The sequence below is a fragment of the Aythya ferina genome (genome assembly GCF_964211825.1).
Source record: "Aythya ferina genome assembly, chromosome: 22".
NCBI lineage: Eukaryota > Metazoa > Chordata > Aves > Anseriformes > Anatidae > Aythya > Aythya ferina.
Window position 1 is genome coordinate 5,049,425 of NC_140320.1, and position 121,896 is coordinate 5,171,320.

At 44.6% G+C, this 121,896-nt stretch overlaps 1 long non-coding RNA gene across 1 annotated transcript; it reads right to left on the reverse strand.

Moving 5' to 3' along the window:
* Window positions 1-14,079: 14,079 nt before the first annotated feature.
* On the reverse strand, window positions 14,080-121,645 carry LOC311422594. Its single transcript, XR_014685425.1, has 15 exons — window positions 121,520-121,645; window positions 118,365-118,536; window positions 103,909-103,986; window positions 94,807-94,874; window positions 94,007-94,119; window positions 89,637-89,743; window positions 80,486-80,645; window positions 58,539-58,600; window positions 48,086-48,117; window positions 41,920-41,999; window positions 39,446-39,649; window positions 18,207-18,263; window positions 17,702-17,831; window positions 15,516-15,593; window positions 14,080-14,809 (listed from the first exon to the last, which is right to left on the reverse strand). It is a non-coding gene; the product is annotated as an uncharacterized lncRNA (long non-coding RNA).
* Window positions 121,646-121,896: the final 251 nt, after the last annotated feature.

A 121,896-nucleotide genomic window follows, 5' to 3' on the forward strand; every position in this document is an offset into this window, starting at 1 on the left:
AGAAAAGAGGAAGGTTTCACACAGCTTGTGCCAAAGGAACGTAACTTCTCCTTGGACATCTGTCCCTGAACAACAGAGGAGACCTTGGGTTTATATCTCAACTGAAAAGATAGATGTGCAAACGCAGCTCCCCCGCTGACCCACTGCACATGTGGACGTGGAGAGATCCCCCATGAGAAAAATTTATTTGAAATTTGGGGCAAGTTCTTCCTAAAACAGGGAGAGGGGGAAAAACATGGAGCTTTATTTTTATTATTTTTGTTTGCCTTTGCAATATCGGTTTTTATGCCATGATGGTAAGAAATAAAAAGCAGCATTTGGCTGCCCAAACAATATGGGGACTTTACATTTTTATTGAATACTTTTGGCAATTGTACCAAAATGTCATGTTTTTACTGGGTTTTGATCACTATTTTTAACTTTTCTATTCATATATTCCAAAAGGAAGCGAACAGTGACGTAAAGACAGCGAGCATAATATTGGGAATTCAAAGCCGTGGCTTCCCTCCTTCTCCAATTATGTTTAAGCATCTTTCAAAATCCACATTAAAGCCCAAAACTACACACAGGATGCTAGGTCACATGAAAAAGATCAAAGAGGGATGAAGGAGAAAAGGAATTATGCCAAAGCTGTGCTGTTATTCCTGAATTACCTACGAAGCGTGGGAGAGAGAGGAATACAGATTTTTTCACGATTTTTTTTTTTGTGTATTTTGGCCTTCAACAGTGAAATGCAACGCGTCTTTTAAACCACCTTGCTCTGCTAGATAGCTGTGAAGTGGAAATAGAAGGAAAGATTTGAAGGTAAATTTTGATCCGTCTGTGTGTGAGGTGCCCCCCACCAGCCCTCGTCCCGACGCAGTGGTTCCCAGCCCCAGCAGACCCCAGCCCCAAGCACTTCGTCCCCTCCTCGGGGGAAGCCAGGTGCTCCAAAAGCAAGGGGGAACCCTGGGGGAAAGGGCAGGCAGGGGTGATCAAATGAGACAAACACACTGCAGGAAACTGATTTACACATTCACCATTTACTGGATTCCTTGCGAATAACCAAGTATATTCTTTTCAAGTTCAGACATGATACAAACACTTGTGTGCACAGGAAAACCAAAGAAACCAAAGTCCACCAAACACTTTTTTTTTTTTTTGGATTCATTCCACTTATTTTTTTGTCCTTTCCAGCGAAGCTGGCATCCAGGTGAGTCTCAGACTTCATACGGAAACAAGTTCATACACTGAGGCAGGACTCTTCAGCTCCTGAATGTCTGATCCTTCACAGCATTTCTTGCATAATTCATCTTAAAACTGAAGTTACCAGCAGGGCAGTCAAGTGAGAAGTATATAATGGCCTGTGATCATCCGACAGCCTTCCAGGGATCAGAAGCCACCGGTTCAGCTTCTTGTAGTAGACAGAGGGAGCTGTTTGGAGACTTTCTCTCAGGAGCTGACATAGCTTATTCTCTCTCCTCTTTGCCATACAGAACACCAACTGGTGCCCTTTTTGTCCCATCTTCCAGAATTATACAGCAGCAAACATCACCAGGTTTCGGTCAGCGTGTTGGCTGTTTGACATGAGTAGCTGTGGCCTGAGAGTCAGCAGCAAGAAGTACATTTTGCCAGAGCTAATCTACTCCTTGGTCCTCAGAAGCCCAAGCCATCCTTTGACATTTGCTGCTGGAGGCCTCCTTACTTAAAGGATTTAAAGCATGAGAAGCACATATCGCACAGCAAGCCTATGTTCATCCTTCTATCGTCTTCCCTCCCTCCCCACCTCCTCTCACCCCCCCCTTTAATTAATATACAATTTAGATCCAGCACCCCATTACCAGCCCACTCTGTTCAGACACCGTTGTAGGTGCAGCCCTGTGAGCATGACACTGGAGCACCCGAACAAGAGCCAGCAAATAAATGGTGCTGTAACCATGAGGCATTTCAGTCCAGGAGATTAGAGAGTCTTTGGCTACAGTGTGGGAAGAGCTGTTAAATAAAAACAATTGCAGTACAGAGTCTCAGCCTTCCACAGACCCTCTGAATACCTTGTAATTCAGAGACTCGTCTTTCATCTTGAAAACCTATCTTTTTTATTTTTTAATTGGTTGTAATGTCCTCATATATCAAACGTAGTTGCAAGAGCATTGGGTGAATGGCAGGAAAAAAAGAAAAAGAAAAAAAAAGTAGAGAAAAAATGCCTGACTGGCTCAGAGAAGTAACATATTCTTTCATAATTACATCTGGGGGTACATAAGAGGGTCCCCTGGCATTTCAGTAACCTTATTCACAACCTGGAAAGTACCACAGAGGAGGAATGTACACTATTAAGCACAGCAGCCCCATAAACCAGGAGGCATGAATTATTGCTTTGCTAATGATGTGCTATGTTTCCTTGGGCAAATCACTTCACCTTTTGGTGCCTTTTCTCCTCATATTCCCTCCCATCTACCCTACATAAATCAGTCTCCATCTTTTTTTTTCTTTTTTTTTTTTGAGCAGGGAAAGTCTCTTAGCACAGAATTAGACCGTCATGGAAGGGGTCGGGTGGGCAGGGACCTTAAAGTCCACCTTGTCCCAGCTCATGCAATGGGCACAACCCCTGTCCCCACCCTAGGCTGGCCTCAGCCCCATCCAGCCGGGCCTTGGGTGCTGCCAGAGATGGGGCACCCACATTTCCTTGGGGCAGCCAGGGCCTCGCCACCCTCTTAATGATGAATTTCTTCCTTATACCTAAGCTAAATCTGCCCTCTTTCAATTCACCTCACTGGATCGGGCACTGGGTGACTTCAGGGTGCACACCAGCTCAGTGCATAACACTAATTAATCACAAACCCTGATGTCTCACCCCACAGCACTACAGGTCTGGGTGCGCATGGAGCCAACATGCCCCATAACCGTAACACGGAAGCCCAGTCCAGTTTGGGCTCAGGGTAAAAGCAAGAGCCAGTGCTGCATCCAAATTCTGGTGCAAATCCCCTCCCGTTACTGGAAGTGTGAGCCCCGAGCTGACATTTACTTAAAACGGGAGATGTTTAACCCACTGACAGAGTCAGCTTTTCAGACGTTCCTTTGTTCAGCAGGGGAAGAAGTAACCCTGAGCATCCTGCGCACAGACAGCAAATTACAGTCTGCACATGCATCACATGAACTCGTGTGTACGTTTAGATCGAGGAAGTATAATGAGATCTTCTGAGCAACATTTGATGCACTTAATTACTGGGAACACGCCTCCCGGAGTTTTCCAGGAGCAGCAGCAGTGCCCTGCAGGTACTGGTCCAGGCAGCCTGGTCCCCTGTACAGGAGCCGTACATCGCCAGCCCAGGAACACATTCAGACACTGATTCCTGCCAAAAAAACTCATCCATCTAGAGGGAAAAGTGTCTGCATGGCATGATAGCTACAGCCACCCTATATGAAGACCTAAAACTCCCCTGATGGGAGCAGAGTCCTTCCCAGTTTGGACCACTGGCCTTAAATTAGAGCAGAGCACATTAAAGCAGGGGTCCCAGGCCTCTCCTAGGCTCTGCCAGGCATTTCTCAATGTCAAGAAATTCAGAAAGCGGGCGATCTACATCCCTAATTAGCTCTATAAAAAGATCTCGGACACCAGCATTAATTTACCAAATCCAAATCAAAGTGAGTCAGCCCCATCGCAGTCAGCCCCAAAATGGCTCCTAGCTGATAATTTCATCTTTTTAATGGATCATTTATAATAGATCTGGCTTTTCTGAAGCTGTGATTTTTTTTCTCCATTATTGGCTAATATCGAGAATTTCAGCTGCATATATTCGCTTCCCCTAAATACCTAATCACTTTATGCAGAAAAGATTACCTTGGCAAAGAGTCCAATTAAATGTGCAACTATTTGTAACCTTTTGTGCTATCGGATCAGGTGGCGAAGCAGTGGCAACGTTGGAAAACACAGCGTCTTTGGGAAATGTAGCATATTATTAGATTTGATGAGATCCATTTTCTTGATGGCTTCTGAAAGATCTTTGTGCTAATTAGCTAAGAATACCGCTGAATTATTTAATTATCTCTACTTTTGTGCAATAAAATATGTTGTCATATCACACACACTATCTTGCTGGTGCTGTTCCTACTTAATGATGCCTTTAGAGTTAGCGATTTCCTTTGTTCTCCCTCTGCAAGTGGGTTTTGGTGGTGCTGGAGCAGGGGAGGTGCGGAAAGGGAAGGCAAAGCAAAAATATCAGGTTTAGAATAAAATCTTATGTGTGGGAAAAGCTTTACATGTGTTTCTCTAGCTCCAGTTCCCTATGCAACATGCAAAACGTGCCTCGATGCTACAGCAGCCCCGTGTTCTTACTGCTAATGCAACCAGGAGTGCTTTCCAGAGGAAGAGGAAAGAAACTATCGCTTCAAAAAAAAAAAAATTTAAATCAACAAGGAACGTTTTTAACAAGGAAGAGGTAAATTATGATAATTACTCTGACTGGTAGGGTCCTTAAGCATTACTAATTAGCATTTATTGCTTGGATTATTGAAACAATGTGTGTATTCCCAAGAGTGAAGAAGAACTGGGATGCTCTTTCCTTCTGAGCCCTGGGAAAAAGGCAGGGCAGCAAGAATGCGGCACAGTTGGCAGAGGGGCTCCTCTTCCAAGCACTGAGAGCAGCAGCCTGCAGAGCTGCACAGTGACAGGGGGAAACCTGAACCTTCTGCAAGCCCACGTTTTGAACTTCTTAACTTTATACCTGCGTCCCACTTCACTTGCAGAAAAGTGAACAAAAATCAGTGCAGCACAAAAGAGAAGTGGCCGTTAAAATAGTCAAAACCATTATATTAAAAAAAAAAATCTGCACATTAGAACGGCAAATTAACATTTACCTTATACTCTGAGTAGCACAGAGCCTTCTATTATTACCAGGGTTGTGCACAAACATACTATGAATAAACATTTCATCACGTTAAAGTACTGAAGTATGGCCAAGGACTTCATTGCAGAGAAATGAAAGAGTTAATAAAATCAACAAAAAAAGAGATGTATGCTGCCATTTTCAGCTAGCACTCCGACTGGGCTGATAGGACTTTGTGAAGAGGCTGCAATCAGAGTTCAACCTATGCTGCATTTTTGGTGTCAAAGATTTATAATGAGAATCAAGTTTTGAATTAGATATCAATTAGAAAATAATCAATCGTCTAATCAGCACTAGCCACTGCACAGTATCGCAATATCTCAACTAGAATTTGGTATCTGGCCCAATAAATCCATAAATCCATATATACTTTGGAAATGGTTCAAAAAGAAAAGACAGAAAAAGTATTCTTCATTTCTGAGCTACAACCCTATGCAACTTTAGGTACCGTTAACCCTTGAAATAAAAGAGCAACAATGGAAAACTGCAGAATGCCTTGGAGTTTGTTTTTTTTTTTTTTTTCCTTTACTGCCACCAAACCCCATGCCTTTCAACTTGGGAAAGCAAGTCACAACTAAGCTGCAACGAGGTCAAAGTCACAGAGCTAAATGTTACAGTTGCTGCTCAGACAAAACTCCCAGACACCAGAGTTTTGCTAAATTTGGGGGAGGGGGTAGGTTTAAATGCATTTTTCCCCAAATATATGCCTTTACTTTGTTTATCTTTCCCCTTTTTTAATTATTTGCATTACATGTTGCACAGAATACTTGGGAAAGCATTAAACTAAATTTCATGATAATAAATAAGATATATAATACTATATATTTTTAATTTAAACTAGTATTTTTTTAGTGCTGAATAAGATTATCAATCCTTACTCAGCCTGATTTACTTATGCTATTTGTTAAAGCCCAACATTTATTTTTCTCTGCCATTTCCCTCTTAACGTCTAAAATTGCTTTTTATCCACAGCTTTCTTTTATTCCAGTGAAAAACATAACTCTGGAGAACGATGGAGTTATCATCAAATAAATGGTATAACACTAACACAAGAAAACCTTGTAGTTATGTAAAATAAAAAAAAAAATACATATTTATATATATATATAAAGCAAAAAAAAAAATAAAACCAAACCCCGGCATCCCTCCTTTTGTCTGCAGGAGGTTAAAATGCAGCAGGAGAAGTTCTGGCTGCGTGGGTTTGCAGGGGAAGGTTTCTACCTGGATATTTGCACCGCGATTCAGCCTCGGGACCGCTGCCATTTCCCCAGCTCGCCCGCCCAGCCCTGGCCAGGAGCCCCCTGAACCTGCGTGCCCTGTGCCCGGACTCGCGGAGGTCGAGCCGCTCGCCTGGGGGAGGAGGAGGAGGAGGAGGAGGAGGCAGAAAATGCGATATATTTCGGGAGGGGGAATTTTTCTCTTGCAAAAAACCTCGCCTTTTCCACTGGAAAAGGAAGGTGGGTGGCGGAGGGGGGGGAGCAGCGTGCTCTTCCTCCCCGTTCCAATTCCTGCCGATGATTATTAATATATATATATATATTTATATATTTTTTTAATCGCTATTTTTAATTCCCCTTGGCTCTCCTCTCTCGCCTCGCCTCCCATCACCCAGGCCCCTGCTCTCTCCAGCCGCGCCAGCCCTTTCAAACCTCCAGCCCCTCTAATTGATGCGTCTGGGCGAGTCTAGACGGGGAGCGATTGAACCGGCTCCCAATTATGTTCTTCACTGCGCCGGAGCGGGTCCTGCCCCTGCAGCAGCAGCAACAGCAGCAGCAGCAGCAGCAGCAGGGCGAGCCCCCCCCCTCGATGTCGTGGTCCCCCCCCCCTCCCTTTTCCCCGTGCCATTGTTTTGCCGCAGCCCCGCGCAAGTCCCGCTCCGCCCCGCGCAGACAATAGCGCGGAGGCCGGCGGGGGGGGGGGGGGGAGGCTCCGCGGGGTGCGGGAGGATGCGGGAGAGGCCGCGGAGGCCAGAGGACAAAAGCCGAGCCGGGGAGGATGGGGAGCAGTAAGGTTGTTCCCCCCCCCGCCTCCCCATAAGGGATAGGGTGCCCTTAGGGGGGGTACAAAGGTGGGCTGGTTGAGGGAGGGGTGGGGGGGGCAGGTGAGAAATAAAATAAAGCCGGCTCTCGGGGAAGGAGGATGGGGGGGGGGGGGGGGGGGAATATAACGCCCGAAATTGAGGGGAAAAAAAAAAAAAAAAGGCTTTGTGGGCATTGTTCTCCCGAAAAAATAAATAAATAAATAAATATAAAAAAAAATAGGCGGGGGGATTAGGGCGTCGGGGAAAAAAAAAGAAAGAAAGAAAAAAAAAAAAGTTAGGAACAAAAATCACAAAAATCAAGCGACAGGCAGAAAACCTTTTCCAGGTCGGTAGCTGCGCACCCCCGGGACCGTCCATAGCCTAAGCTAGTTCATGCCGAGCTGCCACAGCGGCGAGCGAGTTTTGGTGCATTGTGTTTGAAGTTCAAGCATTTGCATTCAGATATCAAACAGTAATTCGGTGCCATAACAAGGTACAGTAACTTCATTATAAATCGCCTCGCACAACAGAGATAAGCAATACAGTTCCAACCATAATTAATTTTACAGCGGTTTAAAAATCTAATAAGAAAAAACAGCAGCAGGAACATTTTTAACATTTGCCATTTACAGATCGTTTTGACCGAAAAACCAGGAAAGTTTTCAGTTCCAGAAAAGCACTACAACAAAACTTCAGCATTTGCTCAATATTTTCTTTTCAGTAATTTCCAACCACCGGTACATGCAACCATTTTATTCTTTATTTTCGATCTAACAATCAGGAAGATCCGACCCGTCCCCTGGCTTTTTCATATATATATATATAATTTTTTTTGGCCTTTTTTTTTTTTTTTTTTTCTTTTTAAACCCACGGAGCACATTTCTAAGATTAATCGTTCAGTTTTAAACTTGGAAGCATGAGGCATGCTGGGATTTCAGCTGAGGTCAAGCACCAATGTACCGAGCTGTTACTGTTACGCTCTCAGGGTACTCTGTGCTGCTCTCAAGAAGGAGGAAAAAAAAAAAAGAGAGAGAGAGAGAGAGATGCTATATGCACTGGCCTGCAGCAAGGCAAGTCTCTCTCTCAATATGAAAACACAGGCATGGATATTAATACACCTACATATGTAAATATATATACATATCTAGGGTTTTATTTACCTACATACATATTCATACACACGTATCGTCCATATGTGTATCTATACACACACCTCAATAGCTGTATTTACATGCATCCATATCGTGTATATCTTATCTACACGCGCGGATATAATAATCGCTATATGTGTACACACATACACCCCCATATCTGCATCAGCTGTAAAATTATCTCCGGAATATACACACACAAAAAAAAATCTCTGTCATCCAAACGCTGGTTTTAATTCGAGATGAGATTTTTAAGGTAAATGGCCACAACCACCGCCCTACTATTAGCTGATCAGCCCTAAGGAGGAGAGATACACTTATTTATTTTTTTTTCCCTTAAAAGGTCTACCAAACACTATTGTATGTGTGTGTATACGTCTCTATATATACGCACGCGCGCACACATATACATAGATATAAGATATTTTTTTAATAAAATAAAATAAAGATGTCAAAGCACAACTCACAGCTCCCAAGAGCCTAACCCGTGGATTTAAAAGCTAAACATCACAAGTTAGGGTCTCAGGGATTGAGAGGGGCGCAACAAACTATTTCTTGCAAAAAAAAGGGATCAAAAATAAAAGATAAAAAGGAGAAAGAGGAAAAGAATAGCAGGCAAGTTCAATTCATGGCTCAAGATTACAAAACAGGACACACAGGTGGAAGGAAAGAGCTTCTCTAAGGACCCTCTGTTGAGAGAATACATTCCATTTTTAATCGTTTATACAAAAATGACAAGGCGCGGCAGGTTCCTTACAGCTTCCAACAACGTCGCTTGCGACAAATACATTAAAAGTCTCCGCATTTAAATAACGAAGAGGAAGAAAGGAAGGGAAGTTCGGGGCAGTGACGGAATTATTTTCATTGTTTCAACGAAAAGGAATGCAGAAATAAGAGCAGGAATATGCAGGCTCTCCCTCCAGCCGCCTGGCACAAAGCATGCAGCAGCATAAAGGCGCTGCCTCCCCGCCCCCTCCGCCAGCCCCGCGGCCGGCAGGGATGGAGAAGAGGAAGAAAAAAAAAAAAAAAAAAAAAAAAAAAACCCGAGTCGCAAGAAAATCAGGTAGAAACTCACCACTTGGAAGCGGGGGAGGCTCCAGTCTTCAGCGCCGAGAGCTGGGGGGGAAAAGCCCCGGCGGCGGGGGGCGGGCGGGCCCCCGGGCGGGCAGGGGCAGGGGCAAGGGGCAGGGGTAAGGGCAGGGGTAAGGGAGGGCAGAGCCGGGACCAGGCTGGGTGCCCGCCGGGTTTTGACACCCGAGCGAGCGCGGGCGAGCGAGCGAGTGCGAGCGTGCGGTGTGCGCAAGCCGGGGGAGGGAGGCGAGGGGTGGGTGTGTGCAGCTGGGCAAGCCGCTTGCATTTTTAAAACATCTTTTTTTTTTTTTTTTTTTTTTTAAGGGGAAAAAAAAAAAAAAAAGGGAATATATCAAGGAAAAGAAAAGGGGGGAAAAAGGAAAAGGAACCGAATTCCTCCGCAGCACCTCGCCTGCCGCCCTCCTCCCTCCGCGCTCCCACCGCCGCCACCGTTGTTATTATAATTATAATTATCAGCGGCGTTATTAAAGCGGGGGGGCTGGGGGGGCTGCGAGCTGCGGCCCGCTCCCAGCCCCTGCATCAGCTGGGGCCAGCCGGGAGCCAGAGCAAGCCCCAGGCTGTCAGCCCCGGCCGCCCTCTCCCTTGCCAGCCGCGGGCCGGGCTTTTTTCGAAGGCAAACCTGGAGAAAAACCCTTTTTTTTTTTTCCCTTTTTTTTTTTTTTTTTTTTTTCCCGGGGAGAGGAGGGTCCCCGAGCCCCGCGCACACCCGCACCCCCCCACCCCCCCACCCCGCACACACACACAAAAGGGTCTCCATCCTGCACCGACTCCTCTCCGAGCACCTTGTGCAACCCCAGCCAATGGAAATTTACGCCGGCCATAACCGAGAGCAGGATTTCGTCCCCAGCTCGCCACCTCCTTCCCCGCTCTTCTCCCCCTTTCCCTCCCTCCCTCCCCTCCCTCTCTTTTCCCCCCCCCTTTCCTTCCCCCCCCCCCCAAATAAATAATATGGAGCTGCACCCTCCACCCATCTCTGGAGCTGCTTCAGGGCCCAGCGGCAGAACCGGGGGGAAGCCCGAAGGTGCCGGAGGGGGGGGGGTAAAAAAATCCCAAATTTCCGCCGCTCCGCGCCCAGCGCTGCCCAAAGCGGCCCCCCCCGGCCCGGCCCCGCACGGCCCCGCACAGCGGTCACGGGCCCCATCACCGACCCGGCGGCACTCCCTCCGTCCTTTTCTCACCTCAGGAGTCTGAGCCCATTCACCAAAGTCCTTCCTCGTCCAGGATCTCAAATCTTTGCCTTTTTTTTTTTTTTTTCCTCCTTTTTTTTTTTTTTCCTCCTTCTGGATCAGCCAGTCCCGACATCATTAAACTACAGTCCTCCTCTTCCTCCTCCTTCCTTCTCCCCCTCTCTGTCTCCCCCTCGCTCCTTTTTTTTTTTTTTTTTTTTTTAATTTCAAAAAGGGGGGAGTAAAGGGGGGGGGGGGGGGGACGGCTGGTGGGGAGGGGGGGAGTAGACATAGCTGCATGAAGTGGCTGCCTTTTAGAAAGCACATTTAATCTTTACTGGCTCCCCTAGGCTTCGATGAAGTAGAAGGGAAAGGAGAGGAGAGGGGGAAAGAAAAAATCCAGGCAAGGGAGGCTGTTGAGGGACAGCAAGCATCAGGCTCAAATCAACGACCAGATGAAAATGTACTAGACCACACTGCCCCCTCTCTTCCTCTCGCTCTGTCTCCGTCTCTCTCACACACTCTCACTCCTGGAAAGCTTCAGTGTCTGGTTACAGACTCTTTTGGATCCTTCCCCCCCCCCCTCCCCACCCTCGCCCTTTGCCAACTATCCTAGAGATTCCTTGCATGCCTACTTAAATCTTTAACAGAATAAGGACCCGGCTCCCCCCGCCGCCGCCGCCAGCCTCGCACACACACCAGCCCGGCTCCCCCCTCCCCAATAATCCCTTAAGCTCCCGGGAGAAACCCCACAGCCCCCGGGAGAAACCCCAAAGCCCCCAAGGAGAAACCCCACAGCCCCCGGGACCCCTCCGGCAGCCGGCTGCTGCCCCACGCCGCCATCCTACGGGGGTGCTTGAGGGGGGGAGGATGGGAGGGGGAGCAAAAAAAAAAAAAAAAAAAAAAAAAGAAGGGGGGAGGGATGGAAGGGATAAAGGGGGGAATAGGGGGACCGCAGCCCTTCGCCTGGCATCCCTCTGGCTGGATCTGGATTTTAAAACAATAAAATCCGCCGCTGCTGCTGCTCTGTCGGCTTCCCCCCCGCCGCCCCCCCCCCGGCACGCTGCAGCCCGCAGCCGCCCGTGGAAATCGCAGGGAGGCAGCAGGCTGCCTGCCTCATGCCCGCGATGACTTTCGAGCTGCCAAGCTCCTCTCCTCGACCCCCCCCTCCACCCCCCGAGCCCTCCCCACAACCCAGCCCTCCGCTCAATGGCAGCCCCGCTGCTGCCTCGCAGCCCAGACTATATTTGCAAGATGTGCTAATTTACCAGCTATATGCCCTTGGATTTTGAAATGAACTCATCAGTCACTGCTCCTAGGACCGATGCTCTCCCTCTCTCTCCCTCACACACACACACCCTCCGCTGCAGACATGTTACTCATTCTCCAAGCATTTCCTCTCCCAATGTCCGTCAGACGCATATACACTTCATTGATCAAACCAAATCCCTTGATAACGATAAATAATAATACAGACAGTTAACATCAGCGGGGAGCTGGGGGGGGGAGAGAGGCTGACGACTAAATCTGCATTGTGCTTTTAGAGGCTGGTGCCTGCAGAGCTGCACAATGCAGGTACGCCCCACAAGACACCCACCTTGCCATGTGGGGCCTCACCTGCCACCCCACATCTACCAGATCTATGGGGCTGGGGTTTGGAAACACGCCACCAGTGCCCTATACCTGCCCCTGTACAGACTGCTTGTGGGAGCAGGAGGTGCTACTCGCCATAAAGCACCTAGCACTAAATAAATAGGGCAGTCTCTTTGTTACGCCGGGCACTGCACAGGTGCTTTTAGGACTGCAGCAGTGAATGCAGCTGGATATCCACGGCTCCTGAGGGTGCACAGGGAGGTTTTCCGAAGCACCTCCCTTAGTTCCCACTGAAATCCTTTGTACTGCAGACAGCCAGCACCTATGTGAGGCACCAGGTTAGGGAGGCGGGCTGTTAAACGTGCCTCTGTGCCTTGCCAGGTATTTTCAAGGGCTTTGGTTTCGGGGTTTTTGTGGCTTTGCTTCCTAGTTCTCTGGGGCTAGAATGGGGGAGGCAGGGGAAGCTGCCTCTTGGGATTTTGGCTAGTTCAGCGTCTTGTGTGGGTCTGGCAAAGAGAAAGTGACTGCAGTGTAAGTGTTCGGGAAGTTGGGGAGGGTGGGGCTATCTAGAAATCTTTGACTCACTGGGGTAACTCCCTGAACACAGGAATTAAATTATTACTCAAAGCAGGCTACATTTTATGAGCAGCAGCCTTAGAATGAAATTCTGCATGCATACAGAGTTTGAAACGAGTAAAATAAACATATGGAAATACGTATACAATACATAATTCAATTATTGGGTGCAATGCAGAAGTCCCTGGGTGATAGAGGAGGTGGAATTATGCAGTAAAGGCAGTCCAGGAATCCATGCATACAAATTTTCTCATTTATACCGACACAATCCTGATTGACATCAGCCTAGATAGGGGAAGGATCAAACCCTGTGTACTGAAGGATCTAATCTTTGGGAAAAGTAGACTGGATTAGAGAGACTGTATCTGCCACCATCCTTTCACTACCCGTACAGATACCATCCTCAGCATCACAGCAGTAGGTAAGATTTTGCCATCACAGAGAATTATTTACACCCATTGTCTTTTTCATGTTCCCCTATCTTCCTTCCAACAACAATAACAAAAAATGTTTGATTTTTTTTTTTGTAAAGTTTTGCTGCAAACACATAATTTCTTTACACAATTTAACCAAGTCTTTGGAGGATACTTATTTCAAGCAGTTAACACCTGACCCCAATTTTTGTGGGTAATTAGTGAGCTAGATAACCACACAAAGTGGGTAATTATTTAGTACCCAAGGGTACTGTACAAGAGGGTAGAGGCTGGCAATGTTAACAAAAGCACATCTCTAATTATTGTATCCATACTGGTGATGTTTTAAGAAGAGTTACTCCATCTAATGATCCATGATAAATCAGTAAACTATTTTGCTTCCCTTAGCATATATGGCTGGTCTAATCAAGGGCAGTATGTGAGGGCAAAGAAAAGCCAAGCCCCAGCTTCGGACTATACACAGACCTCGAGAGAAGCCAGAGGCATCCACTTGGAGAAGTTGGCACGACTGGAAGCATCTGCTCTAGAACAGCAGCCCAAGAGCCATGACTAAGAGCTAACAGTTGGTTGAGCTGTCTTGAGAAGCTTGTAGAATATGCCTCGGGGTCTACGTCTCGCTTGGCAATGTGGCCATGCTGGGGGATCTCTGTATGCAACAAGAACCCTAGTCGTGTCTTAGCAGAGTTCAGCCTTGCTAATCACTTTGAAAGCTGTGCAAGTGAGGTCCTTTGTGTCTGTGGAAGGTCAAGGCCGTAATGCAAGAAGGTAGCATTGAAAATAAAAACAATACCAAAAAAAACAAACAAATCGCATTTGATAAATTTCAAACATTTGCCATCTCTAGTGTCTAAATTTCAAAAAACACATTTCTCACATGGAAAATACTAAATCTTCATTTAGTATTGGGATTAGTATTAGTATTGGAGGTGGTGTTTTTTTTTTTTTTAATTTCACAAATTTAAGAAGGAATGGGAGCTATCTATTTTGAAATACAGACTAAATAAAGAAGATTCAGCTACCAAAAAAAAAAAAAAAAGTGGCTTTGATCATTAGGACCACGTGAAGACAAGAGTTATGTTGGAAACAGATTCGTAATCTTAAACACAGCAGTCACTATCCACTGACCACTATTTGCATCATTACACACACTTAAGGACATCTTCAAACCAAGACATTACGCTTAGCTGCGAAGCACTTTCCTTTTTTAATTGCTTTTATGAATCATCACTAGCATCCGGACACTTTATTTACTGGAGTCCAGCAACCTTGTTTTTCAAAGACTTAGACTCCAACACCTAAGGGCCTCCAGGCTGGCACAAAGAAATGGAGGCGTCATCCTCTTTTGATCATAGCCACGTATTTAACTCAGCTTGGGACTGTGCAAGCCAGGCACTATAGAAGCAAACCCAAACAGCAACATCACCTGACACTGTGACTGCCAGGAATTTGGAATTTAAACAGAGAAAGTCTGAGGGATTTCCCTAACTCCCCGTATCTCTCTTTTGTTCTTTTATTTTTTATCAGTTCAAAAAGTTCAACGGAAAGAGGCCTGAAAATTGTTCTTATATTTTAAAAGGGACCAAATGCCTGTGGTCCATTTAGTCCTGAGCACTCCTGTTCATATCAGCAATGTGAACAGGTTAAAAAGAAAAAAATATATATATTGCCAAAACTGGGGATCAGTTTGGAGCAGCTGTGAGGTGGACACCTGTCCACTCTGAACTGCCCCAGAAGATTGAAGCTTCTTTCATGTGCTACAGGCCATTTAATAACCCAGCAACTTACAGTGTTTGGCTGCTACCATGCTGAGGTGGGTATAAATAAATTGGTATCCCCTTCGCTAATCCTCTTAGGGACCCAGTTTGCAGGAATAGTTCTCATAGAAATGGAGCGAGAGGAATTTTGCAGAGAGAAGCTGGAAAAGAGAAAGGAAGAATGAATTTAATCGTGGACACAGGTTCAAAGGAAACCTCGATAGCTGCACAGTTATAGGAGAAAGCAGAGTAAAACCAAACTATTACTATTTTTTTCTGAAATGAATTGGAATTAGTGGTTCAAAGAAGACATAGGAGAAGGGATGCTCAGCCAGAGGGGATGCTTTAGGGACTTAAGCATTCATAAGAAAACCTTAAGGTCTTTTTGAGACAACTCAGTAACTTCACTACAGACCAACTTGAGCCCTTCATTCTCCTGTAGTAGAAAAAATAAAATGGGTGATTTTACCATACAATGTTATTTAGGAAATAGCAATTCTATCTCAGCTATATGGGCAGCATATATGAGAATAGAGGAGAATAGCTTAAGAATTAATACAATATCTTCAGCAGAGGAAAAAACATTTACTAATATAGATAAAGAGTTCTAACACAGATTGAGGAAGGGAACAAATTCAGTGTGGGGCACATTCAAGGAAAGCAAAGTTGGGCAAAGTGCCATGGTTTGGGCATGACCAGAAGAGCGCTCCAACTCCCAAGCGAGGAGTTTGACAACCAAAGGCTTCTAATTTGAATGTCACTGTCTTGTATACCACTGTCCATTCCACATCAAGGCAGTTATAAAATTGTTTTACCTCTTCCTGCCTTGCTTCCTACCACATATAAAACCATCACAACAAAGCTTACCGTGTCCACAGAGAGTTTTGAGGTCCTCAGAAGACAGCTGCTATGTCCAGATTACTCTCGTTATCCTCATCGGCTGCCCTGTCAGTCGACAAAGAGGGTGGATTGTGGTTGATGGCCATGGAGATTCCTTTTCATCACCAACAATTCCTTTTAATCTAACTCACCCACCAGCTCTCATCTCCAAACCCAACAAGGCATATAACAGTAAATCACCTCCCCCAGGCACTGCCCCGACAGTGCCTCAGCTTGGAGAGGGGATCGTTGTATTTTTTCTGCCTCAACCCAATTCTGCTAAGAGGTTTCTCAAAGATCTTTGAGCTCCAACCCTATCAATTCCTAGATAATGGAGGACAATTAAAGTAGTAAGGTGCCAAAGCCATAAAACAATTCTATCCCAAGGTGAGGAAAGGAAGGAAAAGGACAAACGAGGCAGTTTCACCTCCTGGTGCTGCAGTCCTGGAACTCTGCACCACTCAGTGCCCTCAGTTTAAAACCAACTTTGGGAAAACGGGAGGAGTTCAACAAAAGGTCAGTGGATGTGACAGAGATTTAAAAGAAAGGTTACAGAGATGAATTCATCCACTATCAAAGAAAGAGCATGAGAAGCAGGAATGCAGTACCTAGAGTTATGTGTGTTTTGCCCACGGGGAGTTCATAAGCTGCTCTTGTCCGTGAGTTCTCCTATACATACCGGATTTAACCAAACCCCAAAACTCAAGGTGAAACTCAAACTTCTCTGGATGAAGTCACGCAAAAATGTACTACATCTACTCCTGCGTGATTTGCCATTTCCATATTGCATAAAGCACCTGAAACCCCTCATATTTCACATGGTTTCAGGTCCACAAGAAGTTTCGAATAAGGCTTGATTCATTCAAAACATGACCAAAGCTCCAAGAACCTCACTAAAATTTCATATAAATATGGCCATTTTGAGCTGGTGGTGATAATTCTTAAGAGCTGAGGTTTCATACTGAAAGCCTGACACGTTTTTTAATACTTCAGTTACTAATTGATGGAGCTTTATTAGTCTGTTAACCTACAAGACCCATACAAAAACTTCCTCTCTGATGAGCATTTTGTTTCTTTCTTGACATTTGTTTGAAATTTCATGGAACCATTACATGAGAAAGGTGGTGTCCCTCAATCGACTTTTTTGTTTCTTTACTTGAGGGTCACACTGTAAAGAGAGGTCAGAGGGCAGAGCCTGCTTCTTGCTGCCCACAGATCTATTTCCATCTCCTTTCCATTGTGGAGCCTCTGTCCTACGGTCTATGTCCAATTTTCCCCTATATAAATATTTCACTTGAGAAGGAAGCTGCGATTCTGAGCCTTAATGTTTGTGAAGAGCTCTGACATATTACAAGGAGCTGACAAACCTCGATGCATGGTCATCCTTAAATATCCCCCAAGACCCGTCAGACTCAGCTTTCCTCACCAGTACGCACTTTCTTTTTAAAGAGAGGGCGGAATTATTTCAAAGATAAAACAAACAGAAATTGTTTTTCAGCTTTTCTAGTACTCCGGCTACAGCCTACGGTTGCCGCAATTTTTAAAAATAAATAAATAAATAAACAAGGGGGGGCATGTTTCTCCCAACAAAAGAACACTTGTCTCAGCTATTGCTTAAGAAGCAAACCAAAAGGTAGAACACCAAAATATTTTCTGTTGCTCGTTGGTGGGCACAAGCCGCCGATCCCTGTGCAGGGACAGGCAGAGGCTGGCACGGAACCATCCGGATGGATCCCAAATCGGCGGTGACAGTGGCAAGAACCCAAAAGACCTGTTCCTATTCCCGGGCCTGCCAGTCGACGTGCTAAGTGGCTTGGGCAAGTTTCTCCGTCTCTTTGTGCTCCCTCTTCTGCCTGCCTTATCTGTTTAGGCTCCTGGGACAAGGAGTCTCCTCTCACGGGGTATTTACAGGATGCCAAGGCATTTAGGTATTGCTGTCAAATAAATAACAGGCTTGGGAACTTTAACGCAGGGGAAGGCTGAGCGCAAGTCTAGTCTCCCTTACCTCTTGTGAAACCAGAGGCGGAGGTCTTAATATACAATAACTCCTTTTTGGTTGCTTCACCAGTGTTGAGAGCATTATTAAAAATCAGAAAGCCGTATATCAAGAGGCACGTGACAGCGAGCAGGAATGTCAGAGCGTGGAGAAGACACGGCAACCTCAGAGGACTTACGTTTGGCCCGGCAGACACCGCTCAGCCTCTGCACGCCAGAAATAGCCGCGGGACACAGGCGCAGCAGCCAGTCTGCCCGCTCCTGGTGCCAGTCTGTGCTTCTGCATCACTTCACATTGCAGCGCAGGCTCTATTACACCCGAAGTTTAAATTTAGTCGTTTTTGTAACACAAAGAGACAGTGCAACGTTTTTACGACAGAGAAAACGAGGAAAACAAATGGAACAATCTGCATATGATGTTATTTAAGTTACGGTAATAAATGACGTTCTTTAAATAGGATTTTAAAAGTGCAGTGATAACCTTTTCTAGTTGATTGTGCTCTTCTAAGAGTACTATTAGATTATAAATATTGTCAATCTTAACTGTACAGCTAATGAATGTATCCATCAGCATGGTGGTAGCCCACATGAAACGTGTTTTAATATGGATATTCGGTATGCTCACTTACAACTCCAGTATGAGACAGAACACGGCAAGCTGAACAATTCAGATATGATCAGTACCTCTGTCTTCACAAAACTCCTTCTGCGGAACAAGGACCTCTATTTTATAGACAGTGACTAAAAACAAAGAAAAATAAGTGACTCATCAAAGATCCCATAGGGAGTCTGTAGCAGAACATCAGGGTCTGCACCAATGGCTTAATCAAAGAAATAAATCGTTCCACTATAATGGTCGAGGCTGTGCACAGTCTTCTCCCCATTAATAATAAAACAAGACAAGCCCCACGAGCTGAGCACAAACAAGAATCCCTCACACTGCAGAGGATTTTAAAATTACAAAGCTAATTCACCTGGCATCTAGGAGAAATCAGATCTCCTCTTTCCCAGGAGCAGCACACACCAGCCCTGACAGCAAACACCTATTCCTGGGTGCCTGTGGCTGCAGAGAACCACAATTCTGACTCTGGTGCACAAAGAAACCCTTCCCAAACCATCCCGTACCTGGGATGGATCATTATCAACACCTAGTTTTTATGGCCTGACCTGCACAGATGGCCTCATGCTTCGTGCTAGAAGGGGCTGTCCACATGTACCAGGTCCTAAGCCATCGTTTGATCACTTTTCTGCTTAATTGCCATTTTTAATTACTTCCATGGTAACAACAAAAAGTCAGTCTAGGAATGGAAAACAATTCTTTGAATGGCTTCTGCCTTTTTCTTAGGCTCAAACTACCGCTGCACAACCCATTCCCGATTAATATGGGGCCCTCACGGGAAAGCCACTGCCTGTCTACTGATTTCATTTCCTACATCTCCTCTTCTTAAAATCACAATATGAGTCCCCCAAAAGCAAGGGCAAAAGGTCCTTTATTTTATCTTTACAAGATGACAGTGTTTTTTCCCTTGCTATTTTCTTGCAGGAAGATATATTAGCACTACATTTGCTCCTCCACGCGGTGGGATTTCTTAAATAAAAACGTATGTTACATACGTACGGACTTGGAACCAGAGCTGCATTAGCCTATTAACTATCCACATTTGCTTCAGACTTGGCCAGCCACCTAGAAAACCTGCCAAGACCTTTCTGGCAGCCTTTTCCCAACAGTTCCAGGAAAACATGGAATATTCAAAGAATTTTAGGGCCTCCCAGCTCCGTTTGTCACCACTCTCCTTGCCCACTTATAACTAAATCACAGGCAAATTGCTCTAATGCCCTATTAAAGATTTAAAAATGGCCTTTCTCCACAGCAGGGTATCTGAGGACAACTCCACGCTAATATATAATGCAGTGCCCACGTTCGTCCGTAACGCGATGTGGCATGAGGCAGGCCGAGGGCCTGGCAGCAAGGAAGGGGGCTGATTTACAAACTTCGACCTCCACAAGTGAATTTCTGTCTTGCCTGGGGTTTTTAAACCTCCCTCAGATGCCCAGTCAAAGGAGAGATTCATGTTCCCCTCATTGTTTCTCTGGCAAATTACCACTGGAGTCTCGGGCCTGTGTTATACAGGATCTATCTCCTTTTAAAGCTGTGGCAGGAAAAAGAGAAAAACCCTGCTGTCCGTACTAAGAGCAAAAACTGGCCCACTTTTTTAAAATTCAAGAGAATTATGCTTTAAATAATTTGACGAGGCTTTCTTATTACGCAGAAGAAGCCTGCCTGTGATTTCACACAAGTAGTCTTCCCTAATTCCTAGCACTAATTCATACATTAGACATTTAACCCTTGACTTCAATATGGATTGCAAGTTCACAGTGACACCAAGCACCCCACATCCCTGCTCTCATGGTCCACTGCATCCTTCCTAGGTGCCCTTCAGCACCCCTGGACTCAGTTCTGGCGCAGGTCTCTGCACACCAAGTGTTAGGATTTCACCTTGCATCCCGTTATTCTCAAAACTTGCCACGCATGTCTCTTTACTCCTGAAAACCTCTTCTAGCACTTCAACTCTGCAGTCGCTATAGGCTTACAATTCTCTACTTCAAAGGCATGTGACAAACATATCAAGAAAACACAAATAAAATACTTGCCATCACCAAGATAATATACATATTTTGCAATTAAAAATCGCCCCTCTATTGGAAAATAAACCAAACAGAGCATTATAGGACACACTGCACTAAAAATTGCACCAGCTGATCTTGGATTTCTTCAGCCCCTTTAGCTGAAGATGGAGGAGACTTCGAGGCAGGTCCCTAATTCTGATGTACAGCCCTGAGCGATCCCTTTAGGCAATGCAGCCACCAACATAGGGCCCTTGTGGATTTATTACAGCATTATGGTTACGGCTCGCTGACCGGTGACTTACATCCTTGAACCCTACAAACAGACATGATTCAGCAGGCAAATTACATCATTACTAACATAGTAAGCAGTAGACACTGATTTTATTTTTTCCATTAAACCTACACTGTTTAATTTCTCACTCAGTACCCATTTTCACATACAAATGAAGGGAAGCATGTGACTGAAGCATCTTCATTCTCTTAATAATAAGTTCTCCTTCATAAATAAGTTCTCCTTTCATATTTCAAAAGCTATTGGAAAGGCAATTTCCAAAATCAACTCAAACCACAAGATCTGTAGCAGACAGCAATTGTGCCTTGCCTTCTTCCCTTCCTGTTTCCTTCCTGTTCTTCCTCTCTTCCTTATTTTTTTTTGTAAAATCCTGTCCTCCAAACCTAACCACCTCACTTAGGGGAGGAAATAGAAAGCCAAGGGGAAGCTGCGGCATTTGTCAGACTGCAGACAGCACTATTGCAAACCGCTCTCTGGTGCCACAACTGCTACTCCTTGTCAGAAGAGATGAGAAGGCACTTCAAACACAAGGGAAAAAAAAAATCCTTTAAAATACACCCACATCAGGGACATTAATCCAGGAATGGGTTTAACCTTCTGCTTGCAACAATTACTTAGAACTCACTAACACCAAGGAATACAAATGCTGCCTGCAGCATTCAGGGGACTGGATGTAGGTACCCCAAAGCTAGAACGTCCCCGAGCAGCCCCAGTTTCCAGCCGGCACCATGGGAAGAGCCAGCTCAGGCCCCCAGCAGCAGGGCTGGGTGAGTGCTGCACCATGCCCAAGCCCCTCTTGCCCCGCAGCAGCCACTCTGTGTGACCAGCTCCTGTGTGCCAAAGCCCAGCTCTAACCTCAGGCTGCAAAGTGGGTGTGAGAGCAGAACCAAGCGTAAGCCTCCGTGCTGAAACTTTTACTACTTCTGGTAACACCAGGGTTCCAAGAAAATTATTTAATAAGGAAAGAAAGTGTCCCAACACACTGTTAGGTGCAGACTTGCAATCCAGCCAACCTGGCTCTTCCACCCAGCCCTTCCAATGATGCTGCCTGCTCCCGGAGACATCCTTCACCTCCCTCTGCTTTCATTTCTGTACAGAGCCCACACAAGCCTTCCTCATCACACACAGCAACTGCAAGGAGCTGCAGGTGGACCACGCCGCTGGATAACTACTTTCAATGCTGCTGTACCATGGTTATTCAGTATGTGAGCCGAAGGGAAAGCCAAACATCTATCAACTCTTCATTTTATTTGTCAGTGGTGAACTATGTGCCTAATCCTTTGCAAGGGACAGACGCAGACTGGGGCAGAATCCAGACTTCTCTAGCATACCTTCTCCAAGAGTGACAAGTGTCAGCGGCTTTGCACAGTCGAGGGCTGTCCTTCCCACTGGTTCTTCCCTGGTCCCGAACTGCTGCACTTCATCCTAAACCTTGACACGTGAAGTCTAGACTCAGCTCTAAAGTTATCAGCACGAATTAGCAAAGTTCTACGTATGGTTATTAAAAACTTAAGTATCTAATCTGTTCTAGGCTTGCAAACTTCTTGGTCCCATTAACTGCTAAAAGCAATTAGGTTCATTTTTAATTAAATACTGGTGAAAAAGAATTGCTTTTTAAAACATTTTCTATTTGTCACCATTTAATTTCACTGCACGTCTCCTTGTACTCACTTTGCAAGACTACCAGAATTTCTCGCTCTACCTCCTCATTATTTCTTTTCTTTTCATTATGATGTAAATTTGTTTTCCTTTCTAAGGGGCAATGGTTCTGGGACATTGATTCAGATACCTCCATGCTTGGGCCCATTTTTGCTGGCACCTTGTTGAGCTACTCATCCTCAGATTTGGTAGTACAGCTCCTGCTCTGCATGCCTCACTGTCTTTGGTTCCCAAAACATAGAGGGTACTCACATGAAATTCATGTCAATACCATGCAGGATGCATCCACTCCACATTTATTATAGGATCAAGCCCTAAAATGTTCAAAAAAAGCTTCCATTGATGGCTCAAGCTTTATCTGTGGATCTAGGAACACCAGGCAACAAGGTCTGACTGCCTATCAGGGATTCAATGAGGAAAAAGAAAAAAAAAATCTTTCTTTACCAAACATTTGCCTGACTGGTTAAGGCTTTTTTGGACTTTGTCAGTTGCACATGTAAAAAATGGCCCATTCACAAAAAATACTCTTATACTACAATTGTTAGACATGACATTTACACGTCACTGTTAATTATAAATGACTTGATCTTGACATTTCATTAATACATTATGAAAGCCATAATGAAACCCTATGAGCTGTGTGTCACACCTGTAACAAAGACAAGCTTTAGAGAAATCACAGTCTTGTCACCAGACCTTGGCAAAGGGTGGAAGAAAAAAATGGCAGCGGGGTGACTCACGCTCAAGGTGGGTTTATCCTCAGTGGCCTGAAAGGGGCGAGGGGAAGCCCCCCACCTCAACATTTGCTCCTCTCTGGCATGATGCAGTAGCTCAGTTACCTGAACACAAGAACCTACAGAAACATAGATGGAAAACAGAAATTAAGGACTCTGTAATGGTCCCAGCTACGCTACTTTAAATGGTATTTGTAGAAGTGATGATGAGTGTGCTGGGCTTTTTTCTTAGAAAAAAGTGGTGGTATGTTAAGAGGTGGCTGGCAAGAGACTGTGCATGGCTCCAGGATGTATCCTGCAGCCCCCAGTAAGGCTCCCACCTGGAGGCTGACAGCTCCTCCCCATGGTGAGTGCCTACATCCTCAGTGGCAGTAGCAGCTCCTCTCCTGCTTTTAAGAAAATAATTGTTTGGAATATTTTTAGCTAGTGGGATCTCATTGGCAGCACTCCTCAGACAAGCTTGGGTCACCTAACTGGAGAGAAAATTGTTTTCTATGGATGTGAGAAGGAAGCAGGGAGAGACAGAGCTATGCAGGAGCCACTGCATGTACCACACAATGCTGAATTTCAGTCTCTTTCCTCATCCGCCCCAGAAACCTGATTCTTGAACTTATTTAACCAAGAAACAGGGCCATGACATTGCACAGATGCTAATTTCACTCCATTACATGTAAAAACTGATTTGCCCAAGGAGAACACATTTTATATTTTGAATGTATAAATCTAAATATATGCACCTGGGGCTGCCCGCAGATGAGTGGAGGCAGGGCAACCAGAAGTTTTGTCTTGTTTAAAAAAGAAAAAGAAAAAAAAAGGAGGGAGGGGCTCCAAATAAACCACTTTGGATCTTCTGCTGTTATGGGAAACTTCCAAACCTCAGATTTCCTTTCTGTTCCGATTTAGACTGGAAGCTTTTATCAAAAAGTTAAATCCTGGTAACCCAACACCATGCACATACAAGTTTGTCTCTGACTGAAGTCTGAATGGATACAGAACTTATCTCAAAAACTCACACTGCAAATGTTGAACTTCATCTGGTTTCATATCTAACCACCAATCTATGGAAAGGTGAAAGCAAGAATGAGAAAAAAAAAAAGTTGGTTGAAAACAGATGTGTGTTCAGACCTCTGCTGTGGCCTAAGGCTGTTCATTTCAGAGAGATGAGCATCTGAATATTGAGCTGGTCTATGCCAGCTAATTCTTTCATTTTCCAGTTGCACTGTGAATTGCAATCAATATCTACATCTAATTGAAAGGACATAATTTTCCCTTATAGGTTATACTTGTTGACTCTAACACACGCAAAAAGAACTTCCTCCTTCAGTAATTTACAATTTCAAAAGGAGAGAGTAGCAGCATTTCTGAGGTCTGGGCTTTGAATCTGTGTAATGAAATTGTCTTATTTTTAACTGTCTGAGCAGCTTTCAAGCAGAAGCGTGTTAAAATTCATATTAATTTGTGCAGTACCCTATCATCATCATAATTTAGCTCACAAGGTTGCTGTGCTTGGAATTCCAGTTATGACATGAATTCTATACATTTTATACAGATTTATAAATGGCATCAATAGAACACTTAGGGCCTTATTCATTAAACAATGAGTCATTCTGGCATTCCATTCTATTTCATCCCTGTTCTTGCAAAACTTTTATGTACAAATTTGACTGTACTTAATGCATCTGATTTAGCAGCAGAAGTGTTGCAGCATAGTTTCAGCTGGGTGTGGAAACAGATGAAAGGCATTGTTAAAAAAGAAAGAGAAAAAAAAAATCCCTCTAACGGTTAAAGTTTTTGAATTTCAGTTTCCTTTCCAGAAGATCAGCATTCAGGGCCCAGGAAAAAGCCCTTGCCTCAGCTTTCTCACCATCACAGGTTGGTCCTCTCCAAGGACGGCTGTGAGGCAGCTCAGAAGACACCTGAAGGGTTGCAAGTAATCAGGTACCAATTTCTGTGGATAACCAGAGTCCCTCCTTCTTCTTGGCTGGCACCTTTCACAACTATCACAGCCATACGAGAACACAGAAGCAAAAGAAAATTTGCAGTAGTGTATTATTTCAAGTATTTTCTTGCTGCCCAGCAAACCCAAAAATTATTACTGAAGACAACGCTTCAGCAATTATTCTTTAAAAAAAGTTAGTGGTGTTGGAAGAGATATGGCTAAACCACAAGAGGCTTAAAGACTTCCCTCAGAACACAGTTTATGACTGTGGCACCAGAAAACTCTAATAATGATGCTGCAGGACCACAACACGAATTTTCAGAATAATTTCCCTGATGACCTAGAGCTTTCATATGGACTGGTTATATTTTGTGTGTGTGTTTTAAAGGAGAAGTTAGTTAAAAATAAAAAGAGTAAAGCAAAATAAAGCCTGTCACCTATCTTTGAGGAACACATCTGGATTATAAATAGTGACTAGCAGCATGCCTACCCAGCAAAATATAGGACTATTTTTTGGTAATCTTGATCTGGGCAGAGCACATGAAAACTGCAGTGAAGTCATCATGGTATGGGTTTTAGCATGCTCTGGCAACCAGAGTACAAGGTCTTCAGGGACACACTGGTTGCTTGCCAGTGGGATTCTGTCTGAATTGTTCTCGTTACTTCATTAAATCCATTCAGTCCAGGTAAACCTGCATAGACCACAAACCGCTCTTCATTTTATAGTTTGGACACATCAGCGCGTCTGACTGTATTTTACCTTCTCTTTGTCCTTTCAACTCTCCTCCCGCCTGCCGGGGATATATGGCTGTAATTTCGGTAAAGCTTGCTGGAGCAGAATGGTCTCGGAAGTCACCACTCCTCTGTCACATTTGATTGGGGTTAGAAAACAGTCTCCGAAGTTGTAGGGAAGGGTGAGGGCACAGATACACGAATGTACATAAAACAAGGGAGCCCACTGGCTGTCTTTTCATTGGAAACCATTCCAAGACCTCATCATTCCTTGGATGCCTGCAGTTTTCTTCCCTAAGTATATAGGCATCAGCGCCTATTTTTGGTCTTTATCCTTAATAAGCCACAATAAATTTGGAATCCATTTCACTACATATTCTTGTACATTAGTGCACTATCTCCCAAGCCATCACCATGCCAAGAAAAGCACAATACTATTTGCACCCACTGTCCATAAGGGAGAACAAGGATGTGTGCTCAAATAAAGCGTACTGTCTCGTTTTCATTGGTCTTCTCACCATGATATTTCTGGTACTTCATTTTATATTACAGACTTAAAAGGACAAAAACCAGATGAAAGTTTAGATTTCATTATCATAGGACAAACAATTCTCTGGGAGGTGGACTGTTTCTTTTTCACTCTACATTCCAGTGGAAATATCCTCTTAAAAACAGTTACTATCTCTCCTACTATTCACAGACTTAACTGAATAAAAACTGGGAGTGGAACAATAATGGAAGAGAAGGAAATTAGAACACTTTTGTCTGTTCATTGTGCAAGCTGAGAGAAACAAGACAGGCAATTAAAGGAACTGTTCAGGGCTAGACACCTTGCTTTTGCTTCCTCCTCTTTTAATCTACAGCTCATGAGTTGTTCCTTTACTCACTGCAAAAGGTCCATAATTGTAACACTGCCATATTCTCCTGGAAATCTATTTAAATGGCATATGATAGAAGCCATATGATAGAAGCTTAATTACATAGAGGGCATATGGAAGGCATATGACATAAGGACATATGGAAGGCATATGATAGAAGGGCATCCGAGGACATATGATGGAAGTCTAATTAATTGACAATACATTCCTCTCATCAGGGGGAGAGCTGGAATGCTATTTTGTTCAGAAGAAAAATATGCACATTGAATTATGCTTATTGTTAACTCCAGAGTACCACTGACCATTCTCATTTTTCATTATTATTCCTTGTTCTTTGGAGCAGAGAGATTATTTGATTTACATATCCTTCTGGCGCATAAAGTTGAGTTTGATAGCCACAAATATGTGTGTTAGCACAGACAGTATATACATTTGAACCTTACAAAGTTCCCTTATTCCAATATAAAGGAGGTCTAAAATTAAACAACCAAAAAGGAAAAGAAACAGTTATTTGGGAGTCGTTACCATCCATTCATATTATTATTCCTAGAAAACTATCAGACAGGTAAAGAGTTGACCATTATGGAACAGGGTCCATTGACTCTACGCTGGATGTGGGACAATGCAGCTTGTTGGATTCACATCAGCTAAAAATTTGCACTTCCAGCTACGAAAAGATTTATGGGGTAGAGAAATGAGGTACTTCCTAAAATATGCCAAAAAGATTGCTCTTTTTTTTTACCTAGCCGCGTATGTTTAATGCATGTGCCTACATGAGACACAAGAGCAGTCATGCGTTAGCCCTGATGCTTGCCTTGTCCTAAGGAACTGCAGAGTTACAAAATGCAGTAGTGATAGCTAAAACATCTTTGAAAACAAGATGAAATAAACCCCACTAGTCCACTCTCAGTAACACTCAGGAAACCAACATCTTCTCTTTGCATTCAGTAAACAAGGGTATGGAGATATTTAAGATTTTAAGGGCCATTTTACCAGGAAAAAAAAAATAAAATAAAAACGCTTACTTAATTAAAAAAATACCTCAAAATATTGCTATCATTTTTACATTTTTCAGATTAGCATAAGGAAGTGAAGCATGTGCCTTACCTTTGTTTTTATTAAGTAACTTAGAAAGTTTACCCACTATCATACAGTCTCTCGTTACCTCTGGGAACTCCAACTGTGGCCAGAATCCCCCAGCTGTATAGGCAAAAGCCACCTGTTCTGGACCCCGACCAAGCATTAGGGCCACCAGCCTCATCCAGGCTGCCACAGAGCCCAAACCCTGAACACTGTCATCATGAAGATCTTGGCTTTGTCCTCAAACGCTGAGCATTACAGGATTTTCAGGCCTCAGATACTTAGACTAATAAAATAGTAGACTACATTTGCAGATACAAATTTAGGTACACTTCCTGCATTTTAGGCACCTAAGATACATTAGAAACATGGTCTCTTGCCTGTTTGCCCAGAACTGCAGGCTCAGCCTGTGTCCCTTCTCCCCACAACAATTCCGGGGCAGCTCCACAGCTCCTTACCCCAAACTGCTGCGAGGGAGGAGCAAACCATCTCTACAGGACATGTTCAGAAGCATCAGCCTTTGAAACATCTAATTTAACTGTGCAAACCTCGGAAAGAAACCTCAAGAATCACCATTTTAGCTAACTGTAATCATTACTGGATATTCCCTAAGAACAGCTCTCCCGAGGACTGTGTAGATTTAGGTACTTTCACAAAAACCCTTACCAGTTTTATCTGGAAGCATCAGCACCAGCCTCCCACCTTCCCGAGAGGCAAGGTGTGAGCCAGGACTCATTGAGCTCCAGGGCACAGCCTCATTTATCTGCTGTTGTAGAAGTAACTGAGCCAGTCAAGGACTAACGAAGAGGGAAACCTGCTTGCAAATCGCAGTAACTGATACAATCCAGGATGTTTTTTCGTGTTACCTTTGGAGACTTCTGATTGCTGACCGTGAAGGCAATAACACTGATGTGTTGCCATGGTGCTTTTTAGGAATGTTACACATTGCGTTTCTTGAATGCTAATAAAGGAAGACAAGCATTACTCGTCCACTGAATTTGCTAAATGCTCAATAATATAGTACCAGTAGGTTAAAAAAAAAAAAAAATGCTGACAGAATGAACATTTTGGAAGTTCTGGAGAGGCAGAAGAAAAGAAAAGGTTTTCCAGCTCATCTTACCTGCTGCTCTTTCCTGTTCCACGTGTCCAGAGCAAACATTGCTGAGGAATTATGGTCGCTCATCACGCCGCTTTGTGCAAGACCCAAGGAAAGCTAGGAGGTTGTACAGTTATCTCCCTTGGTGTAATTCTAAACTATACAACCTACTACCTCAACCTGGATGCATGCAGTCAAAAATGCTGAAAGCTACCCACCACTTCACAGCCGACATAATGTCAGGGGTTCTAGTTAAAAAAAAGCGTCCTCAAAATTCCCAGTGCGCTAATTTAGAAGTAATAGATGTGTTGCTGGTGAAACCACACCAAAACCAAATGCAGTTCTCTGCACTACATATGTTAATACTTAAGACACGATAAGCCATGGTTATTACTGCTAGGTATAAACAAGATCATGGTCATTTTTCACACAAGAAGGAATTTTGTTCCTGGCCAAAAAAAAAAAAAAAAGCTTTTTCCCCTCCATAGCAGATGCATCTGGACTACAGCACAGAACATATGCATACATTTTCTAAAGCACTCAGAAACGTTTAGGATGAGATTTGTCCTAACATGTCTTTTCCTTTTTGAACACGCATAGCATTGACCCTGGAACATGCATCTTGGCTGCTGAATGTTTAAAGGATCATTGCAGAAGTGGAATTAGGAGAACTGCAACGGGGGGTAGACCATTTCAAGTAAATTTTAAGTAAACTTTACCCTTGCATCAACTCCTTGTTAAGATTAATAATCTTAGAAATGCAATGCTGAGCCTCAGTAGCCAGAATAAGACGGTGCTCCCTTAACAAGGAACACATTACATTTTTTACTTGTATTAGTTCACAGTCAAACAACCAGGATGTTATCTTTGTGACTCATTCCCATTACCCACCAAGCTATTGCTTAAAGCAGTATGCTGCCTATTTATTAGAGCTTACAAACAGGGATTAGCATCTTAAAATATGCTAGTGCAAACAGTGGAACTGAATCGGTCCTGAGATCCTGCCTCTCAGGTGAATGCATCCTCAGGCACAGCAGCTCTGTGCTGGAAGGGGATTACATAGGAATCAAACCTCATGAGCGAACGCTGAGCTGTGCTGAACAGATAGCATCTTGGTTGCTCCTATTTTCTTAGGATAAAGTAGCATTGCTGATTATGAAAAAGCCAGTGCCCTACCATTGTATTCAGAACCTGTCTAGAAAAAAAAAAAAAAAAAAAAAAAAGAAGAAAAGGAAAAAAAAAAGAGGAAGGTGAGAAATAAAATAACTCTGGAATTCAGCGTGCAACAGTGGAAGAATATCTGGGGGAAAGACAAAACAAAACAGTATTTCTGCAAATGTACATGCTCTTGATAGTATTAGTGAATTTTCTAATGAGTCCATATTCAGGAAAGTTTGCTCAGCTCTGGAAATCCAACACGTTATTTTAGTTAACAGCACAGTGTGGTACCATAACAGTAGAGTCACTGTTAACTGTTTTATTTCTAAGCACAATGATCCAACCACAAAACTGGATCACAAAACCATGGTTCTCTGGTCCTGCTCTCCAACCAGGAGCTTTATTGCTGTCTGAAAGCATCCTGAACCATCCCAATTCCTTGACATAATACCATCCTTTCTGTGCACTGAAATCTGCCCTCAGACATGAAATCCAGTGATGTAACCAGTAGAGCTCTATGGAATCCAATGAACCTGTTCCCATTTAGGGTGGCAGAAGATCTCAAATCCCACTCATTTTCAATGTGACAAAGGAAGTGTAGCTCCCCTTTTGACTTGTAAATGTCCTATATCCCATTCTGCAGCTAATGCAGTTTACTTATAAACTACATCATTTCAGTATCACATGGATAAGCTCCTCATTTTTACTACAATTTATCTTTGTTGCATCTCAATTTTGCCATAAATGTTAGATACTACACAATTTGAAACATTTTTAAAAATGATTACCCGTATCTGATCATTATAATTAAGGAGAGCACTGTTAACATCACCGTTGCGATGAGACTGACAAAGGCACGCTTTGCAGACCAGGCAGTTATAAAGCTGAGCTGAACAAAGAATCCTTCAAGAATTTGCTCCAAAATAGTAGGGAAGAAAATTTGCTTTGTTTCATTTTATTCCCAGCTCACTAAAGGTCCTTTCATAGATGTAGGAGAAAATTCTTTACAAGCAACACACTCAACTTGAGCCTAAATAACCTAATTTCTCCTCAGGTTGGCAAATGCCACCGTGCCTGTTTTGTTCCTGACTCGCCACCTCTCCTTGCCTCCCTTCCACTGCAACCTCAACTTCCTCTTCATCGCCACGCTTACAAATCCCTGAGCTGTCAGCTCTGTGCTGGCACTTAGTCAAGGAGCGTTCTCGCTCCCTCCCTCGCCGCTATATCGAGCCGGGGAGCTGCGCCCCGCTTGGCACGCGTCCTTCCACTGCAAGCACCAAGACCACCGAGATGTGGTCATGTCCGTGCCTGGGACGAGGCCCTCACCAATAAAATACTCTCATCCAAGTTCCCACCTATGCCAAAGCCAGTCTGCACAAATACAATGGTAATAAGTGAGCCTTTATGTAGACCTTATACAACCTATGCCTGCTTGAGAGCTACTTTACAGAGAAAAAAAAAACAAAAAACAAAAAACAAAAAACAAAACAAAACAAAAAAAAACAAAAAAAAAAAAAAAAAAAAAACAAAAAACAAAACAAAGAGACTAAGATAAAGCATTTATAAACACTCAAGTAGCTTCTGTCCCAGGGTCTGATACCATGCTCACCCTCCAGTCAATTTTCAGACACCTCCACGACTTGCTGCAGAAATTATCCGGGCAAGTTTCCCCATCTATGAGAGCCTGGACTCAGAATTAGATACTCTGCTATCACCACTTTGAACTCGGATGAAGCTCGGACAGATGAAAGTGTGTTTGCACCCCAGAGGAACAGTAACTTCAAGCAGAAAAAAAAAAGAAAAGTGTTGCACATCTAGTCATGCCATCAGTTACAATATCTGCTGCTGTTACAGACATGAGGAATTGAGACCTAATATTAAAACAGAAGTCACCTAATTACCGTCACCTCAGCACCTTCCCTACATCTGTCAGTGCCTGGCTATTTGGGAACTACCTACAAGCCATAAAGATTCCTCTTTTAGGGTGAGAGCATGGGAGACTCACAGCACCGATGTCTATTAAGACACTTTCTTTTGGTGGTGTGACTCTCCCTGTTTGTTTTCTGGTGATTTTAGTCAATTATGTCTTTACCCGATTAGCACAATCATACCTAATTATGTAATTAGGGTAAATATGTAATCTAATGACAATGTTCAATTATGATACATATCGATGTCATAAAAGTTCCTATTAAATATAGTGGTAGGGAGAATGGCATCACACAGAGCCGTGCGTTCCTATATAAGTTCATGTGCCCCAGCGCCTATTGTTCATGCACCCTTTTAGGCCCCTCGCTGCTTCAGAATCTGAAAAATGATTTCACACGTCTGTGGACAAAAGGAAATCTCCGTCCCAGCCCAGCCAGTTCTATTTTAAAGCGACAGTATAATCTAAAAACGATGCCCTTTACTCTGTGTAACTCTGACTCGTTAAATACACGCCGTGGCTGCAGCAAACATGGGGGAAAACCTGTCCTCCAGCAGGAACAGACAGCATTCGTGCTCGGTGATTTTCAAATGGGGAAGACACTTCATTCTAGCAGTTCCTCCCAGCCAGATCTGGGGCTTTTGTCACCAAAATTAATGGCAGCCCATGCCACTGACCTCAGAAGACCTGAGATCAAGGTGCAGGCTTGGTCTGGACTAGGAGTTGTGCAGAAGTGTCACTTGTTTTACTGCGTGTTCCCTTCATGGACTCCAGGTGAAAGCAGATCTCAGAAACCTGCTTCCTTTATTCTGTGCTAGATGAATCCAAGCTTTACATTTAATTTCCCAAGACAACTAGCAGAATTCAAATCCAGCGCTGATTTTAAGGATTTAATGGCTAGAATACTCCATTTTCCTAAAACTTTCTTCTATGCAAAGCAGCAATTTAGTCATGTTCTACAGAAAAGCTGCTCTTCAGAGGGTACAACATCCCCAAATTATAATGACACAGAAAATAGTGCCCCATGTATTAAGCCCCTTCAGCTATACCACACTTGTGTGTGTTTACAGACCACTCATTGACTTCACAGGGTCAAGATAACAACGATGCCAGCAATGGAAGCCCAGTACAAATGTGTTCAAGAAAGCAGAACTCTGTTTTGTTATCACCAGCAGTGAAATCATCAGCTGACATGTGGGTCTGAATCTTTATGGCTCTGAAGGATACTGAAAGAGGAAGAACCCACCTTCACTTTCAGATCCCAGGCAGGCTGCTGCAGGGCTAGCCAAGGAGGGGGTGGGAAGCAGAAAATCCTCATGAAGCAAACATACTTCCTGAAGTCATTGAGAAAAAAATAAATACCAAAACCCACAAATGATATTGTTCCAGTTTGAGGTCTGAAATCTTGTTTTCTAAATTTCAGCCTGGAGTGATCCGTTAAAGAGAGGACTTTCAAAAACCTCAGCCTGATGTGATTTTACAATGGAAATGCTGACACGATTCCTACTGATCAGCTCTCCCCGTCAATTTTATTCAATGCAACTTTGCTGTTGGGACTTGGTTGTGATGAGGAACCTCAAGAGGTTCAAAGTTTATCTCTAGGCTCAGAGAACTCTCCTGGAAGCCTGGCAGGTGGACTAAGAAGGTCGGGAACTTCAAGAGCCTGCAAGTTAAGGCAAGAAGTCTCCTCAGCTGGGCTCAGCTGAAAACCAGAGCAACTATAATATTTTGAAAGCTCTCCAAAATTTTTCAAGGCATTACAAAAATGGTCTGCGCCTGAATTTTTAGCAAGAGTTACAGCAATCTGAAGATTTACTCAACATGACATTTCAATATCTGGTAGTTTGTAGGGGAAGGGTAGCCACACTCTCGCTCCTGAACCAGACATAGCTTTTTGTCAGCAGCTGGAGCACAGCAGCAGCAACTCTAGACGACCCCAAAACCTTGTTTTTTTTTGCCCAAGGCCTGCCCTATGCTTGAGAAGTGCCCTCTGGTTTTGGTGTGAAGCTCGGCGAGCCCAGGTTGAACACTCTTGTTCGAGATCCTGCACAGCACGCCGAGGACCTGGAGCCAACGCTGGTTTTGCACACACAGAAAGTAAAAGAACTCGTAGGGGATTACCAGAAAGCCATATAAAAGCCTGGTGCCACTTCCATGGTGGCATGGCAAGGCTGCTTTTCACAGTGATACCGAGCATCTTCAACTGAGGACACCTCTCCTCCTTCAGGTCACCTACATTATGGAGACTGCCTGGCTCAAGGTGTCTGCCTCTCAAACATCCGTGTCTAAGAACATCCTCTCCTTATTTTCTCCCTCGCTGATTAAAAGCAAATAAACAAAGGGAAAAAAAATCAGATTACTGAAGTAGTTATTTATCTGCCTTTTAAGAGTTTAACCAGATTTGATTATCTGAATAAGAGTATTTGGATAAGGTTCAAATTCCAGGGTACACAATTACATTCTGCTTATCATGATTCCCATTTGCCACTGCATATGGTTATACTAATTACCCGAATGCTATTGTGTGCTCCTCTCTGCTGACAAGGGCTTACTGTGCTCCACACCAGACGAGACTGGGAAAAGGGGGAGCAGGCAAGTGAAATAATTTTTGCACCCCAGTGGGTGCCATCTAACACGCTCGTCTGCGAGCAGCATTACAAGAGCTTTCAGGGAAAGATGTCATTAACAGAAACGAGAAACAGTCTTGTTGTTTTGAGGGAGAAGGAGACGGTTTACCAAATCTGAAGAAAAAGAAGAGTTTGCTTTGGAAGAGGTTTGTTTTTCTTCCTCAGACAAGAACTACTGCTTCTGGATTAAACTGTAACTCTGGCAAAATGAAACACGCTTGTAGTAAAGCTCCCGCAGATGCAGACACAGCCACGTAGTTCTACAGGAGGCATTTTTTTCCCCTCTTGGGAGGCACTAAAGCAATGGCTGCATATTGATAGAGAATGGGACTGCATTAATTAAGGTACCACGTTTTTTTTTGAGAGGATATTGTGATTTTTTCATGTCCCCAAGGCCTTCCTGGTACAGTCTATGTGCAGATGCTCTGGGTTGTTGCCAGCTACAGCGACTGCCTTCTATTTCCTTAAGTTCCTCTGCAACAGCAAACTGGGGGAAGCTTCCAGTACTTCCTGCCCTGAGCCATTTTGCAGCATGCCTGTGCATGGTGATGCGGCCGCTGCAACTCAGTGACTGATGAAGAGATCTCCGTGCACCCTGCATGGCACTTGGATCAAAGCTGCTGCATAAACACAAGCTCCTTATCAGCAAAGTGAGGAAAAAAAAAATAATAATCCTGAGGAAAATACAGGTAGAAGCTACACAGACTCCAATTAGCTTTTTTTCCGTCCTAAAGGGAAGATGCATTTCAAGGTTCTTCACATCATTTTGTCAGACTCGAGTTTCGCTCTAAAACTTAATGAAGTGCAGTGAAACACAACCAGCAGAAAAGAAACACGAATGAATGCTGAGAACACAACACGGTGCTGTCCGAAAAGATGAGCCGAAAAACGAAGGGCAGAGGGAGAACATCAGAGGCTATGGTTAAAAAAGGTGGGGGTACCTTAATGAGAAAAAAAGCTAAATTAAATTAATAAAAATAGTAAAATGTAAGAGGAAGAGGAAGAGGGGAGGGGAAGGGCACATGAGCTAGTGGCAGGGAGGCAGAAGCTGGAGCCAGGCCATGCTAAGAACTAAGTTTGGTTCCAGGAGGGCAGTTTTAGCAGCATCAAGTGAACAGGTATAGCAACAGAGCACTCCGGTACAAAGACCTGAGCTACACGTCAGAAACCAGGGCTCTGCCATGCTCAGAGAGCGATGCTGGTGCTCCTGACACAAATGCTCACCCTACCAGTGCCCACGCCGGCATCTCCCCTGTAGCCATGCAGCAGTAGAAGATAACGGTGTCCAAGAGGCCTCTTTGTGCAGGACCCACAGTATCTCCAAGCAGATTTTGCCCCTTTTTCCTTGTCAGCAGCAGAAAACCAGTAGCCCCAGCACACGTGCTGAGCCTCAGAGCAGGATGCAGCAGCTCTCCTCCCAGCAGCACGGCCAACACCTCAGTCCCATGCCTAGAGGCACATTTCTGCAGTTTGCTTGCTAAGCATCCAGCCACGTGCAGATCAAGTCTCTCACCCAAAGGAAAAAAGCTGGATATTGATTAGCAGATCCCAACATAGTCGGTGAGAGACTGCACCGAAATATGGTACAAAAGAAAAGCCTGTTTCCTCTTTCCTCTCCCTAGATTCAAATACTCTTTTTCTAATCCAAAAATATGCTTTCAAATCCTCCACAACCCCAACTGGAGCATCTCATTTTGCAGCACATCTGCCCAATTCCTTTCCCACAGGCTCTTGGCACTCTCAGAGCAATGTCACCTGAAGCGCCAGCCTCCAAAAACATCAGTGACAATTTCTGGGCTTTTCTCAGCATATTCTGCCAGGTGCCTGACGTCTCTGGATGGCTTTCCAGGGAAGAGGCCACCATGCAGACGTATGCCTTATAGTGGGAACTGCATTTGGCCAGATTTCTCTTTGGAGGTTAGACTAAATGAACCAAGACTTCCTTTATAGCCGTAAATGTAGGAATCTAATGCACTGAATATTTAGGGTGTTTTAAAATAAAATAGTAGTAGTAATAATAAGAGCAATAATAAAAGCAGACAAACAAAAACCATGGCAAGCCTCTAGCAAAACCAGATCTCACTGCCACCAGTAAATGCAACCTCATCCTGCCTCTGTCCTAGCTCACGATGAATGATGCTCGTTCCACTGCGGCTGAAGCAACATCCACTAGCGAAGGGGAAAACAGGGGCAGGAACCAGCACCGGGGAAGTTTTGGGACACTGGGAGCCTCCAGCACTTACACGGGTGATAGCAAGCAATGCCCAGGGGAGATCTTGACCCAGGGCCCATGTTCTGGGCAGCACGTCACAGCACCGCTTCAATGTGGCCTTGCGACACGTTTGCCTGGAAGAGATGTGTCCTTCACCCTCTTCAATCACCTCTTACTGTCCATTTTACAAAGAGCCAAAGCACCGCTTGTGGACACGTGCCACAGGCCCTGCATAGAACCACCTGGAGCCCACGAGACCAGAGCTACGGGTGCCAAAAAAAGGCTGCACAGCACCGCACGGCCCAGCCAGCAGCAGGAGATCTGCTGGAAACCACACACCTACTGCAGCCACAGCTTCCTAACTTGGTGTCCGACATGTGCAGGAGGGGAATATTGCCTGCTGAAATGCACGGTCACATAAAATGGCCAACTGTGCATTTTTTGAAAGAAACAGAAAAAAAAAAAAAAACAAGTTTAATTCACAGGGAGAAAGAAAAGCAGTTAGGCTGCAATTTTATTAGCAGATGCCTTCTTTGCCATCATTTTATGTTTCTATAATAAATAGAAAACACATAGAAAACCCTGGAAATTCAGCAAGGGGAAAAAAAAAAAAAACATTTTTGGACTGCAGCAGCGTGTATCAAACCAGCCAAGTTCAAACACAGAGAAATTTAAAAGTGGAAATACAGACCAAATCTTTGGGTAGAAATAACACTGAAAGCTGCTGGAAAGAAACAGTCAGACTTTATTTTGAGTTCACGTTCTAATTATTTTTGTACAGAATCTGTATGTTGGGGTTTTAAAAAAACTTCTTCAAAAATAATTGTTCCACTTTCGCAACTGAAAAACGTTAGTTTTACGCAGCAGGTTTTATATTGCCTGCTTACGTGTTTTTTTTTTTCCCCTGCTCTACCAATCTTTTGGAGTTTATAGCGTGATTTTTTTCCCCCTTAAAAACTATTTGAAAAGAATTAAGTGCCGTGAAATTAGGAGGAACGGGATTCTACACTAAACTAATTTTAACGGGAGCGAGGAGTTGGAGGGGCGATCCCTGCTCTGCCACAGAGCTGCAAGCCTGCAGCGTGTCCGGAGATTGGAAGTTACTGGCTATAAAGACGAGCAGAGGCGCCTATTGCTCACAAACAAATCGCCGTCACGAAGCGAAGAACGGATCCCCGTTACTTTATCAATGCAACAATTCTCCCCGCGTCCCCACAACCTCGGCGTTCGACAGCCTAAGAGCCACCTCTGCCCCTGCCCCACTGCCAGACCTGCGGGTAACGTAGCTGAGATTTCATTTCTTCGGGCTGATGGCAAATACCTTCCCCCCCGTCCCATTTTATTCAGGCACAAACGAGCTGCTGGCTTGTCTGCGTGTATTTTAACACTAACCAAAGCTGAAAACTGATATGATAATTGCAGAACACGATTTGCAGCTCTCGTTTTGTATCTCTTAAAAGGAAAACGGGAGGAGGGAAGAGTGGGTTAGACGGAAGACACAAACAGCAGAGTTCAACATTGCCAGCTGAAATGCAGAAACACACCACTTTGTGCACTTGCCAGACAGACACATACCTATAGATACAAGCTTGTGTGGAATATGACCACAAGTTCGGATCTACGGGTTTGTGGCAACAGGCATGGAGCTCTTCTGCAATTTGCTAGGTTTGGCTTTTATTTTTTTTATTTTTGCCTTTTTTTTTTTTTTTTTTTTTTTTAATAGAGGAAAACCATTTCTGCAAATGAAATTTCAGAGCTGTTAGTAAGCAGCAGCCTTCGCTCCCCTCCGCACCCCAACACCCCTTCTCCGAGGGGGGGAAGAGTTGCTTATTGCCTTTGCTATAACACCAGCTCTGCTGCTACAGCTTCCCTTAAAAACTCAGCAAAATAAAACAGATCTGAAAATAAACAACATAAAGCAAGAGGTCTGCCTTTCTCTCTTACAGCTCCTTGGCTGGACAGGACTACTGAGGATTACACAGAATTAATGGCCAACGCCGGTGGCTATCGCTAACGGTGTAGCAAATTCGGAAAGAGCAGGTTTCGACGTACACAGCACTGCTATACACATGCAAACCCCCACCCTGCAAAAAAAAAAAAAAAAACTTGTCCCGTTTCCATTCTGGCAGCCTGGTTAAAACAGGCAGAAGAAACAACTGCGTAAGAGTTGTTTTAACTTTCAGAGAAGTCATTACTGAGCTGGGGTGCTATTTTAATTCTGTTTTTAAAGAAGAAAAAATAAAAGTCCTTTCACTTTACTAACCAATCCAGAAAATTCCCCCAACTCCAGCTCTCTGCTGTCTGCCTGCATTTCTTCATACAATGACAAACATAGAGCTGCTTTAAAAGTTTTTCTAGTAAGTCTTGAAAAATAATCGCGGAGCAAAGTTTTGTCTCTGCGAGCAAGAAGCGTCCCCCTCCTTCCCCCAAAGTTTCCAAGTTTCTCTCCCGCGTAACTAACATTTCCCATTAATGAAATTTTATTGGGTGGGCAACTGGTGGGGAACGAGGCCGAATAGCAGGCTGGCTGTAAGCTCCAAAGGGAGGTTTTTTGAACAAAATCAGTCAGAATAACTGGTGCCTAAAGAGTCACAAAATGTTCGCTTTCTACCTCTTCTCTTTCTTCAGAAGACAAACGAAATCAATGCAAGCTAATATTATTCTCTATAAAAATGAAACAGTCAGCACTTGGAAAATAATTTTGTTATTTGGATGCTTTTAAAAAGTTCTCCCACTTCTTGTGGAGGTTCTTAAAATAAAACACTTCAACCTTTCCAGCCTGGTAAGTATGTAATTAAAATATACAATTTTCCTTTATTGGAACGCTGCTTGAGCTGGGTTACACGAAACTCCTGTTCCATCCAGCACCAGAGACGTTAAACTTTCGCCATCTGTCCAAAGGTTATCTGCGAAATTGATTGTCTAAATTTAGATTCCTACTCTTTCTACTGTGATACCTACCTTTAAAGTATCCAGCTTTTCCAAAGTTTTCAGTGCCCGAAATTCCTACCAAGAGCAGAAGCTGCAGGCGTGGAGCATCTTTGTAAAACCAGCAAAACTTTTACGTAGGACCCTAAATGCAATTTGGGAGCACCCGGCTTTCGGAAAGGTCTAGCCCTGCAATGTGTGCAGCAGTCAAGGCAATGGGTCGGGGAGCACGTGGTCCTGCAGACAGAACAGAGTCACATCACGCACAAATACACGTATTGTGCACTTCTTTGGAACCGAACTGCAAACGGAATATAACAAATGTTCCCCTACCAAAAATAACCCAAATCCTCCAACCACGAAGCTCATTTATTTCAGGGAACCTAAGACTGTAATTCAAATTGCCTCTTGACCCTTCTATTAGGGCCTAATAGACACAGTATCGGGATCAGTAACACTGCTGCTGCCTCTATCAGTATTTCTTACAAGGGAAAGGCTTTTTTCCATCAGACTTTTGCACGTCACTCTCATGTGATAATGCAATGCTGCATAACAGAGAGTATTTTCTTTAGGAGCATATTCATTTTGATCCTAATTTTCTTTACCTTAATGTATATATGTATATATAATGTATATATGAGGGTATGAGAATTTGCACGTATTCCCTGCTGGCAGAGAAATTCCTTATTTTTTTGTATGAGATAGGAAAGTACTGGGCTCACTGAAGCACACGTACTATGCAGAGGTTACATTTTTACTAGGTTTTCATAGTTCTAAAGCATTTTTCTTTTCCCTTAATATCTCACAATCTCATTTTCTAACCACTGGGGTATAGTTGAAGTCCTTGAAGGAAACCGAGATGTACCATTTGGGTGGCCTGTACATACCTCCTGTGGTAGGACATGTGGCCTCAATTCTTACTGGTCTGAATGGAGGTTGCAGGCACCCAACACACTTCAGCAACTGATCTTTATTAGGGAATTATCACAGCTCTTCTCAGAGGCAGAACTAAGCCAGACCTTCTAAGAGCCCACCGCAGGCTCGTAAGGACAGTTGTTAGGTGTTGACCCAAAAAGAAAAATATAAATACGCCCTTTATTTAGTTCCTGAACGAGGGCTGATCTCTGCTGCAGTTCTGGCCCAGCAGCTCCCACTGCCTTGCTACCTGACGGGCTTTCACAGAACAAAAGAGAACAAGTGTTAGGATCCATCACCATAGCTTCAGCTGTTAAAAAAGGAAAGAGAGAGAGAGAGAAAGCAGAAATAGCTATCTTTAGAAAAGCACCTATGTGTGCCAAATAAAGCACTCCGGCAGGTCCCCGCTAGGAATCCGATCGACCACTTCTGCACTCCTGTGAGCCCTGGGGAAAGGCAGCTGGGTGGCACAGACATTTCATTCAGTGGCACCCACACGCTGTAAAGGACGAGTGTCCAGGAACCAACCTGTTTCTTTTCATGCATTTTGCAAAACAAACTCCGGGACAATTTCTGAAACTGATAAAGGCAGCAGCAAATGAACAGGGTTTTGTGTTTTGCTTTTTTTGTTGTTGCTGGTTTTGTTTTTAAAACATATAGATCATTAGTATTTTTTCAATATGTACTGCTTTAAAAAAAAAAAAAAACTATTTCACTTACATCCAATATATTCGGGGGGGTTGAAGGAGACCCACAGATTATACAAGACCTGGGTTTTGAAACAATTCCCCACATTGATTATTGTACATTCCCCATACTGTTATTGTACCTTTTGAAAACCTGATGAACATACACACAGTGGCAGAAAATCTATGATAGGCAAACAAATCAATCGTCTTCACACTGCATTTGACTAGAATGCTAAGATTACAAACAAAAAGCCCCAACCTGTACATTAAGGATCATATTCTTTACATGAAGGACTGTGATATCTTTATGCCAAGGATATTCTGCTTTACTATTAATTTTATAACACGTCGACAATCACAGGAGCAACAAGGCTTTGGTTCTAGAACCTGGGGCACCCCAAAAAAAAAAAAGTAATACACCTTTCTTTAGTATTAAACCAGTATAAGACTGGCATTTTCTGGATTTATAGCCAGAGGAATATAGAAGGAAACATGTAGAAATAAAGTCTCTAAAGACATAACATTGGTTTTGGTCTGTGGGTGGTATCCTTGCAAACCACAAAGCATAAATGCCCTGTCCAGGAAAATCGATCATTATGGAATGCATTGTGTGCCTGAGTAAAAAGCTGTTTGCAGCCATTTCATACTTCTGCCACGAAAATAAGTCAAATAAGAAACACGACCACTAAATAATTCCCATTCTTCTCCCTTACCACCCTCCCTCCCCTCCAGTCTATTCAGGCCTATAAATATATATTCATATATATTCATATATATTTATGCACACACACTCTCTATCATAGGTATAAAGACCTGAATCAACAGATTTCTGTACTTAAAATAAGAAGACATTATAAGAAAAAGAAATATACTGACTTGAGGATCTACGAGAAACCAAATTACCTCAGTAGCAGCACTTTACAAGATTTCTTATCGAACGGGCGCTGCCATATTGCTAGGCCCAACTCTTCAAGGAAAGTATTCTGGAAGACAAAACATTTATGGATATTTTCATGGCAAATTTTCAAGAAATGGGTCCTACCTTTATATACCCAGAGGCTACAGCTTTAGAAGCAAAAGGATCAGACAAGGTCCTAAAAGAGAACTCACTCCTCCCCCCTTCCCCACGACTTCCCAATTTTAATTATTATTCTTATTTTTTTAAGCTTATTTTCCCTGTTACACCTTGGATCGCTCCGCTCCTGCCCCCCCCACACACAATGAGTTAAATCCCTGGAAATAAAACATTTCTTATAACACAAGCATTTACGAAGTTTGCCAATTCTATCAGCACCAACGCGATTAAGAAAAATAAAGCAACGTGGAAGTTGCAGCAGCAAATGCATCCCCTGCTAGTTAGTAACACGCATCAACTTCTTAAACCGATTAGTTATCGTATATAGATCCTTATCCAATTAAAGTCTGATAAAACAGAATCAAATAGGAGGATCGTTACCTGCTTTTGAGAAGGTTCACCAAGCAAGCATTTTAAGCTTTTTGACTCTTTTAACACTGATACAAGGAATAATTATTTCTCTCTGCCGATGCGATTGTTAAAAGAAGAGAAACCCCGGATTGTGGTGGCTTCGTGGATGCTATTCTTTTTGCACCACAGCAGGATTCTTGGCTGCCAGTCCAAGCTGCTTTCACTTGCCAAGTTTTAAGATGCCGGTTTTGCCTTTCATTTTATTGTTCCTTTCGCAACGTTAAAGACCGACTTAAAAAACCATGCACAGCTGCTATCGGGGAGGGGGGGGAATTATTTGAATTTTGCACAAGAATGGAGATGAGGAAGGAGCGCGCGGTGATGTAACCACAACGACACCCACAGAAATATTTCCAATATTGGGGGGGGGGGGGACGGACTCACGCTCCGAATCCTGCCGTTTCCCTACACGCAGTTGGGATCTTAGTGTAAGAGCAGGAAATAATAAAAGCGTCCAGATCTACGACCAACCATAGCCGCGCTAGAGGTGGAGGTTGATACTTCTCCCCCCCACCACCACCCACTTTTTCTAAATCCACTTTCTGCGGCTTAAGACCATTCTTCCTCACTGAGGATTTCTTCCAGGGGGTGCAGGGAAGCTGAGGTTGGGGAGCAGCCGAACAAAAGGATTCCCCCCGCTCGCGGACGCCTTCCCCACCCTTTCGCTGCTTCCCTCTGATAGGAGCTCGCCCATGCCCCAACGCCACGGCCTCTCCTTTGACGCAATGCCACCGTGAAGAGGCTCAGCATCACGGCGCAAAAGCTTCCATCAAAATTCAGTACGGGGCTGCGAATCCTTGCACCAAGCACATTCATTTCTCGTAAGCAAGTCCTTTTTTTTTATTTTTTATTTTTATTTTTTTCTAGAGGAGGTAACGTAAAAGGAAGATGGGGATAGATTTTAAAAATCCCTAACTTCCCTCTCTCTGTGAATTTATTTCTTTCATTTGACTTGATGTAGGAACAAAACTACCGGGACTGGTACCAAAGCTCGAATGCATTTAACTGAACAAACAGCCACAGAAAGTTGCTTGTGATCCTTCTCAGACTTTAACTGGCCATTAAAAGTGTTACGGTGGCTTACGGGCGATGTACGTGGTAAGGCATAGAGGGATACAACTCTTCCATCTGCAGGACTGCGCTCAGGCACACACACAGCCAGTCTGAACAACTGCTGCTCGATACAGATGTTGGAGGGGGCAAATACTTCTTATCTGGGTCGAGAAAATCCCCCCTTCCAACACGGTGCCATGGGTACCCACAGAGCCAGCCCTGTATGCTCAGAAAGCCCGCAGGACAGTCAGAGAGGCTGAAGAGGACTATTTTTCACAGCACAGAGGTGACTGTTTGTACAGCCTGCAAGGCAGAAAATGGAAGCTGTTTCAAACATACAGTAATCAAGGGTGAAAACAGCTCTGACACCAGCTGTTATATGTGCAGAGGTTTATGGCTGGCTTTACAGCAGAACTAACTGCAACTAGCAGAGGATGGCTACACCCCCGGATTTCATATTTTAAGAGGGAAAGAGACAGACTACAGACAACCTAAAGTTCCTATGAAAACCAACAGCCTTCAACAAAAGCAGCGTGAATTAATAAGAGCGAAAGAAAAACAGAAGCTTTGTTCTAAAGTGGAAGCATAAGATGTGAAATTTCAAAATCAGATGGCTTGGTCTGTGATTTCTTTCATTTAAATGAATTGATCTGTTGCTAAACTGCTGCTCCTGTGCCAAGAAACTTTTAACTCTTTCGGCTCACAGCTCGCCGTGTTTTGCTGTTTGCTCTCCCCGCCCAAGCGCACTACGATTAAAGCAGAAGGCAGAAATTAAAAACAAAAGGGGGGGGGAAATAAAAAACGAGAGCATAAAAAACCGGGGGGGGGGATTAAACCCACGAGCGCATACAGAAGACAAAAGAGCCGCGATATGGAGCGTATCGGTGCTTCGTTAGAACTTCTGACTGTATAAACAGCGCGATTCGTGTTCCTACAGCGCTGCTAAAACTTGGAAAGGAGACAGAAAGGCCTTCAACCCTCACAATTCCACATCCAGCAACAACTCCGGGGCAAACCCAACAGAAACAGGGCTCGCAGCAAGAAAAACAAGAGAATCCCTGTCCTAATTCATTGTAAACATTCACTTACCGAGAATGCCTTAAGCATTTCCAATAGAACCCCCTTTCCTACACGTGTTCGCCTATGTGGAAAGGAACAAGACAGCAAAGCGAAAAGCTCTCCAAACCAGCCTGAAAGATAGCTGTTTTGGTAAAAATTTAGGTGAGAGTTCCTAGTGCTTTTCCATTTTGCTTTGAGTTTGTTTTGCCCACTTAAAAAAAAAATAAATAAAGTTAAAAAAAAATAAAAATGAAAAGAGACATGTCATAATTAGAGATAATTCCAGGGAAAAAAAAAATATTTATGTGCAGAATGACAACAAAAAGGTATTTCTCTATCTACAGATCTCCCACTCTCCAGTTCTGCTGCAGTTCCCCCTGAACTGCTGCTGCTTGCTCCAATCTGCTGCCTGCTTAACAGCGGAATGACAGGCAACATCTGTTTGTATAGAAGCCAAAATCAAGCCTTCAAAATTTTTTTGGCTCAGTTTCTTTTTTTTTTTTTTTTCCTTCCCTCTCACCCCCCCACCCTCATTCCCCCTCCCCCTGGAAAGCTTAAAAAAAAAAAAAAAGAAATAGAAGGAAAAGAAAAAGTAAAAGCGCACAGAAAGGGTTGGAAAGCAGCTCAAGTGAGGCAGCAACTATTTTCCCTCGAGTTATTTCAAGGTACAGTACTTCGAGGATAACTCTTTCCTCTCTCTCCACCCGCCGTCACCTCCTCCCCTGCTCTCCCCACCCTCCAGCCTTTCTCTTTGCCCCACGCTATTAATAAAGTATCGCACAAACTGGGGGAAAAAAAAATCCAACGTACCTTGATCACTAAAAGGCCACTCCCTCCTATGGGGAGGGAGGGAGGGGGTTCTTCAGGAGGCAACTAAAAAAAAATTGGACGGGGAGGGGAATAAAGGGATGGCTCGGGGGACAGTCGTGCCACAATCCTCTCGCCCTTTTCTTTTTTTTTTTCTTTTTTTTTTTCCCCTTTCCTCCATTTTATAGCCTACAAAATACATCGTGCGTATTTTCAAAATAAAATATATATATATATATGTTTTTGAAATAAATAAATACGGAAAAAAAAATAAAATAAAATAAAAAAATCAGCCCGGCTCCAAACACAATTCAAATGACTAACAGCGTCAGTCTACTGCCAATTCTGTGGCAAATCGGGAGAAAGCACACTAATTCCACATGCTGAGATGTGAACAACTGGAAGGGAACCAACTCTCTCGAAGTCACAATGAGAAGTACTGCGGTGCCCCCACCCCCAGCCCCACTGCCACCCCTCGCTCGGCGTCGTCCCCCCCCCCCCCCCCCGGTGCCCTCCTCCCTCCAGGAAAACAAATAAATTAATAAATAAATTAATTAATTAACGAAGCCCCTAATTTAACAAAAGGAAAGGGAGAAGGAAAAACAACAACGAGCCCAACAAGCGGAGCTATTTTAAAAACTCGGGGAATGTTTTATCCACTGGTGATTTGGGACAGCGCTCACACGCAGACACACACGCACACACACACCCCACATAGAAAAAAGAAAAATAAATTAAAAAAAAAAAAAAAATCAGACAAGTTGCTAAGGAGACTTGTGTAAACTCAGCACACAGGCACATTTCTGGCCTTTCCCCCTATATTCCATCTCGTATTCCGATCACGCAGCACTGCGGCACGATTGCACCAATGCACTGCATTAATCTTGGCCTTAAACGGGCTGCCTGGCAAAGCACACGGGGTGGATGTAGCAGCTCCCAGCTCCCCAAGTTAAAGGCAGAGAGGGTGGTGGTGGGTGGGGAGGGCCGGGGGGGCGGGAACCTTCGTTGGGAATATAAAATATAGGAGCCGAGCTTAGTAAGGGAATTTTAAAGAGGAAGCATTATCCGGGCATATATAGAAAGCTGCAAGCCTCCCCGCACTTGCTCGTGTCTCTCTCTCGCTCCCCTCGCTCTGCCACCTCTCCCAACAAAATCCCCGTCCCCTGGCAGATGTCTGAAACCCTGCCAGAGCCAACAATGTGGGACCCACTCCCTGCCACCAGACGCTGGGGGCCGCAGACTGCCTCATTCTCCCGGCACAGTGGGGTCAGATATCCATATTAAACAACCTTTTTTTTTTTTTTTTTTTTTTTTTTCCCCCTCCAGTCTCTGATGTGTGTGTTCCTGAACGTTTAGAGATGGTTTGTTCACCTTCTGCTTTTGGGGGGGGGGGGGATTAAATCAAGCCTGACCCATTCAGGGAAGGTGATGGTCGCTGCACAGCACCACCCATTTCTCACTCCTTGGCTGGGACAAAATTCAACTTTTTTTTTTATTATTATTATTATTAATTACTTTTTTCCCTGTTCCTTGTTATTTGGGTGCGGGAAATCTCTTTCTGGAAGCCCTCCTTCCGTCTCTGACGGTCTCAAATCCTCTCCCACTGACAGACAGCTCGGGACAATCGTTCAGCACCCGCCTTTTGCTTGTCGCGTGCGCCACATTTCACGAGATGAGGATTTCAAGCCTCACGTGAGGAACCCAGTAATCTACAAATTCATACATCAGCATCACATCTGGGAAAAGCCAAGGCCACGGGCTATGCCTTGGGGCTAGCCCCAGAGTGTCACCCTGCTTTCAGGTCCAGCTGAGGGCTTTTACTAAAGGTAAAACTCCAGAAGGGGAGCCCACACTGCCCGAATGAGCATCACCTTCACTTTTTACCAGTAAAAATGAGAGAAATGAGTCCTTTGGTTAGCCTCAGCGCGTTTCCACACCAGAGCTGAGCGTGGTCCCAGCACAGCCAACATCCCACCGAGGTGCCACCCCACCCAGGATAAATATCGTCACGCAGCGGGCACGTAGGGCCAAATGCTGATTCCCTGCCCCAGTGCTTGCTATTCACACGAGGGATCCAAGCCCCGTGCTATGCAGGGTGAGGGTGCCGGGCAGCCACACGTCCCACGGGCTTTGTCTCAGCTGCGACGCACGATGCAGATGGATAGCTGTGACTAATGCTCCTGACAAGGCACAAAGGAGGGACAATATGGAAATCTGAAAGGAAAAGTAGAGTCGGACTCCGAGCATCATGTGGAGAAAAGAGAGGCTGGCCATCAAGAGCAACTCTACCGGTATCTTCCACTTAATCTAATGACAGTCTCGCTCCTAAGAGTATTATCGCGGCACCCAGTGGGGCCAGCTCTGGCAGCGCGCTTTCCTTTCAGCTCCAAATGACAGTGTGAGGGCATTACCAGTAAAGGAGAAAATTATAAAGTTCTAATCACTAAATGCAAGCTCTGAAGCCAGTGAATCTGCAGCACTGCATAAGAGACAAAGAACAAAATGCCTGTTTTAAAAATGCCTCGCTGGGGGTAAGTGGTTAGGAGGATATGGGGCCACTGTGAACCTAAATCCCTGAAATTCAGAGGTGTCCAGCATTGGCCCCACTCATCATTTCTCATTCCTCATGCATAGATGTGCAGGAAAGTGAAATATTTGACTCACCTGACTGCTTAGCTTTGTTTGGGAAGAACCACCTGTAACAAAAACACCAAATGAATGAGTTAAAACTACCCATTTAAAAGAAAGGTTTGCCTTTTTTGCTTTAACAGGTAAGAAAAAAAGTAGGAATATTATAAAGGCACTATCTCCAACCTTGTAGTGTCTTTCCCAGTTAAACAAAAGCACACAAAACAAACACATCCCTTTCCCCAGCTTGCTCAGTCCTCTTGCACAGATAGATGCTCCGAACCCAGCACTGCAGAGTCAGAGCTGCCTGCAGGACCTCACCGTTCACATCCACAGGTTTACAAACGGCTGAGATGGGGTTTAGGATGCTGTAGCACTCGAGCTGCTTGCCAAGGAGCTTATCACTCCCACAGCAGAGCCAGGAGAAGGGAGCACGGCACAACTTCTCATAGGTGTCAATGCAAAAATCGGTCCTTATAACTTAAAACCAGCCAAAGAAAAGGGTACGAACCTAGCTAGGAGTGCTGGAGAGGATTAGGGACCGCTCGCACACTTCTTTCCCCTGGGTGAGCTGCGGGGGGGAGAGCTGCCTGCAGACATGCAGACCTTCAACCAGCCCAGCTGAGCTGGGAAAAGGATATTTGCCTTTGCCTCCAGCGAGCCGTCTGTAGTTTGCCTTTGAAAACCTCATCCCGCAAAGCAGACATATCCAGCCCTGCCGAGGCTGATTCAGTCTTTCATCACAGAGGTGGATAACTGAGCCCCGCGGAGCCCTGCCTCGAGGAAAATGCTCGACACTGGGCAAAGATCCCGAGTGTGCTACACCTACACCTACACCAGCTCTGTCAAAATCCGCACTGCCCATGGAGAAGATGGTTTGTGCATAGCCCAGGCATACCTTGAGCATTTTTCCAGAATCTGAAGGTCTCAGCCTGCTAAAGAGCTGTTAAATAAACCATCAGGCCCAGTAAGATGGGATTCGCCAGGCACCAGTATGGGTAGAAAAGCAAGAATTAAGGCAAGGTAGGAGCCAGAAAAATGTGCCAAAACCACCGCAGACGCAGTACCAGGTAGTTAACATGCCTTCCCAGCCCTGGGTCCTATGGTTTTCACAGGAATTTCTAGTGTTGAGGTTGACTAAGTGGGGCCATATTTTTGTTTTGGTTGCAAATTGAAAGCCGCTATTTTTATCCACAAGTCCCCCAAAGCATCTGTTTCTCTCTCGCTATTTAAGACTTCCTTTTATAAGACCTAGTTAGAGGTATATCATTATTTTTAAATGTTACCCTTTGCAGTCGCACTTACTTTTTATCATCATTACGTGTGTCATTAGCTGTCTGTTGGAACTGTGTAATCTGAAGATGAGGGGAGAAAACCCTTGCAGGGGGTCTGAGCGTTACCTCCCCTTGAGCAAATATTTTGGGATAATACCTACTATGTGGTACAGACTAGAGCATCCCCAGTGCAAAGAAAAGCAGTCTCATTACAGGTCAGTCTTTAAGGTCACCCAGAGATAGAAACTGTCTGGAAGCATCCACAGAGCAGGCTAAATCCCAAGCAGAGAAGGAAAACACCTGACTTGTTCCTAGCCTGTAGTCAAGTCACAGACATCTAGAGAAACCTGTGCAAATACCGTCTGTCACTGAAAGCACTGCATTCACAGCACGTTCTGTTCCTCCCAAAGAGCAAAAGATGGGTATAGATCAAATTGTTTCAGGGACGGACACTAGGAGAGCAGACAATACGTCTTATGGGTTATGTGGAGCCACAAGTATGGCAGATGTGACAGGGTGGTAGTTTGGGACCACTTTTTATTGCCTCGTCACCAATGTCCCCAGGTGACGGACAAATAAATAAGATCTGGTTTGGGTTACACTTTTCATACCTCTTAAGGCCTTCTGTAAATAAATAAATAAACAAACAAACAAACAAATAAATAAATAAATAAATAGAAAGCTGTCCTTTATATGCCCTGGGAGATTCTGAAGGGGAAAAAAATCTATCTTCTTCCACCCTGAACTCAAAGCTGTAATGGAGAGACCAAGGTATGGAACAGCAAAGTTGAGACAGAATAGGAATGGCTCACTGAGAGTGGGAATAACCTTACACTGTAGGGGAATAAACCAGAGGGGTGCAGAGGACCTTTTCTTTATGCAGCTTTGACTACCCAAGCCCCCTTCACAGCTGCTTATTCAAACAGCAGTTGCTGTGAAGGCAAAACCAGCTCCAGTGTCCTAGGTTGCATGATGCCCCCAAGGATTTTCAGTCTTCTTTTCATTATCCAGGTGCCACATCACGCCAAGGGAGCGTGGATGAATGTCAAGTTATAGACAACCCCTTGGACAACCATCTCCACTAGGACCCAGCACACCTTGGAGGCACGCAGGGTGCTGAGACCACAGCGGGCACGCGTGCAGCTCACCCGGGCTACCCAGCCCTACCAGGAGCTGCCACTGCCTGCCACGTGCCCCCCGGGGAGAAGGTTTGCACACACCTACACATTCCTTCTGCATTATGCCATGGGAGGTTCACTCCTTTGGCCACCGATTCACTGAGCTCCAAGCGAAGCAGCCGTCCAAAAGCCAGAGCAAAGACAAAGAGCTTGACTGGCATCTCGCTGGATTTGGAAGTCAGATATAAATCACACGAGAAAGATGATTCGTTAAACGCTGCCGTCATGTTTATGCGATTCCAAAGTTTCAAACAAGAAGCACTACGCCCCCAAACAGGACAACCGACCCTGTACTTTACTCTACAAACCTACAGAAGTCTCCAGCAATTGTCCTTCCTTCCCTCCTGACAAAGCTGGCAAGTGTCCACGCCAGGTACAAGGGAATCAAAACCTCAGCCTTCTCCATCACATTGTGACTGTTATTTGTTAAGTCTTTCTCCAAAGAAGCAGATCCCAATAACCAAAGCTACTGCAATTAAAACTAATTAAAATACAGCCATGTAGGCATACAAATTGTCTCTTCTTGTCCATACTTTTAGCGTTATTCATGGACATTCATTCCCAGGGCATCCAACTGAACCCAGAGAAAAATGTACCCTACCTTCATTCCCAGTACTGTTAACCTCAACCATCCTGAACCAGGCTGCTTCTTGCTGTCATCAGGCTGACTAAATAGCATTAATTACAGTGCTCTTCAGACTTGTCTAGCTTTTGTGCCTTTATTTCAAATTTAAATCTGTTTCATCCCTTGTAGCTCCATGGGCTGGAGCACTATTTTAACTTGGAAGTGAAGATTTTCAGAAAACAAGCTGAGTCATGGATCAGGAGCTTTCAGAGTTGCAAGTATTTCAGTATTGCAGTATTAAAATCACAAGAGCAGAGCACGATGTTTTACAGGGAGAGAAGGGAAGAATGGAAGCATAGAGAGGAGGAATGATTTTCCAAAGCTGACACAGAGGAAGTGCACTGGAATTTATCTCACATCTCTTGGTTGCAGTCCAAATGCTTAAACCACAAGATCATCCTTCAGGCCTGGGACACCAGCAGAATCTTTAACTCTCATACTGCAAGATCCTCAGGCGTTTTTGATGATTGTTTTGTAGAAGTGGCATCCAACTGTATGGCCTAGGACAGGATCCGGGTCTGAATGCACAGTGTTCAAAGACAAAGAGACAGGAGTTTGGGACCAGTCTGTGAGTTTTTAGGATCTGATTTGGGTGTTTCACACCCCGGCTGTGACGGAGCACTGCATATTTTTGCCTCAGCTGTGCTATGACCGTTGGCCAAGATCTGAAAGCAGCCAGAGAGATTTTTCCAGATACAATGCCCTCCTGAGAGTAGTGTCCCCCTGCTGCTCCTTCCCTGGACCACCTCAAAGTGGCCAAAGCGAAACAGTCAGAACTTTTACCTCTATTCTTCAGGAAAACTCTGTAAAGTAGCGAGAGGAATTTCAAAATAATTTGGGAAAGGAGTATTTAACCACAAACCAACAAGTTTTCTTGGAGAAGGTTTGTGGGAAGCAAGAAAGGAGGACTTCTGCTGTCCATAACACTGATTTTTAGTAGGTAGAGAAGTGCTCCAGCCCTATTTCCCTCCAACATGGAAGCAGCCAGAAAATGACGTGAAACCTGTTGATTATCATAGCAAGAGTGATGGCTAGGGAGGGAAGGAAGGAGGGGTAAAAAACATGTGTCTACATGCTCAATACCAAAGCGAGGAGAGTTGAAGTGAAGCAGATGTGTATCTGCAAACTGCCAGACTTATTTAGCAGAGGGGGGGAAAAACCCTCACGGCCACTTGTCCACCTCCTCCTTGGCCTGAGAAAGGACTGGTGAAACAAATGAGGTCACAGCTTAGCACACATCATCTTGTCACTTAGTTAAGAAAAAAAAAAACACTTTGCCTCTTTCAGTTTCAAACAACTCAAAGAGAAATTGTTCCACAGCTTTGGCTTTTTGGCTGCATGTCCCCTTAGAGCAGAGCGCAGCAAGCATTTTATCTCATCTCCATTTTCTAAATCCAGGTCAGCTCGATGGATGGCTGTGCTGCTAGCAATACCTCCACGACATGCCACATCACCCAGCCCTGGCTTGAAGTCAGCAGCAACTTAGGAAATGCTGAAAGTCTAATTAGGAAATGGAGGGGGGCACAGTTGTCTGTGCTTCTTATACCCTGGTCCTGCTGAGTCACTGAAGGACAAGGATCACCCATCTTCGGTGATGGGTCACTTAAGGAGAAAATCCTCTGGGGCCACGATCAAAAGTCGAGAAAATTCACCTCCTCAGCTGCTGAACAAAGCAAGAGGAGAATGCAATGTTCATTAATACCATGCTAGTCCAATATGACTACAGGACTTGCCTTTGGTAAGAGGAAACAGGGACGGAACAGCCCGAGAAAGCGGTGCACATGCTGCTGTTAAACTTTCTGGAGATACCACGATGTCTCTCTCCAAGTTACTTACACAGCTAAGACTAGTGCAATCGGAGTCACAAAGTGAAGTCCAAAACTAGCCCTCGCAGTTCAAGTCATGTAATATTTTCCCTTTCCTTGCTTGTGTGGAGTTGCCTCTTAAAAAAGCCCAAATGATGAACATGTAAAGGACAGTCTCATTTGTCATGGCAATGTCTATTACTGGAAATTGGAAGAGGAAGAGACAGAAGTGCTTCAGACCTGCTTTAGATTAGGAAGAGACAGGAGAAATAAAAAGAGCATCTGACACCAAAATAAAACTATTTTGGTCACTGCCATCTCCCTTATTCTAAATGAAGCAATTGTGGGCTACGTTTGTTTTGCATTCATAATTAGCAGACAGAACAGATGGCAAAGGCGTCACTTAAAGCCACACGTCCGACAAAATAACCCAGGCTGCCAGTGCAATTTTTCACGAGGAACAAGGAATACTTTCCCCTCTTCTTCCCATTGAAACGTATCCCAAAGAAATGAGGCCAGAAAACGTTTGCATCAAGTAGGGGATTCACCGCAAAAAGGAATCCATTGTGTTTTGGAGTGTGTTGATTACTGGCTGAGTGCAGAAGAAAAGGGCAATAGCAAATGGATTGCTAAGAGTACAAAAAAAATAGGAATGGAAACTAGCAATACATTGCCAGCAGTATAACAAGGGGTTCAAATAAACATATACTCTCTCCTCCCTTTAGTCTTGTGGTTCAGGCACAGGCTGGGGCTCAGGACATCTGTGTCTCATTTAGGAGACAGCTGAAGAGGAGAATCTCCATCAGTGAAGGCATCTGCTGTCCCACGCCCATACCTGACCCTCTCAGTGTTAAATCCTCTTAGCCTCTCAATACCTATCTCGCTTTAAGTGTACTGGAAAACTCACTGACAAGCAGGAGAAGCAAGGCGCCAAGTTTAACGCGTTACCCATTGCAAGCAGGGAGCTCGTCACCACAGCCAGGAGAGGCAATTTCACGAGAGGCCTGGAGCGAGGCCAAGGAGCGTGAAATGCGCGTGTGGCACTCCCATCCCATTTCCTCTGCCACAAGCACAGGCAAGGAATGAGATATCCCCAGACCACACATTCTTGCTGAAAACATTGAAACGCTGGTTTTTGGTCTGTTGAATAGGACTGGGCTGTGTTTGGCTTGTGACACCCAGGATACAGGTGTGTGAACGTCTGGGAGGAAGAGCTCCTCCAGGGGATCTCCCTCACAGCTCATCTCGTGTGACAAAGTCCCTTTGTTAAGTTCTTAACCTCTGACAAAGCCCCAGCAATTTAATCACAACGAATATCCTTGCTTGTTGGAAAGAAAAAGGAGGGAGGGATAGTGATACAGTTTCATTCCTTTTACAGCCTTGTGAGGTCCTCCAACAGCCCTGCTGATGGGCTACAAGAGGATTGTGGCACACCATTCTCCGAGCATTATGGATAAGCTGTTCCTAGCATGCATGACTGAGCAGTATCAGGACACAGACTGATGAGCAATATAATAATAATCACGAGCCTTGCCTCGCTCCTATTGCAAACGTGCAAGTAATCGTGAGCCTCCGTGGCTACTGCCGCCTGCAGCCCTCCTCCCTGATACCATTAATATGGTAATAACCATGAGGCTTGTCCGGCTAGCACAGCCACAGCCCCCTTCTCTCAAACACAGCGAATGTGCTAATAATCGTGTGCCTCAACAGCGCTGAGCTCTCCTCTCTCTGATGTTGTAGCTGTGTTAATCATACTGTCCTGGTTTCAGTTAGCACAGAATTAATTTTCTTCCTAGTAGCTGGTGGAATGCTGTGTTTTGGCTTAGAATGAGAAGAGTGCTGATAACACCCCGATGCTTTAATTGTTGCAGAGCAGTGCTTATACTAAGCCAAGGACATCTCAGCCTTTGCTCTGTCCTGCCAACGGGCAGGCTGGGGGGGTGCAGTAAGAGCTGGGAGGGGACAGACCCAGGACAGGTGACCCAAACTAGCCAAAGGGGTATTCCATACCATCTGACGTCATGCTAAACAATATATAGGGGTGGCTAGCCGGGGGGAGGGGGCCGGACTGCTCGGGGTTAAGCTGGGCATCGGTCAGCGGGTGGTGAGCAATTGCATTGTGCATCACTTGTTTGTACATATTATTAGTAGTAGTACTATTATCATCATTGTATTATTATTATTATTATTATTATTATTATTATTATTATTATTTTCCTGTCTTATTAAACTGTCTTCATCTCAACTCACGAGCTTCACTTTCCATTTCTCTCCCCCGTCCCAGAGAGGGAGGGGGGAGGGTGAGCGAACGGCTGCGTGGTGTTTAGCTGCCAGCCGGGTTAAACCACGACACATACTAAGCCTCGGTAGCGCGGTAGCCTGCTCAGCTGATGCCCAGCAGAACAATGCCTAGAGAAAAAGCACAGATCTCAAGGAAAGGGCTCAGACCCGGGGAAAATCTACAGGTGCCTGGGATGGAGTCTAGACCTAGGGTAAAGGCAGATATTTTTAGGAAAATCGTAGAGCTAGAGAAAGAGGCTAGGTACCTACAGAAGAGCTAAGTGCCTAGGAAAGCACAGAGACCTACGACAGACCTCAGCAGGCCCCAAAGCTACCATCACCACCTCCTCCCTCCTGCTAAAGACCCTTCCCAAAGAGAAAAGCCTCCCTGGGGAAGCACAGAGTGAGAAGGCCCCATCAATGTCCCCGGGGGTTTCACTGGGAGAGGGACGGACGGGCTGCCCTAATACATCCCCTTTCAGCGAGGCTCCTGGGATGGCAGCGATGCTCTGAACAAACTGCATAGCAGCTCTCCCCCAGGTCTTGCCTTCCTCGGTTAACCTCCTCTCCATCCCCCAAAAGTGTGCCTCAAACCACCGTGAACGAGAAACACATCCAATAATATCAGCACCGAGGCAGTGGTATTCACGGAGCAGGACTGAGGCACGCTAACACAGACGTTTCTTCCAACGAGGCAGCACAGAAACTTTCTTGGGCAATCTCGGTGGAAAATCTCTGCAGGCTCTGCTGCCCCGCTCACCATCTACTGGTGCAGGAAAGGGCCCAGAAGTTTCAGCAAGCTCCACCACATTTTCATATACAGCATTAAGGACATTCAACTTTGTTTACAGAGAAAGCACAGCCAGTATTTTATGGGTGAAAGCACTTAATACGAAGCAGCTATATTAATGCAAGATAGAGTTTGTTCATCTTCCTAAACAGGATGGTTTTAACATTTTTGGACACCTTGTTCCTATTTTCTCTCTGATGTACAGCAGAGACTTAACTTTGCTTTTACTTTTATCTGCAGTTATCTCAACATTCAGACGCAGAGCACATCGTGCAAGGAACGGGCTCATCCAACCATCAGTGTGGTTTCCCCTCAGCCTCAGTTGACATTTGCTTTTTGTTACCCTCAGCAGCCCCACAGCAAGCCGGGTGATCTCCGTGCTTCTGCCACCTGATAAATAACCCAGGGGAAGAACCCCTCAGGACAAAGCCCAGGGGCACAGAATAATACCCTCCAAATTTAGAGCTGGCCCTTGGTCCACTGGCACAACTTTTAAACATTCAGCAACTGCTCTAAATTAGGAAACCGCTCAAAACACCCTCCTAGAGCTGTATCTGCTGGGAATTCCCTTCGGGTTTGTAACAGAAGGAAGAGCTGCTACCAGTTTACTCCTTCCACATTTCTATGGCTTGCAAAGAGGCTCATGAAAGCTTCACAGGAGCTACAACGCTCCCAGATGAAAATCACACTGTGAGAAATCTGCTCTGATAGTCTCAGGCTCACCCCACAAAATGACCCAGATTCCCTTCACAGAAATCTGGGGATCTGACGTAATTCCCAAAATTGATGTTTCAAGCCTCAGTTTTCTGTCTCACCCAGTTTTCTCTCATTCATGTCCAGCTCAGACCAGTCCAGGAAAACAGTAATCCCACTGAAGCCAAGGGTAGCTCTAAGACTTCAAGAAAATTGGTAGACTTCTCATTTAGGTGCCAGTGAATTCAGCAGATTAACAGGTGTCGAAATATTCACACACAAGCAAAAAGCATTTGGACCCAGAATTCAACAGCAGCAGAACAAGGTGGTATGGATATTATATAGGTGCCCACGTTATTTCTCAGTTCACAAGCCATATTATCATGCTATCTACACCCGTATGCATTATCCACTGTGTTACAGAGTAAGTACACGTGCATTCAGTATTTGTGCTGCAATTGCACCCGGGGACATCAGCTAGACATGAGTTGTATCTTTTAGAATATACCTAAGTAGAGAAGGAGAGGTGAATCTCAATGCAAAAGGAGGAACTTTAAATCTCCCCAGGCAAAGCCCTTTACAAAAGGACCGACTGGGTCGATTCACCTTTACGCACAGCGCTCACATGAGTCTCAAGCACTGGCTATTACACGATTCATGGTGGGAACATTACCCAGTATCTATAGTACCTCTTACTTATACAACATTAATTTTTGCCAATAGGCAAGAGTCTCAGAAGTGCCATAAAGCATGCAGCTACCTCATTCCTCCTGTCTCATCATAACTTCAAGAGAATGAGGCAACCAGGCTCACCACCATTTATCATCATCGTTCAATGCCATTTTCTTTTTTCCCCTTCACTTATCCAATTAAACCTATTCACACCCAGGGCCTTGTACTAATGCTACGTGTGTACGGCACCTTCAATATCAATTCCCCCAGCAGGAGGCAGCTCTGAATTCCATCCTCAATTCCAAAGCTCCTACTGGAAAGACACTACTTTGAGATGAGATGGCTGCAGCTGGTTCCCAGCTCACCAAACCTTCATCATGCCCTTCCACCAGCACAAATGATCCTGGTACCTTCTGCCAAGCTACACAAGCCTCCTTCATGGCACAGGCCAGGCAGGCTCCCAGGTGTGCTTATCCCACATTTTCCTTCTCAGCTTGTGCAGCTAGGCTGAGATACCTTAAGAAGGCCTGAGCAGTTCTCAGAGCTTCTTGAAAATCAAGCTATTGTATTGATTTTTACATTCCTGAGTGCACCAGAAAGCCTCAGAACTGCGTATTACTGGACACTTTTGACAAGAAGACTGTGATATTGCTCGGGGCTTGCAAAATACAGATAAAAAAATGCCCTCACCCCAACATTAAGACATAATTTCTGATACCAACTTTAAGGTTTCATTGGCTTGCTTTCATGCTGTAACAATAAATTCTTGCCCAAATTTCTCAGGAGGGCAGAACCCAAATCCATTTAGATGTACCCATGCAGTAATAAATAAAATAATTATTAATAGGTTACTTAGATAAAGGCTTTCCATCTTAGGGCAGAGGCAAGTATTAGACAATTAATCATCAAGTTGGCATTAACTTATCTTTTGGCACCTACAGTAAAATGTAAATCTAAAATGAGCAGTAGGGGGGAACAAAGAAATAAGAAGCCAACAATAGTTTTGGAAATGGATGACAAAATCCAAATGTTCTGCCTCACTGCTGCTAAATTAAGCACAGTGTTATCAGTGCAAAGATTAAAAAAAGAGAGATTTTCCTCTGAACCTTAAGTCACACTTCTTAGCTCCACAGGATATGACAGCAGTAGTAAAGACGAGAAAATTTACTCACCCTGAAAATGAGTGGAAATAAAAAAAGGATCTGCTCAGGTCTTGATTTCCCCAAATGCAGTTCTGTAGAGTAGAAGAAGAAAGGAGGACATTAGCTTATTGCATTCAGCAATCAAAGAAGTGATCCCACGCACACCTTCCCTTCTCAGGCAACCACTTTTGCCTTGCTCTGCCTTCAGCCTTTTCCCCCCGGAGGGCACAGCACAGGGGATTGTGGCCAACCTGCCCTTTTTATACATTGCTAAGTGGAAAGGGCTCCAGCAAGATCCCGGCGTTAGCTACGCATTGTTCTGGGAATTATTTTGGTGCAAAAAGGCTGAGATTTTTTTTTCCCTGCACCTTCCATCAGAGGCTCTCAGCCACTGAACAAAGATTTAAGAACTTCATGTAGAATTGACTTGTCTCCAATTGATTTTGTTTAGCTTTCTTTTCAGTAAAACTCACTTTTTCAGAGAGGCCAGTTCCAGAAACACAGGCATGATGTTCAATGTATGCATCAATTTGGATATTAAGGGATGCTGAGTTCCCCACGATTCCTCCCCATAGAGCTGAATGACACCTTCTGGGCCTCACACTCCATAAACAGAATTAGAAGTCAGTGAGGTTCTTATTTGTTGTGATTTTCTGGGATTTTTGCAGAAACAAAATACATCTCTCAACACCTTTGTCCATATGATACAGCAACAACTGCACGGAAGACACCATAAGGGACATGATGCTTTCCTAAGCTTCCTGAGAAATTATTTATTCTCCTAATTAACATTAAACTGGGGGAAATCTAGGCCTTGGTTTTTCAGCTGCTCCAGGACTTTGTTTCCTATTGCTGTCGAGGTCTTGGGCAAGCCAAATACTCTTCTGGTGCAGCAGTTCCCCATCTGTTAAGGTCAGGTAGGAGGCACTGCTCTCATTTGTGGCGTTCAATATAACGGACCTGGAAGCTATCTAGGCACTAAGATGGAGAAAGACACTTAGGTGCTCTTGGGATCAAAAGACAGATCTGCTGTAATGGTTTTTGGATTATAAAGTTAATCCTAGTCTTCACTATTGACCCATTCTTGGTAATATCACTTAATCAACCTATATCGCCATGTGTTTCTCAGATAAACCTGATGATATATTCCCCTCAGAAGAAAACCAGTGAGAACAATTAATACTTTGTAAAATACTGATAACAAGATAAATATTCCACATGACAGTTTTACCCCAAATCCAGATGAGAACGAGCAAGGGAAATGATTACACTCGTTTCTTTCAAAACTACAAATAATAAACACTCGGTTCAGTTTCAAGCCAAACGTTTCGGAACCACCTGTCGGTGTTTATTTGATCAAAGTAACTGCTCTCCTTCCTGCCCCGGCACAAGCAAATCAGCGCCCGGTGAAGGAGCCAGAAGGATGGATGTGCTCTTTGCTCCTCCTGAAAGCCATTTCATTAGCAAATGAACTGCGAATTAGGCACGGGGAGAAAGAAATATTTAAACTATCCTTGCTCCTGCCTTTAATTTGAGATATCTTAAACTATGCTTGCCTACAACGAATGCCCCAGGAGCCCTGTAGCATTCAAGGCTCTCTAGAGGCTATAAATCCAGCACTGCCAGAAGACACCAAGGCACCTGAGACAGGGCAGCTCCAGCAGCCCCGCAGTACCTGAGGACATAGTGGTACGCTTCAAAACCAGGTTTAGTAAGCAAAAATTAACATATTATTCTTAGAATAAATAATTATAATCAGTAGGACTACTTAGGCATATAATACAGAGCCCATTGCTTCTCACAGAACCTTACAACCCACCCAAATGAAAATCTATTATTTCAGTAGATCCATATGCTATTCTTAATGTTCTCTTTCCTTCTGGTTCCCTTTTGCTACCAAGATATCTGAAATCCAGCAATTCAACTTGTTTTGATCTAGTGTACAACCCCCCAAGACTTGGTCTTAGCTGCAAAATCAGTTCAGAGGCTGTGTTGTGTTTCCCTGACTTGTCCAGCCACAAATCTTGTCCACTCACAAATCCATAGAAAGGAGAGGGGAAATGTTTCTGAAACTCCAAAGAAAGAGAGGATGCAGCTTTAGGTGTTTTTTTCTTTCTTTCTTTCTTTTTTTTTTTCCCACTGAATCTTGCATTCATTAATTTCATTTCAAGAATGAAGTCAGATTTTTTTTTTTTTATGTGGTTGGTTATTTGACGAGTGAAGCATTAGATTTGTGAGTTGTTCTGCAAGCCAAAACATGCTCCCTTTCATTCATAACACTGAGCTGCTCTGCGTTAAACAGCCGATTATCATGAATGAAGTGGGTGTAACTTCCTTGAAATCCTCCAAAGACCTGTCAAAGCAGAGCTACTGCAGCTCAGTTTTCTCCTTGAAGCGTACAGATCATTGGTTTAATTGTTCCACGCTGATCTTGAAATATGCTCTCTTGGTTCAAAGCATCAGGCAGTATCACTTTTTGAAGAGGAAAGGGGAAGGGTGGAGAACGGTGCCTCGGGATAAGAGAGAAAAGTGGGTATATGTCTCAACCACCAAATTTAGATTTTCTTTTGGAATCTAAATTGAGCTTCATCCATTTAAAAGTGTGTCAGACAAAACCTTACAAATCAAAGCGCTGGCCTGTTTTGCATGGATAATCAAGAGCCTCTGGCTCTTTTTGTAAGAGGAAACGTTTAACCCTAAAGAGAAGAGGACTGATCTCATGGTTAACGTGCTGGCCAGTGACTTAGAAAATCTGAATTTGACTCGAGGTCTGCCATTCTCCATTCCATTTCAAACCTTTGGGTGCAGGCCCAACATTATCTTTTTACAAAGGGACATGCTGATATTTGCAAACAGCCCCTGTGAGCCTCGAGACAAAAAGGTTGCACACACAAAAATAAGCAAATGTATTGCAGCCGGTGTCTATGACCTCGTTTAATATATAGATCTTTCTAAGGATGGTCATTACCCTTGATGAAAAGACCTGCAGCATCTCAGCCGCTCATCTTATCACGCTTTAGGACACCAAAAGACATCTCTTGGCCAGTAATAAAGAGCAATAGCACCACTGACTTTGGCTGATTGATTAAATAGCTGATCCATGTCCAGTTTCTTGCCTAACACTTCTAAAGCCTGGCAAGCTAGAGGTGAGCACAAAAAACTCAGTAAAGAAAACCAAAACCATGAGTACTAACACGCTTGCAAGGGTTAGTCTCAGGAAACGCTGGGGAAAGCGGCACCAGTGAAAACTTCAAACTTCTATAATTCAGCTCAGATTTCCTGCTAAATTTCATTATCTCACCCACAGCCAAAACAACAACGAATCTTGATGGTAGGCTCACAACAACAGTTTTTACACATCTCTTAACAGTTATAACACTAACAAAGGCTGGTGCCTTTGGGGGGGGGGGGGAATAAATAAATAAATAAATAATTGGCCAGCATTTTGGAAATCTCAGAACCGGTAACATGCTTCAACCAGCTCCGGAGACAGCACCACTTCCCACCTGCTCCCAATACCTTCGTCCCCTGCCCTGGCAGAGGTGACATCCCCCTGGGACCATGCACGTTTGCCCGAAGCCTGGGCTCTGCTGAAAGGCAGACCCCGCTCCTCGAGCCCCCAGTGCAGCAGCCTCGTGGCAGGGCAGGTGCTCTCCCAGCTCCGGCTTGCAAAACTTCAAATCCCCTCCTTGCTTATCAGCAAATGGAAATCACGAGGCCGTGTCCGGAGGGATTGTTCTGCTCCCATTAAAGCAAGCGAGAATTTTGACACTGGTTTTAAGCAGCAGCAAGAGCTGGCTGGCGTACACGCTGGTCTGACAGGTTGCATTTTCGTTCCCATTACTATTATGGGCACGAGGATTCATTGCCATTTATCTTTAGCTGGCGTTCGGTCCTGGATTTAAACTGCATCTGTGGTTGCATTGCTGTGAAATGTATCACTGCTTATGACTCACGCTGCAAAGGACACGTTTGTAAACTGACCCACCATTGACAAAATCCTCTCTTTCTTCGGTTGTAGGAGGCAAGATGAGGCATAGGTTCCTCGTCTGATTCATTTCCTGAGGAAATTTTTACTCTCTGCATCTTTTTCAGTCCTTATTCAGTCAGAGGGTAGTGAAGTGATTAAAACAAAATCCATGCTTGACACAGGCTGGAAGAAGGATGCAAATTCTTTTAAAATCAGCGCTTAATTAATTGCTTAGAAAAACAACCCATTGCCAAAAATGTGGGGGGTTGTTTTTAGGCTTTTTTTTTTTTCTTCTTTTTTTTTTTTCCAGTTGAGAAAGCTTTTTCAGTGGGGGAAAAAAAAAAATTAATTACAGGCATCGGCACACAGCAAAATGCATGAAGGACAAATCCGGCACCTTTTGAAATGAGCCCCTCGGAAGGAAGAATTAGCAACCTGGACGGAGCTCCAGGCAACTCCAGCTCTCCTGCGGCTGGTGCCCGACCTAATTCACTTCCAGCCAGCCCTGGTCATTGCTCACAACACTGCAGAAATCCTAGGAGAGCTGCGTATCTAACACCTCTGACAAACGCAGACAATGACCAGAGAAATTAAAACTGCCAGGAATAAAAGCTAGCACAAAGAGAGCCCTGAGGAAAGTGCAGTAAGTTTCTTGACAATTTTTATCTACCTGATTATTCGTATCAAGGCAGTACTAACCAAGTCCAGAGCGGGGTGGGGATGTGAACAGTCCCCGGGGTTTGGAAGGCTGCTCAGAACTTGGCTCTCGGGATCAGGGTCCCTTCTCCATCCTATTAAGGTGGTAAACGCTAGCCTGTGGAATTAGGGAAAAACCTGAGCGTGCCCCTTCCCTTCATTTCTTCTCCCTCTTTCTCTCCACATTCTTCTCCTCTCGTCTTTTTCCCTGCGAGCACTGAATGATGGGATTTTTGACATCAGAGGAAAGTCATCCTTTCTCCACTCCCCCAGCTCCTCTCTGCTTCCTCCTTACCCACGGCCGATCGTTTGCATGCTCTATCCCCACTCCAAGAACGGCACCAGCTGATCCGACCGCAGCTTCATCTAACTAAGCATCCTAAATCCTGCCCAAACTCGACCAGACCGAGCAGTTCACTCACCCCAGCAGCCTGTTACCAACCAGCCTTTAAAGTACATTTTGTGACTGCCACACAGCTGGCAGCAGCTAGAGCAAAGTCATTGTTTAGTCAAGGTAAAGCGACCTCTATTTACTTAGCTCAGCTGCCTACAGGGAATAACTGGATTCGAGATTAGTGAAAATTTGCTGGGAAAGTTTCGCTTTGGCCGGGCTGACGCTTACTACAATCAGCTAAATGTTTGGTCAGTTCGTGCCCTTTCTCCTGCAGTTTCTTCAGCCCTTTGATTTATTATCTGTGACTAGACAGCAAATGACCCCATCCAATTTCAGCGAGCCTGTGGTAAGCCAAAGCCAGAGGAGAGACTTGTGTAACGGAGTGTATTTTCTGATCCCAAATAAATACCCCATTGATTACCATAAGCCGCCAGACACCTGCCGTAAGTTGTTTATTCACCTATTAAAGAACAGCATTAACCAAATCAGGCCCCGTTCTACCTGCAGCAGCCCATTTGCCCCCTCGAATAACATCGGGGCAGGAGCTCAAGTTGGTTCCAGCTGTGCCCTAGGGGCTGGCGAAGGACAGGGGGGCGGCCGGAGGGGCCGAGCACCACCCCAGGAACCGCTCACCACGGGGTGACTCAGGCGTGACTCTGAGTCACGGCGCTTCTCCTGCTTCCTCCCTGCTCCAGGGGGGTGGAGGTAGGAATTTCCTGCTGGCCCCGGCCTTGTAAATCACGACGTCCTGTTGCAGCAACGCCGCCGCGGGGAGGGCCAGCGAGTGGGAGAAGTGGAGCCGCTGTCCAGCTCACCTGCTTCAGAGGGGAAAAGAGGGGACCCACGACCCCGTTCAGGGATGCAGGCCTGAAACATGCATGGAGACATCGTGGCAGGTCCCTTGGGTCCCGTTGCTCCAAGCCGTGGCTCAATTTGCAGAGTAGCCCCGACGCCTTCAGACACCTCGCAATGTGACAAGCCGTGTGCTGTCCAGCCAGCAGCACAAGGACCCAATTGTCCTCTTATAAAAACATGAATTACGCCGATATAACCCAGTTCATTTCTCTGCCTTCATCAAGGCAGCACCGTAAGTGAGGAGAGAGTCAAGTCCGAAATGTCTGTGCAGTATCTATCCCCTACACCTGTGAATGTGAAAGAACACTTTTGGGGGAAGTTCTGGGACAAATCCAACAATTAAACACTACCCTGTGAAAATATTCCCAGTTGTCCTTCAAAAAAGCTGAATTTAATGACAACTGTGGCTGAAGGGGTTTCCCTATACAAAAGAACCCAAAAACATAGATGACTTGTACCACAATAATGCTGAGAAAAGCCAATGCATAACTGAGAAAATGAGCTGTGTGTAATTAGGAAGGGAGGGAAATGTATTAGCCAAGTGAAGCCCCCTTCCAGAACAGATCTGACATATTCACTGGTTAAAATCACTCTCTGGAGGAAGAAATTGAACGATGGAAAGGAAAAGAGGGATGCTGACAGAGATACTGAGCAGAATTCCTGGTCATACTCCGGGGATGGTGAGGCAGGACCACTTTTAGCTTGCATCAAATACACGTGCAGGAGGAAAAAAAAAAAAAAAAAAAGAAAGAAAGAAAAGAAAAAACAAGCTAAGTACACCACGGGAGTCCTTCCTTCAGCCTCTACACACACACAACTGGCCTGACAGACGGCACTGATTTACTCCACAGGCTCACCTGGTACACAGACCTGTTGTACGGTGCTTAATTACTTTATGTAGAGTAACTGCTCAGTACCACACAGGGACAAATAATATTATACAATAACATTAATAATGCCTACTACAACAGGATTATATCCTTTCAGCTATCCCGGTATAGCTATGTGACTTGCCACCAGGTGTGGACACAGTGGGATTTTTCAGCCTCTCTCTCCATATTTCCAATCACGTACCTTTGCTTCAGTTTCATTTCATCCCTTCTAAGGCTACCATTGCTTTAGCGATTGCAGGGAAAAATATTACAGTTCAGCCAACGGAGACACAAAGACATGCATGCAGGGAAATCAACGCTTGAAAATAGGACTGTTAAAAGCATTTTACGTTTCTGATACTGGAGGTGGAGTTTGTGGAGAGTCAGAAAGTAACTGACCAAACAGACCAAAGTTGAGTGAATTTTGGCACTTTCTTCCAAAAGTAGGGGTTTTGAGAGAGATCAAATGGTTCCTTTCTGACCTTCACATCTTATCTAGGAGGTGACAGATCCTGAAGCATCTTTTGGAGCATATCATATCTGGGCATAAAAGACATCTAAAAAAAAAAATTCACAAAAGCTCCTCTGCCTACAGATAGAAGTATAACCAGATACAACGACAAGGAAATTGAAGCTAAGTAGATTTTGACCAAAAATAAGACACTCATTTTTAACGGCCAAAGGCAATTAACCTAGGAGCGCTTCTGAAGGACAGCGGATGGTTTTCCATCACTCGGTGTTTTTACACCAAGGATAGATATTTTTTATCTAGACAGATGTGGTTCAGACAAGGCAGCCTTATGGCCAGCGTTACACAGAAGGTCAGAGCAGACGGGCGAGGATCCTGGCTCCTCCACAACCTGCCCAGCCGCTCACCTACTGACTCCCCGGCGCTGCTCCCGCAGCACATAGCCTTGTTGTTCACAGTCTGTTTCCCCACGGATGACCAGACCTGACCCTGCTGAGATTACAAAAGCCAAAGGGTTCAGAAGTGAGGAAAACAGGAAATCCAAACAGTGAAAATCTCAGCAATAACGTTTCCTAACAAAGACCTTCAGATCTCACTCTCAGCCAACAGCTGTCTTCGTGACGTCCAAAAAGGACGATGTTTAGTGCGGTAAAGACCGTCTTTCTGCCACTTATTTTTACCCTGTTTATTTTTCTATACTGTGACATTTTCCTTCTTGTTAAAATCTTGGTCATAAATGAGGGTGCTAGCCCATTCCTAAGAAAACATACACAAACGTACGTACTCCATACGCTGCAAACCCACGGGCCCACAGGATGCAATTCGCCCTCCAGAAAACCAAACCAAAACCTGTGCACCACGCAAATTCCCCTTTGGGCTACTCCTTTGGAGCACTTCCCCGTTGGAGAGCTGAAATGAGATGTGCTGTCACTTCACTTACTGTACCACGGGGTCAAACACTGCAAAGCAGCTCCAAACGTTATCCAGTGGGAAAGCAAGAGCAAAAGCTGAAGAGTGGGGAAAGCTTAATTTTGAAGAAAAAATGTCAGGTTTGATTGCATTACTGGTTTTGTATTTTAGATCTTATCCAAATTTCCTGACCTCATATCACATATGTGCAAATCGCACGCATGGTCGTGACATCCATGTGAGCTTTGTGGGCCAAATCAGGGGTGTGGCGTAAAGTGGTGTAGCACCTGTGTCACTGGGTCATAGGTGAAGACCTTGTCCTAGGTCTTTGCAGAAAGCATTAAGAGAATTTAAGGTGGCTGAAGAGGTATTTTCAGTTTTAAGGTCTGGAAGTCGCTTTGCACTCAAATTTTAAATTTTGTCCATTTTTTTAGGTGAAATTTGACTTTTCTCCCCGGCAGTACGGGCAGGGCACGTGTGTGCCATTACACTGCCATCTAGTGATGCGACTTTGCAAGGCAAAATAGTTGGCAAAAGATGGCTGACCACCAGCAAGTGCCAGAGCCCAAGTTGTGAAGGGAAGGGCCAGAATTAAGTTAAAGTATCGAGACAAAAAAAAGAATTGCAAAAGGCACAGCCAGTGGTGGCCCCTCAAACACGTACAGGGAAGAATAGGATAACGAAGTGCATGCAAGAGAGGGGGTTGCAAAGGAGCTCATCCATTATCCAGCTGTTACCCATTGCAGGGCTCATCGGGAGAGACAGTTTTGCAACTACAGGTCTCAAAGTTCAGCTTCTCAGCTGATGCTAGCTGCCCTTGCTCTACCAAGCTCATGTTCTGCCAAGCTCATGGTCAAGCAAAGCCTGCACAGAAGCTTTTCACAGGAGCAACCCTCTTTCAAGCACCTAAATCTCTTTGGCCATCTTTCTCCCAGCCTTACCGGGCACATTTCTCAGTATTACTCCCTCCTGAACTCAACGCAGTTGTATCAGGAGATCTGGGCCAACTTTATTCTCTTTGTAAGTGACTTCAGTGGTGTCCACCTTGGACCACTTTGTCTCTATCCACAGCCATTACTACCATGAATCAGCATCCAGAAAGATTTCCTCAGCTGCACTTCACACTGCTTATAGACGATCCTCGTGCTCAAGGGTTGGACAGCAAAGCTAAGGCTTAACACATGAACCTGAAATGAACTGACCTTTATGAGTCAAAATCCCAATCCTAATGTTTTACTCATCTTGAGGATATTTGTCCTCAGTGGTATGTGTGTCAGAGGGCGTGAAAGTGAGAGTGTCTTGAGGTTAACAATTGTTCATACTCATAGTGGATGAATCATATGATAACACCACAGCAACATCCTGTATAATTGTCGGGAGCCTCTATTTCTGGCAGTGTGTCCCTAGGCTGTCTCATGAGTAAATGTTATTTGTGCTTTACTATATAAAACCAAAACCAAACAAAATTATACAACGGGACACTATTCTGCAGGCACTAGCCAAAATCACAAGTGCCTAATTGAGCCTTCAGTAACCCTCTTCAGTGATAAATTGTGTGATGAAGTTAATAAGACTGAGATGGATATCTCTGCTCTTCAGCTGATTAGTACATGAGCAACTCTCCACATGTGAGTAACAATATTTGTGTTTCCTTAGCCACAATTGAACTCAGTGGGACTATCACATACGTAAAGATCTGGGACATCGCTCGCGAGGCAGTGGGTGCTGAGGGAATGAGCATTGCATTGCATTGCAGCTCAGAAGATTTATGTTTTCCTTCTGGACAGCTACAAGCAAGTCGCTCCCCCTCTTTTCTCCCTCCCTGCCGGCTGTTCAGACCTGCTGTCTGCAGGCTTTGCTGCACCAGGAGCACGCCCAGCCCGCTTCACCACCCCAAGCACGTGCGTACCTGTGGGAAGCAAAATCCAGCACAGCAAGCACACCACAAGTTGGATTTAAAGCAAAATCCTTGGCCTGCAGGAAGAACACCGACTCTCCGTACCATCCTCAGCACAAAAAGGCACCAATTTGGCATGGATCTGTATTGGGGTTTCAGACATATGTTTTTATGGCACCAGGGCTGCCCAGATAACCTGCTCAGCTCCTCTTGGGAGCCTGTAGGGTGCCTGTCCCACAGTCCTCCCTTGGGATGCGCTTCCTCTGGACACTCTTGTAGGACGCACGCTTAGGGCAGAGGCCAGCTCTTGTTTGCCTTTGGAAGGTGATGGCAGGATTTTGGCTGGCGGTTTGTGACTCCGAATCCGAAGCAGCAGCAAAACAACGCGCTGGCAAACGCAGCTAGCTTTTGTCCCCTGATTGCAGAGGCTTCGAGGGAACTACGGGTAAAAAAGCCTGGGAAAAATCAGGCAAATGGCATAACCACCTTTTTGCGTGGAATAAAGCTCTCAATGCCATAAACCTATCCCACTCAAAAATTTCAGAACAAATGTCGATTTCTCATTAGGAAAAAAAGCTTCTTGTTTTGCTGTTTCCTAGCTTTAGTACTACATGCTCATATCTTCAAGAAAAATCCAAAAGCAATGCAGAGTTTTTTTCAATCTTTCCATACTGAGCACAGACTGTATTATAAAAATAGAAAATATTATGATGAAATGGTAAATTCCGTTTAAGTGTATTGTTTTTGTTTTGTTTTGTTTTTCCTGAGGGAGGAGAGGGACAGGTAAAGAAAAATCTTCCTCCTGAAAATTTCAAAGCACGATCTGTTTCTGAAAACAGCTACATCTGAAACCCTTTACAAGGACTATCTTCTGTGTAGCTCTCATAACAACATACTTCTCAAACGCCGCCCAAGTTCACTAGAAGAATGCCATTATTTTTTTCATTTTCAATGGAAATGCCTACTTTTGATGTTTCAACCACCACTTGCAGTAGGAATTTACCAGATATTCACACGAATAAGACTGAGATTTTTAAAACAATCTAGGGGGCTAGCCACACATCTTCCACAAAAATTAAAGTATCCTTGACTTCTTTAGATGATGATGAGAGTAATTTTAAGGAAGTCTATTTAATATTAAAGTAGAAGGGCTGCTATTAGAGTGGGGGACCTGAAATCTTTTTTGTTGCGGTGGGAGCAGATGCGAATTTCTACATGTGCAGCACCCGAAAGGCTCTGCTCTGGGTTCAGAAGGGATTTTAAATTATTTAACTTTGTGTCAAAAAATAAAAAATAAATAAATAAAATCCATCAGGAAAATGAGAATACGGGCAACACAAAGCAGTAACGATTTACGAGGTCACGTTTACTATTTTGCCTTCAAATCTGTGGATTCCTCGCCCGTGTTTCGCTGCTCCCAGATCCCCGCTCTCCATCTGACCTGTGTCAGACCCCAACCCAACTCAGCCCCCGTCTCCCCAAACCAAAGGTTTCCATAAACTGCTCGCTGCAGCACCGGCCTGAGCATTCCCTGCTACAAAGTACGAAAAAAAAAAAAAATCCCATCAAATTCAAAAAATATCTCTGCTGCCTCCTCATTTCCTGGCGGCAGCCGGGCCCGGAAATAGCTCCATTTCCTGAGCAAGCTGCTCCCCGGGGAGCCGCAGCCCGGCTGCAGCAAGCAGCCACCACAGCTCAGGGCTGGACTAACTCCTCTCGCTGGGTTGAAGTTTGAGCTGGAATTCCAGCTTTATGGCATTTATGGTTAGCGAGGGATGCCCAGGAGGATAAGGCGACAGGGAAAGCGGGACGGGGTGTAAATAGCAAAACGAGACAGGAATGAAGTATGTGTTTTGGGGAGGGAAGTGTTATCAACAGCCATATTTAATAGGCAATGAAATTAGGGGCAACCCTGTAGTCCCCACAATTTTAAAGGGAGCCTCCTCAGTCTGTACTCCATATACAGGTTATCAATTTGGTCCTGATCATTCCAAGCGGTGTCTTTTCCTGCAAAGCAGCCACGTTCAGCAAGAAACGCAATTTATTAAGACAAGGCGAAGGCTTGGTTTTAGCAGAGTGGGAAGAGATTTAATAGTCCGGAGGGAGGGGGGAAAGATGGATGAACACAGACTACTTCTGAGAAACTCTGCAAATAGGTGGAGCGATTCGCAATCCAATAAGCCCCTTGGGAAAGCCTTATCATTCCTTCCCGCACTGGAAATCCATTCTTCCATGGCTCTTTGTGGCCAGAGAAGTCTCTCTAATTAACCAAAGAGGTGCAAAGTCCAGAAGAGTTCATACACCTTTCAAGCAGTCATATTGGATTGCTCATCAATGGAGAAGCTAAGCTGTATTTTGGTGTTTTTACCACATTACCTTTGCAGTTCCTATGGGAGAAGAGCACTCGTGGCTGCAGAGACAGAGAGCCACCTTGGGCATAATCATTTTCCAGCTGTAACCAATTCAAAGTTGGATTTCAATTCTTATCTAACTGTTTAGGTGCTTTACATCACAAATGAAGAGAGAGAGGCATCCGCAGAGGTAAATCAACCAACCCTAGAGCGGAGGGAATGAGGGACACTAGCAGGAACTCTCCTGGGTAGCAGCTTGGATTTAATTTATTTATTTATTGCTTTTTATTTATTGGATTTTATTTATTTATTGTATTTTAGATTTTAGAGCAGATGGCTTGGCCTACGAACTTAGTCAAGAGAAATCTCACTCATACAGGCAAATTTAAGGAAAAAATAATAAAACGTCATAATAGAAGAGCCCAACTCCCACTGAAATTAAATAACAACTTCAAAAAGTGGCTGTCAGCAAGCTCAGGTCATGCAGTGAGTTTGCAGCTGGGAACCACGGGTTCCTCAGAGCTGGTGTACAAAGAAGCAGGCCTGGACCTGACTTCTGCATCTCCCACACAGTGGATGTCAGTTGATAAATCTGTGCCGAGTTTAATTGTTGAAAATATCACCTCAACCTGACCACTGTGTAACCCAATCAATCTGCTGAGCCTTCACATTTTTTACCCACAAAACATCTTTGCTTTGGTAATTATCAATCACCCTTATGCAGAAAGGTTCCTCCAATTTTTTTAACTGCTCAATCCTTTGAGAGACAGATGAATTTTAATGATTTAGATTATTAACCTAAAGGTTGATCCAGACTGGGAGGAACAGAATAATTTGTTTAATCATTATTATTATTTATAATTATTTAACATAGGGGAGAAAAATATCACCTTAAATGTCATCATGATGCTTTTTAATTGCCTCGGATGAAATTCAGAATAATCATTGCTCTGCAAATGTATACAGATCTAATTTTAAATACCCTAAGATGCTGGATATTTATCTGAAAAATGCAAAGAACATATATTCATTACTGTATAGGCAGTTACAAAGACGGAAAAAATTGATCAACCGTGTATTGAAAATGAATTATTTTCCCAATTCACAACTGGGCTGTAATTTGACTTGAGGCAGAAAAACAAGCTGAGCCAGGTATTTTTTCTTATTCCTTCATTCCAAGACTTTAGTACATGTCCTCTAGCAAAGTGTGTGTTTTATGGATACTTAAGAACATAACTTTGTGTGACCATAATTTGTGAAATATGTGTTGCAGAGAAGCGTAGTTAATGGTCACAAGGAGGGATGCCCAGCATATGGGGAATTTCAGCAGATGAGGAATATTGGTACACAGGCCCATAAGGGATTTTTTTGTTTCCAAAGGGATTTTTTGTTTGGAACCTGAGGGAGATGTGCATGCATGCAAACTGGTTCTTGAGATGAAGGACATCTCGATGTAGGGCCAGCATCTCAAAGGAATAAAAAGCATAAAAATGGGATATGGGAAAGGCAGGATGGGATTCCCCGGGGAGGTCCCACACCCGTGCTTGTATGCACACACCACAATTTAGCGATGATGCACCCAGTGTGATTTACTATCAAATTCAAGCAAAATGGAACCCATTTTTATTTCCACATGGGAAAGACACAGTCGTTAATAAAAAAAAAAAAAAAAAAAAAAAAGAAAAAAAAAAAAAAAAGGCCTCTAAGAAAATAAACACAAAGAATTAAGCAATCATCTTTTCATGTTTTCAGATAATAGCAAGCTTAGAGCATGAAGACAGTCATGCCAGTAATTCTGACTCCAACGCTGAGCTGATGCTTTGGGAGAGAACAGAGTTTACTCTGCATCAGGACACGGGACCGTGAAACTGAACTAATTCAGACATGCTCTGAGCAGCTGAGACAGAAACAAATAACAGTTTGTGTGGAGTTAGAGAAGAACAGCCATCATTAAGTGGGGACGATCCTGAAGTTTCAGTGCTACGGAGCAGTAAGGCTATGCCAGCCAGACAGGGAGAAGATCTTTTGGTTGAAGCAACGTCATACCCTCATCAAAACTCTCAGTTCAAACAAACTCCAGCACCTCAGCAGACACCAGCAGTGTCTGATCCACTGGCCCCGATGCCGTCCCTTTGAGCCACCCAGAAAGTCTGGCTCCATGAGGTGGAACAGCCCTGGAGATCACAGATTGCTCAGGCTACGGCAGCACAGAGGAAGAGCTCCAGACCTGAAGGTCCATCACTAACTGATCCAGCAACAGCCCAAAAGACAGCCCCTAGGGACACGCGGTGGCACCCACCACCCCCAGAGGCACTGGCTGGATGGACACGCTTGGCCACAGCATCTCGGCACCGCAGGAACAGCCTTCTTGCTGACGGGAAACCTCCAGTAAACAGCAGTTAAAAAACTACGGAAGGAAAGAGCCGTCAGGCTGCCTGGGAAGCCAGCAGAGGATCCAGCAGCCCAGCACAAGGTGAGAGGGTGCTGGGCCTCCCTGCAGGCAAGCCCCTGGTTTCACAGGAGCTCCAGTAGCACCCTACGTTTTGCTCTACCATATTCGTGCTTCATTTTCCAAAGCCCTTTGTTTTCTAAGCCGAGGCAGATCAAGGCCTCCCCGTTTCCCGTCCCATCCATGTCTCCATGCCCCTGCTGCTGCTATCAGAGCTGGGGCACAGGCACTCCAAGTGCCTCGTCTCGGGGAAACATTTGCATTTTCATTGGCACAGGTACAGCATTCAGAATTCTTTCAGGCCAGGCCAATTAAAACAAGCTGAAAACTGCTGAGTGAAGCAGTTTCAGCGAGGATCTGCTTACATTCCCCCTCTGAAAAAAGCAGGGGGCCCACTTTCTGTAACTCTCTCCCTCTCTGCACAGTGTGGGTTTTGCTTTTTTTTTTTTTTTCTTTCCCTTTTCTTTTTTTTTTTTTTCCCTTTTCTTTTTAAGGTGGAATAACTTGTGCCCTTTACAGAGAGGCTCTAAGAGATGGGTGGCAGAACTTGGCAACGCGACATCATTTTAAAACCGGAGCCCGGTCTCTAATACCAAACTAAAGCATGGGAAAAAAAAAAAAAATACACCACCAACAAAACTGGTAACTCTCCACACATTAACACACTTTACCTCCCTCACAAACCTTGCCTGGCATTTTCTTAAAAAGGAAAAGAGCCACATAATTAGCAATCAGTTGAAGCCTAAGGCTTTTCTGCCACCACAGAGACTATTCAGTGCTTACTAGCTCTACTAACACACTCCTATTACCCTAGGTTTCTTTTTGGACAGCCTCTTTCAAACCTCAGCTGCACTGTAAATGCACCCTGACAGGTTAAAAGACACCGTTTTTACTCCCCTGAGGAAAAAAAAAAAAATATCCCATCCTATTAGTGCTGCTTTATTTTAAATGGATAATCCTCAAGCGCTGGAAGGCACCAGGTTTTAGGAGCAATGAGCTGCCTCCAGGAGTCCCAGGGAAGGAAGGACGTGCTCTGGAGAGCCAGGTTTCTGCACACACACCCTTAGCCCAGGAGCCTGGCAAAAAAACTGCCGAGGGCAATAGCCTTACCATAGGCAGCTGTGCTAGTCACAGTGGCCACTCTTCCACACCCTTGCATGCCAGGACCCGGTGTCAAGGCTGACTGTCCTGGAGAAAACACCTGCAGATGCCTTTGTATCCATCTGGGAAAAAGTGGGCGAATCCAGCAGAGCAAACCCCAGCACATGGCTTTGCATTTGTTTTCATCTCCCAGAATGAGGCCGTGCCAGTCGCAGACTCTGGCTGAATTTATTTGGAACATGTAAGTAAAGCTCAGAGCTGATCTGGGTTTCAAACAACCACGGGATCCATAGGAATCCAAATAAATATTTCTTTCTGCTCAGTTTCACTTAAAATGATCTCACCTTGATAAATAAGCACCGGGTTTATGCAGCAACCTACACGATACTGTTCACACCAAAGCCAGTGCACCCAGGAGCTGCTACAGTATAGCTGGAATCCAAATCATAATGCAACGCTGACACATAATCTGCTCACCTCATCATCACAGCATTACTAACATGTTAATAAGAGAGGATAAGAGAGACAAAGCAGGTGACAGCTGGAGTAAACAGTGAAAGATCTGAGGCAACAGAAATGGTGAATTTCTTCGATCATCCCTGAGAGAGACAATTCTCTTCAGTTCCTCTCTATTTGCTTTCCGAGCCCTGCTCTAGGAACGAGCTGGCCCAAGGGACTGGGAAACTAGGACACTGTGACTATTCTGGATCAAAATCCTTTCCTTTTTCAAAGGCTGCCAGGATGCCCTCTTCAGTGACCTCCAGCAGCAAAACTTGTCACCTGCTACACAGGTGACTACAGAGGCCATTTATTGATTTAATTAGGGCAGACAAAGGAAAGGCCTAATCAGTCCTTGAACACACGGATCATACAACGAGCGCCCTGTGATCCCAGCTCGGCCCGTTTAGAGAACGTGGGATTATCGATCTTTAAAAGTGCAAGCAGGTCCCCAGCTTTAATAACAACAGATAACAGCGTCTGACATTCACATGGCAACTTTTATGCTGAGGTGTCCCAAAGTACTTTACAGCTCCACCTGTACAAGGGCACCTCTTCTCAGACATCCTACAGGCCCCAAACAATCCCCATCCCTCTTATCCAAAGCCAGCAACACTTTTTATCTTTCAGAAATCCTTCCTGGTTTCTTTCCCTCACCAGTCAACCTCATTTAGTCTCCATCTTAATCCAGAAAAAAAAAATAAAATAAAACAATAACAAGCAAATATATTCCAATATCCTCCACACAGAGAACTCTGCCCGAGTTCTGCATAAACACAGGCCGGGTTGGATGGGTGATTTTTGAGGGAAATCCAGGTACCACAGAGAGCAGTGTAAAGAAAATCACCGTGGCCAAGCTGTTTTGGTGGGTCAGGACTGCCACCCACCTGGGACACTTGGCTTTCTAGTGACATTCGCTAAGGGCATCACCCTTGTTGGGATTCTCCCAGCCATGCCCTACCAGGCATCCTTTCCTCCTGGCCCACAGGGGGAACAGAAAGAAAAAAAAAAATAAAAAGAGAGGGGATCAGGAAACACTCACTTGGTTATGTCCTGAGCAATTCCCAAGATGCGAATGAGCCTAGACTTCCTGCTGTCCCCTCAAATATGTTATTTTCCACTCCCACCTTTTTTCCTCCTACTTATCTCCCTCCCCCCTTGCCTTCGGAGGCTGACTGAGTCAACTAGTGCAGATTAGATGCCAAGCAATGCAGTCTCTGTACAAAGATTCAACTCCCACAGACAGGCTGGAGAGATAAAAGCAGTCTAGTCAAACACTGTCCAGAGACAGCACGGGGAGAGCTGGGCTTCCAGGGACTCTCGCTGGGTGATGGCTTGAACTGGTGACAGTCCAGCATCTGAACTGCAAGTGCTAGAGGCGCACACACTTCGTTCTGGTGCCTGTGTTCAAATACAAACAAAATGGGGCACATTTTCCAAATGATCACTTTTTGGAGATAAGTTCAACTGATGGAAACCCTGATTCACACTTCAAAGACTGCTCAGAGGTGCAAGGAGACAGCTCTCCTCCTAACATTGTTTACTGGGTCCTGATGCTCCCAGTCGGGCGATGACAAACACCAGGTACAACAGCAGCAGGAACACTTATGTTCCCTCACTGTGGATATACTGATGTGCACACACCGTCAGCCAGTGGTAGCTACACAAAGCCATTTCTCATGCCACTAGGAAGTACTTTTACAACACAAAATGACGGCCATTTAACACCACACAGGACTGCTCAGGGTTAATGTTGTAGTTCTCTGAACCCACAAGGAAAATCTGCGTTTGGAAGGCAATGTCCCATGGGAAATAGGGACAGAGCCTACCTCTGCAGAACCTCCTTCAGCAGGTATGCAGCTTGCCCATCTGCAGTTGTGCCACTCAGCCTACCTTGTAACGCTCTCCTGCCATTTTAAGCATCATTATTTTCCCCTTGAGTGATACGCAGAACATTGTGGCATTCGGCGGGGTAAACGCTTTGGTGGCAAAGGGCCTGTCCCATCTGTGGGCCTCCAAATGACCCTGAATGCAGAAGCACAGAAAAGCTTTCCATGCCCATTTGGCCCATCTCTGGTAATAAATGAAGCTGAAGCAGCAATACAAACATTATTAATTGCAGGTAATAGAGGGTGGGCGCAGGTCAGGCCGTAGCATCCAGGGGATAGTCACTAACAGGAGCTGTCGTATTTATCACTGGCTTCTTCAGAGCCAGTGTTGGTAGTTGGAGACAGAGCACACAAAAGGACTATTCAGTGCAATCCATGCTCTGAAATAAAACAGATGCGCTGTGGAAGTTTGCAAACTCCCCAGCACAGAAGGTTGGCAGAGCTCCGCTCCGTAACTAGGGCCCATCTCCTTGGCAGCATCGGGAGCCCTTCCGCAGCCCTGGTGCCAGGGCTACTGCTCATGCTGCTGAGATGAAGGGCAGGCTGGAGGACAAAGCACTTAGCCTGGCAGTTAAAGGGATGGAGATCTAAACCAAGACTCAGTGCCCACCTGAGCGTTTAAACCCTTCCACCTATTTTGGATGGCAAGGTAAGGTTTTCCTTTGCTTTTTCCTCATTTCTGGCAAATTACCGAGCAGAATGGGAAAGCACATTGCAGTAAAACCTGGCATCTGTCTTGCTGCTTGCTTTAGTCTATGTAAAAAGAAAACAAGGTCAAGGTGCAAAGAATGTATTTAGAGGTCAGATTTCAGAGACCAGCATGGCATGAAGCTGTTTTGATGATCTAGTAAAAGAGAACACAGTAAAGCAGGTACAAGATCAAGGATTGAGTTGAAAAAGGTCATTTTTCTGTCTGGAAAGAGCAAGGGAAGATTCAAGTGCTCTAAATAAGAGGAGGGGGGTGGGGAGGTGGAGCATTCCAGATTGAAATTAATTTTATACCCATTCTAAGACCAATCCAAAATGCTTCTGTTCGTAGCTGGTATTTCAGGAATGAATACAACCAAAGGCACCTGGTCTGGTTTTACGGACTGGAACGCTTTTGGAAAGCAATCAGATACAATTTGGACAAAAACAATGGAGGCCCAGACACAGAGGCTGCCCTGGGAGAGTATACCAGCTGTCTGCTCAGTTTCAAACCTCTAATCATGTTCTTGGAGAGAAAGCAAGGGGACCTGTTAGGGGCTGCTGAGCTCTGTGCTCGGGGCCAGGTCCAGACGGTGGAGCCAGCGAGCACGAGTCCTGCCGCGCACAGGCAGCTCCATCGCCTTGGACGTACATTTCTGGCACCAGGACAGCAGCAAACAAGGCCGAGACTCCGAACAGACAGACACCGAGGCCTGGGAGAGAGACAGAAGGATGAGAAACGGCGGTGCGAGCAAAGATGAAATGCTGGAAGTCAGGAGAACAGCAGGAGGAAGTGTGGCACCTGCTGGCACCGGGCAGAGGGCCACAGGTAGTGGGTTGTAGGGCTCGCCATCAGGCAGCATAAAGCAGCTCCATTTCTTGCTGGCAGCCTGTGCCCAGGCACAACAGCTTCAAGGCCACGCTCCAGCACTCATGGTTTGATCGCCAGTGTGCTGCCTGCATGTCTGTGATGTGCTGGATGGATAGCTGGGGAACCCAGACCAGGGGTACTGCCTCAAAGCAAAGCAAACCCCTGGAAATAAATGTGTAAAACTATCAGCTTGCCCTCCATCAACTCTGTAGATCCTCTCCCCTGCTTGTAAACTACCTGGCAGCGTTCGACGGCTGGCAGACTGCAAAGCCTCTTCTTCACAACCCATCAGGAGAAGTGAGGATTCTCCCTGCTGATTTACCTGGGCCATACCTTGTCTCGCTGCGAGGTGTGACACGTGTCACACGGGGACACCACAGCTCAGCTCACGTCCATCCCAACAAGATGCAGGCAATTAGCTGAGGCCCCTTCTTAAGAGTCTGATCACCTTGGGCTCCGCAGAAGAGTCAGCAGTGTCTCCAAAGCTGATTTCACCCACCCCTATATAGGGCCTTTTGTTGCTGCCACTACATAGTAAAATGCCAAACATGGCTCATACCAATTCCACCTCTCTGTAGTGTTTTGTCAGCTCATCATACCCTTACAGAAACCCTCAGGTGCTGGCAGGCACCCTGCTTTCCAGTGAGGCCCAGTCAGACGATGTGGCCTCACACGCCTATTCAGGCAAGTTTACATGGCTCACGCTGTTGCTAGCTTTAAACACACGCACTTGAGATCAGTTTTTCCACTCAGAAGATAACCTCTACAGTTCCCTCCCCTTCAGATAAGCTTCAGAAGAAGAGAAAATGAAGTAATGCCCTCACCACCCCAACTACATGTGGCTTGCATACCAGCTCCACAAAAGCTCTCGCACCAGGACACCCCATGCAGAGATCTGGAAGCTTTCTTTGCAGCGTGTTCAAAAGTCTGAAGGGATGCCCCGAATCTGTCCCCTTCCTGCTGTGCTCTGGCCTGTGATTTCAGGAGAAACAGGCACTTTCAGAGCAATATTCAATCTGCCCAAAGTCTGACTTGCCTTCTGCGCCACCTTATTTCTCTCCCCTGACCCAAAGATTTGCTGGGAAGAACAGGGCTGTGATCCAGGCCACCCAGACACACGCTTAGTGTTAGGAGAAGTTTACAACTAACGGTTTGCACATAGAGTATGAGAGAATAAGAACTGCTCTGGAGCATCCACACTACAAAATACTATGCACCTGAAAGGATTTTGGACTCCAAGTAAGCCACTAACATGAAGTGGTTTATACTGGCACCTGGTCTTCTCAGCAGCTGAAGATGCATAAACCATGTTGAAGTTAACTGAAGGAAGCTGTCATAAAACTGAGTCCTGGTTATAGAAACAGCAAGGAACTTAAACTTTTGAGCATGAGTGAGTCAAATTTAGACTCCCAGATTAGGGCATAACTTCTCCTGAAGCCACTCAAGGCACAGGTTGGCACCAATTGAATATCTGGCCCTATCTGAAACTATTTCAAAGAAAGCAAATTGCATTTGATTTCTTAGGAACTGCCCGAGATCTCAGCACATCACTGGCATCAACAGACAGAAATCAAATGACAGCATACTTCATGGAGTGAATCAGAGAGCAAAAGAATTCCTGGATTTCTAAGCCACCGTGAAAGGTTTTGATAGGCTTCAGTTCATTACCACTATTATAATTATTTATATTTTTCAGCGATCTCATAGCACTCTAAGCGCTTGGTCAATCAGAAGTCAGAGCTCACATCCTTTTCCAAGCAAAGCACCCATTAGGGTTAATACAAATACCTAAAGGCCATCAAAAAAAAAAAAAAAAAAAAAAAAAAAAAAAAAAAAAGACAGAAAATCCTAAGACGTCTCAGTTTGCCTCATTACAAAGCATTTTCTGAAGCATCTTTTCATCAACCGTTTCCTTACTAGAAATTGTTTGACCTAAAACAATTTTAAAACTTTTTAAGTCTTACAACAGTGTAAATCCTTTCTGAAACAAGTGATTTTCAATTGTGGGATTTTTATCACCTTTAAAACCATACGCATGCCCAGATGTAGTTAGCATGGATGCTACTCACAGAGGTCTGAGAGTCCCTCTGGGGGAGAAGTTCACCGATCACGGCGGTGACATGTGCGATGCACAGCACTGCTGCTGCCATTGAGCATGACTTCAACCTTGCCTCAACGATCCCTCCTTTGCGGTGGCATTCCCTTCTTATCCAGCTGCCAAAAGGAGATCTGAAATGAACATAATAAACATTCATCAGCTATGGCTTTTTTTTTTTTTTTCCTGCTAAGCATCCAAAAACATATCCGAGATAAACAAACAAAGCAAAACACTTGGCCTGAACCAAATCCTGGCTCCAAACAAATCTGGATAAGAAATTTGTGGTTGAGATCTGTCATATTAAACCCAGCAAAGTAAATCTACTTCAGATGTGTCCCTTGCTGTGATATCTGGACCCTGGACCATTTAGTGGGTTGGTTAACATCTTTTGGCAACCTTCTGGATGTGGCCCAAGGGTAGGTCTGTGCTGTGGGGTCAGGGATGCCCCAGTTGTGTCTGAGGATGGTATTCCCGTCCCAGAAACACTGAGCAGTGTAGAGGAAGACACATTCATGTTGGTTTTACATGAGTAATACAGTTTCTGGGTTCAGAGCATCTGTGTGACCTCACACCACGACTAACTGAAATCAGGACTAGCTTAGGGATCTATTTCTCCTCATGGACGTGCCCTTAGGCCTGGACACATCTCACTTACCTTTAGCATCCTGCCTGAGGTACCTGAGGTGAGAGACAGCCCCGAGGCACTCACACAGTCATCAGCAATGCAGGTTTGGAGATGCAAACCTCTCACCACTAGGCACAATGCCTTGTGGCAATCCAAGCCAACGGTCTGAGCCAGCCAGTGTCTCAGGTCCAGCTTTCCTTTGTGCTGCCTTATCCTGGCAGCTGTTTGGCTCCTACCCAAATACAGAGCACCTTGGGGATCCTGCATCACAACCCAGGCTTTCCAAGCAGCATTATCTGCTAAGCCGTAAGGACACGTGCATATTTTCAGTTCTCATGCAGAGCATCTTTCCTTCCCATTGATTTTCCATCTAACTTCCAGAAAACACAAGGGATTTGCTGCGGCATGTGGGACTCGAGGGCAAGACACCACTAAAATCAAAAAGGGTGAGAGGCTGCGGAGATCCAAAGGGGCTGCCTTGGCTTTGTAGTTTTCACCGAGTTCAAATTTTGCCTAAAAGGAATTAATTAACATTGGACAACCCCACGGCAATTCCTCATCTGCTCTGAAACAGAAGAGCCCATCACTATGGTGATACAACATTAAAAGCCTGGGTCCAAAATGTGATTCTGGCAGGAGGACACATGTACCAAGCCAGAATCCGAGCTCCTGGGCAAGCTGGTTGGAACCCTGGTGGAGGTACTCCAGGCTTACCCTGGGGTCACTGAGACCAGCCCTGGCCTGCAGCCTTTGAGGAGAGCTCCATCCTGTCGTGCAGATGGCTCTCCTTCTAATTTGGAGGGGCTGAATGACTTTTCAAAACCTTTGATTCCTCACTGATGTATTCACTTCAGGAGACACAAAAGTACAAAATCTCAGCATGGAGCGACTCCCGTGCTTTCTTTTTCCTTCCTTCCCACCCCTGCTCCCCCCACACGCTTTGTCTTTTCTTTTCTTCTTTCCCTGGACAGTTTTATAATTTTGGCATGCCGCCAGAACGTCTGTCCTTGTTAGCTTGTGCTGGCTGTGAAACACCTGCAGCCCATTAGAGCAGGGGGATGAAAAACAACAAAAAAAAAAAGTCAACTGTCATAGGTAAAGTAATGACCACTTATTTCTTTGTTTTAACACGCTAAAAGGACAGTCGAGAGGGGAAGGAAAAATTGACATAGCTTTACCATCACACCTGCCATTGACTGGCCTCAACTGGAGACACTGGGTCGTATTTTTATCTGATGAGTGCCTCCAATAAATAGTTACACCTCCATACCAGCGAGGGCTCCAGTTTATTCAATATGACAAGTGCTTGCTGCATTTGAATAGTGCCTCGTGCACCTTTTTTAATTTATATCTTTATTATGAACTAAATAGGCGTTAGGAAGAAAATTCCCTCTAGGCAGGTTATAACTAGGCTGCCTACTGCCATGTCCCTCTCACACCCCCGTTGGCGCTGGCTGCAAACGCCTACAGATGCAGCAGAGCCTCCTAAATGGCAGGGCAAAAGGGGTGCAGGATGGGACAGACGTGTCCCAGCAGCAGATGAGAGGCCAGCAGGGGAGGGAGGTGATTGTTCCCCTCTACTCTGCCCTCCTGAGGCCCCACTTGGAGTCCTGCATCCAGGTCTGGGGTCCCCAGCACCAGAAGGATGTGGGGCTGTCGGAGTGGTCCAGAGGAGGGCCACAAAGTTGATCAGAAGAAGAAAAGGCTCTGGAGACACCTCATCGCAGCTTTTCAGTACTTAAAGGGGGCTTATAAAAAGGCTGGAGAGCAACTTCTTGCTCAGGCAGATAATGACAGGACAATGGGGATGGTTTTAAACTAAGAGAGGGGAGGATTTCGGTCAGATGTTAAGAAGAAATTCTTCACTCCTAGGGTGGTGAGGCACAGGAACAGGTTGCTCAGAGGCTGTGGATGTCCCATCCCTCGAGGTGTCCAAGACCAGGTTGGATGAGGCCCTGGACAACCTGATCTAGTGGGTGGCATCCCTGCCCGTGGCAGGGGAGCACTCCCAGTCCACAGCACTCCATCTGACCCCAAAGACCCACTGCAGGACTGTCCATCCACAGAAGAAATGAGCCCAACATAAGATTACAAAATCCTCCCTCAAAATATGTGTTGGTACACAGGGACAGCTGGTACTTTGTAGAGGTACCTGGTGCCTGATGAGATGTCAACAGTAAAGAGATCAAGATATCCTTCAGATCCCCCACCGGGCACCAGTGCCACAAATAAATTAATAAATATACCTGGATTGAAGGAAAGGGCACAAGCAGACATCCTGGTATAAACGCCTAGCTAAAGCTGCACGCATCCTCGCAGGGGATGCCAGAGAGATGGGGTTTGGTAGGACAGCCAGAGGTCTAAATAATTTATCGTGCTCTTGAACTTTGACAACAAAGTAGTCTAAATGCAGCTCCAAGAGTTTTGCTACTGACAGCAGACTCACTCTCTACAGACTAAATGGTATTTCAATCCCAACAGCCCATCCAGTGAAAATGCCACAGCCGTGATGTCAAGAGACCCAGGGTTCCTTCCAAAACTTTGCTGTGTTTTAATCAAACTTCCTTGTCTAGCTGCAAGGCAGTTGAGACATTTACCCCAGCAGCTGATGTTTTCAGTTCTGCATCAAGTGGAGTGCAGCCATTTAAAAAAGAGAAGAAAAATTTGTCACCACATGGGATTCTGCCAAATATTCCCACTGCTGTCCTGGAGCATGGAAACACAATTCTGCTGTTGCACACAGGTCTGACTATTTGCATTTTTAATAATTCAAGAGTTTAATTAGTATCATGGCCTTAATCAGAGGCTGAAAATACAGCTGAAGTCATCAGAGCTTAATTAGTTTAAAAAAAAAAAAAAACCTGCAGTCTGAAAATGTCTCTACTACCATGAAGGTCTGTCCTTAGCTTGATGATTTAGGGTTCATATGTACAGAACTTGTTGATTCTGGTTTCCTGGGTCAGTACACCTCAAAATAAGTCAGAATCCTCAAACAATACACAGTCAATGCAGGGGTCTTCTCCTGTTTTTGTTTTCCTACAAATTGTTCTACAGCTTTCTTCAAGTAGACTTAAAAAATCTGAGCAGATTGAAGAGAACCTTAAACTAATCTGGGTTCATTCCCCAAGCTGCATGTGAATTTTCCCTCCGTGGGAAGTGCACCTATCTTAGCAAGAACATCAGCAAGTATCACTGGACCTTCTGTCAAGCCAGCAGGAGCACAATCCTGAGAGTAGTAACTATGTATGGCCAGAAAATTCACTGTTTAGCAATGGGAGCACAGAAGCTGCCCTATGTGGCAGCTAACACAGCCCCCTTGCAGCTCCAGATGGGTGGTGAAGCCCAAGAGGGGTGGTGCTGCTTCCCTTCTTGCGTACAAGGAATGGATGAGGTCTCGAGGGGAATTATCATTGATTTGGGCCAAGGGAATCTGAAGCCTTGGCAGCAGCCATCCATTTACTCACCAGACAGATTGATAGCATTGTACAGGACATCCTGGATGAACTTTTTCAAACAATATGTGATTTAATGGTGGGATTCATCACCACCCAATGCTGTGGAGGCCAAATATATAAACAGGTTCAAAAATGGATTAGCAAAATTCATGGAGGATAGGTCAATCATAGACAATTAAATATGGTAGTCCGGATGCAAATTCCAGTTCAGGAAGTTAGTCAGTCTCATGCCCTTCCACCTCTGATTTACTTGTAAAAAGGAAGTCAGAAAAATTCTCCCGATGCCAAAACTGTCCCTTGGCTCCGCGCATTAACTCGAATCACAATACATTCTCTTTTTTTGGCAGGGGGAGGGGGTTACATTTTCGTTCAGTAATGATATTACAGCATGCTATTTATCTCCCTCTGCAGCTCCTGAACCTCGGTGTAACCTCCCATCTCCCTGTCCCCCTAGGAATATCACCAATAAATTAGTGAAACCTACTGGAAGGTGATAGCAATCACAGATACTGCTAAATTCCATTTAGTGAGGAATAAGGAATCCAATCACTTATGTACATAGGAAAGGTCTGATAGTCTCATACTGTAAAAACATTTTGTCCTTGGGAGTACTGGACCAGAGGAAGGTGCTGGAAACTCAAGATGGGAAAATATGAGCTGGTTTGTCCACAAGGAAAGTTCTTAGTAACCCCAGGACAGTTAGCGTTTGATTTATTCCCTGACACGTGCATGTACAGGGGCTAATTTTATAGATATAAAATACACACAGGGTACATTGCATACTGTGCTGTTTTGTGTCCCAATCCCCTTTGAATCCTGCTCAACTCCTGCAAACGGTTGACCCAAAGAGCAGCCCATGGCACAGGTTATCCGCCCTCTGCCTTCCTACCTGCTTCATTTTTATCCATTGTCTGGTTTTGAGGGTCTTTAGGGGGGTTGCTGAAGAGCAAAGGACAAGATGACAAATGAGCTAACACACAGCAATGGAATGTAAGTGAGTCTCAGCTATTTTTAATTAAGAAGCGATGACAGCTGACTAAATTCCCTGACACTGCAGTTAAAGGCTCCCTGACCCAGACATTATTGGGCACACTCCTAAGACCAATATATATTGGTCCCGACGGTGCTTCTATTATTGTTCCCGCCGTCTCGACAGATGCAGGACTAACAAAATCTATGTCTATTATCAGCATGCAAATAGTGAGATAAACGTGTGAATGCTTATGAGCCAGAGGAGGCAGCAGGTGAGGGGAGGACAACGAAGGTCATTTTCGAGGGAGTGCTGAAAGTGCCGATGCTTGGCTTCCAATAAACGTTCAAAAGGTTTCGACAAATTTAACTGCCATTTTCATTTTTGGTTGGTTAAACCAATGACAGATTGACCAGGAGAGAGGCAGAGAGAACAGTTTCTGCGGTAAGGCAGATAAAAGATAAGAGGCAAAGCAGTGCGATCTGTGGACTGACTTCTCTCAGCCCACAGATCACAGGGAGGGCTCCACTGAATTCTTTTCTTCTAATTCCCAGACCAGAGAGCCCGGCAACCTGGGAGGGGAATCTGGATTTTGAAGGCTAGGAATTCACCTAACTTCATATAAGGACAGAGCTGAGAATAGAGTCAAGGTGTCCAGCTCCCACTACCACAACAGACTGCCTGCCCTGCAGTGCAACAAAGCCACAAAGCTTGGGTTACTCAAAAGGTTTTGGCTTTGCCTTGCTTTACCTGTCTTGGAAAGATGTCAGGAAGAAGATACCAACCACAAAAAGATGATATAAAACTCACTTTCTTCCTCAGGGCTTGCACAAGCAATGAATCCAGCAACAGATCACTTTGCCTTCAGCTCACTCAATCATTTTAATAGGACAGGCAAAGAAAAGATGCCCTCCTACCCTTCCCTTTCCAACGGATCGTGGAAAGGAGCGGTAAGCTGGCACACACGGCAAAGTCAAACATATCACGTCCCAACTTGGCGTGAGCGAGACAAATACATTAAGGAGCATCATCAGGAACTTTCCACGATGGTTGCATGGAGGGAGGGGGGACAGTGTCTTTCTGCTGTTGCTAAGACAGTTCCCCCACCCTTGCTCTCTCCCAACCCAATCCACAGGCATACTGCTCCCATTGGCTCGCCGGCTGCATCGAATGATCATGACAGGTTTTCCTCCTCCTCGCCCCATTGGCTTCTGCCTATGGCCTATTATCAGGGGAGAGCAAATCAGACACGTAATCGATAGTTTGCGAGAAGGAGCAGGGCTGCGCGATGCTACTTTGCATGAAATCTCTCGCCGCCTATGGCTCTGCATGCAGATAAGCACGGATTAACCGTATCGGCCGCGCTCGCAGAGGTGAGCACGGATGGCAGGCTGATAGCAAAGCTGTGCTGCAGTGAGCTGTCAGCAAAATGCAGACGCTGCTCGCTCCACTCCTGAGCTTCAGGCCAGATCACAGAATCACAGAATTGTAGGGGTTGGAAGGGACCTCCAGAGATCATCGGGTCCAACCCCCATGCCAAAGCAGGTTCCCTAGAGCAGGTTGCCCAGGTAGGCGTCCAGATGGGCCTTGAATATCTCCAGAGAAGGAGACTTCACAACCTCCCTGGGCAGCCTGTCCCAGTGCTCCATCACCCTCACCGTGAAGAAGTTCTTTCGCATGTTGGTGCGGAACTGCCTGGGCTCCATTTTGTGGCCATTGCCCCTTGTCCTGTGCCCACAAACCACTGAAAAGAGGTTGGCCAAATCCCTCTGTCTCCCACACTTAAGATATTTGTAAAGATTGATGAGATCCCCTCTCAGTCTTCTCTTCTCACAAAAAGATGATCAGATTCTGGCCTCGTAGGTAAGCCAGCATGGCTCAAGGGTGAGGCTCAAGGGTTCAAGGCTCTCACATCGTGCCTGAGCACCGAGCTAGCTGCACACAGCTTCTTTTCAGTAGCCCAACTGAACCAACATCCCCAGCTTGGGTACTCCTTAGGGCAACCAGCTCTGAAAACAACAAAATGGTGCATAGCAGGGGGAAAATCTTTCCTGCTGTGCCGTAAGTGATGCCCTGTCCAGCAAGCCTGTAGGGTGTTACTTGGTTTGAAGGCCTCCAGAAGCCTTCTGAGGTGGGCAGTGAGCATGGAAGCACTCCGCAAGGCCTCAGAAAGCTTCCCTGGATGAAAATGGGACAGCTACAACAGTGCTCCTTGGTCACTGCCAGCCTTCAGAGGCTCAGGAAGGGTGGTTCCTACACCTTGCAGCATCCCTGCAGCTTGGCCCTTCCACCCCACCAAAAACTCAATAGTGGGCAGAAAAACACAGCAGCGGTGGGACAATTTCCCATTGCCACCACAGACCAGGTCAAGGCCTGGAACGAGACGTAGAGAAGAGGCAGATGAGTTGCAACAGGTTTCCAACTAGAAGTAACATTGGCCTGAAACAACAGCTCTGAAGCACCAGTGCAAAACACACATTGCCAATGGCTTTAAAACCAACTACAAAATAAAACTTATTTATCAGGGATGGGTACCTCAGACACCAGGGGATAAGCGCATTACCAACTTAAGTGCAATTAACTAGTGCATTGACCTGAGGCCTTAAAGCTTTAATTTCCCCAAGCAAAGCAGATGATGAAATATCCCCAGGCACATCTGGACGCTGGTGAAATAGCAAGCCCTTGGCTATTTTCTTTCACCACACAGGTGACTCAGCATCCGGCCTAGAGAAGAAAAACTGGCGTTTCCTTTTCTGTTCAGGACTGCAAGTGACTGGCAGCAGAAGGAGCTCAAGCCAATTTCTAGCCTGTTCCTAATAGACACACATTCAAACTAAAAGAGGTCAGTGAATCCAGCAAGCCTGTCCTCAGCGGTAGGATATACATACATTCGATGTACATCGTCCTGTGATACTAGATCTTCCTAGCATGGACAGTCCACATGCTCTTTGTCCTTTATGATACACAGGTCCATTTAGGAAGAGTTGTAACTTAGACTGTTGTAAAATAATACAATTATGAGGCAAGACAGAGGGAAATCTTGAATGGAAATTTCCACAGCCAACCTATCTGTTTATTTTGGGGGGAGCTGTTGGACACAAAACACTGGGGTGGTTAAAAAAAATCATCCTAAGTGTCTGACCTGAATCCGTTCATATTTTTGACATCCAAAAGGATGGTTTCTTCAATGTAAGATAGAACTTGAAGTTAGAGGAAGGGAAGAGAAAAGAGCGCACATAAAAATCAGGTTCAAATCCCTGCTTGGCCTCACTCATTAAGGACTTTGAATAAAGTCTACAGTTACCTAATTGGCTTCAAGTATTTTGGGATCTCTCTCCAGTTTGTACGCTCTAAGTTTCATCCTAAAGCAGAACAGGAAGAATGTTCTGAGTTCTCAAAAACGTTCATGGCTTTGGACAAACACATTACACTCAGCTTCAAAACAATTCCGTTCTCCTTTTGATCTTATGTAATAGTCTAGATGTCTGTGTTTTGATTCCTCCCAATTGTGCACTCGAACTGCTACAGAGCTCCATGAAAGAAAATTAATGGACTGGAAGGAAACCTACATTTTATTTTATTTTATTTTTATCTCTTCTTAAACCATGTGCCTCCTTCCCTTCCAGAAAAGAAAAACATTTAGCAACAACTGAGTTGATAAAAATGAGCTCAAATAAGACATCCATCCTATCATAAGTTAAACCTGCTTCAGACACTCAAGAAGAGAGAGCCTATGAACGAAGCCCTGTAGATCAATAAAAACCTCTTAAATAAAATGAGAGCTCTTTCAGACTAATTCAAGAAGCGACCTACAATGGAAAAGATTCTGTCTCTGACAGCCCAGGATCAAACTTCTTTTCTAGTCTCTGTTAGTGCCTCCACAACAACATTTATCTGGACCTATTAGATTTGCTGTAGATGGAAAAATAATTAGATTCTTACCATGGACATGTAGAATATATCCAACACAAAGGCAGAGCTGTTATAACCTGTGCTGCTTTGACTGTTACAGCGGTCAGTTGACTTTTAATTGCTCATCTCCCCACCTAAGTCATAAGGGGTGCTACCTTACCTGGAAATACGTTCAGCCCGGAACGGCCACGTTGTACAAGTCCTCAGCAAGAATGGCACAAAGGGTGGGTGTGCACTTCTTCACCTCCAACTCTCAGCAGGCACAAGCTGGGGGAACAAGAGTAAGGAGTATGTGAATATGAGCAATAAAATGATGGATGATTAAACAGTAAACACAAGGAAGGGAAGGAAATGAAACCTCTGTGACTCTCCCGGGGAAATGGGGTGCTCAGACCATTTTCTGCTAGCTGTTAATCCCACAGCAATGCTGAAACATTGGACAGATTGAAGGACTGTACAGAGTGGTGTGGGCAGAAGAGACAAAGCTGGAGCTCAAGCAGAGGAAAACTTGTGTTCACAGCTCTGTTTGCACACCCTAATTCTGCTTATCATGATATACCTGCTTCTGGTTCAAGGGTTGGATCTCAGGGCTTCCAGGCTGCCATTTACCACCAGACTGGCGTAGTGGATGGAGAACAAAGAGTCAAGAAACCTGAGAGCCATTTCTGAACCAAGAGGCTTTGTTCAACTGCGTTTTCAGACTTTGAGTTTGAAAACTTTTCATAATTCCCAAAGTATTTCTTCCCAGATTTGTTTTCCCTTAAAAAGTATCGGAATGTCAGCATTCTTGTAATTTTTGTTGTAGAGAAGAAACTATTTTCCAAATGCATTTCAGAATTTTTACAAGAAACAATCCAAGAATACAGCCACCTGTTCTTAGCACATCGTGTAACTGTCCGTGAAGGGTTTTAAGTTCTGTCTGTATCTGCTTCTGGTTTGTTTCCCAGCTTCATTTCTTTAATACAATCTCTCAAGGAGTCCATATCATTAATAAAACCAAACCACAGGAATACTTCTCCTAACTGCTTTATTTCTCTGATGTCAAAGGCTAGTAAAAGGTCTCCAAACTTCAATTTCATCTTTTAATAGTTTCACCCAAGGTAACTCGATGTTACTGGTCCCATTTTGCTATTAAACAGAGGCACAGAAGAGTGATAAGAATGGTCCCAGGCCATAAAACAAGTAGAAAAGGACAACCAAACCCTGAGTCCTGCTCCACAGCCTCCCTTCGCAGTCCCAGTGGACAACATTCTTTCCTATGATTACTAAAAATATTGGGGTCTTCTGTGAAACAGAGCAGGATGCTAATTTTTGAGGTGAAATGACCAACCCAGCATGGGAAATCATATAAGTGAATACAATACTCTCAACTTCCTGAGCTATTGTACAATAAACAGCTTAACAACTTGTTTCCCACAGAGACACCTGTGTTTTAGGAATAAATAAGAAGCGACACATGCATATACATAGCTACATTTTCTTTTTTTTCTAGCTGTATGCATACATCTATAACCGAATATGCACAAACATAAAATATATGCACATATACATACGTATATATCAAAGTCATTAAAATTAGAAGGAACTTTGATGTTTGACTCAGCACAGTCTAAAAAAATGCACATAAGCATAAGAGCCAGAAAATCCTGAGTTCTAACCCAAGACGTGACTCACCAGGTCATCAGGAGCAGCTCAGTACTTCTCACCGCCTCGCTCTCCCCGTCTGCAAGACGCAGCTAATTACACCACAGGGCAGCGGTGGGAACAAACTGCCCGTGCACAGTGCTTCAGGCACATAAAATGCAAAGACCTGCTTGGCTGAGAGCACAGAGCCAAGACGCTTCCTTCAAGGTGCTTTTTCCCCCGTGCACACCTTGCACCTTCCCCCAAAGCTGAGCTTCCCAAGTCTCCGCTGGGTAAAGCATTCCCCCTTTTCCTGCACACATGCCACCCCACAGCACTCACCACAACCCCTGGCTACCTAACAATTACATTTTTATAATTGAAGTGCAGACACATCCAAATAAGCCAGGATGCGATGACTGGATGCCTTTGGTACCAATGCCAGTTGCTCTCATGAATGCTGACTCTTAAAGCAGGAAAAAAAAAAAAAAAGACAAAAAAAAAAGAATAAGCAAACTAACAAGTTTTCTAGACTCATTTGTTTAGAATGACAGATTGACAAACATAGTATTTTTTTTAATTATTTTTTTTTTACAAACAGCTTTTTATAACTCCTAACCCAAAATAAGCCCTGACCCAGCTGCACTGCCATGTTAAACAGTAATTACTCTATATAAGGCTTACCAAATGGGAATATTTGTGGGCCAGTGGAATGAAATTATTTTAGGACTTAAACAAACTTTCTTGGGAGTGGTGAGACTAGCTGTGGGTAATGTGGTGTACCTAAGAAACAAGCAGACACAGGAGGGTTTTTTTCTTCTTCTTCCAGGCCTCCATTAAAACTCACTAGCTGACATTAAATGACTTTCCCAACTTCTGCTCAGGGAAAAAGATTTCTTTTCAAAAGTAGAAGTGAGATTTGTTTACCCCTCTAAAAAACAGGCTTCACTATGTCACCACACACACTTCGTGATTCTCCCTCAACCTGGCTACCTCCCTGCCCAGTACAACACCCCCAGACATATGGCAACGCTCAAGCAAGTGAAGGTGCAAAGCAAGATTCTTGTAATATTTCAATACAGTGGGGGCTGGTGGGGGAATCAAGCCTCATCTCCAGCTCTTACCTACCATTTAGATTGATTTGTCATGAGCTACTGTGCAACCATAGCTTGTCAGCCACTGAAATGTCCATTATCGGGCATTTTCCTGGCTGGGACTGTTACAAGAACCCCCCCTCTTCCAACCTACCCCACAAGCTCCAGGGATGGTTCCTGGCCACCTCGTTGCCACAAATGCCAACCCTCCGTGGAGACCAGCCTCGTGGCAAATCGGACTTTTTCACTTAACCTTTGCTTGAAACGGTGCAAAACTACATCAATACACGTTGCACGGTAATTTTTGTCCCGTCTACATTAAGGGTGCACTTGTGATCTTCTGGCAGCGTTTGGGCCCACCGAGTCCATATTGCTGGGTCTCAGAGAGGAAGAGCCCATTAATCCCAACTCCCTCGCCCTCCCAGGTACTCGGTGCATCATTTCAAAGTGCCTGGTTTTGAAGCAGGTGAGACAGAACAGCCCACGGAGAAGGGAACAAAACTCTTCTACCCTGGGGCATGTCCCATCTTGTAGGAGGGTGGGGATCTCGGCGGGGAATCCTAGAAGAAGAGGCTGACAGAGCTTGCAGAGCGGCAACGCGCAGTTCAAAAAAACTGCAAAAATTAGTGGCATGCCATTCTGGTGCAAGTGGCAGTTTTCCAGTTTCCAAAATATCCCTCCTCCTTATGTCACGGTAAAACAGTGCAAAAATGGAAAGTGGTTTAGCAAGTAGGAACATTACAATTCAAAATAGAATCAGAGAGGATTAAAGCAAATACCCAGACTGTTCTAACCTGTGTTTACGGCCCAAATACTGTACCAATTCATGTTATTTTCAGGGGTTTCTTCCTGTGTTGTAACATTCTCTCTGGGATTAAACTTGGCCCGTGCAACATATGACTCATCTGGCTGCAAGTCCCTGGGCATGTGCAGCAGGTTTTGCAGATGCTCATCACTCACAACCCATCCTACAACCCCAGAGCCCAGTGCAACACATCACATGTGGGTTTTTGCTGGAGGGGTAGGAAGAAAATGACAGCATCTGCCTAACGCTAAATTTTCATGCTTAATTAGGGACTTCAAAAATAAGTCCATTTTCTGAGCAGGATGGTGGGTGGAAAATAAAATAAAGCTAGTTTTTTTTTTTAATGATTTCAGAGAAACACAAGTCCATTTTCTAGTTAACACGCACCCTTGCAGCCAGGAATTTCAAGTTAGAAATTCGTTGCTATGGAACTCGCGTTATCTGCAGCACCAAGCGCTGGTGATGGCCAAGCTAATCCCAGGTGGCACTCCTCTGCCTCCACTGATGTAAAACAGATTCCCTGTTTTCAGGTTTGCCTTTCATTCTACCTGACTTTCTGCATTCCAGGAGATAACTTCTTTTTATGTTTCTGTCTCTGATTAGTTCTTTGAGTTACCTCCCCGTTACATGATTTTTCAGCGCTGAGTCCACCCTGCCATTCTTCATTCTATTTCCATAACCTGCACAAGTGCCAGCACCCCACGTACACTTAGAGACATAGTGGTGCCTTCAGGTACAGTGTGAAATTCACAGGTGAGATCGATTTTAGCTGCAACAAATCACAAGATGTAGCAGGAGCTAATCGAAAAAAAATAAAAATTCAAAGAATAGAAACAGAGGAAGAAAGAGAAAAGAGAGATCTATCCAGAAGCAATGGACCTGTGAGCCTAGCAACAGGGTATAAAGTTTCCTAGTTCTTAATTATCAGCCCAGTTCACAATTACTAAGGGTATTCGAATAGAAATAAAAACCCAATCACTTCCATTGAGTGAATGCTTAACATCTCACCTAAAAACAGCTCCTCCTTAGGATGTTTGCCAGTGGGAAGAGCAACCGTGAATTGGGGTCAGCAACTTCCATTGTCCAGTTCACAGAGGGAACCTCACCAGTATTGGTAGATCCTAAAAGAGAAGGAAATTCACACTCAGTAGTGGAATTAGATGCGATCTCTACAATTTTCTGAGCCATTGACTGCTGGAGATCCCAGCTCTGTTCACAACCGGAAAGTTTGATATATGCCTAAAAAGAGTAGTGCATCCAGGCCTGGAGAATGCAGGTATTTCAGTACACTGGTAAACATATGCAAGTCCAGCTAAGCACAGAGGACATGCCTGTCAGTATAAAGTTAATTAAGAGCCACAGCCTCTCGCTGAAACAACGCCTGAAGTCAGTACAGGCTGTGCTGCCTTCTCCATGGTTTGTGTACTGAAATCAGCAGCGGTACCTTGGCAAAAGGTGCATAGCTCCAGGTACTTGTCCAACTTCAGGCATTTACCTCACCTGTAGGGAAGCAGAGCTTCCTACACAGAAGCTGTGAGCCATCACCTCGAGGTTCTGCTGACTGCCAGGAGAGCTGGACTCCTACCTTCGGAGCCCTGGATTCACTCCCTCAATGCTCTGCTGACCGAGCACAGCTCCACGTTTACACTTCTACTTTCATTGTCTCAGACCAGACTTGTGTGAATATAACTCTCCGTCTCTCACATTTTAGAGCTATGAATCTACAACCATCCTTTAGAAATGCTCAGGTAATTATGACAGAAATTACAAGATAGATAAACAGAATTATGGAAAACAAATACACGTACCATTTGTTCAGCTGGGCTGCTGTAAAACACTCAGGTTTGTTCCATCTCTCTCAGTCACCGACCTTTAGCTACATGGGAGAAAATGAATGTAAATTAAACTCAAATTTTATATCTAGTTGGTTACTAACACTTTCTAAACAGTGCTAAACCTCTTAGCTTGTTTGTGCTATAACCCCAAACTATAGGGCCAACAGAACTACAACTAACAGCTGGGCTATACTCTGAATTAAAATATAGGAAATAAGTAATAAAAGCTGCAGCAAAAAAAATGTCTGCATTCTGCAAAAGTTGCTTAACTCCCTAAGGCCAAAGTGTCCCTTTCAGTCTAAATCTTTGTGAGCTACGTGTGTGGCAGATGGCAGCTCCTGCAGGACAAGTAATACACCACGGTCTTACAGCACCTTTGTACAAATATTGCATGAAACCATACAAATATTCATCACTTGATTTCCACAATAACTGTGTCAGGTAGGTGGATCATTAACACTACCCCTAATTTTACAGATAAGTAGGCTGAGACAGAAGGGTGGAGAGGATTGTCTACAGTGAATAAGTAACAATGAGAACTGCAAAGGCTCCTCCCAGCTCTGAGTCCACGCAGGGTTTGTTTTCAATTAAAAAAAAAATAATCTTAGGCATAGTTTGACCCGATGCCAGCTGAAGTTTGCAGATTTGAAAACAAAATAATCAATAGACTTCAGTTTGCACCCCAGGCTTATAGCTAAGGATGCGTTTATGTTACACTAAAAATGTGGCTTAGCTCAAGTATCCATTTTTAACCATCAACTGAAGTGAAAACATTAATTCATGCAAATCAATATTCCCTAAACAATGTTTTGCCTCCAGAACCTTTTTTCTTCTTTAGCATAAACTCTTATCTAACATAACCCATTTAAAGTATCATATCTGCAGAGTTTGGCAATTAGCTCTGTAAACTGTTTTCCTTGAATGCATGGAAGGTTACATTACATAGCGAAGTATAAAGTGCACACTGTGGTGTATGAAAATCTTTGAACAATGATTATCTTTCAAAAAGGCTGGGATAAGGGCCAGACTACCAAAACAAATTCAAGCCAGCTATTAGAGGTCTACTTGTACATCCAAAGCCCCCTCTTGTTTCACGTAAGTATCCACTTTCAGTACATCTTAAGGATTTTTTAAATGCAATTGTTTAGATATGATACGCACAGACTGCATTTTCCTGAAAACACAGCCAGAAAAATCCAATCTGACTATAAATATGAAAGCAAATAGGACATGGGTGCAAAGGATGGCACAGAAAAGAAAGAGGGGGCAGTACAGAAACAGTCAGGTGAAGGCAGGACATGGCATGGGGGGCACTTCAGAATCTACTGAAAACGAGGACAAGGATGGAGAAGCTGGACCTATCTGCCAGCTAATCCACAACAAACTCATGAGCAACAGAGACCTGCAGAAAATAAGTATTTTGCATGGAGGTTGTAAAAGATTGCTGAAAGTCATCTAAGCCACCCTTCCACTCATCACAGGGCTAACCTCAAAGCTGAATCTGGCATTGTTCGTTATGCCCTGAACATCCCTGGGGATGGAGATCCCTCAGCCCCATGGGGCACCTGCTGCAGGGCTGCACCACTTCCCATTTTCTTGTTTCTTCAGTATTTGTAACAGAGCCACAAATGCACTACAGGAGCCCAAACTCATCCTGTGTGCTACCCTTTAGACCAAGCAGCCTTTGGTGATGCCCCAGAGGGGAAAATAAGAAGGACAGCTCTCCTTAGGCTCCTTTCTACCTCTATGCAGAGCACCATGTGGGGCAAGAGTGCAGTCATACAGGGCCGGATGCTCAGCACATCAAAATCCAACAGCTCCAAAATCCATGAGCCTTCAGCATGGCTGTGCCGCTTTCCATCAATTGACGATGTGACCTACATACGGAAATCTAGCTTGAAGCAACGGAGGAATATAACCCTGATTTATTCCAAATACATTATATTTAACGCTGTCACTTAGCTTTTACATGCCAACATGCAAGCTCAGGAGACAGACACGTTTGGATACTCTCAGCTGGGAATCGTGTTCTTGCAAGGCTCCTAGATGATGCACATACTGTCTCTATTTGTGTTCACCCTTTCTGATGGCATGGTGCCCACGAAAGAAGCTGATTAGCACTTGCCCTGGGCTATCAAGGCAAGGCAATGGTATGTTTAGATCAGCAAACTGCATAACAATATAAATGTCATCTATTCTACGAGAAGCTTTGGCAGTATTTGCATCTCATACTTCAATGCATGTATGCGCCAGAAAAGAAACTCAAAGACTTGCAGAAGAAAGACAGGCAGGGGATTCACCAGCCCTCCCAGTTGCCAAACCATGCTGTACAGCACTGGATGCATCATTAATCCCCAAAGACCATCTATGGGGCGTCAGATTGTATGTAACACGAACAGAACTGGTACATACACATATATATGTAGCCTTTTTTGTTCAGCCAGGCTCACAGGCAGAATAGGAACCACAGTGCGTCTGGCACAGCCCGAGACATGATCTGTACACTTGCCCAGAACTGATGGCACCCAGCCTAAACAGAATAGCCCTGGGTGGTCACTGGCTGGTTGTGCAACATCTCTGCTGACGGGGCAAACTGTGGCAATACCTAGCAGATACAATGGAGAATGGGCTGAGGACACCGAGCTGGGGACACTCGCTGGAGAGCACGCCAGGCCTCTAATGGCCTGGCACTCATTAGTGTCTGATTGTTACTGGAGACCTATAGGACATGAAATGATGGGCTCACTCCAATTCCTGGTGGGCAAATGTCAGCACCATTATCACAGCGAGCATCCATCTTAGTGGCCTTCCCAAAGAAGCCAAGGGCTGAACGGGAAGAAAGGCTGATCTATGTCTCATTGTCAGCGCAGGGGACTTTCCAGGACAGCCGGGGTGAACCAGCAGGGTTCAGAACTGCTGCCTGTACAAGTTCTGCTTAATTCTTTAGCACACAGGACGGGATGTAAAAACAGCATATGTAAAGCAACAACGAGGTACCAAGAGAGCGAATGCTGTCAGACAAAAGTAGGAAAGGCAATTGTGCAGGTAAGCAGAAAAGCACCGGAGAATGGCACACTAAATGGGTGGTGCGCTCAGATCACCACAAATCCCACTGTAAGTACAGAACTCACCGATGCTAGAGCAAATTCAAGGAATGTTTACTGAATTTCACAGGTCCTTCTCTATAGTTTCTGTTCCATTCATAGAGCAGGAAGCAATGGCAGTGTTAAAGGTAACCCCAAAACCTTTCGGTGCCAATTAACCCAACAGTTGGAGTCTTCCAACAGTTCCTCCTCCAGCACACCCAACAGCTTTCTGCACCATTTCTATAAATTGACCAAATCTTGACCATTGATGACTGTTACTTGCTTAATCAAAGTTTTATTTTCAGGGCAAACATGCAAACCACTCAAACTGACTGTTGTTCCAACCCCTGTTTAGGATCTGGGCATCCTTCCCTCCAATATTCCCTCTGTGTTGGGTATAACCACTTTGAATTTCGATCTCGTTACACAAGTCTTTGGCCAACACTAGAACTGCAGCACACAGCAAGACTGCAGAGTGACTCCTAAGGAGATTATGCAGTGTCACTTAGCATTACACCTCTGTTTGAAAATGAAAGTTTTTCATTCTTAGTTATGGGAATATTAATCAGAAAAGATACTTTGGATTTCTAATATTAAAGCAGAGCCCTTAACTTTCTGAGAATCTTACACTATTCACATCCCTCATAAAATTCATATTTACACTGCTTTATTTCTGAAAACAAAATACCTGAAAACAGAAATCTGTCTGAAATCCTTCGTTTGGTAAGCAGTACCCAGATGCATTAAACTTATGTTGCATAAGAGGACTTGCACTTCGTACTGCAGTTTATGGGAAAGAGATATTTAAAAGATTATGAAATATTGTTGTAGGGGGAAAAAAGAAGGTTGGATCATATCCATCAATATTTCAGTATAAATTGTTGCGGCACCAGAGTTACACGCTGCAATTATCTTTCAGAATGTATAGCTCCTAGCACTGATCTTTATGTTTAAAAGAAAAAATGGTTTAATACTTTGTAAATGAATGCTAATTAAGATGTTGGGAAAAACTCTGTCAGCTCATCATTGAGAAAGGAAACTAATGCACCTTGTGCACTTGCTTAAAAATTCTCTTCTACTCTGACCATATCAAGCATAAGAGGCCTTTTATGTGATGCACTTGCCAACACAAATCTTTACACAAAGTCTGATTCTTTCTGTCTATTGACCAAGGATCAGCTTCAGATCCACACATCAAGCAGTGCCACGCTCTATATGGAATCCTAACCACGTCAGTGGTACTAAGATGAGCAAGACAACTGGAGTCTAGATACAGGAAAACATGTAAAATGACTAGGATTTCCCTCAAGAGTGCTTTTGTCTTTTTTCTTTTAACAGAGAATTATGTTAATATGTCAGTCAGTCAGTTTTGTTTTGGGTTGTGTTTCTTTTTTTCGCCATTGCATTGGACCTTTGCACAGCAATAGTTCCCAGTTGCCCACCCATTCATCTACCTGATTCCAAAGCGTTTGATAAATCATTTGGGGGTTGATCACACACTGCGTCAGTACTAGGTCTATTTATGGCATGTATATTTAAGATGATAAACAGGGCAGGTTTTGCAATGGTAATGCGGAACATAAGAAGAGCCCAAACAAAGAATGTCATTGACATCGCTGTGTTTTGGATCAGGCCCACTGTGAAGCTGAGGACGGAATAAGAAGCAGGATGGCTATTCCCTTCCAGTAAATATGCAAAGTTCTCTTCTCACATACAATGGAAACAGTTCTACACTGATGTAGATCATGGTCCATGGATAATCAGCCCACTATTCACTTCCCCAGCTTTGCGGAAGCGTAATCAGGAAAGCATTATGAAGAAAAACCTGCCCTGCAGGGATAGACTTGCTTTAATAATGTTTATGACTTGTCCATATTGTATTTATGTCTGGAAGTTGATTTCTTGGGTTTTCCCACCCTTCCCCCAACTCTCAGCCCCGAAGACAATTTGCAAGCTGAACCCTTCACTGGGATAAATGGGGAAATCTCCAGTGACTGCGATGGACACTACTCTGCTCTCTGCAAGCTCAAGATCAGATCCAGAAATGATTCTTGATTTTATTTAACAGACAGGCCAGAGCTCACCTTCCCCTGAAGTGACTGGCCCAAAAACAAGCCCATTCTCTGCAAATTAACAGATCTGACCGAAAGTGCAACACTTACTTTGGTCAACTGCTGGCTGCCTGTCGCACTTGTCTTGAAAATAGTCCAGAGCCAGGCCACAAATAGCAATAATAAAAGAAAATGATTGAAGACTTCCCCGGTACCTGCCAGGCTCACAATTTTTATTGAGCCTTACAAATGTGTCATCAGTACTAGTTCTTCTATAGCCATCAATCTTAGTCACCCAAATCCATCAGAGAAAACAAACCCCGGAGAGGAACCAATCTGCAGAGCAATTGCAGAAAGACGGGCTGCGGGAAAACCATGCAGAAATTTGCTTCAGCTGTGTGCTCGCAGACATTTTCCGCAGACAGAAATCTGCTGGGCTTGCTTTTGCTCTGCTATTCCACTCTGATTTCACTGCTCGCTTTTGCACAACCTGCCTCAAACTTCCCAATTTCCCGATGTTTCCAAAAGTCACCAAACTTTCAAGCTTTATTTGTGCGGCTGTTAAAATTTGCTGTCATTCAGAGGCGTACTTTGAGATGAAATTTCAAGGGGAGAAGGTATATCTGATAGGCATTTCTTGGGTTTGGGGTTGGGCTGTTGTTTTTTTTGTTGTTGTTACATTTCACTGCTGTCAAAATGCTTTGACTAACTTGGTGTATGGCTCAGAAAATTCCCAGGTACCACAAACCTTGTGGTTATCTCTTTGTTTCAACTCAAAGCCGTGTCCAGCAATGGCTGAAGTCACTGCACAAAGCATTTCAGACTCTCCGGGACTCTGCAAGGAGATGGAGCCATATCAATCTCTTGCAACGCCTCTGATGTGCTCTACTTAGCATCAGGCATATGCACACAACCTAGGGCAGGTGTGGGGAGCATCTATTGCTCTTCTGCCCCACACCTGCATGGGACTTAAGTCTCTGCTCCATTTTACAACACTAAGGTTCATCTAGAAGACATCAAATACACAAAGAAGTCATGTTTTCACTCTCCTGTGCTCCGCTCAGCACCCGTATGTGTCTACAAGAGCAGCCCCTGAAAGCCACAAGGTTTCTTTTTTATTTACCTCTTTCATCTTTGCTTATTTTCTGCGAAAAAGTAACCCAACCTTGGATTAGTATAAACCTAGCCAGGAACAAAAACCCTCTTGAATTCCTCTTCATTATAAATGGATTGTCAATGTGTTAAATAAATCAGTGAAAATGGAAATCCAAAAATAAATAGCCATCCTGCTGTTGCTATGACAACTCAAATTTTTTACCTGGCCAGAGATTTTCTGTTTCACAGTTAGCAATCGCCGGAAAGGAGGGGCACATTTCTCGAATCCTGGTGCCCTTCACCACCTACCCCCAATATAATAAAAGGGATTATTTGGGGTTACTTTTTAGCAAATGAGGGAAGATCAAAGAGAGGAGCTGTTTCTCATTCCCGACAGGAGAGGCTACGTACACACACCGTTCACCACAACACAGCTTGTAGCAGCGACTCAGCCCAGAAAGGACAGAGAGCAGAAAACGTGCCAGCAGCACCACAAAGGCTTTAATCTGGCCCTGCTATGCTAAATGCAGGGCATGTACGGAATACGATTAACATACTTTAAAACCGTATTTTGGCTCGTAGGGGAAGGCAATTTTATTTCGGTGAAAAAGCAACAACATCTCAGAGCATCAGCAGGAAGCAAATATATTGCAACCTGTGCTGTCGCGCGTGCCCGAATGACCCAAAGCTGCCTTGTCCTGAAACCAGCCCAGCTCCTTGCAAAGCCATGGCCAGGAAAGCCCAAAGAAGTGAAGAATTGGGGCCATGAGTTACAGGGAATTAACTTCTGGGTCATATCTGCCGTGTAGGGTAGGGAGGAATGCTCTCTTGTCCTCTGGGATGGCAAAACAGGGAAATTTGGTGGAGGGGAGAGCTGCTGCAGGGACCTCTGGTGCTGCAGAGCTCTGAGCTGGGATCCCTGAGGATCCTTTGGCCAGCTCAGAAAAGTCCCTCAGAGCTCTTGGACTTCATTTACCTGCCGTGAATGCTCAACTTAGTTCCCCCATGTCTGGAGGCTGGGCTCAGTAAGAAACAGGTCAGGCCAGAGAGCTCCTCACCTCTAGGCAGGTAAACATGTCTGCAAACCAGCCTTTCTTTCACCCCAAAAAACAACAGAACAGCCAAAACCTCTGAAAAGTTCCAAAATTCAAAATGCAATTAAGAAAAAAAAAAAAAATCTCCTGAAAATGGTGTCACTTTGGTATGTTTCCATTGGCCAATTTCTTTGTAAAATGTTTACAGTAATAAGACGAATTTTCAAAACAACATTGTCTTGACCAAAATATTTTCTGCAGCTTGGAACTTTGTAACTCGCTTCCAAAAAAACATGCAGAATTGGGAGCAGAGGGGGAGCAGCACAAAACCAAACCGCTTTGTCTGAAAACTCCCCATAAACCAGCATTTTCCACCAAAAATACCTTTTGTCAGAAAATACCTTGACCAGTGTTAAACTGAATTTAATCCCACTCGAGATCTAATGGTAACAAAATGCTAAATACTCCCCAAAACAGACAGAATAATGCTGGCAGTGAAATGCTAAATTTGCATGGAATCATACACAATATACCTGGACACGCTGGGTATTTTTTTTTTATGATGTTTTTGCAGTTTTCTACCAAATGCCTGCCTGAAATAGCCCAGGTCTGCATCCAGCTACCCATACTTTATATAGGTACGTATAGCCACAGACGCACACACCACGATTGTGAAAGTGCTCTAAACAAATATGGGTGTTTGCATCCCGACTTGCCCAAAAAGCAAAGCAGACTGTTCAAGCAGCAGCCGGTGAAAGCAAGCATTCAATTCTGCTCGGAGGCTCGTTTTCCTCTAAATGGGCCTCTCAGACTCAGTGACAACTCTTAGCTGCCTGAGAAAAAACACTGGAATAGAAAAAAAAAAAAAAAAAAAAAAAAAAAAAAGAAAAAAGAAAAAAGAAAAAAAAAAAGGAACCTATTTTCCAGTGCAAAGTAATCCCTGTTCCATTGCCATGGCACCAGACATCCGTCTCTTTCTTTCATTGACCAGACGAGGTCCTCCTCAGCCCCTCGCTTCTTTAATTTTTTTTTTGTTCGTGTGTGTGTGTGTGTGTGTGCCTGAATTTGTTTCCTTGGTAGGAAAAGGAGTCATTAAAGTATTAGTTTAGGTTGATTGATTCTTCGGGGACAGAAGAGGGTTGCGGGGCTTTGTAATCTCTGACATGATCTGAAAACAGAGGCTCTTCAGCATGATACAATATTGAAATAATAAAAGGAAGATGCAGCCTGCCTCCCGGATAGCCAGAGAGCACAGTTTGCAGGCTGGGAGTCGAATCTCTCCCATAAACTTTGTGATTTCTTCTGAGAATAGTGAATATTCATGAAACGAAGGAGGAGCATAATGCAATCTCTTTCTTTTTGCTTTACAGCAGTTGGTGTACAGGGAGCGATCCTGAAATGCCCTTTGCCGTGGCAACAGCTGAGAACCTGGCTGTAGATTGCAGCAAAACGTATGAAAAGAAAACCAAAAACCAACAACAGAGTCAGGTTAAAATCAAAAAGGAAGAGCACACAAACACCCTGCTGAGGCTACCAGACCCACCTTAGCTCTGCCTCCACTTTTTTGGATGCCCTCGTGTCCCCAAACCCTTCCCGAGGTAAGAACCCACCCGGCTGCCAGCCTCCTTGGAACCCCCTGAAAGTGCCCAGTCATGGCTCAGCATCCCTGCCTTTGTTCAGTACATTATTGGATTGGTTCCTTTTAAAAGATACATCTCAGTTCATCTCAGTGTTCCTAGGAAGCTGCAATCCTTCCCGTGTGTAGGAGATGCTGCAGGTGCTTGTTTTTTTTCAGGACTGATTCAGCACCTTGGCAGGATCTGGCTTCGGGGCAGCACGGCAAGAAAACCCCCATGCAGCTGGAGCTGCTGCCTGTGCTGGCTTTTTCTGCAAAGGGGAGAGAACCTGTGCTTACCGAGGGCTTTTATGGAAAAAAATAAAAATAAAAAACAAAAGAATATTTCCCCCTCACAGAAGGATGTGTTTCTGGCTGAAACCTACACGGCTCTTTCTTAATGAATAATTCTGTGTAACCACCCTGTGCGCTTTCCCTCCGACAAGCGTCCTGACAAGACAGATGGCTCACAATTGCCTAATGCCATGGTTCACCTTTTTTATTTCATAAGGGAAAAAAAAAAAAAAAAATCAATTTTCTGTGGCATCCGCAGGCCGGTGCAGGAGGAGGCAGAGAAAGGGAGTGAATGTGCATGCAGCGCACACACGGGCTGCGCTGCCGACAGCGCACGCGCCGGCACACACACACACCCCAAATTGATTCCCCGTGGCTCCTGCAGTCTGATCAATTTTGCATTCAGCGCAGACCCAGAGTGAATTTATTACTCTTCGGAAACTTTCTAGCAGGAAGGGAGATGGATCCATTACGGCAAAGCCCAGGGTTTCAGTCAGACAACCCCTGCAGTCCCCCTGCAGTTTGCAGCCCTCGGCCCTTTCCACGGTGCTCCCCCAGGAGGGAAGAGGTCACCTGATTTAAGCCCAGCGGGTTCAATCTGAAGGGTCACCCCAGTGTTACCGGCACTGTGGCATTTCCCAGGGGTGCTGTTTGGCACAGAGGCCCCGTTACACCACTCAGACTTGGATATTTAGGTTGCGAGGCACAGCGAGAGGGTAGGCAAAGGAAGAAACAAGGAGGTGAGGGGACTCAAAACCCACAGCATCGCCAGCAACAAAACCAAGACCCTGAGCCCAAACCACTTAACACAAAGCCCTTCATCACCCCCTTTCACCTCCCTCTACCCAAGGCCAAGAGGACGCTTGGACACAGAACAAAGTCACCTTGCCATGGCCTGGGTGCTTTGGCATTGATGCCCTCCCAGGAATTTGCTCCCACTCCAGTAAGGACAACACACATCTCCCCCAGCTGACAGATCCATGAAACAAACAGTCCTGACACTTCCACATGCAGCAGGGGCCAGAAGAAACCTTCTGCCATGGCAGGGCTCCGTTTCAGGGTCAGGATGGGAGAGACACGAGGAAATAAGGATATTTTCCTATTCCAGGAGAATCTGACCTCCAGGAAGATTCTCCAGCTCATTTTTTGTACAACAGCGGGTCCCACGTCCATGTTCCAGCCCTTTGGCCACGTGCAGCCAGAAATTGCAGTGAAAAGAGCCCAGGAGGAAGGAACAAGGAGAAAACACCGTTCATCTCATCGCTCTCCCTAGCAAGGATGGATGGCAGTAAGGGAATGCTGCTGCCTTAAGCTGGGGGGCATTACGAGCTCTCTCTTCGCCTTCAGCTCTCTCTCAATTTAAAGCCAGTTTGTAATTCAATACCTTCCCCAGAATATTTTCCTGCCTCCTTTAAAACGTCTGGGTAGAGGTTATGAACTCCAATGTGATTACTGCTGCAAAAGAAAGAAGAATATGACAGAGCAAGATGGCAGATATTAGACAATTAGTCAGGAACATGTCTTTAGCTCAATGACCTTTATGATTAGATTCAGTTTCTGGAAGATGAAGCTCAGATATGGATATAATGTTGGCTGCTTGCCCCTACCTCTGCTTTGAGCCAAACAAAATCTCTGTACCTACACCCAGAAAAACACCGCAGTTCTCCCAGCCCAGAAGTTTCAATCCTCAGCTCCCATTTCTCCTCCTCCCCACGTACCATGATGGATTTGCTGTTAGCTAATGACACCAGCCATGCCAGATGGATTGGGCACCTGATCTGCAATTTTTTTTGCCTGCTGCCTGGTGGTGCCTTGCACGACCCTCCGAAGGATGCTCTGCTTTTTACCTAGGCAAACAAACCTCGAAGCACCGCGGAAGCAGAACGGCAGCGTTTCACACCTCAACTTCTCGTAGGCACAAACGCATCCACCACCAGGTGCCAGACAGGGGAGCACCCGTCTCCCCCACTGCCAGCCCTGCAAGACACACCAAAAACAGAGCCCCATGGAGCAGAGCTGAGCTGCACCCGGCCACATGCTGCTCCAGAGGGGCTCCCTCACACAGCTGCAAATTTCCACCAGCAAACGGGTTACACGGGGCCAATCTGATGCGCAGCAGAATTACAGCTTGCCATATGATGCCAAAAGGGTCTTTCAGCAGGATGATGAAAAGGGCACCACTGCCAGCAGCTTTGCCAAAGCCCCATTGTCTGCGCTAGCCTGCAACACTTCCCTCCGCGGCCAATTCCGCAGGCTACCAGAAGAGGGGGATCACATACAGGACTGACCAAGAGGTGAGATTACCACCACAAGCAGTTTTCCTTGCACAGCTTTTTTTTTTTTTTATATATATAGATTTAATCTTGCCCTTTCCCCTTCCAACTCCCGCTGGCAGAACCAGTAAGAAGAAAAAAAGAAAAAAAAAAAAAAAGAAAAAGAAAAGAAAAAAAAAAAAAAAAAAAAGAAAAAAAGAAAAAGAAAAAGAAAGGAAAAAAAAAAAAAAAAAACACTTTTCCAGGAATCCCTGTGCCACGGGAACAAAGCTGCAGTCAGTGGGGTAAGGTGATAACATCGCAATTTATTGTGGGGTCAGTCGAAATAGCACGGTGTTAAATTAAACCCTGCTATATTCAATAAAATTAGAAATGTTTAGTTCCCGAGACAAAGTAATAATGGAAGAAAAAGGAATAATAATGAAAAGTAACGGGCCTCTGAGCAGCTTTTATGGACCTGCTTCAGGTGCTGTGCACGAAGTTGCAAGGAAGAAGCCTGATGCTGAGGAGCGGGGCCTGGCTACAGTAAGCTGAGGCAGAAATCAGACATATTGATCTTTTTCTTCATCCTTTGGACAGAAAAGCAATTCAGCACATGCAAGGCACTGAGCAGAAACGTTACCAGTACTCCCCGAAGTGGGGCAGAGCCCTGTCCCTGGGCTGGCCCAGACCTCGCGTACCCCACAAGCAGCTGGTACCCGAGGAAAACCCCTGGACTCTGTGAGAAGCCACCAGCAACAATAATTTGTCAGCTTTTCCTCCTCCAGGCTGCAGCTTCATGAGCTTCAGAGTACTCTCATGTCCTAAAGGTACACAAGGAATTGCAGTCGTACTGACAGAGAGGGGTTTTCATATTGCTTTACAGCAATGCATCCTTTTTGATTTGAAAAGCCTCCTTTTAATTTGAAAATGTCTCATCTAGGGGACCCTAGCATAAGAAAGGAGTGGATCAGGCCCCCAAATCCTGTAGGCTGCTTTACAAATCCCTGTCATAGTCCTCAACTCCTTCCCCATCCCTTCTAGCAGGGCAACGCAGCTCTTTAGGCAGCGTGGGCCAGATTCCCTGCTGATGCAAACGAGAACCAAGGAGGGATGGATGCTGATTTATTCCAGGTGAAGCCCAGGTGCTTCCCCCCAAAATTTACCCTACCCAAACCTATTTTCACTGGCTTGCTTTCACAAGAAGCTGGTTTCAGAAATCATCCAGGCAGAGCCCTGGGGAGCAGGGGGAGAGAGCCGAGGCAAGGGGGCTCCCGCTGGTTCCCAGCACAGGCAGGGGGAGCGGGGACTGGAGGGGGCACCCCCGCTAACCCCCGAACAATCGGATGAGCAATCTTTGTCAAGAACAAAAGACATCTGCTGAGTGAACCAGGAATTGACTCAGAGCAAGGACAAAGCCAGGCGGTGTCACACGGCGCGCCAGTCTGCTCCAGCAAGATGCCAGGGTCAACGGCAACTAATGCGCCCAATAAGTCAAGAGGAATCAATAATGCTAAATAACCCGGTGTCTTCTACTTGAAGCAAATCAGCGCAAATGCAGTTAAAACGGGCCCTGAGCTGCACACACGGCAGGCTGAAATCCGATTGAAGTCCTTGTGACATGGAGGCACCGGGGTTTTGAGGTTCCCACTGCCACGGTAAAATATCTCTTGGAGCTCGGTGCACACACAAGGCAGGTCTGAGTGGGGATATTTGTTATGCATCTTTTTTTTTTTTTTTAGAGACCTAAAACAGGAGGAGAGCAGGGAGGCACCGGGTGTTTTTAGAGACACACGTGTTACCCACGCAAAGAGGCTGTTTAATAACAAACCCCGCTTCCAAACCACCCCCTCACCATCAAAGTACATTCTGGCTTCTAGATGCTGTCTCTGCATTGGTACGTGCACATCACACAGACACACACACCAAAGGAGCTGGCTATACAGATGCTGAAAGCAGAGACAGATATATCACGGGGGAGATCCGGGCATAAACTCTTGAAGAGTCCTCATTCAAGTCCCTGAAACTCTGCCTAACTTTGGGTCACGTCACTCAGCCCCTCCGTGCCTCAGTTTCCCTTTTGCAGGACAGGACGCCATGAGGATAACGCTCAGAGAATTAGGGCACACCCTGGTGTCACGGTAATACGGGCCAGGCAGGACCTACATTTCCGTGGGAGTTATTGTATGTTTGAACCCAATTCTTCGCAAACCCTTTACTCAAAGTTAACTACAGCTCCAGAAAGTAGCAACCAGATCCTAGCCAAGATTCCAGCAGGTCCTTTCCCATGGCAGGCTTGGCACACAGGTGATGCTGCATCATCGTTACACACGGTGGCTCGCTCAGTCCAACCTCACATGCTGAATTGGCAGGAGGTATCCAACTAATGGATACCTCAGAGCTAAGGCCAAGAACAAATCTCCCTTCCTTCCTCTGGATTCATGCTCAGATTGTATCCCTCAGGGACACAAGCTCACTTAGTAATAATTTCTCCAACCACCTATAATTCAGCACAGTGATTCCACTTCTATATATTGATAAAAATTAACATCGATCTTCCCTTACTAAATCTCACAAAGCTGTGGAACAATTACATATCTCTTGGAAACATCCTAAAAGTTCTGAAATTTAGTAAGTTTCATATTTGGGGATTTTTTTAACCAGATTTTCCTCTCAAAAAACTTTTGATACAGATGAGAAAATGGCAAAGAACAACATATTTAAAAGTTTGTTTCTATTTTTAACAGCTCTTTTTCTGTCATTAAAGCCTGCAATGTGCATCTTTCTGGACATGTTCAACTGTTCCTGGAACTACGATGTGAATTTTATTGTTCATTTCCTTTTATAAATTCCACTAAGACAATGCAAGTGAGACTATTTGAGCCTAGTATCGCTCCCAGAAACTTTCTGGGCTCCAGCACAGCGAGAGGGTAGGAGGTTAGATGGCACAGCCCAGTAGGGAAAACCACAATCCAAAATACACCAATGAACCTAACCAAATCAAACCCAGAAATACAGGAAAGGGAGGCAGGGCAGAAGGCGGCAATCCACATCTAAGAAAGTAACTGAACAGAAATAATCCAAATCAAAGAGTAACAAAAGAGCAGCCCAGCACACGTTATCGCTGTCTCTGGCATCCCACAACCGTCCAAATGGTTCATTTAACCTGTCCCTTAGTGCCACTGGGAACAGGATGCAAATTTTTATGCAAGTCAAAATGACTCATCACTTCAATAGCAGCATCTCGGGCCGAGTCAGCAAAGAAGCAAAAATTAAAATTGCTAACTTAGATAAGCAGCAAAGCCGCGAGCAAAGAGGAGTGCACATCAAAGCACGGCGCAGAAAATCCTTCCTAACTATGTGACGGTGTGCCAGAAAGTCGTGCCTTGGCCTGAAGGAGCGTCCAGCCCCACGCACAGGCCTGCTACCAGCCGAGACAGAGCAGATTTCTGCAACCTGCAGCCAGCAGCCTCCTGCAGGAGGCAGCGGGCAGGTGATGGAGTGCTGCTGTCGAGAGGAAGAGGCAGGAAGAGTTGAGATTTCCCCCTGTGTTTTCCCCTTTCCCCACCATCCACGCTCAAATATCACAAAGCATCGCTGGCCTTGATCACTCCTACGTGTTCCTCCATCCCGAAATTTGGGACTTGCAGGTAGAGGAAGGCGGATGAATGCCTCTCTGCACTCCAGACATAAAGCACAAAACACTGCTTAGAGGCTTTTATACAGCAGGAGCAGGGAAGGAATTAGGAAAGCTAATACCAAAGAGGCCCCAGCGCTTCTCTGAGCCCTGTAAAGCAGCTGGGTGAAGCATTTCAGGATGAACAGGACGAAGCAGGGATATTATTGTTATTATTTATTATATAACATCCCATATTGCAGCATTTTCAATTCCCCCACAACCACCCCCTGCAGCACTTACACTGTCACTCCGTTCTTATGCTGCCCTAGTTTTCCAGCTTTCTTCTGTCTAGGTAAATATACATGCCCCATCTCTGAAGCAGCTGAGTACCTATTATATCCTGCTGTTTCTCCCTCGCACTTATCCTATTATGCTATTACAGCTGGTGCAGGGTCGGGTGTTTTCTATTTTGTGACATAATATTGTGGGCCCAATTCCACCACCACTAATACACTATATAATAAGGGTGAGACGCGCAGGAGTGCTGGTAAGAGCACTTCATGTGGCAGGAGTCAGGGCTACAAATGGTTAGGCTGCTATCACTCGGCAGGATCCAGGATCTGCTCATTCCCACAGATACTGTTGTGCCTCCCATTTAGCTCTAAATGACCATTTTATAGATATAAAGACAGCACCAACCTAAAATAACAACCATAGCAAATACAGCCAGTTAATATGTGCAAATAGACACGACCTGGACATGTATCAGACTGAATATCCACCCCCTCTCTGTCTGCCCTTTGAGCAGAGGAAATATTATTCCAGGACTCCTGTACCCAGCCCCTTCCACCTCCTGCAGGTACCTGGCCAGCAAGGCAAAATGAGCAGTGCCAGTGGTACATGGGGTCCTTCCCTCGTCCCAGGCATTGTGCAGGAGAATTTTTCTGACTTTTTGTCCTTAAAATCTCCACTTATGTTTTATTGTTGGAAAAAAATCAAAGCACCCCTCTGGGATGCTCTGCAGCAGTCACTGGGTCCAGCAGGAGTTTGTTGAGCTGGTGCCCATAAGATGTGTGTTAGGACACATGTAGAAGGTAACAAGCAAGGATAAGTGTTAACTTACTAAACTCAGTACCAACAAAGAATAAAAGTCTTTGAAAGTAATGGGAATTAACTGCCAGTAATTAAAACCAGCTTCTGAGCTAACGCATATGTTATTTTTTAAGAACAAAGGAGGTTCCTAAACCTCTTTTTCAAAATGCTGCTTCCAGGGATTCGCCTACAGCCCCAGAGGAAAGCCACTGCAGTGCTACCACACCCAGATCTCAACTCCCAGAGCCCTGGGAACGAGAGCAAAGGTCCTGGACCAAGACTGACATCATGGAAAAGGAATAACGAGCACATTTGCATCCTATTTAAAACTATAAGATGATTGCAAAATAGCATAATTATCTATTAGTTAAGGCCTTTTGTCAAAATCCCATTTTTTAATATGGAATATAATGAGAATATAAATCATATTATAAATGTCGCATTCATATCTCCTGCCATGGCTTATAGTTAAAGTCCCGCTTATCAGAGAAAAAGAAGAGATGCAAGCTGATGAAGAGCAAATTCTGCTTTTGGGCTCCTTCTCCATCCCTGACTTTTCAAGAGGCTGCTCTAATCAGTCTCCAGTGCTACTGCAATAGGGAAATAAAGCACCGTGTCTAGTCCTTAATTCTGAAGAACATGGAAGCTACCAAGCCAAAGGGGACCAGGAGAGCACTAAAAGACACTGCATAGGGAAAGGAGGGATATTTGTGGTACTCACGGGCTTTTGCTCAAATCAGCGCCATCCCTGAGCTCGGGGGCTTATCTGCACTGAGATTATTCTGACAACAAAATCAGAAAGTCACTCGCAATTTCAGTTAAGTGCTAAGAGCATTAGCCACCTCCTGTCTGGACCAGACCAGCCCAGGGAGCAGGCTGAGGAATTCCTGTATCTCTTCCTGTGAATAGTGTTGAGGACTAAGCTGCAGCGTGGCTCAGCTCTCTAGGAAAACGCAGAAGCTAATGAATGCTGCTGACCTGGCAATGACTTCCCTGACATAGCCGAAATAGGCTCCCTGACTAACAGTGATGCAAAATGCAGCATCAGTTCATGGAGAACTAGTTCAAAGAGTCCGGTGGGTTTTAAAATAAGGAGATTATCGCAGTGAACTCACTTTTGACACCTACCGTGCCATTTGATGGCTGATTTCAGTCAGCAGCTTCTTGTTTAGAGGGGAGAAAACGCCACTGTAAATACGGAGTAATCCACACATAAGGAAAAGTTTGATCCAAAATCCATCAGAGGGCCCTGAAAGCCTCCTAGCAGCCTGCTGGCTGTTGAATCAGCTTCTGTGAAGGGAAACCCCCTCAATAAAGACTCTTCAAGAAGGATTTTTTATTATTTTTTCCTGAAGCAAGCATTGCCTGTTACTAGGCACACCAGATTTCACCAAGGTTTGACTGGTGTAAAAGATTCCAAATCCCATCGGCTGTTATTTTATCCAGAGCAGCCCAGCAGCAGTGACACGTACAGAAGCAGAGTCATCTCCCTCAGTCACCCCATAAACCACATTGCCAGCAGAGTTCAGCCATGACTTCACCATCCATGCTTGGTACGGATCGAGCCCAACCACCCTTACAGTGTAATGGGGCTGATTTTTTCACCACAAATTGTGCAATCCTATCAAAACACCATGGCTTTGCAAATTGCACCTTACAGAGATCTTGACGTAACTTTCCCTTTCCTTATATTTAGTTTGCACTTCTTGCCAGCGTCAGCTGATCTTTTATTAAAGCCCAGATCAGTTCCCAAGAAACACACTCAGCTCTGGACTGTGCTGAAACCCGTCCCCCAGCCTCCAAGATCACACTCACAACTTAGGGCAATTTCCTAACTTGAGCATCTTCTGTTTTGTTCAACAGCTCTTGTGGCAAGCATAGCCATGTAAACCGAAGAGCAAAATCTGAACTGCCTTTTAGCTGAAGGACTCGGTAGCAGCACAATGAAGAATGCAATAATAAAACTCCAGCTTGTTGAAATAGCACAAATTTTAAACTTACTGTCTTAGGCAAATACCATTTTGTACAATTATCTTCACTCTCTTTGATTCTCATTATGTTCCAGTTCCCTACAACATTTACAGAATTTGGACGGGGAAGTGGGGTCCTGTGATCCACTTTCCACTAATATCATATATTCCTTTGCAACCAGTCTAAGCTTTGTTTTATAACCTGTAATGGAGAAAGCCACTGAGTTGAAATGATCTTACAATGCGAAACAAAGCAGCGAGAGATGAGAACCAGGTTTACAACTTCTATTTCTCTTGTAGTAAAATCAGGTAGCATCAGTCAACGCCCTTCTTTATGGTGGATTAGTTCATGAAAATATCTGAAGTCACCTCTTTTCTTCTTACTGTCAGCCTGTAATGTCCCAGAAAGGAAATTATATTCATAGTTCGTAAGCTTTTTATCTATATATGTGCAGCCCAGGACTTTTTAGCTTGGTAGTTGTCATATCTACCTTGTCTGGCTATCTTGGAACTGCACTTAGGACCTCCAAGGGTAAACCACCAATTCTGTACAGCCTGGTCTGGAGGGTCAAAGACTGAGAGCCAAGACAGACCCAGTTCATTTGAGATTTGGGCACTCGAGGAATGCATGATACACACTGACCAACACGCTGTACCCTTCTCTGAACACTGGGGACTGGCTTGGGGCATCACAGCTGACCTTGTACTAACTGTGATGATTGTAACATTGGACAGAACACACAAGTAATCATAGCATGACTTAGAGAGGGGGGAATTCAGGCAAGTCTCCACTAGCAGCACCGTGTCACATAACTGAGCTAACTCCAGAAGACCTATTATGCCTGTACACCAGCACAGCTCCCCAAAAATGTAAAGCCACGTTAACCTGGCATAACTGGCTTCTGCATCAGCCAGGCTGGTCCTGCCTCAAGTATCCGAACTGACCTGCCTGCAGTTTGTCCTCTGTACGCTACAGATACCCACCGAGTGGAAGAGCCAGCTGGTGAGTTCAGGGGCCAGATCCAGTTCATGAGGCAGAAAATCTGGTCCCGGGGGAGACTGGCTGATCAACAGAGCCAGCCAGACTAGGATTTCTGTGTGCCTGCTTAAGTGCGTGAAAGGGCAAGACACAGGTCAGCAGCACTTATTAAGTTGCCAGTAAATCGGGTCATACATCAGACACATACCAGTGGGTTACACAAACACATGTTTACAGAGCTCGACACGTGTAATTTCAGCAGCTTCAGGCTGGACCATTCACACGAACACAGCCATATGCGTGCAGAAATATCTTCTGTAGGATTAGAGACTAGTTGTGCGCGTAGCCTGCCCCCATATGATCTGTACATTAAGGGAAAGATTCGCATTTGACGTCTGTTTCAAATTGTAAGCAGCCCTGCTGCAATTAATCACAGCTCGGTTGATAAAGCATACTGCACTGAAATGCCAACACGCATTCTGGGAAACTAACACTGTCATCTTTAGCCACAACAAGTTTATTTTAAACCTCAGAACAATGAAGGTTTGTCACCGAGTCCCCTGTCTGATCCACTCATGAATGCAGCTTTTTGAACAAGTAAGCAGCAGATGGCCCAAAAGTTCACTTACCAAGGTTTAGGTTTTGCTAGCTCCTTCTGGAAGGAGGCTTCCAAGCCAAGGATGTGTCCTCAAAGCAGATATGTTGCCTTAATGACTGAAACTATCAGGCCAATATACAACCTTATAACCCATACATAACCAACACAACCATTAAAACTCACTCATCAGCACTCAGGGCAGAGGGTATGCATTATGTGATGTGTTAGCTTTATGTGCATATTTAATTGCTGAACACTCACAACATGATTTGATGAACTAGTGAATTAAACTAAATACCGGATTGATTTCTGCCTTTGAACCAATGCTGGCATTTCTTTAGTTCTCTCTCCCCATTCAAATTCTCCTTTTATAAAATTTTACCCACTTTACCTACAATAGTCACCTGCATCCTGGAAAGTATACAAAGCTCTGTAACCACCTTAAACTGGGTGAAGTGAGATGTAAATACTTTGAGAGTTATAGGGCCCATCACAACTCAAAAATAGAGTAAAAAAAAAAAAATAGTGAACCTGACACTTCCAGTCTTCCTGTGACCCCCTTCCTCCTTCCCATGATGTTTGTCACATGGAGAATGATGGAGACTACCAGCATGGGACTGCCGCTATGTTGTATGGAAAGGAGGGAGCTGCACCACCAGCAATTGATGTACGGGCAGAAGGCAGCTTCTGCAGCTCCAGCTATTGGGAATTTTGTAGGTATGGCTAAAATAAATCATGTAAGAGCAAGGCAGAAGTATCTTTTTTGAGGAGCCATGAACCTAAATCTTGTCCTATAGGATTTGTAATAGATCCTAAGATGTTTAATGTTTGGTACGTTGTTTGTTTTACCAGATGTTAATATGTTGCCTGATCGTTCAAACAGGGAACAGGTGTAGGAACTAAAAAGAATCCTAATAAAATATAAAATGTGCAAATAGAAACATGTATGTTCAACAAATAAGCAGAGAGGGGCAGTGTGACATTTGCACGCAAGGCAGATTTCAGAACCTTTAGTTACGAGAATTTTGTCCAAAGAGAAAAGAAATTAAATTCAGCAGGCATGGTGCCCCACCCAAGGTCCTGTGCCTCCTGACCTTGTTGGCTTGGCCTTGCCCCATCTCCACAGCTCTTGCCCCAGCCAGCCTCCCAGAACAGAGCTCACGATCGCACCGCCTGGCCTCCCACCTACCACGACCACCAGCCCGGAGCCCAGCGAAGTGGATGCTCACCATTTCCCAGCAGCAGGCCGCCTGCACCCAACAAATCTTGGGACAGTTCAGGTCAGATGGGACCTCAGGAGGTCTCCAGTCCAACCTCCTGCTCAGCACACGGTCGGCTTTGAGATCGGGCCAAGTTACTCGGGACTTTATGCAGTTCCTCATGCACCCTCTTGTTTACAGCGAGACAGAATCTTCCTCTGGTAATCATCAGCACTGTTTGATTTCCATTGCTCACCGAGTGTTGCTGAATTTTAATGACAGCTGGGCATTTTTCTGAGCTGCAGCTTGTACCTGACTTACTTTTTTTTTTCTTTTACCACTCACCCATTATTTATACAGAATTCAAAATGTATAACAAGGGTAAATGAAATCGCTTGACACGATGTTCTAACTCAAGCGGTTTATCGGCTTATTTCTCAACAAACCAAGCAAAACAAGAAAGTTGAGGGAACGAGGGAAGAAGAACCACTGTTACAGTGAAAATACCATTGCAGGCTGTTGAGATACATGCTCACTTCCAGCTAATCTATCTAGAGCCTTGCAAAACACGCAGATATACTAGGAAAAAAATCTTTTTTTGAAGTCAATACTGAAGAAATTAGATTTTAGGGGGGAAGTTCATGTTGAAAAGGTGATGACTTGGGAAAGACTGGGAGTATTTCCCATGCACTATAGGCAGGACTATGAACCAGAGATGGATATCAAGGCAGGAGTCATCAGCAGAATGGAGGGAGATATAAGCAGAAACAAAGCCTGAAGTAAACTCTGTAGAAACAACCTGACTTGCAACTGACTTATTGCATTCTCAGTATTTAAACTTAAGACTGGCCCGTTTCTTAGATACTTGGAGCCAGATTGCATTTGTGTCCAGTATCCTCTCAGCTGATCACATCTTCTCCCTACACAGCATGTTATGTAGTCTCTAAATCTCACTCCCTTATCCATTGGCCATCTAATGCTGGTTAAAGCTGGACAAGACAATGAAAACTTGTGAAGGACAGGAAAACTACAGAGTTTTATTTTTGCTCTGGTAAGAGCTTGAGCAAGTCTCTGAACCTTACAGAGATGGCTGCACATTCTGTAGCAACGGAAAAAATAGACCAGGACCTACAAGGTGACAAGCACCTTCCATTAGACTTCAGTCCCTTCTCAGTCCCTTCTCAAACCATAGGCAAAAAATGTTGAAAAAAAAAAAAAAAAAAACAAAGGAACAAGTGGCAGGTAGAAACACAGTGCATTGCCCTTTTCGAACCTAAAACTCACACCCAGACAAAGTCCTCCAGCAAGATACCTTGTCAAAGTCAATGTAAAGAAACAAAATAAATGTCCGTGATTTTCAGCACAGGCATATTTCCACAATGACTACCTTAGTTCAGAAAAATCTATTCACATAAATAGACGTGGGAATTCCACACCATGGAGGGAGTAAGCTGTTGACTAGATTTCAAGCATATAAATAAAATTGAAGCTATACCACAAATAATTTTTGTTTTGAAATCACCTTGTGGCAAAATGATATCCTGCAAAGCTGAAATGATGTCTGGAAATCTGAATTAAGACGGATATTTGAACATATGAGGCACTTCTGACACAATATCGAGATATAGCAATTGCCCTGAGTTAGAATGAAAGCAACAATTATTAAAAAACTCTTCTCCCTGTCTTGCCAATATGGTCACATGAAAGTTTTCTCTTGTGCTAACAGACTAACGGCTTTCAAAGCCCTGTTTTTGTTAAAGCACATCACATGTTTTGAATAAAGAATGAAATCTGCCAGTACAAAGCTCTCAACCCCAGGGAAGACCAGAGGAAGCAGGACAGAGGCCCTGAATGTTTTAGGAACTTCAACCTGCAGCTGAAGCACATCTCCCACTGGTGTTGGGCACCGTGGCAGTTTTCACCTGATGAGGGTCTGTCCCCTTACGCTCTCTGTATTCAGAATTGTTTCAACAGACACAGTTAACCACAGATTTGAACTGATTTACTCGAAACCAACATAATCTTACCCATTAGTAGGATAATTGTCTGGCTAGGCTTTCACTCCACGCTTCTCTCCCAGCTTCCCATGGCTAAATGAGTCCCTCCAAGCGGGCTTTTCCCAGTGGAAGTTAGTGTATTCTTCCATGCCCTTTTTTAGATGCTTCCCCCTTCAATAGGGTGTAACCATCCTATTTTTCTACCTACTAAACTGAAACCACTGTGCTCCTACTGAAGGTAGAATGGAACATAAAATTCACGGCAATGACTTGTACAACCCAAAAGGCCGGCAGGTGCAGTGGGTTGTCCAAGCAGTGAACTGAAGTGATATTGCTCTACCTATGTAAGTCTTAGATGGTACCAGGCCACGGATTTTGAATTAGCACAAGGTTAGTAATCCAGTGGTAAAGCTATTCCTGAAGTGACTTCTCAAGGGCAGCTCTCCTTGCATTTTGGACTACAGAAACCTCCATGCCTATGAGCACGTAATGCCACGCACATCAGAGTACGAGAACTGCCCTGTGATTCACTACCAAATTTCACTGACAAAATGCATATGGGTGAGAAGAACAAGCACGTCTAAGGACCCCGTAAGTGAAGGTCCCGAAGAGAAGAGCCTGAACCTCAATGTAGTGAACCTGAACCTTACCTGAACCTCAATGTAGGCCAGGGTCTCTGGAGACGAGGCAGCAGGTGAGATTCTCTTCTCACATAGGTCTTTCAGGGGACTTCTGGCCCTGGCTCCTGCCTTCAGAAGAATCCAGATGACCTTTTCCCCTTCTTGTTTATGAGGAATTCCCACTGAAGTCATCAAGTCACTCCTATAGGAAAAAAATAAGGATTGTGTTTCACTCAAATTCAAATCCCCCATGGAAAAGTTAAAGGGTGCCTGGGTCTTGAGCTGATGCTCTGCCCACAGAACATTTCAACCTCAGATTGTAGAATGGGCCTGTGACAAAAATAAAAAGACACCCTTTTTTATATTAAAAGCAGTACAAACACAAGTCACCTTGATAAATGAGGAGATAAAATACATTTTAAAAGTTAAGTACATAGCCAAGCTTTTCTGCCTCTACCCAAAACAGGTCTCTCAGCCTTTACCCCAAGGCTCTACCAGTTCTCCAGACACTTCTCCTGAATCACTTTTGTTTTTTTTTTTTATGGGGCCAAATGTTGCTGCTTTTGCTCTGGATAAACTTACTTTTATTCCCAGGTAGGTCTAACAACTCAGACATCAACAGTTTCCACTGACACTCTGGAAAGTCCAGAAACTCAAAATTCCACCCCAGCTCTTTGCACAGGACAATATTTGCCTACCCAGCCCTATCTAAAGAAAAAAAAAAAAAAATCAACTAATTCAAGTATTTGTTGCTAGACAGGGAAGGCCAGACTCTGGACTGAAGTTCAGGCTTTACACCCGCGTGTTTACAGTCAGCATCACGTCACTCGGTGGGCATCCACTAGCAGACGTGTAAAAGGAGAGCTTTGCATAAAATAAGCCCACAGCCTCAAAAAGCAAAGAAACGAGCCAGGCCTGATTCTGCTGCCGCATCAGTATTCAGCAGAGGTTTCAGCAGGCCAGGTTGGTATTTACACTGGAGTAAGGAAAGTCGGGATTAGGCACCATCTGTCTCAAAGAGGCGAGCGACCAGAATTGCTCTACACATCTGAATCCTCCTCCCCGTATCTTTAATCTCTCGCACGCTCCAGGTTTTCCATTCAGCTCCAGTGACAAAAGATTTTACAAAATGACAGTCCAGATTGAGAGAACAGAAATGACAACCTCTGACAAAAGAGATACCAAACTTTTATCAACGGTAAGAGCTCCTTCCACACAGCCACCGGCCTGCGGTGGCAAATATAAGGCAGATGTCGAATGGAAATTAAACATTGTGCTCCCGGGGTGGCCTCAGCCGCTTTCAGAGCTTGATTTAAAACAAGGCCAGAGTGCTTTCAGCATTTCTTCAAAAAGTTTCAGTTCTAAAGCTATTCCAAACAGACCCATACTTGACCTAGAACTTGGCGATGCAGGACAATGCACGTGTGGAAAAGGACGAACACAGAGACTAAAAGGCGAGTTGGCTGTACGGTGGACTAAGAGAATTTCTTCAAATCACTCGTCCTTCAGCATTCAGGGAGTTAAAAGTGAATTCAGGTGCAGTATCTTTTCCCCTTTCTTTCAAAGTAAATTCACTGCAATCGTTCCCCAGTTGGGAGGCTCGGGCACGGGGTGTTCTGAAACACAACCCAAAGAGGAGCCGAAGTGCTCGGCAGCTTACCGAGCATTTCTCTGCAAGCTTCTCTAAGACTCAGACCGTATTTACATCTGTGAAAGCACTCTGCCTGGTGTTATTAGGCAGAAGAAAAACACGACCAGACATTTGCAATGACTGAGATATTCAGACTCGAGGAGCACAGATTTGAATGGTCTGAAGGGTTTTCCTTTTATAATTTCTGGTAATACAACAGCTCTGTCAACGTAATGTAATCACAGACTTTTTAAAATGAAATCCCAAGACTGCTAAATGTACTCTAGTTAGGAGAATAAGCAGAAATTTAAGCACCGAAAAGATGCTCGTATTTACAAAACCAGTTAACAGCATAAACTAAATAGCATAACTAAATACTGCTTCTCTTCTATTGTGTTAGATTTTTGAGACCAAAAAAAAATACCGAAAGTGAAATTACTGCATTATGTACAATTGGAATATGTAAATATGCTTGTACTCTTCTTGGAAGCCATATTTTAGAAATATTTTCTTTCTCTAAACAATTTAATATCAAACGGAGTAAAACGAAAAACTTTTGAGGCCACGACTTTGTAACCTCCCTAAAGTTTGGAGCTGGAAACGCTGGCCTGTTCACACAAGACAATCAAACGCATACTTAAATGGCAAGTAAAGTCCTGGATACATTTCCCCCCCCCTCCTCATGAAAGGAAGAAATTGTGACAAGATTTTACTTTTAGATGACCTGACAAAGCAGCACTTTTTGGCACGAGCAGGACAGTCGCTCGCCCTTTATTTCCCAGTACGAGATTTAATCACCTGAAACACAAACCTCATCCTACACTGAGATATTTTCAAATAAAACCAACTTGCAAGCAGTCTCTCTGGCCTTTTTAACAATCATTTTCAATTGCTTTAAAACATAAAATATAGATGGATGGATGAACGGATGGACAGCTAGAGAAATGCTCTCAGTCATGCTTCCTCCCCCCCCACCCCTTAAAATTGAAAAGCATCAGTATCCAAATAGCAACAGGAAATTTTTACCTTGTGGCTAAATAGCTCACTGTTCACTTTGCAGCTGCCTCTATTTTTTGCTGGGCAAAACACCAATACAAAAGTCTTTCCTAAGAAACCAAGCTTTTGACATAAGGGCAGCGACAAACGCAAACCTACAAAGAATTTTTCCCCCGTCCCGTCGTTATAATTCCTAATTTTGTGGGATGTATTGCTGGGCTGTTTATCATAACAGTGTGCAATAAAAAGGACGACTAACTCTTGCAATTTTCTCCCTACTCCTCCCCTTGACAGGGGCCACTGATAGGGAAAGAGGCTCGGAAAAGCAGAGCAGTGAAAGGCTAAGAAACAATAGGCAACCATGGCTTTGACAATGCAGCCCTGAACCCTTTTTGCTCCCGCTGTGACACTTGCATTCAAGAGCAAGGGCGGCTGCCATCATAAGAATGGACAATGGCATGAGGAATACAAGGGAGAGGGGGGGATAAAAAAAAAAAAAAAAAAAAAAAAAAAAAAAGGAAATCAGATGAATTCAGAGCTAAGATGGCAGAGCTCTCACCTTTTCCGCTTTTTTCGAGTAATCTGGATGGAGACGTCCCGCAGAGAAGAGATAAAAAGGGTGTGCTGAACTGTTGGATGGTTCTGAAGACTTCTGCATTTGCAAACGCATTTTAGAACTATTTGTAGGGGTATATATGCTGCATGCCATCTCTCTGTCTCTGTCTCTCTCTCTCTCTGTGTCTCTCTCTCTTCTGTTTTATGTCCTGCTATCTCCATCACACACCTCTAATAGTATGAAGACTTTCTGCCCGTGTAAGTAAGTGAGAGTGTGTGTTCCTTAATGTTTGAATCAAGACACACGTCTGCATGCATTTCTAATCTAAGGAGCCTATAGCAGTTACTACAACTATCAATTAGTCAGCAATAGCTTGAGAT